Genomic DNA, 144,179 nt, shown 5'->3' on the forward strand with positions numbered 1-144,179 from the left:
ACGATCATTGATTTCCAATAGTCAAACATACTCAGTGATTACATCTTTTATGATGACGTAAAAAAAGCATCATTTTTCGGCAGCGCATCTCTTTGGGTAAGGGGAATGTGCTGCTAATAATGAAGAGTTAATAAGTGATTGCAAAATGATCTTTTGTGATCGTTGTCCCAATGAATTACACATGTAAATCTTAGTACGCAAGTGCAGATCGGCTTGCGAAATCATCGATCGACACTTGTTTTGGGCAGCTGCTCCACTTAGATATTAGCAGCGTCCCGACTCGTTACTGTTTTTGTCATTGATCTGTAGACAAATCCTATGGGTTACTATCACAGCAAACTACTAAAATAAAACGTGTACAACATTATTGGGATGATTTTATAAGGCTGGGATTCAGGGACAATTATTTTGGGTTTGACATAGGTGTGATTTAAAGGGAATTGGGTGTTGTAGTTCTTTCTAAAGATACTTTGTAGTCATTAAAACAAAAATAAATAATATGTGTTCTCGTAGTATCGCCTCACTTGTCATAATTCAATTCTCACCTGCAAGTGAAAATCTGAATGGTGACTGACACATGCTCGAGGTACAGCTACAGTGATGCAAGTTTCCGCAGAATGTCATGGTGCCACGCCGGCTGTGCTTGTATCCACTAGTCCATCTTATGGCTTTAAAGTGAATCTGTCACCCCATTTTCGGCCTATAAGCTGTGGCCACAGCCATCAGAGTCTTATCTACAGCATTCTGTAATGCTGGAGATAAGGCCCCCCCCATGTAACCTCAAAGATAAGAAAAAAGAGATTACACTCACCGGGGGCGGGGTAAGAAGGAGGATGTCATCGCTAGAACATGGGAGGCGCCGGACCGCGACACCCATCGGACCGGACCGCCCCCTCCTGTGAGTATAATCTAACTTGTTTTTCTTATCTTTCAGGTTACATCGGTGGCTTATCTACAGCATTACAGAATGCTGTAGATAAACCCCTGATGGCTGTGGCCGCAGCTTATAGGCCAAAAATGGGGTGACAGATTCCCTTTTAAAAGGAATATGTCATCAGAAAATGAACTATTGTTTAAATCAGCTTTTTTTTAGTTAAATCAGTTTTTTTCACATCATACCGTATTACTAGCTTTATTAAAAACAAAAATTAGAAATCCTGCAATTTTCACAGTGACCACTGGGGCTATTTTAGACTTTAACTTCCTGTTGTTTCAGGAAATTCACATGAACATAGGCAGCAATCGGCTGATTCCGACCCCATATTTTTTAAAGCAGCAATGCTCAGCAGATGCCATCAGACACCGGACAATGAAATTCAACACAACGTCCAATCCTTCTCTGTCAAGGGAGATTCAGGAGGCCCACCATACACACAAGATAGTCAACTGGTCTGTCCAAAATCGGCAGCTTCGGATGAGTTTTCTCTAACATGTATGGAGGTTTTAGATTCTGGTTTACCCAACTATGGACAGTAGCAATTTAAGGAATACAATGAAGGGGTTGTAATGATTTTCCACTAATGATAATTTATTCATTAGGCAGTGAGTGGACTGACTTGTGTCTGAAGATTGAATTGGGGTGATGGTGGCGAGTCCAGAGCAAATGTTAAGGAGAAATTATAATTAAAGGAGCAATTGGAAAGTTTGGATTTTAGAAAAAAAATGAGTTACATGTTTGGACCTATAGGTTATATTTGCTCTAGGTTTCACAGCTTTTCCACCAAAAATGGTAGATATACTGACTTAGCTTAGGATAAAACCATGGAGAACCTGCTGAGCTTTCAGCCACCGACCTATGGGGATTGTGCGCCACATGAGCCTCTCATCAATGCATGAGGCCTACCAAGGCACTCACTTTTGACTTCATCCACAGTGCATTCAATGCAGGCAATAGGGTACATTTTATGACTTGATCTATGAATAGGATCACCACATCTTGTGAAGTAAAAGCAATCTCCATGCAAATGATTTATCATCAAAGAAACAAAATTATAGACATATTTTTTTACAGATGTGAAAGTATTACAGTCTAGAAAAAAAATATCTCAATAGTGGACACCTATGCCAAAGAAGTAATGTTTCAGGACAGAAGAGCCTGGTGACTGTAAGAAAACACCTTAATAAGTCCCAAAATTTTGGTGCAACTTGGGTGTTGAGCAAAATTGTTGCCACTTTTAGCATTTTCACACCAAAAATGGCAGAGCCCGTGTAATTCATTAACAGTTACACTATTTTAGTGGCGTAGCTTTTACCAGACATGTACTCCAGTCCCAGACTTACATATGTGGAGAAAGTGGAAATTAGTAACATAGTTTTGAAGGCTGAAGGAAGACCTTATGTCCATCTAGTTCAGCCTATTTTTAGTGCAGCTGTTCTGCATTGTTGATCCTGGGGAAGGCAAAAAACCCACAGAGTAGAAGCCAATTTTCTCCATAGGGAAAAAAATTCCTTCCCCTAGCTGGGTCAACCATCTACCTATAATATTCTGTTATTCGTAACCTTCTATACTGTTACAAGAAAAGCATCCATTCCTTTCTTAAATTCATTCAGTGAGTTGGCCATCACCACTTCCTCAGGAAGAGAATTCCAGAGCCTCACTGCTCTTACCGTGAAGAACCCTCTTCTATGCTGGTGCAGAAATTGTCTTTCCTCCAAATGAAGAGAATGCCCCCTTGTTCTTGTCACAGTCCTTGGTACAAACAGTTCATTGGAGAGATCTCTGTATTGCCCTCTGATATACTTGTATATACACTCACTGGCCACTTTATTAGGTACACCTGTCCAACTGTGTGTTAAGACTTAATTTCTAATCAGCCAATCACATGGCGGCAACTCAGTGCATTTAGGCATGTAGACATGGTCAAGACAATCTCCTGCAGTTCAAACTGAGCATCAGTATGGGGAAGAAAGGTGATTTGAGTGCCTTTGAACGTGGCATGATTGTTGGTGCCAGAAGGGCTGGTCTGAGTATTTCAGAAACTGCTGATCTACTGGGATTTTCACGCACAACCATCTCTAGGGTTTACAGAGAATGGTCCGAAAAAGAAAAAAAATCCAGTGAGCGGCAGTTCTGTGGCCGGAAATGCCTTGTTGATGCCAGAGGTCAGAGGAGAATGGGCATACTGGTTCGAGCTGATAGAAAGGCAACAGTGACTCAAATTGCCACCCGTTACAACCAAGGTAGGCAGAAGAGCATCTCTGAACGCACAGTGCGTCGAACTTTGAGGCAGATGGGCTACAGCAGCAGAAGACCACACTGGGTACCACTCCTCTCAGCTAAGAACAGGCATCTGATGGCTACTTTCAGCAGGATAATGCGCCATGTCATAAAGCTCGATTCATCTCAGATTGGTTTCTTGAACATGACAATGAGTTCACTGTACTCAAATGGCCTCCTCAGTCACCAGATCTCAATCCAATAGAGCATCTTTGGGATGTGGTGGAACGGGAGATTCGCATCAGGGATGTGCAGCCGACAAATCTGCGCCAACTGTGTGATGCCATCATGTCAATATGGTCCAAAATCTCTGAGGAATGCTTCCAGCACCTTGTTGAATCTCTGCCACGAAGAATTGAGGCAGTTCTGAAGGCAAAAGGGGTCCAACCCGTTACTAGCATGGTGTACCTAATAAAGTGGCCAGTGAGTGTATATTAAGTCTCCCCTAAGTCTTCTCTTTTCTAGAGTAAATAGACCTAATTTTGATAACCTTTCTGGGTATTGTAGTGAATCAACTCCATTTATCATTTTAGTAGCCCGCCTTTGAACCCTTTCAAGTTCAGTAATGTCTTTCTTGAGCACCGGCATCCAGAATTGCACACAATACTCCAAGTGTGGTCTGACGAGTGATTTGTACAGAGAGAGAATTCTGTTTTCATCTCGTGTCCCCAGACCTCTTCTAATGCATCCCATGACCCTATTTGCTGTGGTGGCAGCTGCCTGACACTGGGCACTCCAATTTAGCTTCTTATTGACTAAGATGCCTAAGTAATTTTCCATGTCTGATTTCCCCAGCAGTTTCCCATTTAATAAATAGTTGTAGCATCTGTTTCTCCTTCCCATGTGCATAACCTTACACTTATCTGTGTTAAACCTCATTTGCCATTTTTCAGCCCAATTCTCCAATTTACTCAAATCTGTCTGTAGTTGCAAACTGTCCTCCTTTGTGTTAACTACCTTACATAGTTTTGTATCATCTGCAAATACTGATATTTTACTGTGTAAGCCATCCACTAGATCATTAATAAATATATTAAATAGTAGGGGGCCCAATACAGAACCCTGTGGTACCCCACTAGTAACCCTGGCCCAATCTGAGTATGCCCCATTAATAACCACTCTTTGTTTTCTATCACTACGCCAGCTACCTACCCATCTACACATATTTTCCCCTAGCCCAAGCTTTCTCATCTTACTTACCAATCTTTTATGTGGGACAGTGTCAAATGCTTTAGAGAAGTCGAGATAAATGACATCCAATGATTCTCCTTGGTCCATTTGAGAGCTTACATCCTCATAGAAGCTGATCAGATTAGTTTGACAGGAGCGATCCTTCATAAATCCATGTTGATATGGAGTTAAACATTTATTAACATTGAGATATTCCATAATGCTATCTGTTGTGAGCTCATTTTCTCGTTCACTTTTGATGTCCGATGAACTCCCTCTGCTGGTGAAAGGAGGTGGTGAAACTGATTTGGATGGGAGAAACCTGTCACCTGAACAGGTGGATTGCGATTGGACATCCGGAATCTCTGGATATAAGGCAGCCGACGCCCTGTAGGGTTGCTTGTGATTTCTCTGCTCTGAGCTCTGGCCTCCAGTTCAGTTCCTGTCTTCTAAAGCTAAGTTTTGCTCTGTTATTGTTCCATGAGATTTTGTCTGATTTGGTTAGTTTTGTGTTCTGCCAGCCCCGGCTGGGGCTCTGCTGAATTTCCATTTTTGTCCCTGATCGGTTAAATCTCTTTTGCTCTGTCTTCAGAATATATCGGAGTGCTGATATAGGGATTTTGAAGTCTAGTGACTTCAGGGCTGTTTTTCCTATCAGACGTGTTGGGACATTTTTGGTAGGGTTTTTGCGGATTGCAGCCAGCATCTTTTCTGTCCTTTCCTATCTAGTTAGTTGGGCCCCATTGTTTGCTCTGCCTGTCTTTCTGTCTGTTTGTGTTTTCATCTGTTTTCACCGACAATACATGTTGGGGGCTGTCTATTGCTTTGGGGTCTGCTCTGGGGCAGTTTAGATTTCCCCTTTCTTTAGGCTTAGTTAGTTCTCCGGCTGTGAAGAGGCATCTAGGACCACCGTAGGAACGCTCGACGGCTACTGTTAGTTGTTGTGAATAGGATCAGGGGTCTGCAATCCGCTAGCTACCAACCTCTCCGGTTTTCTGGACTTAGCTTGCATTTTTGTTTTTTCCTCCTACGGTGACTCATTCATAACAGGTATCCCTTAGAAACCCTTCAAAAATTTTACCCACAACAGATGTTAAGATTACCGGCCTATAGTTTCCAGGTTCCCTTTTACACCCCTTTTTGAATATTGGTACCACATTTGCTTGCCGCCAATCAAAAGGAACAGACCCTGTATCTATAGAGTCTCTAAATATAAGGAATAGAGGCCTGTCTATCACATTACTTAACTCCCTTAATACCCGAGTGTGAATGTCATCAGAGCCTGGTGATTTGTCAATTTTAATCTTACTAAGGCGGTTCTGCACTTCTTCCTGGGTTAGGCAGGTAATACTTAATGGGGAGTTTACATTGACCCGCCATGCCAGTAGTATAAAATGCAGCAGTAAACCGTGGGGGCATAAATGAGTCTTTTATTTATCCACGTGTTTTGAAGCACAACTGCATCGTCCTCGGGATAAACAACAGGAGATTTGACTTCTGTAGTTTATCCTGAGGAAGAAGCAGATATTTTTTAAAATGCATTGACATCTGTGGTTTATCTTGAGGAAGAAGCAGATGTGCTTCGAAATGTGCTGACTTCTGTGGTTAATCCTGAGGAAGATGCAGGTGTGCTTCGAAATGCATTGACTCCTGTGGTCTATCCTGAGGAAGAAGCAGGTGTGCTTTGAAACTCTTTGATAAATAAAACCCGCATTCCTACTACCGTAGCGTAGGTTTATTTCCACTTTCTGCCGGTACACCTTATCCCTTTCAGTGGATATGCAGCAGCCAATTTCCTCAGTCTGCACAAGGGTTGAGACTTTCACAACTCTTGAAGGAGAGCATAGTCTTTCCTTTTATTTCTCTATTTAACCCGGATAAGACCCTATTGTGCCCATTAACTTTCCAGCTCTCTTCACAATCGACATCTGGAGCAGGCACACGGGACAGGTGCGCCACTTTAAGAATTATTTGCATCTTTCTCCCGCATGCCCCTTCCTTAAGACTTGTGTACAATGGTTTTAATCAATCGGACCCCAGGTGTTCTAGCTATTTACAGTATCTCTTCATCCGCTTTAGCAGATCACAATGGGAGAAGCTGCCCACATTAGTACTACCCCAAAACTGCAAGAGCTTAGCAAGCTCAGTCTACCAAAGTCTCTTCACCACCTCAGCAGCACCTGGGGCCATGAGAAAGCCAAGATGTTCTCCATTTCCTCCTCACTTTATCTGTCCTCTGGCTCCGCAAACCTATGATGCTGTAGGACAGGATGGTTCAGCTGTAATACAAAATGCAGGTTCCTTCTAAGCTAACCACTAAGGCCTGAAACCACCACCATCATGTTACCCTCATACATACAGTACCTTTAAACACTTAGTTGCCATGCAAATATAATTTGAATTCATCTTATCCCCAAGGCTCCATTTTTTTGCCCACAGCCATAATTCACAACTGTCCTGGATTTCCCAAGAGAAGCTGGGGCATTTGTAAACCCTCCCCAAAAATAGGCAATTCAAGGTGGGTTTGGTTGATCCTGCAGGGCTCAGGGTGGGTTTGTGTCTGTGTGGGGGCCTAAAAGAGACTTTACTAGGGCACTATTTCTGTGTGGGTGCACAGAAAGGATTGAGTAGTGTTAAGGTATATAGGGGGGTATAAAAAAAAAACTGCCATTGAATGCCCCACATTGTGGGTCCCTTTTTCTCATACTTCAGAGTTGGGCATTATGGTATATACACCTCCATACCACAGCTGTGGAAAACCATTTTGTAATTACGGTAATTGTAGCTACATTTTACACTTCTATGCATGCCACCGACACAGTGCCCCACTGCAGCTTCTGGCTTTTTGGGTGTGTACCTACCAAGTATTTATTATTATGTCATTTTTTGGAAGGGGATTGAATTTCGTTAAAAAAAATAGAAAACCTGTTATACTAGTACAGTTTGACAACTGGACACGTCACACCTAAACTGGGCCGTGCTGCACATATTGTTTTCTGTATGTGTGTGGCCTGCTTAGAATTTTTTAGGTCTTTTTTGACAAGTTTTCAATAACTAGGGTTGAAAAGATAGTCAAAAGTTGTGAAAATTGTGTGGTGAAAGGAAAAAACAGCAATGGCAATAGTGTAAAAGAATTTAAAAAAAACCCTTACCATGGCTAAGAATGTGGGAGCCGCAAGCTCTCAGAGACATTTTAGAATAACAACAACACACAAGGCATTGCTGTGAGGTAAAATACTTAAGATATAAAGGTTAACAACCCGAAAAACAAGATTTCTGACATATACACTGTGTATAATTACCACAAAGCCTTCTGAGAATTGTAGAATTAGGTGATAACAAATGGCGCCTGTTGGGCCTTAGGACCTGATGCTAGAGGTTATATTGGCTGCAGAAGCAAAATGACCCATATCTATAAAGAAATATGAACTCAAACCTGATAAGTACGATATAATGTACAGTTAGGTCCATATATATTTGGACACAGACAACATTTTTCTAATTTTGATTCTAGACATTACCACAATGAATTTTAAACCAAACAATTCAGATGCAGTTGAAGTTCAGACTTTCAGCTTTCATTTGAGGGTATCCACATTAAAATTGGATGAAGGGTTTAGGAGTTTCAGCTCCTTAACATGTGCCACCCTGTTTTTAAAGGGACCAAAAGTAATTGGACAGATTAAATAATTGTAAATAAAATGTTCATTTCTAGTACTTGGTTGAAAACCCTTTGTTGGCAATGACTGCCTGAAGTCTTGAACTCATGGACATCACCAGACGCTGTGTTTCCTCATTTTTGATGCTCTGCCAGGCCTTCACTGCGGTGGTTTTCAGTTGCTGTTTGTTTGTGGGCCTTTCTGTCTAAAGTTTAGTCATTAACAAGTGAAATGCATGCTCAATGAGATCAGGTGACGGACTTGGCCATTCAAGAATATTCCACTTCTTTGCTTTAATAAACTCCTGGGTTGCTTTGGCTTTATGTTTTGGGTCATTGTCCATCTGTAGTATGAAACGACGACCAATCAGTTTGGCTGCATTTGGCTGGATCTGAGCACACAGTATGGCTCTGAATACCTCAGAATTCATTCGGCTGCTTCTGTCCTGTGTCACATCATCAATAAACACTAGTGACCCAGTGCCACTGGCAGCCATGCATGCCCAAGCCATCGCACTGCCTCCGCCATGTTTTACAGATGATGTGGTATGCTTTGGATCATGAGCTGTACCACGCCTTCGCCATACTTTTCTCTTTCCATCATTCTGGTAGAGGTTGATCTTGGTTTCATCTGTCCAAAGAATGTTCTTCCAGAACTGTGCTGGCTTTTTTAGATGTTTTTTAGCAAAGTCCAGTCTAGCCTTTTGATTCTTGATGCTCATGAGTGGCTTGCACCGTGCAGTGAACCCTCTGTGTTTACTTTCATGCAGTCTTCTCTTTATGGTAGATTTGGATATTGATACGCCTACCTCCTGGAGAGTGTTGTTCACTTGGTTGGCTGTTGTGAAGGGGTTTCTCTTCACCATGGAAATTATTCTGTGATCATCCACCACTGTTGTCTTCCGTGGGCGCCCAGGTCTTTTTGCATTGATGAGTTCACCAGTGCTTTCTTTCTTTCTCAGGATGTACCAAACTGTAGATTTTGCCACTCCTAATGTTGTAGCAATTTCTCGGATGGGTTTTTTCTGTTTTTGCAGCTTAAGGATGGCTTGTTTCACCTGCATGGAGAGCTCCTTTGACCACTTGTTTCCTTCACAGCAAAACCTTCCAAATGCAAGCACCACACCTCAAATCAACTCCAGGCCTTTTATCTGCTTAATTGAGAATGACATAACGAAGGGATTGCCCACACCTGTCCATGAAATAGCCTTGGAGTCAATTGTCCAATTACTTTTGGTCCCTTTAAAAACAGGGTGGCACATGATAAGGAGCTGAAACTCCTAAAGCCTTCATCCAATTTTAATGTGGATACCCTCAAATGAAAGCTGAAATTCTGAACTTCATCTGCATCTGAATTGTTTTGTTTAAAATTCATTGTGGTAATGTCTAGAACCAAAATTAGAAAAATGTCTGTGACCAAATATATATGGACCTAACTGTACATGCGAAATGTACAGTGGATACGGAAAGCATTCAGACCCCTTTACATTTTTCACTCTTTGTTTCATTTGGTAAATTCAAGAAAGTTCATTTTTTTTCTCATTAATGTACACTCTGCACCCCATCTTGACTGAAAAAACCCCCAGAAATGTAGACATTTTTGCAAATTTATTAAAAAAGAAAAACTGAAATATCACAGTGAACTCATGCTTCCATGATGGCCCAGAGGGGAATATAATTACTGTGTGGTAATTGGACTGTGGTCTAATAGTTCACTGCAAGGCACTTGCACAATCAAGTGAGGCCGTACTGGGAGGCCACAGGCCATAAAAGGGAGGACAGCATGACGGGGTTGAGAGGGACTATAGGGTAGGATATTTGTTAAGAGGGACAGGCTAGTAAGGGTAAAAGAATTTGAATGTGGATATCTGATAGGGCTGAGGGGTAGTAGGCGGGGTTAAGGGAGGGTTTAAGGGGTATACAATAAAAGGGGGTAGGCATTTTATAGGGCAACCATTTTATGTTCCCCTATCACAGAGAACACAAGCTCCCACCCACCCCCCTTGAAGGTGGCATCGATAGGCAGTTAATTCATAGTAATCTCATCTATGCTACTACTAAAGTTTATGTATAACTTGTCATAGCAGCGTGGTGTGGGGGAGGTGGTCCTCGAGGTTGGTGGTGATAGTAATTGGTGGCTTGGAGGGGGGGATCTCTAAGGTCCTGGACTCCCCCTTGGGAGGATTACGTGGAAATATTGGATCACTAGGAATTCATGACGGATAGTGGCCGGGCGAGTCTCTTAGTGTCTCTGAGCTGGTGCCTAGCGGCTAGAGGCAGGACTCGACCTGGAGGCCAAGTTTATTATTATGGGACTGGAACCTGAGGCGGTTACAATTTGGGGCCTTGAGGACCGCCCCCTTTTGAATAACGTTTAAAGAAACTTGTATGTTAAATGTTTTAATAGATGGCTGCTGTGGCCAATTTATCTAAATACGGTGTTCAGTCATTTTTGTGGCTGTTGTGAGAATCAGGTGGGAATAGTGGATGAGGGCAGGTATATCTCGCCCAGATTCCTTTCCTATGTGGCCTAGTCTGGTCAGTATCGCACCTGCTTGCTAATGAATAATGGGAGGTGGATATAAAAGGATGCAAGGTGGTTGTGTGATTGTCTCTGCCTGGGAACACAGAGAGCGTGTCTGTGTGAGAGACACACGTGAGTGGAAGCAGTGCCCACTGCAACTGTGGTTTGGCTGGACGGGAGAAGCCCGCCAGTTGGTAGTTAGGTTGTCCATTGTTTAGTTAGTGCCGGACAGGCAAGGATTTGTTTTATGTTTTATTTCCTTTTGCATTGCTTTCACCATTAATAAACCTGACCCAGGGTCAGTTACACCCGAATCCCAGCTCTGCGCCTGAGTTTCATGCTGAACGCACGTGACCTTTGACCCCAGCAAAGGCGATCCCGGAGTGTTTTATCACATTGTGGTGGAGAACGCGGGCATCACGTTGCAAGCATGAGCATGGAGGACGTGGTGAAAGCGCTGGTACAGTCCACCGCCGTCCAGCAAGAAGCTAATCGGGTGATGATGGCCCAGCTGAAGGAGTTGGTGGACATGACAGTTACCGATCGTTCGCTTCTCCAGCAGGTGGCGCAGCGCTTGGCAAGCTTACCTGAGCTTAACCTGGAAGCCGAGTCGAGAGTGATTCACGTGAGTCGGTACTGGCAGAAAATGACGACCGAAGATGACGTCGAGGCATACCTGACCACGTTTGAACGGACGGCGGTGCGAGAAAAATGGCCGAAGGCACGATGGGCCGGCCTGATTGCCCCGTTTCTTTCCGGTGAGGCCCAAAAGGCTTATTATGACTTAGAGCCTGAAGCCGCGCAGGACTTTGACAAATTGAAAGCCGAGATCTTGGCCCGGCTGGGAGTGACGACCGCTGTCCGTGCACAGAGAGTGCATCAATGGACTTATCAGCCGTATAAACCACCGCGGTCCCAGATGTTCGACCTGATCCACGTGACGAAGAAGTGGCTACAACCCGAGGTGCTGACAGCGCCAGAGATAATCCAGAGAGTCGTCATGGACAAGTACCTGAGAGCTCTACCGCCAGCCCTGAGGAAGTGGGTAAGCCATGGAAATCCTACGACGGCAGATCAACTGGTGGATCTGGTTGAACGTTACTCCGTGGCGGAAGGACTCCGAGACGACGCTACCCCACCTCGTTCTTCATCATCTCCACGTGGAACCGGTAAGACTGTTCCAGGGAGTAGGGGAGATGGAAAAATCCCTAAGACAGTGGGGGAGGAAAACGGGACTGCCCGCACTGCGAGGCCGAGAGTAACGAACTATGGTCTAAGCAAGGGGCCCGTTAGGTGTTTCCACTGCCAAGAGATGGGACATATTGCTGCGAACTGTCCGGTCACTACTGAACCCATGCAGTGCGACATCACAGACTCTAAAAACCGCATGTCTATGGTTGCACGGGTGGTGAGTGTGAATGCCGGTCAAAAGGATGTGGAAAAACACTTGTGTGATTTAATTGTTGATGGCAAAAATGTGGTGGCATTGTTAGACTCGGGAAGTGTGGTGACTCTGGTGAAGGCCAGTCTGGTGTCAGCCCCGACTGGACCATCAGACAAATTTTCTGTAACGTGTGCATGGAGACACCTGTTCGTACCTCACCACGGTCATATGCATTACTACTTCCTATGGGTCTGTGCAACATAAAGTGGGACTCGTCCCAGCGTTATTGCATGATGTTATCCTGGGCTGGGATTTTCCCCACTTCTGGCAATTGTGGGAGAATCAGTTGATACCCCAGGGTAATAGTGTACATGATTCTTCTCCCAGGGCGCGTGTGGGTCCCGAACCCCTGGAAGAGGTCTCCCCGGAAGACTCTGGGGAAGAGTCTGCGGGAAATGACCTGCAGTTCCCGTTTTCAGTCATGGCGGGTGATACGGAGGAGACCGGGGAAGAGGAGGAGGCCGACAGCCGTCCACCTCCCCGTTTGCCGGATTTAGAAGTTCAGAAAGATGACTTCCAAAGCGAGCAAATAAAGGATCCTACCCTTTCTCAGGCTAGGACAAATGTAAAAGTGATAAATGGGGTACCCGTAGAACCTGGCTCTAGGCTGGCATATCCTTACATGGTTCTGGAGAATGATTTACTCTATCAGATAGAGAAAAAGGGGGAAGATACGGTGCAACTATTAGTCGTGCCAAAACCCTACCGGCGGCAGGTGCTGGACCTGGCCCACGGACATGTGATGGGAGGTCACCTGGGAGTCCAGAAAACCACCGAAAGGATATTACACTGTTTTGTTTGGCCAGGCATGCATCACGATATTCGTGTATATTGTGAGTCTTGTCCTGACTGCCAAGCCTCTGCACCTAAGCCCCGGTTCTGTAGCCCTTTGGTACCCCTACCTATTATTGAAGTCCCGTTTGAGAGGATTGGGATGGATTTAGTTGGGCCCCTTCCACGGTCTGCACGTGGACACCAACATATCCTGGTCATCTTGGATTATGCCACTCGTTACCCGGAGGCCATCCCTTTGCGTAACACGGCCACCAAGACGATTGCCAAGGAACTGGTGCATGTGTTTAGTCGGGTCGGTATACCAAAACAGATACTCACCGACCAGGGGACCCCCTTTATGTCCAGGATAATGAAGGAGCTCTGCCGATTGTTACAAATCAAACCGTTACGCACATCCGTGTATCACCCTCAAACAGACGGGTTGGTTGAACGGTTCAATAAAACTCTGAAGCAGATGCTGAGAAAGGTGATAGACAAGGATGGGAAGAACTGGGACTATTTACTTCCGTATTTGCTTTTTGCCATCAGGGAAGTACCCCAGTCTTCCACGGGATTCTCGCCTTTCGAGTTATTGTACGCCCGACGTCCTCGCGGACTGTTAGACGTTGCAAAAGAAACCTGGGAGGGTCAGGTCACTCCATTTAAAACAGTGATAGATCACGTCACACAAATGCAGGACCGTATTGCGGCTGTTATGCCTATCGTCAAAGAACACATGATACAGGCTCAAGGAGCCCAAAAAAGAATCTATGATAGGGGCGCCAAGATCCGTACGTTTGCACCCGGAGATAGGGTGTTGATCCTGGTCCCCACGGTGGACAGTAAGTTCCTGGCAAAGTGGCAGGGCCCCTTTGAGATCTAGGAAAGAGTTGGTGAAGTAAACTACAAAGTATACCAGGCAGGTAAACGGAAACCTGAACAGATTTATCATGTAAATCTGATAAAGCCCTGGAAGGATCGGTCTGCCTTGTCAGCGGAGCTGGCCCGTCCTGTCTGCTCGCATACCGTACCGGAGGTACGGGTTGCAGAGACTCTCTCGGAGCGGCAAAAGACTGAGGTCAGGCAGTTTCTACTTCACAACCAAAAGTTTTTCTCAGAAAAACCCGGGCCGACTATGCTAATGAAACATGACATCGTAACGGAACCTGGTGTCACAGTTCACGTAAAGCCCTACCGAATCCCGGAAGCGCGCCGTGAAGCCGTTTCCCGAGAAGTGAAGGCAATGTTAGAGTTAGGAGTCATTGAGGAATCGCACAGTGCGTGGTCCAGCCCGATTGTGCTAATTCCTAAACCGGACGGCACCATCCGGTTCTGCAATGACTTCAGGAAACTGAATGCGGTCTCAAAATTTGATGCCTATCCTATGCCCCGGGTCGACGAGTTAATAGATCGGTTTGGAAAAGCCCGGTATATTACGACCCTAGATCTAACAAAGGGGTATTGGCAGATCCCTCTGGCTGAGGCTGCCAGAGAAAAGACGGCATTTGCTACGCCGGAAGGTTTATTTCAGTATGTGTATATGCCGTTTGGACTGCACGGGGCACCGGCGACCTTCCAGAGACTGATGGATCGAGTCTTGAGGCCACATAGGCGGTACGCTTCGGCCTATTTGGATGACATTGTCATTTACAGCTTGGACTGGGAGACTCATCTCCAGAAAGTACAAGCTGTGATTGACGACCTGTGGGAGGCAGGTCTAACCGCGAACCCCAAGAAATGTCACATCGGGCTAGAAGAAGCCCGGTATTTGGGGTATGTAATTGGGAGGGGTGTTGTTAAACCCCAGGTTGATAAGATTCAGGCGGTTCAGGACTGGCCACAACCTGTCAACAAGAAGCAGGTGCAAGCCTTCCTGGGGATCGCCGGCTATTATCGCCGGTTCATACCCAATTTTGCAGCCATCGCTACCCCCTGACGGATCTTACAAAAGGGAAAGACTCCGTCATGATTAAATGGAGTTTAGCGGCTGAAGAATCCTTCCATAGCCTAAAACGGGCACTTTGCTCTCATCCCATACTGGTGACTCCGGACTTCCGCAGCGAGTTTGTGGTACAAACGGATGCCTCTGATACCGGTATCGGGGCTGTACTCTCACAAGTGAGGGACGGTGTGGAACACCCAGTCCTCTATCTCAGCAGGAAGCTGAATAAACACGAGCAAAGGTATGCAGTCGTAGAAAAAGAGTGCCTCGCCATTAAGTGGGCTCTAGAGACCCTCAAATATTACCTGGTGGGCCGAAAGTTCAGGCTGATCACTGACCATGCCCCTCTCAAGTGGATGCACTTGAACAAGGAACGGAATAGCCGGGTGACCCGGTGGTTCCTTGCCCTGCAGGCCTACACTTTTACGGTGGAGCACCGCCCAGGGGTACAGATGGGGAATGCAGATGCCCTGTCCCGAGTGCACTGTTTGGCGGGTGTCATTGCTCGACCAGAGTGGTCTGAGCAGAGGGGGAGGATATGTGAGAATCAGGTGGGAATAGTGGATGAGGGCAGGTATATCTCACCCAGATTCCTTTCCTATGTGGCCTAGTCTGGTCAGTATCGCACCTGCATGCTAATGAATAATGGGAGGTGGATATAAAAGGATGCAAGGTGGTTGTGTGAGTGTCTCTGCCTGGGAACACAGAGAGCCTGTCTGTGTGAGAGACACACGTGAGTGGAAGCAGTGCCCACTGCAACTGTGGTTTGGTTGGACGGGAGAAGCCCGCCAGTTGGTAGTTAGGTTGTCCATTGTTTAGTTAGTGCCGGACAGGCAAGGATTTGTTTTATGTTTTATTTCCTTTTGCATTGCTTTCACCATTAATAAACCTGACCCAGGGTCAGTTACACCCGAATTCCAGCTCTGCGCCTGAGTTTCATGCTGAACGCACGTGACCTTTGACCCCAGCAAAGGCGATCCCGGAGTGTTTTATCACACTGTCTATCGTATTTAGATGGTGGGAATTACGGGCTGAGGGTAGTTTTGGGAAAGGGGTAAAACCCAACAGGAATCTCGAATACCCAACCGTCATGTGCCTCCCTCACTCCTCTCTATACAGTAAATAGGAAATATTTTGTTTGGTTACAGACCATTTGCAAACCTATGAGGCTCAGAGTCCTGGAGCTCAAATGCCATGTTTGACACCTCCAGCTAAAGCCCCTTTGTTCTTGCAATACTGGTAAATCCAGTTTGTTCTTTGTCAATTAAATGTACGTAACTCTAGGGCTGCTATACAATTCCCCCTACCATTAGATATTTCCTTGACAACTGTCTTCAGAGTTTCATGGTAAATCTAATGCCTTAGAATTTTTTTGTACCCTTGTCCTGACTGATAACTTTCAACAATATGATCCCTTTGCTGTGTTGTCAGCTGTTTACTGACCATGGCTTTGATGTAAAATGCAACTAAGAAAAGCTAGGAAAATCCTTCTAGAACAACAAAACTTTATATGGGTTAATCAGAATCACTGTAAATGATGGCAGCTGCTTATGACTACTATGCAACAAGAGTGTAAATGTGATTGGCTAATTCTGACCACAGCCACATTCCCAATTATAAGAGGGTGTTCACACTTATGCAATAAATTATTTTAGTTTTGTTATTTTTATTTTCTCCCTCAAAATATTTGTAATTTGTCTCTGTCACATCTCCACCAGATCCTGCTCCTGCGACTTTTATTTCTGTTGCCATGCGTCGCCATTTTTTCTCTGCGGGCAGCACTGGTGATATGAGATGTCAGAAACAGAAGCTCTGGACTGCGGGCTCTATCCAGCCACTATGGTTAGAGGGACTGGGACCTGTGTTGCCATCCAGTAAGGCCGGTTTCACACGTCAGTGGCTCCGGTATATGTAGTGACAGTTTCCTCACGTACCGGAGACACCGACACACGTAGACACATTCAAATGAATGGGTCTATGCAGATGTCAGCGTGTTTTCACGTTGACATATCGATATTTGTGGGAGTGCACGGTCTGCAAACCGTGCTGAACACGTGCACACGCAGAACAGTTCACATTGTCCTCCGTTTTCACGGACGGCTGCCGTGGAAGAAGAGCTACAGTAAGCGCTGTTCCTCGGCTGGTGCTAAATGCAGCTGTCATTCTCTCCTGCTCTGCCAGCAACAGCGAGCAGGAGAGAATGAATGAAAGAAAACCTGATGTGGGGTCCCCCTCTGAACCAACCTGGCAAAACTCACAGCTGGGGCTGCTATTCTCAGGCTGGTAAAGGGCCATTGATCCCAGCCTAAAAACAGCAGCCCGCAGCTGCCCAGAAAAGGCACATCTATTAGATGCGCCTATTCTGGAGCTTTATCGGGTTCTTCCCACTTGCCCTGTAGTGGTGGAAAGTGGGGTTAATAAGGGGTTAATGTCACCTTGCTATTTTAAGGTGACATGAAGCCCGGTTTAGTAATGGAAAGGTGTCAATAAGACACCTATCCATTACTAATCCTAGAGTTATTCAAAGGTTAAATTAGCACACACACAATAAGAACAAAGTATTTTAATGAAAGAATATACTACATTTTTTTAAGATCTTTATTATACTACTAATCCCATATCGAAGCCATTGTTCTCCTGTAAAAAATCCCATGGCGTAATCGATTTTGGGGGTTAATTAGTTTACAGCCAGAGTGCTGCTAATGCAGCCGCTCCAACTGTAAACTGCTGGGGAATGAATGGAAGCTGCTCCGCCTGTAAACTGATTAACCCCCGAGATTGGATATTGTTGGTTTATTATTTTTTGATTTTTTTTTACAGGAGAACAATGGCTTCGATATGGGATTAGGAGTATAATAAAGATTTTAAAACAGTGTAATGTATTCTTTCATTAAAATACTTTGTTGTTACTGCGTGTGTGTTTATTTAACCCTTGAATAACTCTAGGATTAGAAATGAATAGGTGTCTTATTGACACCTCTCCATTACTAAGCCGGACTTAATGTCACCTTACAATAGCAAGGTGACATTAACCCCTTATTAACCCCACTTGCCACCCCTACAGGGCAAGTGGGAAGAACCCAACAAAGCTCCAGAATAGGCGCATCTAATAGGTGCTATTTATCTTGTGGAGACTGAGCGTCTCCGCAAGATATAGACATGCTGCGGTCTGTAAAGACACGCCACATGTGAATATACGCAGGTTTGTCACCTGCGTCTTTGTATGCATAGTGGATATGGGATTTCATAAAATCCCCTCCACTATGCTGTAACATCTGGATGCTGCAGATTGAACGCTGCGGCTGTACGCAGCGTCCAATCCGCAGCAAATACTAAACGTGGAAACATACCCTTATTTTACATGCCAAAAACCTGGCATTTTAACAGAGGCGTGTAGACTTTTCATATCCACTGAAAAAAAAACTGAGCCGGAGTATGGCTTGAAAACATGCATGATGTAAAAGCATGTTCACACTGGCCATAGAAACAAGCAAATCCAAAGAAAAGGCAATGTGTGCAAATACCCTAATGAAAATTAATAAGTAAAAAAGCAAGTGCATTATTAACATAGGGTGTTTAGTAAACACTGTTTTTTATCTTTGATCAAACAAAGCATAAAGCTGTCTCACCGCGACAAGGTGTACCCAATTGGGAGAGAAACTACATGATATAATGTTAAAACCTACCTAGTGTGAACAGTGGCAGAGAGTCTCCGGGTCACAACCAAAAACCCGGCTTTGGAAGGACTATATATGAACTACACAGCTCAGTGAAAACGGGGCCACACCCTATTGTACTGAATACAAAATACCAAAGAAAAAAACAGGAAACTGAGCCATAGTATAACTTGAAAACATGCATGATGTAAATGATGTAAAGTCATGTTCACACTGGCCATAGAAACAAGCACAGTTCTAGAAACCGGCTCAGTTTTCTGTTTTTTTTCTTCAGTATTTTTGTATTCTGTACAAATAGGGTGTGGCCCCGTTTTCACTGAGCTGTGTAGTTCATATATAGTCCTTCCAAAGCTGGGTTTCTGGTTGGGACCCGGAGACTCTCTGCCACTGTTCACACTAGGTAGGTTTTAACATTAGAGCATGTAGTTACTGTCTCAATGGGGTACACCTTGTTGCGTTGGGACAGCTTTATGCATTTTTTGATCCAAAAACAGTGTTTACTTAATACTTTATGTTAATTATTTAATGCACTTGCTTTTTTACTTACGGTATTTATTTTCATTAGGGTATATGCACACATTGTCTTTTCTTTGGATTTGATTTCTTTCATATCCACTGTGTATTATGATGTTCTGCAGCAACTTGAGGTTTGTATTGAGAGATTCTGCAGCAGATGACGTGTATCTTATGTTCTGCAGCAGCTAAAGTGATAATTGTAAAAATTTGCAGCAGCTTATCAGGATATACTTTGATTAATGAGGTTCTGCAGCAGCTAAGTGTTTTCTTTTATTGTTGCATATTTCTTTACCTCGTATTTTTTGGTCAGTGTTTTTTTTTTTTGCAATAAAATAAAATAAGTGCCCACTTATTGATGGTTTCTGTTTGAGAAAGGATTAACCCCATGTTACAGAACCACCCAGCACACTGAATAGGAGATGTATGCCCTTAATGCAGCAACCGACCGGCTGCGACCCCCTGGGCAGAGGTAAACAAGATATCCCACTTCTGACCTCCCCCCACCTTTGTAAATCCCACGGCTATTGTAATGTACGTCTGGCATCTTAGAATCATAGAATCATAGAATCGTAGAGTTGGAAGGGACCTCCTGGGCCATCTGGTCCAACCCCCTGCTCAAAGCAGGATTCGCTAAATCATTCCAGTCAGATGTCTGTCCAGCCTCTGTTTGAAGACTTCCATTGAAGGAGAACTCACCACTTCTCGTGGCAGCCTGTTCCACTCATTGATCACTCTAACTGTCAAAAAGTTTTTTCTAATATCTAATCTGTGTCTCCTCCCATTCAGTTTCATCCCATTGCTTCTAGTCTTTCCTTGTGCAAATAAGAATAAAGATGATCCTTCTACAATGTGACAGCCCTTTAGATATTTGTAGACAGCTATTAAGTCTCCTCTCAGTCTTCTCTTTTGCAAGCTAAACATTCCCAAATCCTGCAACCTTTCCTCATAAGACAGGGTTTGCAGACCGGTCACCATTCTGGTCGCTCTTTTCTGAACTTGCTCCAGTTTGTTGATGTCTTTTTTAAATTGTGGTGCCCAAAACTGGACACAATATTCCAGATGAGGTCTGACCAAAGAGGAGTAGGGGGAAATAATGACTTCACGTGATCTAGACTGTATGCTTCTGTTAATGCATCCTAGAATTGCATTTGCCTTCTTTGCTGCTGCATCACACTGTTGACTCCTATTCAGTCTGTGATCTATTAGTATACCCAAGTCTTTTCACATGTGCTGTTGCTTAGCCCTATTCCTCCCATTCTGTATATGCTTTTTTCATTTTTATTGCCCAGATGTAGTACTTTGCATTTTTCCCTGTTAAAAACCATTCTGTTAGTTGCTGCCCACTTCTCCAGTTTATTTATATCTTTTTGAATCCTCTCTCTCTCTTCTCTAGTATTAGCTATCCCTCCTAGCTTTGTGTCATCAGCAAATTTAATCAGTTTACCCTCAATTCCTTCATCTAAGGCCGGTTTCACATTCGCGCTTTTGAGCGCAGCGATGGCCTGCGCACGGCCGCCGCTAAGCCCCGCCCCCTGCCCCGCCTCCACCGGTATTTCCGCCTCCGGGCGCATGACGTTGCATGCGTCGTGCGTCCCCTATCTTCATCACAGAGGGCGCAGGCCGTTCGCAGTCTGCGCACAGTCTGCGTTTGGCGGCGCATGCGTCCTTTTGACGGTGCGCCGAGCAGCGCCAAACGCAACCTGTTGCATTTTGGTTGTGCTCGGCGCACCGTCAAAAGGACGCATGCGCCGCCAAACGCAGACTGTGCGCAGACTGCGCACAGCCTGCGCCCTCTGTGATGAAGATAGGGGACGCACGACGCATGCAACGTCATGCGCCCGGAGGCGGAGATACCGGTGGAGGCGGGGCAGGCGGCGGGGCTTAGCGGTGGCCGTGCGCAGGCCGTCGCTGAGCTCAAAAGCGCGAATGTGAAACCGGCCTAAATCGTTGATAAAGATGTTGAACAATAGAGGGCCCAGGACAGAGCCCTGTGGTACCCCACTTGAGACATTCTTCCAACTGGATGTGCAGCCATTTACGACCACTCTGGGTCCGATCACTAAGCCAGTTATGAATCCACCTAACAGTTGCCTTGTCCATTCCATACTTAGTCATTTTTTCAATAAGGATTGTATGAGATACTTTGTCAAATGCTTTGCTGAAGTCAAGATATACTATATCTACAGCATTTCCTTTTTCCACCCAATCAGTGATTCCGTCATAGAAGGAAATTAAGTTAGTCTGACATGACTTATTAGTTACAAACCCATGCTGACTCTGTTTAATTGGAGCCTGTTATCTACTGGCACAACACACATTGATTGTCCTGCCCTCTGTATGTATATATATTCTGAGACCGATGAGTAAAATGTTGTCACACTGGAAATACGTGGAGAAGCAGTGATCTTTTATATGTTCCCACGTTACAAAGCCTTTCGAACCAGCTTCCTTCATTCAGAAGTGAGGAAAAGCAGAGTGAACCTCCTGAGAAACAGGGTGGTAATGTAAGAGGTATTACAGCACAGAAGACCCCGTTACACTGGTAGCAGCGGTGGGATATCTTCCTTACCTCTGCCGAGGGGGTTGCAGCCGGTCGGTTGCTGCATTAAGGGCATACATCTCCTATTCGGTGTGCTTGGGGGTTCTCTAACACCCCTTAACCCCTGGAGCTGTTTTCGGTTTTGCGTTTTCGTTTTTCGTTCCCCTCCTTCCCAGAGCCATAACTTTATTTTTTCTGTCAATATGGTCATGTGAGGGCTTATTTTTTGCAGTACGAGTGGTACTTTTGAACGACACCATTGGCTTTATTATGTCATGTACTAGAGAACGGGAAAAAACTTCCAAGTGTGGTGAAATTGCAAAAATAAAGTGCAATCCCACACTTGTTTTTTGTTTGGCTTTTTTGCTAGGTTCACTAAATGTTAAAACTGACCTGCCATTATGATTCTCCAGGTCATTACGAGTTCATAGACACCAAACATGTCTAGGTTCTCTTTCATCTAAGTGGTGAAAAAAAAACCCAAACTTTGCTAAAAAAAAAATTGTCATTTTCCGATACCCGTAGCCTCTCCATTTTTCATGATCTCAGGTTGGCTTATTTTTTGCATGCCGAGCTGACGTTTTTAATGATACCATTTTGGTGAAGACACAATCTTTTAATCGACCATTATTGCATTTTAATGCAATGTCGCGGCGACCACAAAAACGGCAATTGACAACTATAGAGGTCTGCAGGAGACCTTGAGTTGTCATGCCGACACACAGGTGACCCGCGATCACATGACGTGGGTCACTGGTGTGCGTATTTTCAGCGCAATTGCAGGAAGCGCCGTTTAAATGCCGCTGTCAGCGTTTGACAGCGACATTTAACTAGTTAATAGCAGCGGGTGGATCGCGATTCCACCCGCGGCTATTGTGGGCACATGTCAGCTTTTCAAAAAGGCAAATCATCAGGTAGCAATGCATGACTCCACAAATGCTGGTAAATGACCCAGCGTAAAAGAACTGCAGGAACATCTGCTGCGGAGGAATAGAACCTTTCACAATGGAAAATATGAAATGCAACATAGAATTCTTGACACGTTACTTTCTTTATTTAAAAATGCTGGGTAGAATTTTGAAGTCTCTGGAATTCTGGAAGACAAATATTCCTAAATTACACATATTTAAATCCTACATTACAGTAAAATCCATATGAGGCACCATGGAAGCTACATTGTAGAAGTAGAGCTGAAGCTACATCCATCCAGCCCCATATCACATTACAGAGAAAGAAAATGTACCTGTACGAAGCAGAAATCGCCTTATTCTGTACACTGTGCTACTACTGAGTTCAATCTCCCATCACTCCCTGCTTGCTCAGTGCTTATCTATATGGATAGGAGAGTGTAGCAGAACGATGAGCGCAGCTCTGGAGAATAATGCAGGATGTAACGCAGGAACAGCACAGGATAAGTAATGTAATGTATGTACACAGTGACTCCACCAGCAGAATAGTGAGTGCAGCTCTGGAGTATAATACAGGATGTAACTCAGGATCAGTCCAGGATAAGTAATGTAATGTATGTACACAGTGACCCACCAGCAGAATAGTGAGTGCAGCTCTGGAGTATAATACAGGATGTAACTCAGGATCAGTCCAGGATCAGTATTGTAATGTATGTACACAGTGACTCCACCAGTAGAATAGTGAGTGCAGCTCTGGGGTATAATGCAGGATGTAACTCAGGATCAGTCCAGGATCAGTAATGTATGTACACAGTGACTCCACCAGCAGAATAGTGAGTGCAGCTCTGGAGTATAATACAGGATGTAACTCAGGATCAGTAATGTATGTACACAGTGACTCCACCAGCAGAATAGTGAGTGCAGCTCTGGAGTATAATACAGGATGTAACTCAGGATCAGTACAGGATAAGTAATGTAATGTATGTACACAGCGATTCCACCAGCAGAACAGTGAGTGCAGCTCTGGAGTATAATGCAGGATGTAACTCAAGATCAGTACAGGATAAGTAATGTAATGTATGAACACAGTAACTGCACCAGCAGAATAGTGAGTGCAGCTCTGGAGTATAATGCAGGATGTAACACAGGAACAGCACAGGAATGTAATGTATGTACACAGTGATTGCATCAGCAGAATAGTGAATGCAGCTCTGGAGTATAATACAGGATGTAACTCAGGATCAGTCCAGGATCAGTATTGTATGTACACAGTGACTCCACCAGCAGAATAGAGAGTGCAGCTATGGAGTATAATACAGGATGTAACTCAGGATCAGTACAGGATAAGTAATGTAATGCATGTACACAGTGATGGCACCAGCAGAATAGTGGGTGCAGCTCTGGAGTATAATACAGGATGTAACTCAGGATCAGTACAGGATAAGTAATGTAATGTATGTACACAGTGACTCAACCAGCAGAATAGTGAGTGCAGCTCTGGAGTATAATACAGGGTGTAACTCAGGATCAGTACAGGATAAGTAATGCAATGTATGTACACAGTGATTGCACCAGCAGAATAGTGAATGCAGCTCTGGAGTATAATACAGGATGTAACTCAGGATCAGTCCAGGATCAGTATTGTATGTACATAGTGACTCCACCAGCAGAATAGTGAGTGCAGCTCTGGAGTATAATACAGGATGTAACTCAGGATCAGTGCAGGACAAGTAATGTAATGTATGTACACAGTGACTCCACCAGCAGAATAGCGAGCACAGCTCTGGGGTATAATACAAGATGTAACTCTGGATCAGTACAGGATAAGTAATGTATATACACAGTGACTCCACCAACAGAATAGTGAGTGCAGCTCTGGAGTATAATACAGGATGTAACTCAGGATCAGTGCAGGACAAGTAATGTAATGTACAGTATGTACACAGTGACTCCACCAGCAGAATAGTGAGCACAGCTCTGGGGTATAATACAAGATGTAACTCAGGATCAGTAATGCAATGCATGAATACAAGGGACCCAGCTAGCAGAATAATGATCATAGCTCTGAAGTATAATATACAGCATTACTTATGATCATTACAGGATAATTAATAAATAATATAAAATGTACATGTAAAATAGTGAGTTCTGGGGTGTTTCAGTAAAATGATTCCAGTACGGTAATAGTATTTACATCACTAATGTTTATATTTCCTACATTCAAACGACCAACAAAATCCTTTATAATTTTAATCTCTTAAAAAAAAAAATATTGATATTCCTAGAATAAGTTAGCTCAGTGATTGTTCAAGGATTTATTGTCTTGCAGAGCACCTTTGTTTTTTATGTTTACAAAAATATATTGAGGCGAATTCAAGCTTATCCATAATTTAAAATAATTACCTCTACTCTACATCTACAGTATCTAAAATATATTATTTATGAATTGTGTGTAAAACATTCCAATAGGTCTGTTTATCAAAGTCCCATATAAGAAATGTCCTCAAAAAAAAAAAAACTCCTTGGGAAAGGAACATCACAGGTCATGACAAATTATGTAAAAAAAAAACAAAACACAGTGTTCGCTAGAGGGCAGTGCAGACCTTGCAAACGCTACCAAAGCAGATAAATATGGGCATAAAAGTATAGGGGTTTTTAAAGGGTCGATATTGACTTTTAGGATTGCTGCTTCCAATATATGACAATAGAGTTCTTGTCCTCTTCCTCTCTATTTCCACAGGGTTTTTTATGACACTGCCACACTCCAGAGGAACTTGTAATAATTACAGCAATAATTAAATAGACTGCGCTGGTATAACCTGGGTATATTCTGTAGATAATTATATATGTACACCTGGTATAAGTTATACATCTTCTGTACATAGTGATATGGAGCATGCTGGTATAACCTGGGTATAGTCTGTATATAATTATATATGTACAGCTGGTATAAGTTATACATCTTCTGTATATAGTGATATGGAGCATGCTGGTATAACCTGGGTATATTCTGTATATAATTATATATGTACAGCTGGTATAAGTTATACATCTTCTGTATATAGTGATATGGAGCATGCTGGTATAACCTGGGTATATTCTGTATATAATTATATATGTACACCTGGTATAAGTTATACATCTTCCGTATATAGTGATATGGAGCATGCTGGTATAACCTGGGTATAGTCTGTATATAATTATATATGTACAGATGGTATAAGTTATATATCTTCTGTATATAGTGATATGGAGCATGCTGGTATAACCTGGGTATATTCTGTATATAATTATATATGTACAGCTGGTATAAGTTATACATCTTCTGTATATAGCGATATGGAGCATGCTGGTATAACCTGGGTATATTCTCTATATAGTTATATATGTACAGCTGGTATGTTATACATCTTCTGTATATAGTGATATGGAGCATGCTGGTATAACCTGGGTATCTCCTGTATATAATTATATATGTACAGCTGGTATAAGTTATACATCTTCTGTATATAGTGATATGGAGCATGCTGGTATAACCTGGGTATATCCTGTATATAATTATATATTTGCAGCTAGTATAAGTTATACATCTTCTGTATATAGTGATATGGAGCATGCTGGTATAACCTGGGTATCTCCTGTATATAATTATATATGTACAGCTGGTATAAGTTATACATCTTCTGCATATAGTGATATGGAGCATGCTGGTATAACCTGGGCATCTCCTGTATATAATTATATATGTACAGCTGGTATAAGTTATACATCTTCTGTATATAGTGATATGGAGCATGCTGGTATAACCTGGGCATCTGGTATAAATATATGGGTGATGCTGGGGCAAATGTAATATTTGTGCAATATATACAAGTGCTTCTCACAAAATTAGAATATCATCGAAAAGTTAATTTATTTCAGTTCTTAAATACAATAAGTGAAACTCATATATTATATAGAGTCATTACAGAGTGATCTATTTCAAGTGTTTATTTCTGTTAATGTTGATGATTATGGCTTACAGCCAATGAAAAACCCCAAAGACATTATCTCAGTAAATTAGAATAATTAGCAAAAACCACCCGTAAAGCCTTCCTAAGCATTTAAAAAGGTCCCTTAGTCTGTTTCAGTAGGTTCCACAATCATGGGCAAGACTGCTGACTTGACAAATGTCCAGAAGGCAGTCATTGACACTCTCCACAAGGAAAGTAAATTTTGCATTTGATTTGGAAATCAAGGTCCCAGAGTCTGGAGGAAGAGTGGAGAGACCACAATCCAAGCTGCTTGAGGTCCTAGAGTCTGGAGGAAGAGTGGAGAGACAGACAGTCCAAGCTGCTTGAGGTCTAGTGTGAAGTTTCCACAATCAGTAATGATTTGGGGAGCCATGTCATCTGCTGGTGTAGGTCCACTGCGTTTTATCAAGACCAAAGTCAGCGCAGCCGTCTACCAGGAAATTTTAGAGCCCTTCATGCTTCCCTCTTATGACAGGCTTTTTGGAGATGGAAATTTCATTCTCCAGCAGGACTTGGCACCTGTCCACACTGCCAAAAGTACCAATACCTGGTGTAAAAACAACAGTATCACTGTGCCTGATTGGCTGCAAACTCACCTGACCTTAACCCCATAGAGATTCTATGGAGTATTGTAAAGAGGAAGATGAGAGACACCAGACCCAACAATGCAGAGGAGCTGAAGGCTGCTATCAAAGCAACCTGGGCTTCCATAACACCTCAGCATTGCCACAGGAGCCCTGACCAAGTATTGAGTGCATTTACTGAACATACATTTCAGTAGGCCAACATTTCAGAATTTAAAATCATTTTTTCAAGCTGGTGTCATAAAGTTATTTTATTTTATTTCACAGAGATAATGACTTTTGGGTTTTCATTGGTTGTAAACCATAATCATCAACATTAACAGAAATAAACACGTGAAATAGATCACTCTGTCTGTAATGACTCTATATACCGTATTTTTCTAACTATAACACGCAATTCTTTCCCCCAAAATTTTGGGGGAAAATGTGGTTGCGTCTTATAGTCGGAATATACTTACAAATGCTGCGGCAGCGGTGCTCTGTGCGGCGGCAGCGCTCTGTGCTGGGGTGGTGGCGGCTCTCTGTGCTGCATGGGGGGGCTCCGCCGGCATTTTGTCCAGGAAAATGGCTGCTGGGGGCAGCGCATGCTCAGATTCAGATCTCGGCACTGAGATCTCGTCCCGTGATTGTCCCGTTGCCGAGATCTGAATCTGAGCATGCGCTGCCCCCAGCAGCCATTTTCCCGGAGGCCACTGCATCGCAGCAATGGAGCTGCAGGGGCCTCTGGGCTTTGACAAAATGCTAGCAGAGCCCCCTACACGGCACAGAGTGCCGCCGCCGCAGCGCAGATCACCACTGCCGCGCCAGCCTGGGATGGGATTTCCTGGAGGTCAACGCACCAGTCTTGATCACCGAGCGACCCCTGTGACCACTCCTGCACCTGTATCGATTCCCCTCCCGCGGTAAGCTGAATTCAGACTGTAAGACGGACCCCCATTTTACACATTTTTTCTTCTTGAAAATTTGGGGTGCGTCTTATAGTCCGAAAAATATGGCGATATATGAGTTTCAATTTTTGTGTTGAAGAACTGACATAAATTAACTTTTTGATGATATTCTAATTTTGTGAGAAGCACGTATATGTACAGCCCTGCACAGAAAAGAACACAAACGTGCTGATTTCTCCCCTGCGGAGTCTTCTCCTGTAAAACTAGCCATTTCTGCTCAATTGTTGGCATTAAATCACTCCTTGTATCTATTGTCTTCCCTCTCATAACTCTTCCTTTTAGCCAATCACTATGATGTAACCTGCTCCCTCCAATCCCTGCCTGTCCTCTGTGTAGCTGCAGAGCAGTAAAGTCTCTGCCCATTGGGAGTTAGATCTTCACTACTCTAAGTCTGTGTCAGTGCACGATACCATTAATATGAGCAGACATGATTTCTTAACAGTGCTCCGTAACCTGACCACTACCAAAGTATTAGGACTTGATAAACAGACCGACTTGATTTGTGCTATTATATGAAGCTGAGGTACGCAGCGGAGCCTTAGCTCATCCTCGGCTTTACTGTTCATTATTTATGGTGCCATCACTGGTGTAGCTAACCACAGGCTGTAAGGATACAAACGGTTCGCTCAGTTTTTGCTCTTCCTTTAACGAGGCGACCTGGTCTGAGATGGAGGAGAAGGCCAGCTGGTCGTGCTCGACTATGTTCTCCTGATCCTCATCTTTCTTCTTCTTCACGTAGAACAATTTACGGAACATTTTCAGCTCCTGAAGTTCACAATATGTCTCAATGACCACCAGCATCGAAATGAGACCCAGCAACAGGTATACTGTGAGGATAAAAAAAGAGACAGGTATATTAATATAGATAATGATTTATTAAAGGTTTGGGACCCCTATTTTGAAGATAGGTGTGAGATGGGACCTGCATCTTTCAAGGCATTTATCATGTATCTTTTATATAACTTAAGTGCAGAATTTGGAAATTTTGGAAATTATTACTCCATAAAAGCAATTTTTTTTTTAAATTATTTTGTTACTTTTATTCTATTCTTCTACTTTTTAGTTTAATAGTTCTAAAATAAAAAGCTTGGTTGTTTTTTAACCTTACGCTTAAATACCTTACTATTTCCCAAATCTCTACTCTCCGGCACTTTCTGGCTCTCATCCAAAGGTTAAAAACATCTATAAACCTATTATTTCTCACAGCTGAAGGTTTGTCATAGTGGAACCTGCCAACATGAAAATCCGCTAACTACCAGCATCATGGTATAGAGCAGAAGATGCCATGTGGGATTATTTGTAGTTTTGTTGGAAAAGATTCAGCGCAATGCATTACACTGGTCAACAGCATTTTTGGTGCCAAAGATATTTCATCGAATTTAGGGTATTTTTGGGGTGCTGATTCTGAATATGTCATCAGTTTTGCCAGATTGGCTCAAGTTTTTGAGATTTTTGGTATCTTATTTATAGCACTTGTTGGTAAATGCGACGCATCATCTCATTAATTTCTTTGGATTAGTACTTGAACTGAGCAGTTCTCAATATAGTTTTGTGTTAATTAGTGTTCTAAAAGTTTGTTCATAGCTTGATTTTTGCACTAACTTTATGTTGTTGTCTGTTTTCCAGTGAAAAGCATGACCTCATCAAGAAGAAGTTGTCTTAACGATCCAGACTCATTCTGTTACATTTGTGGTGAATACACACTGCCAAAACATAGAAGAAACATAACAGACTTCGTAAAAAAAGTGTATTTTGCCTATTTTGGGGTTATGCTTGGGGACCAAGACAAGTTTTGGGCACCACACATAGTGTGCAAAGCATGTATCGAATTATTACGAAAATGGAGCAAAGGACAAAGAAAAAGCTTCAAATTTGGTGTTCCAATGGTGTGGAGAGAGCCAAAAAATCATCATGATGACTGTTATTTATGGTAAACACAGGTACAGGCACATCTTCACAATGAGGGACAGGCCTTCTTGCAGATTCCATGTTACTCCCATTTTCGTTTCTTATGCTTATTGAATCCTTGCACTTGCACTGCACAGAAATAACAGTCATCATGATGATTTTTTGGCTCTCTCCACACCATTGGAACACCAAATTTGAAGCTTTTTCTTTGTCCTTTGCTCCATTTTCGTAATAATTCGATACATGCTTTGCACACTATGTGTGGTGCCCAAAACTTGTCTTGGTCCCCAAGCATAACCCCAAAATAGGCAAAATACACTTTTTTTACGAAGTCTGTTATGTTTCTTCTATGTTTTGGCAGTGTATATTCACCACAAATGTAACAGAATGAGTCTGGATCGTTAAGACAACTTCTTCATGATGAGTTCATGCTTTTCACTGGAAAACAGACAACAACATAAAGTTAGTGCAAAAATCAAGCTATGAACAAACTTTTAGAACACTAATTAACACAAAACTATATTGAGAACTGCTCAGTTCAAGTACTAATCCAAAGAAATTAATGAGATGATGCGTCGCATTTACCAACAAGTGCTATAAATAAGATACCAAAAATCTCAAAAACTTGAGCCAATCTGGCAAAACTGATGACATATTCAGAATCAGCACCCCAAAAATACCCCAAATTCATTAAAATATTTTGGACACCAGAAAAAAAATTTTTTTTCGTTGACCTGTGTTATTGATTAAAATCCCTGGCCTTTGTATGCCTTGGAGTCCAGTGGGCGCTCTCATCTAATGATTGACAGTCTTTATGACTGTGCTTACAAAGTAAACCCCCCATACACCTTACACTAATATCAGCCAAACGTTGGGTTCGGCCGACAGTCTAATGTTTATGGGGGCCCCGGACTATTGGTTATTGAGGGAGTTAATGATCTGACAGGTCCAATTTCAGACTGCTGATCCCTTTGTTCTCTAGGAGATGAGACGTCGCCAGAGATATCTGGCAGAGGCTCTTTCATGGGGAACACAGGAGAGTGCGACTAAGCAAGCGCTCCAGTCTTGAGAGCTAGCTACCAGCTGACAGCCATCTAATTTGTATGGTGGGGGGTTTCTTTAGTTGTCAGTCAGTGATTAGGGCCGCCCACATGACTTTTAGGCATTAAAAGAGCTGAGATTAGTATTAGTGATGAGCGAACGTGCCGGGATAAGGTGTTATCGGAACATGCTTGAGTGCTAACAAAGTGACTTTGGCGTGCTCAAAAACTATGTTTGAGTCCTCGCAGTTGCATGTCTTGCAGCTGTTTAACAGTCGCAACACATGAAGGGATTTTCTAACAAACAGGTAATCCCTGCCTATGTTGTGGCTTTCAAACAGCCGCGGTGGCTCAACCATATTTTTCAAGCACACCGAAGACACTCGGTTAGCACGCGAGCATGCTCAGATAACACCTTATCCCAGCACGTTCGCTTGTCACTAGTCATAAGTTATACTGATTTTCTTTCTGCCAAGGTTTATATAAACCTGCTCAGGCTTTCCTACCCAATATAATGCTTCCAGTTGATTAAACATGATTTCATGGTGACAATTCCCTTTAAAGTTGTATCTACATAGTAACATAGTTATTAAGGTTGAAGGAAGACTTTAAGTCCATCTAGTTCAACCCATATCCTATCCTAACCTGCCCTAACATGTTGATCCAGAGGAAGGCAAAAAAAACCCATGTGGCAAACAGTAAGCTTCACATTGGGGAAAAAATTCCTTCCCGACTCCACATACGGCAATCAGACTAGCTCCCTGGATCAACGCAATATTAAGGAAACTAGTGTACAGTTGTGGCCAAAAGTATTGACACCCCTGCAATGCTGTCAGATAATACTCAGTTTCTTCCTGAAAATGATTGCAAACACAAATTCTTTGGTATTATTATCTTCATTTAATTTGTCTTAAATGAAAAAACTGATACAGCACAAAAAGAGGACTTGAAAGTCCACCAATAATATAAAACAGCAAAAAGAGCAAAGAGGTTTACCCGTACAGGCCTCCAGACAAATGCACTATCAGGATGCAGTGGACCCATATAATTAAGATGACAACACAGAAAAGAACACAGTCCCTACAGTCAAACATGGTGGAGGTTCCCTGAAGTTTTGGGGTTGCTTTGCTGCCTCTGGCACTGGACTGCTTGACCGGGTGCATGGCATTATGAAGTCAGAAGACTACCAACAAATTTTGCAGCATAATGTAGGGCCCAGTGTGAGAAAGCTGGGTCTCCCTCAGAGGTCATGGGTCTTCCAGCAGGACAATGACCCAAAACACACTTCTGAAAGCACTAGAAAATGGTTTGAGAGAAAGCACTGGAGACTTCTAAGGTGGCCAGCAATGAGTCCAGACCTGAATCCTATAGAACACCTGTGGAGAGATCTAAAAATGGCAGTTTGGAGAAGGCACCCTTCAAATATCAGGGACCTGGAGCAGTTTGCCAAAGAAGAATGGTCTAAAATTCCAGCAGAGCATTGTAAGAAACTCACTGATGGTTACCAGAAGCGGTTGGTCGCAGTTATTTTGGCTAAAGGTTGTGCAGCCAAGTATTAGGCTGAGGGTGCCAATACTTTTGTCTGGCACATTTTTGGAGTTTTGTGTGAAATAATCAATGTTTTGCTTTTTGCTTCATTCTCTTTTGTGTTTTTTTCATTTAAGACAAATTATATGAAGATAATAATACCAAAGAATTTGTGTTTGCAATCATTTTCAGGAAGAAACTGAGTATTATCTGACAGAATTGCAGGGGTGTCAATATTTTTGGCCACAACTGTATATACCCTGCAATATTATAATTTTTCAAGAAAAGCATCCAGTCCCTTCTTAAGGGAATCACTCATTACAACATCATATGGCAGAGAGTTCCATAGTCTCACTGCTCTTACAGTAAAGAATCCGCGTCTGTGAGTATGTAGTCCTAGTCTAGACAATCCTCTGTGAGCTAAACAGATTGCAGTCCAGACTGATGCATTGTAACATCTCTGATACATTGTAGGAAACCCGGCAAATACATCTGCACATAGCATCTGATATATTTATCTTAGAGAGGATTTGCAAGGCTGGATCCATTGTATCAACTCTGAAAGTCCTTTAAGGCTGTGTTCACATGTAGCATTTTTTTCGCGGATATGCCAAAAAATCCGCTCAAAAAACGCTTAAAATAAGCTTCCCAGTCATTTCTATGCATTTTGCACTTTTTGTGCATAGTGATGCGTTTTTTTACCGCGAAAAAAACCGCTTCGCGGTAAAAAACGCAGCATGCTCATTAATTTCGCGGAAAATTCCGCATTTCTAGCTATTTTGTAGGTGTCTGGAAATGCACGGAAAAAAACTGCATAACAAATGCACAGAAAACGCGCGGAAAAAAACGCGTGTTTTCTGGGAAGGGAGTCCGGTTTTTATGCAGACATTTTTGCATACGTGTGCACATAGCCTAAGGTTACAATTCACAGAGAGCAAATCTTGAGCATGGCGATGACACAAAGGATAGAACTGCAGGATAATTTCTACGTTTCAGTTACATAATAACGTCGGAGGAGAAGCTTTCACATGTGACTACATTTATTAAGTGTGTATAATGCTCTAAGAAAGCTAGAGTGGAAAACTGAAGGGAAATATATATATATATATATAGCTACTGCTCATCAGAATAGATGAGAAATAATAAGAATAGATAAGCCCTGGCGCTCATGTCCTTCATAACACGGACATTCACAGCATTGGACTGACTCAGAGCCTTTATATACAGTATATATATATATATATATATATATATATAGTGAGCAAGCTCTAATCTTGGCAAAGATCATTTTGCAGGGAGGCGGAGGAGGTGAGCTGTAACCATCATCTCTTTGTTATCTACTATATTTAGAAGTGTTACCGTTCATCCTAACCATGTCCGTGAAGATAATGAGACTGCTGAAAGTAATGTACGGAACAGAAAGTAGGAGTCTAATATTACAGTGTGGAAATTAAAGGCTTTCTGCCCTTTTTTATGTAAAATGGTGATATAGACAATTTTTAATCCAAATCTGATTTTCTTTTTCATTTTCTGATGAACATTCGAATCAAGAGTGAACCTGACTTGCTTCCCCCACTGGGTAAAATAACGCCCTGCCAACTGGGATGCTCTTTTTCTATTTATTCCATGCATATATAGATTGTTTGTCAGTAAATACGGCCGTGCCTGCAAGGTAAAATCAAGATTAGCACATGTCAGTCGAGGATATGCGTAATACTTAGCCACCCCATGAAAAGGATTCTTCAGTGTAGCATAAGTTAAAGGGGTGGTCCGAAGGCAAAGCATTTTCCTCATCTATTTAGTCCCATAATCTAAGCTATATTCTGATATACTTGCTTTAAAAATTCCCTATCATTCCCTAACGACACTATCTACTTTTGTATTTTTTTTCTCTACTTCCTGTATGATGATAATCCATTCAGTATCCTCAGTGCATGCTGGGATACTCAAACAAAGCTTCGTCAGGGGGCAGAGGCTGCAGTCACTGTCACAGCCCCTGCCCCCTCCCTGACACTAAGCGTCCTTAGGGGCTCTTGTAAGAGCAGTGGACTGTGCTATTGTGTTCCTGCCCCTGAAGTCACCAATCAGGGTATAACATAGTGTGAACAAGGTTATGTGTCTTTTATGTATATGGTAATGTGCAACACATAAGCCCAGGTTGCTTTGATAGCAGCCTTCAGCTCATCTTCATTGTTGGGTCTGGTGTCTCTCATCTTCCTCTTGACAATACTCCATAGATCTTCTATGGGGTTAAGGTCAGGCGAGTTTGCTGCCAATCAAGCACAGTGATACTGTTGTTTTTACACCAGGTATTGGTACTTTTGGCAGTGTGGACAGGTGCCAAGTCCGGCTGGAGAATGACATTTCCATCTCCAAAAAGCTTGTCGTCAGAGGGAAGCATGAAGTGCTCTAAAATTTCCTGGTAGATGTCAGCGCTGACTTTGGTCTTGATAAAACACAGTGGACCTACACCAGCAGATGACATGGCTCCCCAAACCATCACTGATTGTGGAAACCTCACACTAGACCTTGGAAATAGAGGTCCCAGAGTTTGGAGGAAGAGTGGAGAGACCACACAGTCCAAGCTGCTTGAGGTCTAGTGTGAAGTTTCCACAATCAGTGATGGTTTTGGGAGCGCTATATAATGTATTGACTCTATATAATATGAGTTTCACTTTTTGTATTGAAGAACTGAAATAAATTAAATTTTTGATGATATTCTAATTTTGTGAACTGCACCTGTATGGGTAATATATTTTATGTATAGAGTGTGTTTCAGGAATAGTCTATAGTGTAAAGATAAATGGCATAATACCTAAGTAAGGTTTGGGACTAGCCCATAGTGGGAGAGACAAACCCCAGTAAAAAGGGACTGCTTCCTGATAGGAATCAGGTAGGGAAGTACAGTAACCAAGGTCAAATTCAAGTGCAGTGGGCTGCTAGGGCCAACAAGTACCTATTGTTTGCGAGAGTGGGAGGCCTTACTGGAATCCCTTACGGACATTCCTGCAATGTCCGGAACTCAAGGCTCAATAGAGGTACTATGGAGAGTGCCTTATCCTCTGGCGTACAGGGGATTATGGACATGGAACTGCATGAAGGGAAGGTAGCGGAATCCTAGGTGGTCTGCGGGACTGGGTGGGAGATCTCTGGGGCTGACAGAGCCAGTAAATGTACAGATAGTGGAGGAGGAATGGATAGTAATGCTGAAAATGTACTGTAATAAAGAAACAAGAAGAAGTGTTGTGCCCGATACTGCGTGTTACAATCTGATGAACTTGAACTGTCCAGTAAACTTTTGTTTGTTAAAACGAACTTAGTGTCCCCTGAATTATGTGTGTGGCGGCTCCTGAGATGGAGGAAGATGGAGCCCTGGAGACAGCGGAGGCCTGCGGCCTAAATTTGAGTGTAATGCACCCCGTGTCTTTCAGCACATTGGGACTGAGACACGATTGGGCGGTAGCCGTGGTCGAGCTGCGGCTTCATAACGCCCTGGCACTTTACACTCTATCCCTGAGTGTCTCCCAATGTACCAGAGTGGTGTCACTATAGCCAGCGTTCAGGACGACTAGTGCCGCCGCCCCCCGTGGGTGACGTGACTAGTCTCTGCTGGGTATAGTGACACTAAGCTGACAGCAGACCGGATGCCGCGATCATCTCACAGGGTTCTGGGAGAGACCCTGCACAAGGGAGACATTCAGGGACAGAGCAGGGACCAGCTGCTGAAACGAATTGGAATGGACATCTGTCATCAGACTCTCTCAGTAGTGCAGCCTCAGGCTCCGGGCCTGTGTCTTCATTGTTTTAGACCTAAGTATTGAAGTAATATTGCTGAAAAACAATATGTGCATATATGTGTTTCCAACGATATTTATTGCCTATCCACAGGAAAGGTGATGAATGTCTGTTTGCTGGGGGGCTCCACCTCTGGTACTCTCCTTAATCACTGGAATAGGGGTCTCATGTCCATTGTCATTCTGCAGCCCCATTGAGGACTTTAGAAGATGTACGGTGTCGCTTCATTCAATATCTATGGCAAATTCCAGGACAGCCGAGTACAGATTTATAAAAGCAGAAAACAACCTGTAAAGTGATTTCTCAACAGACGGCTCTATTGTTTGCTACTTACACAACACTTAAGAATCAAAACCGCCACCTAAAGGTGCTGTCACACTTAGCGATGTACCAGCGATCCCGACCACAATATGACGCGGTCAGGATCGCTGGTGCATCGCTAGGTGGTCGCTAGTGAGCTGCCACACAGGCAGATCTCACCAGCGACATCGCAGGGGTCGGGGGTCGCTACTTACCTGTCAGACGCGGCGATCCTGCGTCCTCCTGCCAGTCACCACGCGTCGCTCGTCGGCGCCACAGGAAGCCCAGCAGGAAGCTGACAACGAGAAATGATCCAGGACCTTCTCGCGCGATCAGCGATAATCAGGGGGGGAGTCGGTCGGAGGTAAGTATCACATGCCCTGCGGTTTTTCACCTCCACAATGGAGGAGATGGTAAACCGCAGCGGAATCCGCAGAAAAGAAGTGACATGTCATTTCTTTCTGCGGATTTGAAACCGCAGCAAAACCGCACGGAAAATTCCGCACCATGTCCACTGCGGTTTCCATTTTACATAGAGTAAGATGGTACTGTACAACACAGCAGAACTGCTGCGGACCCGCACGGACAGAAACGCTGTGGATCCGCAGCAAAATCCGCAGCGTGTGCACACACCCTAAGGACTCGGACTCGTGCTGATGGCCATATTATCAGTACGAGTGTGATCTGTCAAAACATCAGAGTGCACCAGTGTTATTCTATGGGGCCGTGTAAACATCTAATTTTTTTTCTTTAGTCTGTCCAAGGAATAAAATAGCAGCATGCCTGAGTTTGATCTCCTATTCAGTTCACACTTGACCATGCAAGTCAATGAGTGTGTGGAAACCATTGGACTGCACTCGGATGACCTCTGAATGCAGTCCAATTTCTGCACACTGACAGAATAGAGGAGATGGATACCTTTTGTTCACCATCTTTTCCTTACAGTGTCTCTGATCATAGTGTGCTACGGATCACACTATGATCACACTGAGCTCAAACCCTGACTAAGCTCTGACCAGAGTGTCAGCTGTATAATCGGCCCTATTCTCTCAGATGAAAGAATCTATGGCCGTCTGCAAGAGCCATAAGTGTTCAACTTTTAGGAGGGAGGAGCACCAATAATATTTAAAGGGTTTAAGGTTTCCAGTTTTAGAAAACCCATGTCATCAGCAGAGTCCCTGAGCTCACAAATTGGTTGCCTACCTGTCGACACGACATCAGCGCTGCAGACCTGTCGACATGACATCGGCGCTGCAGACCTGTCGACATGACATCGGCGCTGCAGACCTGTCGACATGACATCGGCGCTGCAGACCTGTCGACATGACATCGGCGCTGCAGACCTGTCGACATGACATCGGCGCTTCAGACCTGTCGACATGACATCGGCGCTGCAGACCTGTCGACATGACATCGGCGCCGCAGACCTGTCGACATGACATCGGCGCTGCAGACCTGTCGACATGACATCGGCGCTGCAGACCTGTCGACATGACATCGGCGCTGCAGACCTGTCGACATGACATCGGCGCTGCAGACCTGTCGACATGACATCGGCGCTGCAGACCTGTCGACATGACATCGGCGCTGCAGACCTGTCGACATGACATCGGCGCTGCAGACCTGTCGACATGACATCGGCGCTGCAGACCTGTCGACATGACATCGGCGCTGCAGACCTGTCGACATGACATCAGCGCTGCAGACAGTAACAGAAACAGGGAGCAGCAGCGAAGACTCAGGGACGGTGAGTAAACCACAGTTTGTTTGTTTTTTTAAAACATCTCATTCAGAGGTCTAATTTTTTCACGTACGAGAAAATCAAACCAATTATTCTGATAAGATTCTGATCAGAGCTTGATCAGAGTGTGGTCCGAGTGTCATCTGTTTTTCCCATATGCGGAGAAATTGAAAAGAAAGTTTCTCCACCTTCTTTCTGACAATTGGTGAAATTCGGACCACACTTGGATGTCCTCTGAGTTCAATCTGATTTTTTCACGGACCCATTGACTTGCACTTGAAATTTTCATCCAACTCCAACCCTCGTGTGAAAAATCGGATATGCCGCCGATATTTTCTGTGGACCAATTCTGTTCACAGAAAAAATATCAGGCATGTAAACAGACCCATTGACTATCACAGGAACGACTGCTGTTACTGGTTGCAAGTTGTACACAAAGTTCAGACGTCAAAACGAGGTCTAAAGGACAACTTCTTTCTTGGCACAATTGTCTTCAGGATTAGTGGCCATGACTGAGGAGTGAACAGGTGTAACACGGGTGGGTGTGGACCTCTGGCCGGACCTACTCTGGAGGACGTGACAAAGTGGCTACCTGGTCTTCACTAGCGCCTCTGATGGTATGGATAAGCTTAAGCCAGAGGATAGCCACCAGGTGCCACTCCAGGGCAGTGTCCAGACCTGCAGCAGCTGACCCAAGGGTCAGAGCAGGTATGCGAGGTGCAGAGGGACCAGACAGAAGTATAATCAGACTGTCCAGGGTTGGGGCAGGTTAAACAGGTTCAGGATAGATAGACAAGGTCAGGAGCGGAGAGATCAGACAGATCAAGAAGAAAAGCCAGGTCAGTAAGAGGAGGGATAAACAGCAAAACACCTTGGCTAGGAACTAGATGCTAACAGCAAACTGGAACCTAAGCTCAGGCAAAGGTGTGGAGGGCTGCGCTGCCTGAAGTAGAACCTGCTGGTTGGTGATTTGCTGGGGAATCCAAACCATGCAGGACACAGCAGGGTTAAATTCCTGCAGGATCTGACTGCACCCCCTATAGCCATGTGGAGACATCATACAGAAGCAGCAGTGCTGAGGAGTGCTGCTAGATACAAACTCAGTGAGTTGGCCTGACACAAAGAGCGGTGACCACAATGACTAAGGCGGCGCTGAGGAGGCATGCGAGTTACTGCTGTGCTAACAGGTGTTAACAGGTAGAAGAGAGTGGCCCCACACTGCCATTGATTACTTATGGGAGTGCCGGAGATAGCCAAGCTGTACATAGCTACCTTGGGCCGGCCCACAGACAATGAGTAGCAGTAGTATGCATGCCAACATATTCTATCCGGGCATTTCAGAGTTCTCTTCTTGGCATCTTCGGGGTTCCTAGCCTGGGTTTAGGCTCCCAATAATGTGCTGAGTCACTACAATCCCAAATCTAAGTAAACTATCATTCCTATTAACTCTTATTATCGGCCACCAAAGTAAACTTGTGTTGCAATCACCCTAGCTGGCTGGATTCAGGAGGAGCTACTAAACGTATGATGTGTATTAGGGCCTACAGGCTGTCCCTCAACAGCTTATTTTGTGAGAGGAAGGAATCCGGCCTCTGGAATTTCACCGGCTGATCCTTTTTGTTCTTCTGGAAATAGACGCTTCCAGAAAAGTCTGGAGCCTTCTCACAGACAGCACTGGGCCACTTGGCCAGCCTAGGGCGGGAGAGAGCTGTTTCCCGAACGATAGATTGGCTAACAGCTATCAAATGTGAATGGGAAGTTCCTAATAATGTGCTGTGTTCCACCCAGAAACATTTACTTTTATACTGAGCAAATAATTGACAAGGGGAAAATATTAATATGCCCGTCTATCTCACTGTCCCTCCCAGGTCTTGTATTTCATAACTACCAGACTGGGGACTCTTTAAGTCCACAGGACGTGTAACGACAGATGTCAGTAAGAAAAGCTACACAATGCCAGCCGGCTGCTGCAATGACGCACAACAAGGCTTTATACAATGCTTACCCTAGGAAAACTCCTTGGCAGGAAATAAGATTGATGTCAGGTTATGGCTGTGGAACGCCTCAATGGATCCCACCTTTTTGGAGGTTGTTTTTTCGTGACATACTGTACTTCATGTTACTGGTAAAATTTCTTCTATATAATTTGCATTTCTTTATGAAAAAAATGGAAATTTGGCAAAAATTGTGAAAATGTTTCAATTTTCAAATTTTAATTTTTGTAGCCTTAAATCAGAGAGTCATATCACACAAAATAGTTAAAAAATAACATTTATTAACCATATATCAACTTTACATCATCACAATTTTGGAAACATTTTATTTGTTGGGACATTATAAGGCTATGTGCACACGTACCGGAATTCTCGCGGAAATTACCGCGAGAATTCCAGAATTCCATTCCACGGGAAAATCGCATTTTAAATTCCCACGATTTTCCCGCGGAAAAAATAGCAATTTGCAAGCATAATTAGCTTGCAAAATGCTACCGTTTTCCAAGCGATCTGTAGCATCGCTTGGAGAACTGATTGACAGGTTGGTCACACTCGTCAAAGATAGTGTTTGACAAGTGTGACCAACTTTTTACTACTGAGGCCGCCTATGCAGCATCAGTAGTAAAAGATAAAATGTAAAAAACAATAAAAAATGGTGTTATTCTTACCTTCCGACGTCCCGCGCAGCCGTTCCCAGTAATCCTTTGCGAAAATGCCAGCGATGATGTCCGTTCTCGCGGGATCGCGAAGTCTCACGGTAATTCGCGATGACCTCGAGACTTCGCGATCCCGCGAGAACGGACGCCATCGCAGGCATTTTCGCAAAGGATTACTGGGAACGAGAGTGTGGAGAGAGGCGGGAAGGCTGCGCGGGACGTCGGAAGGTAAGAATAACAATATTTTTTATTTTAAATTATATTTTTTACAGGGATATGGTACCCACAGCCTGGAGGACAATCTCCTCTCCTCCGGGCCGTGGGTACCATCCGCAAATGTTCTGCTTACTTTCCGCATGGTGTGCACAGCCACATGCGGGAAGTAAGCGGAACAATGCATTCCTATGGGTGCGGGATCGCCGCGATTCCGCAAAATTAATGAGCATGCTGCGGTTTTTACCGCGAAGCGATTCCGCCGCGGTAAAAACCGCAGCAATTAGCACAGCATTGCGGAATCCCATAGGAATGCATGGGATGCTTATTTTTTGCGATTTCGCGGCAAAATCGCGTGGTTAAAACCACCGCGGAAACGCAAAAAAAACGCCACGTGTGAACTCAGCCTAAGGGTTTAAAGTTGACCAGCGATTTCTCATTTTTCCAACAAAATTTACAAAACCATTTTTTTAGGGACCACCTCACATTTGAAGTGAGTTTGGGGGGTCAGTATAACAGAAAATACCCAATATTGACACCATTCTAAAAACTGCATCCCTCAAGGTGCGCAAAACCACATTCAAGAAGTTTATTAACCTTTCAGGTGCTTCACGAGAACTAAAGCAATGTGGAAGGAAAAAAATAAACATTTTAATTTTTTTCCCCAAAAATTTATTTGGAACCAAATTTTTTCATTTTCACAAGGTTATCAAGAGAAAATGGACCAAAAAATTTGTTGCACAATTTCTCCTGAGTACGCTGATACCCCCTATGTGGGGGAAAGTCACTCTTTTGGCGCATGGCAGGGCTCAGAAGGGAGGGAGCACCATTTGACTTTTTGAATGCAAAATGGTGGGCGCCATGTCGTGTTTGGAGACTCCCTGATGTACCTAAACAGTGGAAACCCCCTAATTCTAACTCCATCCTTAACCCCAACACAGCTCTAACCCTAATTCCAACCCTATCCATAACTCTAACCACAACCCTAACCCCAACACACCCCTAACCCTAATTCCAGCCATAACCCTAACCACAACCCTAACACACCCCTATCCCTAATCCCAACCCTATCCCTAATCCCAACCATAACCATAAGGCCTCTTTCACACTTCAGTTTTTTTGCATCAGTCAAAATCCGCCAAAAGGATGGATGGCGGATCCGTTTTAGTACTGATGACAACGGATGCCACCCGTCCGTTTTTTTGACGGATCCGCAAAATGAAGAATCTTAAAGGAATCGCAGCCTGGAAAAAGAGAGAGAGAGAGAGAGAATTTTCTTTTTTTGTCCGGCACCCAGAAAGAATTTCGGGTTAAATGAGTGTCTGGAGGATCCGCCAGAGAAAAAAACGTTGCAAGCTCCGTTTTCAAATCTTTGAGGATGGTGACGGACAGCAACTTTTGGCGGATCCTCAAAAAAACCGGATGCAACGGATGGCAATCCGTCACAATCCGCCATTAATGGAAGTCAATGGGGGAAAAAAACGGATCCTCAAAAGAAAATTGAGGATCCGTTTTTTTCAAAACCTGGCGGATTGTGACTGATTGTAAAAAACTGAAGTGTGAAAGAGGCCTAACCCTAACCACAACCCTAGCCCCAACCCTAACCCTAGCCCAACTCTAAACTTAGCTCCAACCCTAGCCCCAACCCTAACCCTAGCTCTATGCCCAACCCTAACAGTAGCCCCAACCCTAACCCTAGCCCCCACCCTAACACTAGCTCAACCCTAAACATAGCTATAACTCCAACTATAACCCCAGCCATAACCCTAAGCCTAGCCCCAACTCTAACCCAAGCTATAACCCCAACCATAGCCCTAGCCCAAACCCAACCCTAAGCCTAGCTATAACTCCAACTATACCCCAAACCATAACCCTAACCTTAGCCCTAACCCTAGCTATAATCCAAACCCTAACCCTAATGGAAAAGGGAAAAAACTTTTTTTATATTATTATTTTTACCTAACTAAGGGGGTAATTTACTATTTTTTTATTGTATCCCCTTTCTGCCATGTGACGTACTATCCCGTCCATGTGCCCTGGGACTTAATTCCCGATTATCACAGCTGACACCCGGCACTATGTGTCAGGGGCGGTCACGGACCACCCCCGACACGTTAACCCCTTGCACACCGCGATCAAACAAGATCGCGGTGTACCGGGGGATAAATGGAAGCATCGGCAGGGAGGGGGATCCCTCCGTGCTTCCCTGAGCCCCCCCACAGCAGCTCAATGTGCAGCGCTGCTGCGGGGGGGGGCTCCTTCCCTGCAGGTCCCTGGATCCAAGTTGGCAACGGGGACCTTCGGGGGCCTGCAGGGAGCTGGCTTCCTCAAAAAAAAATAATTCCCTAATAAATTCATTTCTTGGGGAAAAAAAAACAAACAATAAAAGTACACGTTTGGCATCGCCGTGTCCGTAACGACCCGCCCTATAAAACTGTCCCATTAGTTAACCCCTTTAGCAAACCCCTTAAAAAATAAAAATAAAAAATGAAGCAAAAAATAATGATTTATTATTATACCGCCGAACAAAAAGTGCAATAACGCGCAATCAAAAAGACGCATATAAATATCCATGGTACCGCTGAAAACGTCATCTTGTCCCGCAAAAAACAAGCTGCTACAGCATCATCAGCAAAAAAATAAAAAAGTTATAGCTCGCAGAATAAAGCGATGCAAAAATAATTATTTTTTATATAAAATTGTTTTCATTGCATAAAAGTGCCAAACCATAAAAAAGACATAAATGAGGTATCGCTGTAACCGTACTTACCCGAAGAATAAAACCGCTTTATCAATTATACCGCACGCGGAACGGTGTAACTGCACCCCCAAAAGAAATTCATGAAACGCTGGTTTTTTGTTCATTCTGCGTCCCAAAAATCGGAATAAAAAGTGATAAAAAGATGTCACGTGCCCGAAAATGGTACCAATAAAAACGTCAACTCGTCCCGCAAAAAATAAGACCTCACATGACTCAGTGGATCAAAATACGGAAAAATTATAGCTCTCAATATGTGGTGATGCAAAAACTATTTTTACAATAAAAAGCGTCTTTTAGCGTGTGACAGCTGCCAAAAATAAAAACCGCCATAAATAGTAAATCAAACCCCCCGTTATCACCCCCTTAGTTAGGGAAAAATAATAAAATTTAAAAAAAAATTTATTTCCATTTTCCCATTAGGGTTAGGGCTAGAGTTAGGGCTGAGATTAGGGTTAAGGGTGTGTTGGTGTTCTGGTTGGAGTTAGAATTGGGGGGTTTCCACTGTTTGGGCACATCAGGTGCTCTCCAAACGCAACATGGCGTCTGATCTCAATTCCAGCCAATTCTGCGTTGAAAAAGTCAAAAGGTGCTCCTTCCCTTACAAGCTCTGCCATGCGCCCAAACAGTGTTTTACCCCCACATGTAGGGTATCAGCCTACTCAGGACAAATTGCAAAACAACTTTAGGGGTCCAGTTTCACCTGTTACCCTTAGGAAAAAAAAAAATTGGGGGCAAAAATATCATTTTTGTGGAAAAAAATGATTTTTTTATTTTCACGCCCGGGCGTTATAAACTTCTGTGAAGCACTTGGGGGTTCAAAGTGCTCACCACACATCTAGATAAGTTCCGTGGGGGGTCTAGTTTCCAAAATGGGCTCATTTGTGGGGCGTTTCAATAGTTTATGAACATGTCAAGTCGGGGGAGTGACATAAGGAGTGCTAGAAAGGCTGACAACGGCCGTTTCGCGCTGCTCGAGCGCTTCAACGGGTCCCGTTGTTCATGATATGTCAATAAATCAGTGAAACTTCCATCTCGATGAGTGCGACCTCTTCTCTTTGCATGGATTCCCAGGATTGACTGTTTCCAGGTCTGGCACCCGAGATTCCCAGCTGCTGGGCTTCTGTATGCCGCACATCATTTGAAGTCACACGGTAACAGCGGTGCCGTCCGCTTTTTATCTTGAGTTTTGTGTTTCAATAGTTTAGGTACATCAGGGGCTCTCCAAACGCACATGACACCCGCAGAACATTCCATCAAAGTCTGCATTCCAAAACGTCACTACTTCTCTTCCGAGCCCCGACGTATGCCCATACAGTAGTTTTCTCCCACATATGGGGTATCAGCGTACTCAGGACAAATTTGACAACAACTTTTGGGGTCCAATTTCTCCTGGTACCCTTGGGAAAATAATAAAATTGGGGACTAAAAGATCATGTTTGTGGAAAAAATACGATTTTTTTATTTTCACACCCGGGCATTATAAACTTCTGTGAAGCACTGGGGGGTTCAAAGTTGGACACTTTCAAAAATGTCACCAAATTTCCGTTTTTCTCACAAACGCAAGTTATTTGAATGAAATTTTACCACTAACATAAAGTACAATATGTTACGAGAAAACAATGTCAGGATCACCGGGATCCATGGAAACGTTTCAGTTATTAACTCATAAAGGGACAGTGGTCAGAATTGTAAAAATTGGCCCGGTCATGAACGTGCAAACCACCCTTGGGGGTTAAGGGGTTAATCACTGGGATAAGGTCTATCACAGTGATCAAAATGAACCAATAGGAAAAATTTCCTATTGTTGTCGGGTGCTGGCCAGCAGATCTCAGCGGGCGCATTGCGCATGTGCCTGCCATTTTCTTCCTGGAAGAAGACGCCCACGGCTGGGGGACAGAACTGGGGCATGCAGGGACACCAGAGGTATCGGGGGGGCTCGGGGGACCCCTTTTCTCTCTCCTCTGATGTGCTAGATCATAAAAGGTGTATCGGCGGTCATTATGGGGTTAATAAAATGATATGCAAATATTGCAGAATTCTCAGACAGGACTCCAAGTTTGGGACTCTCATTCGCATATTGTAAAAGTAAGTCCATTGCCAATAAAATGGTTAAAGGACACATTAAAGGGTTATTGCCATCTCCAAGATCCTATCACAATATATAATGGGTGTAATAATAATAATATTAGCAAATACTTACAATTAGAAATGTAGTTATAGTTCTTCTGATTCGCTATGTCACTTACCCAATGTGCAGAGCATCGCAGTGGCTTAGGTACCCATGGTTACGACCACGAACAACTAACTGTCACTGTATGAGTGGTCCTAACCATGGATACCTAAGCCACTGCAATGCTCTGCACAAGGGGAAAGCGACATAGCGAATCATTAGAACTATACTTCATTTCTAATTGGAGGTATATGCTAATGTTATTATTATTATTACACCTGCTACATATTGAGATAAGAATATATAAGATGATATAAGAATACCCCTTTATGGATAGAAAACCATTACATCAAACATTCTTATCAACACAAAATACCGTAAAGGCATATTTGAATGCCTCAGTTGCCAGCATTGTAATATAGTGATTAAAGGTGATGCTACATACCTATCTGATTAAAACGAATAAAATTGTAGCAAAAGGGTTTTTCATATGCGATACCAAAAATCACGTATTCATAAAATGCCCGTGTGGATGAGGATATGTGGGGTAGATCTGTGAAAATTCGTTTAAAGGAAATCTGTCACCAACATTTTGCTACCTCATCTGAGATTAGCATAATGTAGGAAAAGAGACCCTGATTCCAGTGATGTGTCACTTAGTTTACTGGGTGTAGAGCTTTGAGATGTAGGATATAGCAGACCACAGCTTTCTATGTACATTGTATAGTGACACTAAGCTGCTAATCAGTGCTGGGGTGTAGTTAGACCAGGAGGCACGAGAGAACTAGTCCAGCAGTGAAAATCTCCTGCTGATAAAACACTCATTGTATTGAAACAACAGCACGCAGCCTAATAAGTGACAAATCGCTGGAATCAGTGTCTCAGCCCCTACGTCATGCTGACCTCAGATTGCATAGCAAAAACCTACTGACATATTCCCTTTAAATGAACATAAGTCTTGATCTTAAAAATGGCAAGATGTGAAAGGTCAGACGATCGCATTTGAAAATAAATGCAAATATGGCGATCTATATTTGGCAAAATGTTTTTTTTAATGTTGACATAAAATTAATTAATTACATTTGCAAATATTAGAAGAAGCTGATATACCTCAGCTAATAACAAAAAAGTTTAGATACATTGCAACTCATAGGGTTAGATAAAAATTGTAGCTTCGATGTGTGATCGCTAATCTTATGGCTGGTGTTCGTGTACATTTTATATATAAGCATTATTTATCTAGTTTTGTGATAGTGTTAACATCCATAAGTACGGTATGTTTATGCTAATTAGGATCTATAAATCTGTACAGCTGAATCACAAGAATTACACATGAGGAAGGAGACGTGTCCTCCCAAAATGTCGTGTCCTGTGACACCATGTGAGTCTCAGCATGTCGGTTGTTCAGTGTGTTACTGTAATGATTCCACCACTCAGTGTGTTTTGGATGCAGTGGCTGACAGCTCAGCCATCCAATCAGAAACTGGGAGGTGCTGAGCTTCCTTCAGGTGTTCCCTGTTCTTAGTGATTATCCAGCTACTTAACTAAGCTATCAGTCCCATATAACTGCAAGTCGCAACTTCCAGCTCAGCGTGGTATGTCCACTCTTCTTTGTGCTCTTAAGTCAGACATTCTGATCTTTTGTTGCAGGACCCTGGATTTCCCTATTGACTACCCCTTTTTATTACCCCTTTTGCCTTGACACACTATGACCTTGGAATTCTGACTCTGGACTGTGACCTGACTACTCCTTTCTCTCATCCCTCTGTTTATGATGTACCCTCCTGGCTCTTGACCTCAGACTTCTTACCTACCCTGACTCACGGCTTCTCCATGAGAAGTGACTCGGCATCACAGTTACTTACAGTATTTCTTCTAATAAAGATCAGGACAATGTTCGACGATGATGGTGTAATGTGAGTAGTCTGTTCAAAATGGATATGAAGATTGCCCTTTACATGCTGCATAAAGTTTGTCTGTATATCCTAGCTATACTAAATGGGGAAACCCTCTGATGGGGTATTCCAGTGAAAATAAATTATTACCTATCCACATGATAAGTGATAACTTGTTGATCAGTTGGGAGCCTATCACTGGGACTCGCACAAGGAACTTTAATTCCTGTTACAAAATGGCAACTCAGACACCCATCTGCCGCTCAATAAATTCCCATTGGGGCTGCTGGTAAAAGCTGAGCGCCGTGCTCGGCATCCCCACATGGAATGGATGGAGCAGGGGTGGAGCATAAGTACAGCTGTTCTGTTTTAATAGGGATAATAGTGCCATAGTCTGCCAGTCATTGCAGGCCCCAGCAGTTGCACCTTGTCACGTGCCCCGTCCTGAGTGACACGGCCAGCAGGCCGGTAACTGATACAACAGGACGCAGCATGTGTAATTGTCCTATGTGATGCGGCCCGCAGGCCGGTAACTAATACAATAAGAAAAGGGAATAGGGAAAACCTGGGTAACAATAACAATGGTGGCCCTGCGATAGGGAATGGGGCCGGGGAGACCTCCTGCACTCCCCTGAGTCAGTTTCTCTACACTCCTAACGTTCCCTAGGCCGGTTCCACACCGGGCGACGATCAGGAACCTCAAAACCCTGACTCGCCTGCACCTAAACCCTCGCTAGGGAATTGGACGGTGCGGAAACTAATCCCACCACTGCACTAAACACACATAAGGAAAAGTGACAAAACAGGGGAACACCACTTAGCTTTGCTCTGTTGCTCCCGCTCCCGCAACAGAACCCACCACCTGCGCGCATCTTTTCCGCCGACCGGATCCAACACCATAGTGCAGCTTTGGAGCAAACAGAGTCCACCACCTGCGTGCAGCTGTTCAGAAACAGAGTCCAGCAAATGAGTCCAGCTTTTCTGCCAAAAAGTCCAGCATGCTTGAGTCCAGCGCTCAGCAACAACGTCCAGCATTTTTAGTGCAGCTCTGTCATGAACTCATTTTCTATTCCACCAGTTGAGAGTTCCCCTTCCGTTCTCCCTCTGGTGGTGACAGGAGGTAGTGCGGTTGGTTTAAGTGGTAGTGATCTGCCACCTGATGAGGAAGATAACGATTGGATCTCTGGAGTATCAGACTGGATATAAGACAGCCGACGCCCTATCCGGGTGCTGGTGATTCAGTCTGCTTCTCAGGTCCTGGACTTCAGCTCTCTTCCAGTCTTCTCAAGTTAAGTTTGTTTTTTGCTAATGTTCACACTTGCGCTTGTTGGTCAATTCAGTTTTTTGTGTAATCACCCTGCCCCTGCTGGGGCTATGCTGAAATTCCACTCCTATTAATCAGTATTTGCCAATCTGCTTTTTGTCCCTTATAAGATTGGCCTCTTTTTTGCTCTGTCTCCGAATATTTAAGAGTGCTGATATAGGTTTAGAAGTCTAGTGACTTCAGGGTTAATTTTGCTATTAGAAGTGTTGGACAATATTTTTGTAGGTTTTTTTTGGCAGATTGCAGACAGTGTCTTTCCATTTCTGTCCTTTTTAGTTAGCCGGGCCCCATCGTTTGCTCAGCCTATTTTCCTGCCTTTGTTTGTATTTTCATCTTGTTTCACCGTCAATACATGTGGGGGGCTGTCTTTCCTTTGGGGTCTGCTCTAGGGCAGTTAGTTTTCCTCTTTCCCTACTTTAGGCTTATGTAGTTCTCCGGTTGTTAAGAGGCGTCTAGGACCAATGTAGAAACGCTCCACGAATGCTGCTAGTTGTGCGGGTAAGATCAGGGATCTGCAATCTGCATAGTTACCAACTTCTCTGGTTTTCTGAGACTTAGCTTGTTGTCTTTTTTTCTTCCTCGGTTTCCCATTCATAACACAGCTCTACACCATAGCTGACACTCCACCAATCCATGCGGGCACTCCTTGCTGACACCATAACTGCAACTCCTCCACGCCATGCCAGCCCTCCTTGCAGACACCATAGCTGACACTCCAGGAATCTCACTGAGCTGCCCATGACTCTCCTTTAGCTCCATCCTTCACCCAGGCTTGCTTGCAAATGAAGACCTTATCACCAACAGTGATTAACACACCTGATACTCTCTTATAGAGCTATCACACCTGTTACATAATTACGTGCACAAACTAAGGTAACCAAAGTGCAATGACCCTAATGGCCACCGGGGGGAAAATTACAACTGAAATCACCACAGTGCAATGACCCTAATGGCCACCGGGGCAAAACCACCTTTGGCACACATCCAAGGAAAAAAAAAAAAAGGTTACTTTGTGCATTTACTCTGTCAGATCGACCTGGATCATGACACACCTGTGCATAGCTAATAACTTGTTTTGACCGGACATTGCATTTAAGCAATGACTGCCTGCAGCGAGCAGTAGACGGAGCTTCAGGGCTGATCAAAGACAGATTTATAGTGTTCAATAAGATTTGCATAGATCTCTATACAGTGAGTTCAACCTAGTGATGATCATTTTACAATTTAAAGGGACTGTTCACTACTTAACCCCTTCTGAATCCCAATGTTTCCCCCAGTAAAATAATAACACTAATACCTCTATTGCCGGCGCTGTTCCAGTGTTGTCGACACTGGCTTTCCTGGGGAGTGCATGACATTTTTATGTCATGCGATCCCTGTGACCAATCAGCGCTGGCTACACTCTCCTCTCCTACGAACGGAGGAAGGGAAAGAGCAGTAGAGGTTCTGACTTTCTCCGAATGTCACACAATCCCCTGGAGAGCTGGAACCAGAGGTGAGTATGTAAGTGTTATTATTTTACAGAGGGGAAACATAGGGATTCAGAAAGAGTTGGTGGAGTAGTAGACAACCACTCTAAGGGATCCTGTCAGGGCCCCCATGCCCGCCAACTTAGCAGCACTTGTTTATGAGTAAATTCCCTGCCTAACCAGCCCTATATAATGTTTTTCTGTAAAAACGAAGTTTTAAAAAAGCATTTTTATTGTCCGCATTTCCTATACTAATGAGGGCTTTGACTAGTCGACAGGGATTAGTTGTCCCAGGCTAGTCAGCCCTTTTTCCATGTTATCATAACATAATTTGCTGGAGCTGTCATCATCACCAGTTCCGGCAAATCTAGCGCATGCGTGCCGCACATTTTGGCACTGTCATTGCACCTCTGCAGCCAGGAGTACACTTCCCGGCTTCAGAGTCGCACTGCACATGACCTGAGGCCATCTTCTGGACTTACGGTCATGCGCAATGTGTCTCAGAAGCTGAGTGTAAGATTCTCCGCCTTCAAAGAAGCAGTGGGCAGAAGATGGCCTTCAATCATGCACAGTGCGACTCTGAAGCCGGGAAGCCACAGGGGCGTGATAATATAGAAATGATGGCTGACTAGTATGGGGCAAATAACGCCTCATTGACAAGTCTAAGCCCTCATTAGCGCAGGAAACGGGGAGAATAGAAATTCTTTTTTTAAACATCATTCTTGCAGAAAAACGTTATACAGGGCTCGTAAGGCAGGGAATTTACTTATAAGTAAGTGAAAGCTACTGGGTTGGAGGCTATGGGGGACCTGACAGGTTGCCATTAACTTTGCATCAGAAAAATAAAATATCCAACATATTTGTTACTCGGAATCACATGAAGTATACAGATGATGAGATCCAATGATCAAGGTTTATAATACTCTATAATAAATAATTAATTCTCTAAAATACAGACTACTCACATGTGATTCCCATCTTATAAAGTTGCCGGAATTTCTGGTTGTATCCTTCTCCCGGGACATAATCTCCCAATCCGATGGTACTTAAGGAAATAAAACAAAAATAAAAAGACTCCAGGAAATTCCAATCTTCTTCCAGTGCGGAAAAGACAGCAGCCGGAATGAAGAAAAAGCAGGTAACAGTGAAAAACCCCAAAAGCACTGCATGGACAATGGCAACAATGTGTTTAGGAAGACCCCAATGGAGGTGAATATAGAGGACAGGCCTCCTGGTGACGTAGATGATGATCCGCTGGACCAGTGCTGTAAACAGGAGCAGGGTGAAGGGGATGCCAACAACAGAATACAGGATGCAGAACGTCTTCCCTCCATCTGACAAGGGAACAGTATGACCGTAACCTGGAGACAAAGGAGGAAAAATCATTAATACTCAATTTTATATAGAATATGGTTCTGATCTTGTACACATGTCACAATATATAACTTGTAAGATTGCGCGACACATGGCGATGTTAATAAAGTGGTGTGCCATCTGACAAGTTAAGGGTTGCTATGTTTTTATTTATGTTAGGAGCATTAAAGAGGTTGCCCTTAGCTGTAATGTGTCTGCAGCAATTCTATATTATTACAGACTTCTGAATCCTCACAGCACGCATAGTATGATGACTGGTTTCTCTGGTGAAACACACAAACAAAGCAGTGGAGCCTATAATCCATAATAAAGAGTCTGCATAATTTCATACAGTATGAAAATATTTTTAATTATATAATTACAAATAGGCAGACAATAATTATTTAATTCATGTGATAACCAAAACAGAGAGCAGATGGTGTAAGTCAAGGTACACTGGTTAAGAACAAGAGTGTGCTCCTACATGGACCTACAACACAGGCAAAAAGATCCCCACCCAAAAATGTAGATACATCGTGAAAAGTTCACATCTTATATAATGCTAGTGCCATATTGAACATCACTAAATAGACAGAAAGGGGGGGAGGGAGGAAAAGACCACACTGTGCTTTATTCCCACCAGAGTAATTCCATCCTGCAACTCGTGACAAATTGTCACCTCCCATCAGGAATTTTGCCAGTAAAAGTGGCCACGAAGTAAAAAAGAGTAAGGGGGATAGAGGCAATCTAATGGTCAATTACCTGTGCTGGAGTCCATGAATGAGCACGCGCCCCTACGCGCGTTTCGCGGTTGCTTCTTCGGGGGGAAGGAAAACCGGGTATCTGGTGCCAGCAGTGAGGGTGGGAGGTAACAAAACCGCAAGTATGCAATTTGCATACATGTAGTCAAATGCCGACTAGACATATGTGACCTCACTCAATGAATATTAATTGAGCGCGGCCTGACAAGTCAAGTCGAAATGTGGCTTGAAGTATACAAATCTCATAGCTGTGCTAACATGACCGTCTACTCTTGTCGCTGGCAAGGGAGAATATTTAGAGTATGCAGTGCATGATCTGTGACAATTCATAAGCCTGTAGTCACTTAGAGTGACTGCAGACTTTCATCACAAACCTGGACAAGACTCTTAAGGCCCTTTTACATTTAGCGATGCACCAGCGATCCGACCAGCGATCCGACCCGGTCAGGATCGCTGGTGCATCGCTAAATGATCGCTAGTGAGCTTTCACACAGAAAGATCTCACAGCGATGCAGCAGCGACGCAGCGCACGATACTCACCTTTCACACACAGCGATGAAGACGTCCTCCCGCCTGCCTCCACGCGTCGCTCGTCTCACACAGCAGGAAGCCCAGCAGGAAGCAGACGACGAGAAATGGAGCCGGACATTCTCGCGCGATCAGCGATAACCAGCGGGGGAGCCGGTCGGAGGTAAGTATCACACATAGCAATATTGCTAGCGATATCGCTATAACGTCACAAAATCGGTGACGATATCGCTAGCAATATCGCTATGTGTAAAACCCCCTTTAATTATAAAATGAAACACTGTAAAATGCCCAATCCTAACAGCATGTAATATACTCACTGTCAATATTCAGATCTGCTTGCTGGCTCCACCAGTCATCAAATGAACAATAGGAATGAGCGAACATGCTCAGTGATACTTGGATATCACTCAAGTATCTGGGTGCTCGGATGTGCTTGACACTTGACGAGCATTGGATGTTGTGTAAGGAGGTGGCAGGGACCCTCGTGCTTCCTCTGTCCTGAACAACGAGCACATGTGTCACAGATGTTTTATTAATGCTAATCCTGTAATGTGCTGTTCCCTAATGTTCAAGGGCAGGACGTGTGAGCAGAGTATTACAGGCCGTGGGGATAAAACTGTTTTAGCAAAGGGCCCCGGGCTGAGAATCGTACAGGTGGTCACCAGCTTATACAGAACCGTTCCAAGGAAGGATCCAAAGCTAGCGGCTCGGATTAGGAGGCAGCTGAGTCGGCGAGCCCGTTACCCTAAAATTCGCAGCCGGACCAGGGAAACGGCAGGAAGCTGGTGGACATTGGACACGAGTGGGACAGAGATTGTCCAAGGAAACAGGTGGGACATGGATTGCCCAGGGATATAGTTGAGCTTGCCAGGAAAGGGAAGCTGATGCATAAGATAGAGTCTGTCCGGATGACAGGGAAAGATAAGATTACCTTGTTTAAACTGTGCCCTGTTTAGTAAAATTTAACCATTTGAAAGGAACTGTGCTCTGTGGTGCTTCATGAGATCCAAACTCCAGCCACTGAAGGGAACGTGGAACTGACATAACTGACTGTATCCGCAGGACGAGACTTTTTTTTTAACTTTCCATGTATAAGGTGCCAGAGTGCTCACTGATTGTTATCTAATGGACTCGCCCACGACTACCACCCCATGCCACCTTGTTTCAGGTGTTCGGATTTGAAGCTCAAATCCTCATCGGTGGTATATAACAATTTTGCAGGATTGAAATTGTCATCCATACAGTGTAACGTGCTTAATGGGTGACAAGGCGCCAAAGATGGCAGAATCCTGCGAGACTCCCGAGGGAGCGACTGAGGGGATATCAGAGTTAGATCAAGCTGGCACAACAGCGGAGATGGCAGGAGCCTGTGATCCGGAACCACTAAGGCCCAAAGTCATGCCGCAGCCTTCACCGCTGGGGTTCTTGCGCAATGCAAACTGGAGAGCCAGGATTCAGCAACTAGTGAGCGGACAGCGGGGCCTAGGCTGGTCAGAAGAGAGAAGGAGAGACAGGACAAGGGCTTTAGACATGCTAACTAGCCCCAAAGTACTGAGAGTTGGCATCCTGAGATGAGGTTGTTATGCACGACTGGCAGCAGAGATGGGGACTATTGAAGAGTTTGGGACCCGTCATCACATCTTGTTCAACCAGCAGGCAGTAGAGACGTAACGCTTGCCTCGAAAACCTTATGGCTCGAAGAGAATTAGTGTATTACCCTGCTTATAATTTTTTCCTGGCTTTGCACTTTGTGCAAAGCCTTTATGAGCGCAGGAGTACATCAACTACACTTTCAAAATATTTACATAAAAAAAAATCTGGTTTGAATTTGTCATCCATAGAATATTATGTGCTTTGTGTTACATTACGGTTGTATCTAAAACTCAAAATAAACATTCAAAATGTTTTTTATTGATTCAATTAGTCATCCATACAGTTTAATGTGCTGTGTGTAAAATTATGGTGGTTTAAAATTTTTAAAATCTGCTTGGCCTGGGACAGTTCACAAAATATTTTTGTTCCAAAAATTAACTAATAACATATACAGTGGGGAAAAAGTATTTAGTCAGCCACCAATTGTGCAAGTTCTCCCACTTAAAAAGATAAGTGAGGCCTGTAATTGACATCATAGGTAGACCACGACTATGAGAGTTAAAATGAGAAAATAAATCCAGAAAATCACTTTTTCTGATTTGGCAAGATTCACTTTGCAAATTATGATGGAAAATAAGTATTTGGTCATTAACAAAAGTTCATCTCGATATTTTGTTAAATCCTTTGTTGGCAATGACAGAGGTCAAATCAGAAAAGGTGATTTTCTGGATTTGTTTTCTCATTTTGACTCTCATAGTTGTGGTCTATCTATGATGTCAATTATAGGCCTCTCTGATCTTTTTAAGTGAGAGAACTTGCACAATTGGTGGCTGACTAAATACTTTTTCCCCACTGTATTCTATATAACCTGCTTTGTGTGAAATTTATTTTTTTAAATAAAAAAAGAAAAATTGGCCTGCTACAGGTGTACAAATTTGGTCCCTCAATAATCGGTCCCCAGCCTCCACTATTCCTCCCTGTGTGGTATCTCCGCTTTGTAACAGCATATGTCCAGGAACATCACCCGTGCCCTTACCAATATGGTTACTGGGATTGTCCACTTAACGACCGACTTGTGGTCAGGGATGCTGACACAATTGGGTGAACAATGTGGACACTGTGGCCGAGTCCCACCCTGGCACGGCACATGTACTACTGATGCCGTGGATTGCTGGCCCTACTTTAATCAAGGTTTTCTCCACCTCCTACACCAGTTCCTGCATCCCCTGAAAACTTACCCAGATTTTCCAGAGCTTCTAGTCAAGGTATGTGGCATCAGCACCCTTTTCTGCAAGTCAGCTACAGCTGCCACTGCTATGGTGGTGCTGCAGCAGCACACGCAAGTGCCAGTTCACCGACTAGTGTACGACATCACCACATGTTGGAACTAAACACTGCACATTCTGGCAAGGCTTTGTGAGCAGCAGAATCCTGTTGTGGAATATCAACTCTAACATGCCTGTCGATAATATTCTGGACAGCCTAAGTGCATAACAATTGAATAGTGGGCATGGATGTCTGACATTTGTGCGGTTCTTCAAGACTTTGAGGACTCCACAAAGATGGTGAGCGGTGAAGATTACATTAACAACGCAACAATCCCACTTCTGTGCATACTTAAACAGTCACTGCTGACAATTAAACATGAAGCTTTGAATGTGGACCAGGTGGAGATGGAGAAAGACAAGAGACAGGGAGATACTATCCATCCCGGCCTCATCTCATCTGCTCAGCGTGGACTGGGTAACAATGAGGAGGTGGGAACTGAGGAAGAGGAGGAGAAACAGGAGCTGACAACAGAGGCTAGTACCCAAACAAGCCTCATCTCTCCTATGTGAATGGGCTGAGGAAGGGAATGAGGAGGAAGAGATAGAATCGTAGAGTTGGAAGGGACCTCCTGGGCCATCTGGTCCAACCCCCTGCTCAAAGCAGGATTCGCTAAATCATCCCAGTCAGATGTCTGTCCAGCCTCTGTTTGAAGACTTCCATTGAAGGAGAACTCACCACTTCTCGTGGCAGCTTGTTCCACTCATTGATCACTCTAACTGTCAAAAAGTTGACAGTTGGATGAAGGAGGAGGAGATGGAGAGTAGTCATCATGGTGGAGACAGGGAAGTGTTGGCTGTAGGGAACTTAACACATAAGCCACACTTTATGTAGCGCTGCCTTTCCCGTGACCCTCACAGTTACATTCATCTTGGCCAAAAAATTGTACTGGTTGTTCGCCCAGCTAGACCCACACTACAAGGAAAACCTTCAATATCGCCTTCCTGTGGCAGAGAGGTCTACTAAAATGGTCCTATACCAGGATGAAACTGTGGAAAATATGTTGAAAAAATTCCCATCAGATAATGCTTGTGGCAGGAGGCTAGCTTCCTTGGCCATCCAAGGAGGAGAAGCGAGGAAGACACACACCAGGTACAGCAGAAGCAGGGGTACACTGTCAAAGGCCTGGGGCAATTTCAAGACACCCTCCCAGCATCCATACCCTGATGACCAGGTATTTTTTACAAGAGGGAAATGTTTTTAAAGATATTCAAGCGATACCTTGCCAACAAAACCAGCATACTTCCTAATTCCTCTGTGACGTTAAGCTGTTGGGTCTCAAAGCTGCACACCTGGCATGAACTGTCCCTCTATGCCTTGGAGGTGTTGTGCTGCCCTGCCACCAGCGTCTTGATTGTGCAGTGTGTGAACAGATGATACGAGGTTCCTGGTTTTGAAGAAAAAATTTTATGGGCTAAGGCCTGTTTCACACATCAGTTTTTGTGTTCAGTCAAAATCCGCTAAAATGGCGGATAGTGGATCCATTCCTGTACTGACCACAACGTTTGTCACCGGACCGTTATTTTAACGGATCCGTCAAAGGAAGAATTTTAAAGGAACCGCTGGCCGGGGAAGGGGAGAGAGAGAGAGATCCGCCGGTAATGCAACTCAATGGGAAAAAAAACGGATCCGCCAAGATAAGTGGCGGATCCGTTTTTTTTTGCAAAACGGCGGATTTTGACTGATGGACACAAACGGATGTGTGAAACAGGCCTAAGCAGGGATAGTTAGATAAGTATGTTGAGGTGATAGTCAGTCAGAAAAGTAAGTTGAGGCAATAGGCCTTTCTTTATGTCTTCTAAGTCCCTTTGAGTCCCTAATTTTTGTCACTTCTTGCTTCCTTCATAAATTGCACTGAAATGTCAAATTTTTTAATAAAAACATAAATTTTGGTTTATTTAAATTATTGTTTTTTTAATTCTTTTAAAATTGTAAACAAGTTAGTATACAGGAAAAAATGTTTCATAACTTTTTTTCTCCTGCAAACTTCAAATTTGATTTTGAATGTTTTATTGTCAGGACTAAAAGTGTGATACTATTGTTCTCAGCAGCGATCTGGGATCAGAGATGCTTCCAGGGCTCTTCCGCATGCTGTTCTCCTACCATTTAACACTTTTTCCATGCATTTCAACATTTTCACTACCCTCCAGACCTCCTTGTAAGGTCTGACGGAAAAATCCTTGACTTTCCCATTGACTGCCATTATACTCGTTACTCAAAACGATTATCTGAGCATTAGGAATTGCTCGGTTCGAGTAACGAGCATCCGAGCATTTTAATGCTTGCTCACTCCTAATGGCCACTTCACTCCTATGCTATTTTCATACTTACGGTAACGTGACAACAAGCTTTTCTTCCTGCTTCTCTCAGTTTTGATTGAACATTGAGAGAATTAGGAAGAGCAGCTCATCAGCACATGACTTAAGTGTGCAAATCGCATATGAATGATTGGTCACATGACAACAACTACCGCTTGGGGGATGGGAGCGCCAAAAAGAAATTCTTGCCCCGGGTGCTGGAAAACCTAGATACACCTCTGCTTTGATATATCAAACTGCAAGCTCAGCTGCGGTATCTAAGCCTCTCTTGGGTGATAGGCCTGATGAACTGCAAGCCTCTGATTTCTGATAGTGGCTCAGTGCAGCACACAGATCAATAGTCCAGGATTAGAGAAGAGATAATCTGTGTCATTAAGGAAGAAGTAATCCTTTGGTCAAATAGCAGAAGACTATTCTCAGATATTAGATGTCTCTGCACACAATATACGGTAATCCATTAGATTGAGAGATAGGACAATCAGAGTCTCCTCTTACACCTTGGCGTCCTGCAGACTGGTAACCATGGAGAAAACAGGGCTGGTTATTTTAGCTCTAGAGAAGACATCATGGCCGCCAATACATGTGTGGACATCCAGCTTTCTCGCACTCCAGAGTGACGAATCTCTCCTGTTGTATAGTAAGGGCCCCCTATTCCTCTACCAGTGATTTACCACTTAGCTGTATATGGGATTATTGCAGTGTGAGCTCCTTGGAAAAGGCTATGGGTACACGGATGGTTTTACATCCTGAAGTACATCGAGAGAATGCTCAGATGTTCTACAGCAGGGGTGGGGAATCTTTTTTCTGCCAAGGGCCATTTGGATATTTATACCATCCTTCGGGGGCCATACGAACTCCGCCCACAAAGTAGATCCTGACTCTGGCACTGGTTTCATGACTTAATCTTTCATTGCATGCCCTTCAATGTTCAGTAGTGAACACTGCGTGTGTGCGCTAACAGAGCAAGAAGAAATTAATGAGCTTGTGGCAATCAAAATACAGCTCCATGCCCAAGAATGCGGTTCCTGAGAATCTTCTCGCAGGCCTGATAAAAGGTCATCGAGGGCCGTAAATGGCCCTGGGGCCTGAGGTTCCCCACCCCTGTTCTACAGCAAGGTCTGCATTATTCTAGGCTGAATGGGAGCAAAGTAAGGACTCAGCACACTGTGTGGGATGCATGTGGTCGTCCCAACTGGATGGGTGCCAGCACTGACAGTTACACAAACCCCTCACGACATAGGCCATGGCCGAGGCGGAGGCATAAAACTGCAGAAAAGACAAGCAAAGTTCTGATCACAAAACAACCAGGATAGCTTCCATTGCTCAGGAGTTATGTACCAATAGCGTCTATCATTGCTCGCTTAGCTATAATGTTTCCGCAGCTCGCATTCACGTTCTATGGAAGTTATGCAAACATCACATCGCAGGATCTCTCAACATTTTCATAACCCCAACTTCTGGTGGCCGGGATATAGAAACAGATTAAAAAATAACTACGAGGAGGGGAAGAGCGCTGGTCTGTGGGAGGAATTGAATCGATAATACAAGAAAAATTACTAAAAATTTTTTGTAAAAGTGCATTAAGATATTTCATGCTAGTGGGATTTAAAGAGAATTTGTCAGTAGGATTAACTCTAAACCGTCTACATGGGCATGTGGATCATAGAAAACTGAATAAAATGTTGAACAGTGTATATGTATGGACACTGCACAGTACCACTTCTCCTACTCTGTATATATGGGCACTGCACAGTACCACTTCCCTTATTCTGTATATATGGGCACTGCACAGTACCACTTCCCGTATTCTGTATATATGGATACTGCACAGTACCCCTTCCCTTATTCTGTATATATGGGCACTGCACAGTACCACTTCCCATATTCTGTATATATGGATACTGCACAGTACCACTTCCCTTATTCTGTATATATGGATACTGCACAGTACCACTTCCCGTATTCTGTATATATGGATACTGCACAGTACCACTTCCCGTATCCTGTATAGATGGACACTGCACAGTACCACTTCCCATATTCTGTATATATGGATACTGCACCGTACCACTTCCCTTATTCTGTATATATGTACACCACATAGTACCAATTCCCTTATTCTTCTAGCTGTGCAAAGCTTCTGGACACTTACACCAAAAAACTCACCAGCAGTAAGTGCAATTAAAGGTGGTTCTACAAAAGTATTGATTTGGGGGTGTTTTGGGGCTGAATACAAATGCACCTCACAATTTTAAGAATATATATTTATAATATATTTAGAAAACCATGTATCATTTCCTTTATCATTCACAAATACTTGCTATTTTGCGTTGGTATATCACATAAAATCCCAATAAAATACATTTAAGTTTGTGGGGGTAATGTGAAAAAATGTAGAAAAGTTTATGGGGTATGAATACTTTTTCAAGGTACTGTATATTTATATAGTATACGTGACAGTGTTATTTTCATGGCAGTGGTGATCAGTGCTGTAAGACACGTCATAGCTGGAAGATGTAAACATGAAGGTTTCAGAAGCTGAAGAAGATACAGCATAAAACAACTCCAATCAGATGAGATGTCAGGGATAAGTCACTGGATGTAAACATTTATTCTATATAAATACTGTTTGATTTGCAAAGAGCAGATGGGAAATACCCTTGCTTGTAAAACAACCTTCCTTGTGTATAGTGCCATCTCTTAGTATATAGTGTACTGATTTACTATGTGTAGCGCCATCCCTTAGCATATAGTGTATTCTCATGTTATTCACACTGACGAGCAAAAGCGTAAGAGTGTTTTGAACTTTTGACTTTGAGACTCCATATCTCACCCTCTACTACTGCTTTGAATGTGAGACGGCCATCTTTTTATAGACAATCAACTTAGCTATTTCATCTATATATATAATTGTCTTATGTCTGTCTGTAACCAAAATCCAGCGTCGCTGATTGGTCACGGCCTAACTGCCGCGACCAATCAGCGACAGTCGCTTAGTCGTCGCGGCAACACGGCCGCATCGCTTATTGTACAGGCACATTACAGCCATTAAAGGCATCACTGCTGCATTGCTCATTACATAGGCACAGTCCTGTACATATACAATACATTAGGTAAGAGCAGAACAGTGACTGCAACTCTGGGTGTAACTGGAGTACAATACATTAGGTAACAGTAGAACAGTGACTGCAGCTCTGGGTGGTGTAACTTGCATACAATACATTAGGCAAAAGCAGAACAGTGACTGCAGCTCTGGGTGTAACTGGAGTACAATACATTAGGTAAGATCTGAACAGTGACTGCAGCTCTGGCTGTAACAGGAGTATAATACATTAGGTAAGAGCAGAGCGGTGACTGCAGCTCTGGGTGTAACTGGACTACAGTACATTAGGTAAAAGCAGAACAGTGACTGCAGCTCTGGGAGTAACTGGAGTACAATACATTAGGTAACAGCAGAACAGTGACTGCAGATCTGGGTGTAACTGGAGTACAATACATTAGGTAACAGCAGAACAGTGACTGCAGCTCTGGGTGTAACTGGAGTACACTACATTAGGTAACAGCAGAACAGAGACTACAGCTCTGGGTGTAACAGGAGTACATTAGGTAACAGGAGAACAGTGACTGCAGATCTGGGTGTAACTGGAGTACAATACATTAGGTAACAGCCAAACAGTGACTGCAGCTCTGGGTGTAACTTGAGTACAATACATTGGTAAGATCTGAACAGTGATTGCAGCTCTGGCTGTAACAGGCGTATAATACATTAGGTAAGAGCAGAATGGTGACTGCAGCTCTGTGTGTAACTGGACTACACTACATTAGGTAAAAGCAGAACAGTGACTGCAGCTCTGGGAGTAACTTGAGTACAATACATTAGATAACAGCAGAACAGTGACTGCAGCTCTGGCTGTAACTGGAGTACAATACATTAGGTAACAGCAGAACAGTGACAGCAGCTCCGGGTGTAACAGGAGTATAATACACTAGATGGTGGCCCGATTCTGTCACATTGGGTATTCTAGAGTGTCTGTTAAAATAAAAAATAGTTATATGCTCACCTTCCGATGGCCCCCGGACTCTGTCCCTCCTCTCACCACGCGCCCGGCATCTTCCGGTTCCAGTAATGCTTAGCGAGAAGGGCTGAAGATGACGTCACTCTCGCGAGAGCGCGACGTCATCAGTGGTGTTTTTCGCGCAAAGCATTACTGGAACCGGAAGATGAATGGTGAGAGGAGGCACAGAGTCCGGGGGCCGTCGGGAGGTGAGTATATCACTATTTTTTATTTTAATAGAGACTCTAGAATACCCAATGCGATAGAATCGGGCCACCATCTAGTACTTTCATACGTAAATTTGACTTGCAAGGATTTTACATATTATTAGTTATGCAAAGTATTGTCATGTCACTGTATTGGTACTGTTTTGCTCTTGGTGGTGCAAAAATCTTTTTCTTCCTGTATACTACAAATTACAACCTGTCCTCACATTCCCTAATAGCACGGTGTGTTTTTAAGATGATTTCAAAACAAAACATCACTGGTTTGGACCAGCCATGAAAAAGATTTCCCAAGATAAGAGAAACAGCATCATCCAGCTCATCGATAGTAGTCTCTAGGCCAAGAAAATTGCCAAACTGCATCATGTGAGTGCCATGACAATTGGAAGAATACAAAACAAAGTCCGTCCATACATTCAAAAGCTGTCCAGGAAAATATTGGAGTCGACAAGCTAGCTTATCACAAGGTCTATCCATTCTGACGTGACAAACACAACAGTGGAGGTGGCTCCTATGATTCGTAATAGTGAGATCACAGACGTCCCTGCAAGCACCATGTGTCGCACATTACACAAGTCTGGAATGGTAGCCCAAAAAAAGGTTAAGAAGTCTCAACTTTAAATTCATAACAAGTGTTAGTTTGAGTTTGCAAAAAAGTATGAAAAGGCAACAGCAGAAGATTGGAAATGGCTGGTTTGATGAGACAAAGTCAATGGACAAGGCTCTGAGGAAACAAGGGAAAAAGGGACTAGTGAGTCGAGAAATTGAAGGAACTATCAAGTTCTGTGGAGGAACCCTGATGGTATGGGTTATTTCACAGCCTAAGGCATTGGATACTTGACCAAGATCGATGGTGGTCTCCATGCTGAGCTCTATGTGAGTATCCTACAAGACGAATTACTTTTGTACACTCAAGTTCTATGGGTGTGAAAAGGACGACAGTGTTCCCGCAGGACAACGACCCAAACATACATAGAGATTGGTAAAGAAATGGTTCAATGACAAAGTAGAGCTGTTGGATTATCCCCTACAGTACCCAGTCCTCAACCCAATCGAACACTTGTGGGTAGAGTTGAAGAAAAAGCTGTATACATACCCAATTATTGGTACCGTTACACATAACGATGTCCCAGCGATCCCACCAACGATCCGACGTGGATGGGATTGCTGGGACATTGTTAGCTGATCGCTGGTGAACTGTCACATAGACAGCCCCTCCAGCGATCAGGACCAGAGAGCACGTTGGTTACCAACGTAAACATTGGGTTTCTATGGGGCACGGGGCCCTTAGAAACCCGATGTTTACCCTAGATACCAGCGTGCACTGCAGGCAGGGCGGGAGGTGGAGGCAGTGCGGCGCAGACAGACCGGCGTAGCTCTGCTATCTGCTACTCTGGTCTGACAGACTGGAGTAGCAGATAGCAGAGCTACTCCGGTCTGTGCGCCGCTCTGCCTCTACCTCCCGCCCTGCCTGCAGTGCACGCTGGTATCTAGAGTAACTTCGAGTTTCTAAGGGCCCCACGGCCCTTAGAGACCCGATGTTTACATTGGTAACCAGCATGCAGCGTCGCTCATCGCTGGCTCCCGCTGCCACACGCAGCGATGCGCGCTGGCCAGCGGGAGACCAGCGATGAAAAAACGGGCCAGGACGATCCAGCACGATCAGCGATACCCAGTGGGGGGGCGATCGCTGCTGGATGTCACACACAGCGATCTCGCTGGAGAGATCGCTGATGTGTCACAAAATCAGCCATCTCGTCAGCGAGATCGCTGTGTGTAACAGGCCCTTTAGTCTACCAGTATTTGGTTTGGAAACTTGTAGAAGAGACCTGGGATTGGATTTCAATCAACACATGCTTTAATGTGATCGAGAGCATGCCCATAAGGATTCAGACAGTGCTGAAAGCCAAAGGTGGATTTACAATATGCTAACAAAGTATTACAAATTCAAATGTAGATTTTTAGGAGCAAAATAGTAAAAATGCAAGAATCTGCATAACTAATAATATGCAAAATAGTTACAAGTCAAATTTATGTATGCGATATCCAAGATGATTGTCTGTAAAATGTTGGAAGTCTCACGTTCGAAGCAGTAGTGGATGGTAATCGAAAGTTCAAAACGTTGTTACCCTTTTGCTCATATATTGCCTTCCCTTATTACATGATGTGCTCCTCTTTTATTTTGTAAAGTGCCATCCCTTACAGTATAACAAAGCATCCTCACTTATGTATAGCGCTGTCTCTTATTACATTGCTTATTCCTTTTTTATGTATGGCATCATACCATTATTACATAGCATCCTCCCTAATTATGGATAGCGTCGTTTCTAATTACATAGTGTCCTGTCTTGCTATTAAAGCATACTCTTTATTACATAGCACCTTCTTTTGTTTAGAATTGTTGCCATAAAAGAAGAGGGGCCCAGACACACTTCTTGCACAGGTGCCCCAAGTAGTTAATGTTTGCCCTTGGCATAGTACTAATGATTGACAGCCAATCATACAGGGAAGTCTGTCAGTCACTATGCAGGACCACCCACTAGACTCTAAAGCATAGAAAGATCAATCAATCTATTATTTCTAAACACTGTTTTTCGGTGATTACTTTGTATCTCCATTCATACTGCACCCACACACAAATGATACACCATTTGAAAGGTAAACTTGCCCCCTTCAGCAAGAAAATAGCCAAACAAACCACACATTCACGATTTGATCACAAAATACAGTTTAAACATTCATTTTCATAAACCTGCAGTAAGGAAAAAAGACCTGCAGGTGGCACCACAGTACCCCAAAGCACACTACCAGAAAGCTGCTTACAGACATCACAAACAAATCCAAACATTTGCCTTGGGGGCTTTCCAGCTTGCCGAACTGCTTGCCCAGCCTGTTTTAGCCAAATTGGAGGATTGCACACTTCACTGCAGGTGAGGCACATATGAAAACACATTTGTAAACATGCACTGCCTATTGAATTGCACACTTGCTCCGTTCATACTCCACCCACACAAACAAATGATGCACCATTTGGAAGGTCAAAATACCTGCAGGTGGCAGCACACTACCCCAAAACACACTACCACGAAGCTGCTTACAGACATCATAAACAAATCCAGCCATTTGCCTTGGGGTCTTTCCAGCTTGCTCAAGTGCTTGCCCAGCCTATTTCAGGCACATTGGAGGATTGCACACTTCACTGCTTCTGAAGGGCCTGTCACACTAAGCGATATCGCTAGCAATATCGCTATAACGTCACTGGTTTTGTGGCGTTATAGCAATATTGCTAGCGATATCGCTATGTCTGATACTTACCTCCGACCGGCCTCGTCTGACAGGTAAGTAGCGACCGCCGACCGCTGCTATGTCGCTGGTGAGATCTGCCTGTGTGGCAGCTCACTAGCGACCACTTAGCGATGCACCAGCAATCCTGACCTCGTCATATCGTTTGTCGGGATCGCTGGTGCATCGCTAAGTGTGACAGTACCTTGAGTCACACACGCAAACACATTTGTAAACATGCACTGCTTTTTCGCTGATTGCTTCGCCCCACACACAAATGATACACCATTTGAAAGGTAAACTTGTTCCCTTCAGCAAGATAAGAGCCAAAGAAACCACACAGTCACGATTTTATCACTAAATACAGCTTAAACATTCATTTTCGTAAACCTACAGAAAGACACAATGACCTGCAGGTAGCACATCAACCGGAAGACATTTTGTGGCCTCAACTTATCAAACCAATCTACATATATAAATACCTGTCTGTGTTCATCAGCTCATGAAATACTTTTACATTTGACCAGCTTGCTTTTTCCAAAATTGCCTGTGCCCCCCGACGACCAATGTGTGAAAATTTTGCACGGGCCAAGCTAGATTGAATAAATTAAACAAGTGATCCTGAATGTTTTCCCACAAAGCTATACGGTATATCAATCTGCTCCGCACCTCCTGCTCTATAGTATGCTGTCTGCAGATAAGACTGTTAGGACTCATTATACAATGTGACAGGTTTCTTTTAAGGAACATTCATTTTTAAAAAGTTTGAGCCTGAGAATACAGTGGTCAGGGTTAGGGTTTTAATACTGCTGTAGCGAGTGCTTGGGTTAGGTCATTAATGGTTTAGTCATATATTGATTAGAGTTATTGAGAGATTTGTCTTTGGGATTTAATATTTGGGTTCTAGTGTTCTGTAATAATCATTCGTTCTTCATTGTTCATTGACCACCTACCTGTGGTGGATAACACTGTACTGGCGAAGAACAGTGACGACATGAAATCCCAATTCCAATTTCCAGACGCGTTATTCAGTATGGACACCCCATAGTTGTTAGCCTCCAGGACCCGTTCCAAAAAGCGCTCCAGGCTCTCCTCAGACATACACTCGTTGTCACTCATGAATTGTCGCTTGAGCTCCTGCAAGTCCTTTCGGAGCAGGTCTTCATATGGCAACTCCACCGAGGAGAAGACTACCGCTCCGAATATGAGATAGAGGATGTAACTGACCATTAAAAAACCAAAATACCAGGCCGGACGGTTCCGGTCAATCAGCCGGATGCACCGACTGCTCGCCACTGACTGTATCATTGCGACACTCACCGATCAATGATCCCAGTGCGAAATATAAAGTGTCCTTTGTCAGGCCTCAGGATCTGTCCGCAGTTTCACCCAGGGAAATATTACTGCTGAGCATCTGGAATCCATTGGAGCAGTGATGGAACATAACGCCGGGACTGGAAGTTTTCTACGTTCTTTTTTAGTTTCCCCTAGTTTTCTTTTTTTTCTGTGATAGAATTACTCGAGATGTTGGGTGCTGATGTGGCAGCCGCCTCTCCCGGGGTTGACGAAATATTCCCACCCTCTCAGGTGACAATGAGGTCCAAGCTCATTTTCCAGCGCAGCTGCATAGCACAATGTATCCCAACCCAAAGGGCGGCCTCGACCTACAATACTCTCTGCCCTCTAAATAAATACTGCATACCGTGATACTGAGCAGAGGGGGAGAATAACCCAGCACAGGAGGAAATGAGAGCAGCACAGGAGATCAATGACTCTCTATGCCACTCCTCTCTGTAGGCGAGCCAGTTCTGCTGGTTCAGGCATGTGCTGTCAGCTCTGTACCTTGTACAAGCAGCGCCCATTGGGTATCTCTCTGCCAGCTGTAGCTTAAAGAGACAGTACCCTGGGAAATTGACAAACATTACGCATATCTAAAAGGACTGTGCAAAGATAATGCATCCTATGCCAAAAAAAATAATACCTGAGTCATCCTTGTCTATCATCATTTATTGGATCTATCTGCTTCTGGGAAAGATGAGTGACACATGATATGGCCACAGTTTTTTTTCCCACCTTTTTTCTGATGTTTCTTTTACTGCTCGTTCACACCCACCAGAAAAATAAATGACTCACCAGTAGATGTGAGAGCAGAAAACTCATTGACTGATGCAATCGGGGCAGTAACATAAGAGAAGACCTGGGAAGACTGTAACTACGGAAGTACTAAAAGTCCCAGCATGGATTTTACCTGATAATGGTTTTGTTATGTTCCCTTTAATAAGGCCACGTTCACACTATTAGTATTTAGTCAGCATTTTACATGTTATTTATTTATTTTACTCATTTATATAGCACCATTAATTCCACAGTGCTTTACAGACATTATTGGCACTGTCCCCGATGGGGCTCACAATCTAAATTCCCTATCAGTATGTCTTTGGAATGTGGGAGGAAACCGGAGTACCCGAAGGAAACCCACGCAAACACGGGGAGAACATACAAACTCCTTGCAGATGTCCTTGGTGGGATTTGAACCCAGGACCCCAGCGCTGCAAGACTTCATCAGTATTTAGAAGCCAAAACCAGGAGTGGATTTTAAATACAGAACTGGTGACGTGTTTCTATTATACCAAGTTACGAATACTGATTTAAAAACTAGTAGATTCCTTCTATAGTTATATCCCCCTCTCGAGACCCCCAAAACACCTGATAACAGAGAGCAATACACCGTTCTACAGGCAGATTCTTCAAATGATGAAATGACTGATGCCAGAGAACAATAGATTGCATCCATCCATTACTTTCTCATTACAATTCCTGCTGTATGGCCGGGCATCATGAGTCCTGCACGGTTGGGTAGTGTAACGTGCAATGTGCTGCTGGCAGACAAGGATTGCTTTGTGCAGTCAGTGACTGGAGGATGTGTGCGGAATTTGTCAGGGTGACTCATGGATATTGAGATTCTGGGTGTAACCAATGTTTTTTCATCTGTGAAGGGAAAAGGTCCATGTTCCACAGCTAGATAGTGTCCAGGCGAGATCGTCTGCAAGATAGTACAGCCCTCATTCTAGAATTTCTGGTAGAGGTGAATGGAGGTATACTAAACATCTGCTACTGCAGGGATTAATATGATCCTGCTCCCTCCCCCCATAAAAGAAGCAGGGGTCTTGAGAGTAAAATGTGGGATTTTGGAGCCCAACTTTGATAGATGTAAGCAGGCAGAGATGCAGGGCTTATTAAACAAAAATATCTCTATTCACTATTAAAGGAAATCTATCAGTATGATCAACCCTCCTAAACCGTTTATATGACATGTAGACGATAGAAAATGTAATAAAATGATACTTTAATATCTATGATCCAATACCATATTCCAGAGAAATCCACATTTTTCTTAATATGTAAACGAGCTGTTAAGATCTATGGGTCGGACATAGATCTCCCTGAGAATCTACATCCAGAGCATATGTTAAATGAAAAGAGGCGTTAATAGTGTGAGTCATGTAATGACTGACAGTCTGCTCTCCTGATCTACATGTCTGGTAATTCCCCCTTTGATTAAAAAATAAGCTCTGAAGGCAGATTTTCAGGGAGATCCATGTCCGGCCCATAGATCTTAACATCTCATTTACATATAAGAAAAACATGGATTTCTCTGGAATAAAACATTGGATCTCAGATATCAAGTTATTTTATTCAGTTTTCTATGGCCTACATACCCATATAGAAGGCTTATTATTAAATGACATTCAATGAATCCTGTTATGAATATTGTGTCTACCACGCCTCTCTGCTCAGTAATACATTGTATATGAGTTGCAGAGAGGAATGGAAAGCGACTGATCTGAGCACATTCTTGCTTTATAAATCTGGTTGTCACTTATCAAGCCTATTTATTCAGTAATTTTCTGGGCAGCGTAAATTAAATTTCTCGTGCACCAGCACTGATGACTTAAAGAGGACTTACAGAGGACCTTTCACCAAATTTTCATGTTCAATTGGACACACAATATAATGGTGGCTACAGAGCAAAAATTAAAAGGGAATCTGTCACCCTTTTTTTGACTATCAGCTGCCGGCATTGACATCAGAGGCTTATCTACAGCATTCTGTAATACTGTAGATAAGCCCTCGATGTAACCAGAAAGATAAGAAAAACAAGTTAGATTATACTCACCGGAGGGGGCGGACCGGTCCGATGGATGTCGCGGTCCGGTCTGACGCCTCCCATCTTCACACAATGCCGTCCTCTTCTTCCCTTCATGTAGTGGCTCTGGTGCAGGCGTTGGGAGAGGTCTGGCACCGGCGCACTGCAGTATTCTGCTCTGCCCTCAACAGGGCAGAGTAGTGCGCCTGCGCCGGAGCCACTACAGGAAGGGAAGAAGAGGACGACATCGTATGAAGATGGGAGGCATCGGACCGGACCGCCCCCCCCCGGGTGCGTATAATCTAACTTGTTTTTCTTATCTTTCAGATTACGTTGGGGGCTTATCTACAGCATTACAGAATGCTGTAGATAAGCCCCTGATGTCAATGCCGGCAGCTGATAGTAAAAAAAAAAAGGGTGACAGATTGCCTTTAACGTGTCTTAAAGAAAACCTATCAGCACGATTCTGCATGTGACCCAGCTCCCCCAGTCAACTAAGACTATAAGATGGAGCCCCATTTAGCACATTAAATTTGTTTTTACTATTTTCCTCCTCAAAATTTTTTGTACGTCTTATGGTCCAGTGAGTCTTATAGTCTGCAAAATATGGCATATACAGTTGTGCTCAAAAGTTTACATACCTCGGCAGAATTTTTGCTTTTTTGGTCTTTTGTCAGAGAAAATAAATGATAACACCAAAACTTTTTCTCCACTCATGTTTAATGGTTGGATATGGACGCTCCAACATGACAACGATCCAAAACACAAGGCCAAGTCGACCTGTCATTGGCTACAGCAGAACAAAGTGAAGGTTCTGGAGTGGCCATCTCAGTCTCCTGACCTCCATATCATTGAACCACACTGGGGAGATCTCAAGTGCGCAGTTCATGCTTGACAGCCCAGGAATTTACAGGAACTGGAGGCTTTTTGCCAAGAAGAGTGGAAAGCTTTACCATCTGAGAAAATAAAGAACCTCATCCACAACTACCACAAAAGACTTCAAGCTGTCATTGATGTTAGAGGGGGCAATACAAGAAATGGGGTATGTGAAATTTTGTTCAGGGTCATTTGTATCAGGATCCTGACAGCGCCAGTGTACAGCCTCTGCTGAGCAGGGACTCACCCGCACTGTAAGGACCCCTGGGAACCAGAATAGCCAGAAAGTAAAGGTGCACAGGACCTTAGTGATCAAGTTTAGCAAGCCGGCACGGGACCTACGGTCATGTGACTGCATGGGGGTGGGGCTTAGCGTCCTGCTTTCAGAGAAGACAGCAAACTCAGAGTCAGGCAAAACGGAGGTCGTTCACAGTACGGACAGCGAGGTACAGGAGGGGTAAACAGACGGGAGGTCAGACAAAGCCAAAGATCATACACAAGAGGGCGACGCGGTACCAAGGGGACGAGCAGAGAGAAGTCGGGTCACAAGCAGAGAGTCATACACGAGAGGTAGCGCAGTACAAGAGGGACAGGCAGAACTCGTAACAGGGACAGAACCGAATCAAAACCAAACAAGCAAGCAAGATATCAGGCACAAGGCACACGTACGCACAAGGTCAACTAACTCAGCCGAGGGCAGGAGTATAACTGACACTGGACCTAGGTCCAGTGAGCATTAAATAGCTGCCCTCTGCCAGGGAGAGGCGGAACAATTAACCCCCAATCAGACCAGGACGGGCCAAAGCGAAACTCCGTCCTAGATCATGACAATTTGGATGTTTTGGGTTGTCTTTATGATTTAAAAAGAGAAAACACAGTAGTTTGACAATAAATGGTTTCATCCAACCACTAACCATGAGTAGAGAAAAAGGTTTGGTGTTATTCCTCAAAAAGCCCTCTCTTGACCCATCCTCTGTATATAGCTATCGCCCTATATCACTTCTCCCCTATGCCTCAAAACTACTGTAACAACACGTCCGACTTGAACTGTCCGCCCACCTTTCTTCCTGCTCCCTCTTTGACCGCTTACAATCTTGCTTCCAGCTGCACCATTCCACTGAAACTGCCCTAACTAAGGTCAGCAGTGACCTATTAACCGCCAAGGCTAAGCGACACTACTCTGTCTTCCTCCTCCTGGACCTGTCCTCTGCCTTTGACACAGTGGACCATTCCCTATTACTACAGGTCCTCTCATCTCTTGGCATCACAGACTTTGCTCTATCTTGGATCTCGTACCTAACAGACTGGACATTCAGCGTCTCCCACTCGCACACCATCTCCTCACTTTGCCCCCTATCTGTCGGAGTCTCGCAATTCTAAGTCCTAGGGCCCCTACTCTTCTCCATATACATCTTAGGCCTGGGACAACTCATAGAATCTCACGGCTTTCAGTATCACCTCTATGCTGATGACATACAGATCTACATCTCTGGACCAGATATCACCTCTCCACTAACCAGAATCCCGCAATGTATGTCTGCTATTTCACCCTTCAACACTAGATTTCTAAAACTTAATATGAACAAAACAGAATTCATCATCTTTCCCCCATCCCACTCGACTCCCCCAATGGATCTATCCATTAAAGTAAATGGCTGCTCACTCTCCCCAGTCCCACAAGCTCGCTGCCTCAGGGTAATCCATGACACTGGTCTCCCTTTCAAACCACATATCCAAGCCTTTTCCACTTCCTGCTGACTTCACCTCAAGAATATTTCACGGATCCGTACATTCCACAACCGAGAATCTGCAAAAACACTGCCCTCATCATCTCCCGCCTTGACTACTACAACCTCCTGCTCTGTGGCTTCCCCTCTAACACTCACGCAGCCGTCTAATCTATTCTAAACTCTGCTGCCCGACTAATCCACCTGTCCCCCCGCTATTCCCCGGCCTCCCCTTCTGTCAATCCTTGCACTGGTTACCAATTACCCAAAGACTCCAGTTCAAAACCCTAACCTTGAAATACAAAGCCATCCACAACCTGTGTCCTCCATGCATCTGTGACCTCGTCTCCCGGTACTTACCTGCACGCAACCTCCTATCCTCACAAGATCTCCTTTACTCCTCTCTTATCTCCTCTTCTCACAATCGCGTACAAGATTTCTCCCACGCATCATCCCTACTCTGGAACTCTCTACCCCAAGATATCAGACTCTCGCCTATCATGGAAACCTTCAAAAAGAACCTGAAGACCTATCTTTTCCGACATGCCTACAACCTGCAGTAACCACCTATTGACCAAGCCACTGCACGACCAGCTCTACCCTCACCTACTGTATCCTCACCCATCCCTTGTAAATTGTGAGCCCTCATGGGCAGGGTCCTCTCTCCTCCTGTACCTGTCGTGACTTGTATCGTTTAAGATTACTGTACTTGTTTTTATTATGTACTAGCTGAAGAGCCCGATGCTGCCCGGGCATAGTAACTAACTACGGTTAGTTATAACAAATTATAATGATTATATATATATAGCGGAGTGTAGAGCCCCGCCCACTCCGCATAGACACATTCACTATAATATCCCACATCATCCCGCCAGCCAGAGCCATCGGACTACTACCCCAATATCCCACATCATCCCATCAGCCAGAGCCAACGGACAACTACCCCTAATATCCCACATCATCCCGTCAGAGCAAGTAAAAGTAGAATAGTGAAATTGCACAGAAACATGGTTCACGAAGATCCCAGGGTTTCTACTGAACAGGCTGATATTCTCACTTATCTGCCACCATAAATATCACAGTCATGCTTTTCACCAATGGACAGGCACAAACCTTATACATTAGTACAGTAGAGAAACCTTCACACACATGTTCATGCACCGTCAACTTGTAATTTGTCCGGCTGAGTTGCTCATGGATGTACAGCATCTTTATGCAGTATAGTATCATATTTAATGGGTTGTTATGGGAAAAGCATTACGTGTTATATGGTTATATTCAGGTGAATTGTGGGGAAAGTAGCACTAAAAAAACTCAGCATCAGAGCACAGTAACACATCAATAATGCATAAAAGTGTGTGAGAAAATATTAAATCCACATGACATTTAATATGTGCACTTTCCTACATTCATGTGTGTCACTTAATGATACCACACGGGAGGGGGGATTCATTTCTGTCATGTACTCACTGCTCCTTTCTGGGGGACAGACGATGGCTGGGTGCTTATGTTCCTGGGGATGCTAGATTTCTCCCACCATGTCAGTGTCTGCTGAGGTGTTGTCAAGTGGGAAAACTTGCGCATAGCAACCAATCACAGCTCAGCTACTTTTAACCAGCTCTGGTGAAATGAGAGATGCTTAGTGATTGGTTGCAAGGAAAACTGTTGGGTCATAGCAACCAATCACAGCTTAGCTTCTTTTGAACAGCTCTGGTGAAATGAAAGATGCTTCGTGATTGGTTGGTGACACACACACACACACACACACACACACACACACACACACACACACACACACACACACACACTGATTTTTATATATAGAGATACCCCTCCTCACATGTAAAGCGCCATGGAATAAATGGCGCTATAATAATAAATAATAATAATAATAATCATTCATACTAAATATTATTCAATAGTAGATGGATTATTGATTAGTGACAATATACAATGGGTTCAGAAAGTATTCAGACCCCTTTAAATTTTTCACTCTTTGTTTCATTGCAGCCATTTGGAAAATTAAAAAACACTCTGCACCGCAACATGACTGGAAAAAACAGAAATGTAGAAATTTTTGCGAATTTATTAAAATAGAAAAAACAAAATATCACATGGTCATAAGTATTCAGACCCTTTGCTTAGTATTGAGTAGAAGCACCCTTTTGAGCTAGTACAGCCAGGAGTCTTCTTGGGAATGATGCAACAAGTTTTTCACACCTGGATTTGGGGATCCTCTGATATTCTTCATAGAATCATAGAATCATAGAATCGTAGAGTTGAAGGGACCTCCTGGGCGATCTGGTCCAACCCCCTGCTCAAAGCAGGATTCGTTAAATCATCCCAGTCAGATGTCTGTCCAGCCTCTGTTTGAAGACTTCCATTGAAGGAGAACTCACCACTTCTCGTGGCAGCCTGTTCCACTCATTGATCACTCTAACTGTCAAAGAGTTTTTTCTAATATCTAGTCTGTATCTCCTCCCATTCAGTTTCATCCCATTGCTTCTAGTCTTTCCTTGTGCAAATGAGAATAAAGTTGATCCTTCTACAATGTGACAGCCCTTTAGATGTTTTTAGACAGCTATTAAGTCTCCTCTCAGTCTTCTCTTTTGCAAACTAAACATTCCCAAATCCTGCAACCTTTCCTCATAAGACAGGGTTTGCAGACCGGTCACCATTCTGGTCGCTCTTTTCTGAACTTGCTCCAGTTTGTTGATGTCTTTTTTAAAATGTGGTGCCCAAAACTGGACACAATATTCCAGATGAGGTCTGACCAAAGAGGAGTAGAGGGAAATAATGACTTCACGTGATTTAGACTGTATGCTTCTGTTAATACATCCTAGAATTGCATTTGCCTTTTTTGCTGCTGATTCACACTGTTGACTCATATTCAGTCTGTGATCTATTAGTATACCCAAGTCTTTTTCACATGTGCTGTTGCTTAGCCCTATTCCTCCCATTCTGTATATGCTTTTTTCATTTTTATTGCCCAGATGTAGTACTTTGCATTTTTCCCTGTTAAAAACCATTCTGTTAGTTGCTGCCTACTTCTCCAGTTTATTTATATCTTTTTGAATCCTCTCTCTCTCTTCTCTAGTATTAGCTATCCCTCCTAGCTTTGTGTCATCAGCAAATTTAATCTGTTTACCCTCAATTCCTTCATCTAAATCATTGATAAAGATGTTGAACAATACAGGGCCCAGGACAGAGCCCTGTGGTACCCCACTTGAGACATTCTTCCAACTGGATGTGCAGCCATTTACGACCACTCTTTGGGTCCGATCACTAAGCCAGTTATGAATCCACCTAACAGTTGCCTTGTCCATTCCATACTTAGTCATTTTTTCAATAAGGATTGTATGAGATACTTTGTCAAATGCTTTGATGAAGTCAAGATATACTATATCTACAGCATTTCCTTGATCCACCCAATCAGTGATTCCGTCATAGAAGGAAATTAAGTTAGTCTGACATGACTTATTAGTTACAAACCCATGCTGACTCTGTTTAATCACTTCATTCTTATCCAGGTACTGACATACATGTTGTTTAATAATTTGTTCAAAGATCTTTCCTGGTATAGAAGTCAGACTCACCGGCCTATAGTTGCCTGGGTCCACCTTCTTCCCCTTCTTGAAGATAGGAACAACATTTGCTCTTCTCCAGTCTTCTGGGACTTCTCCTGTTCTCCAAGAATTTTCAAAGATTATGGAGAGGGGTTCAAAAATTTCTTCTGCTATCTCCTTCAGTACTCTGGGGTGTAATCCATCTGGACCTGGAGACTTGAATTCATTTAGGTTAGCTAAGTGTTTCCTCACTATCTTTCTGTTTATGGATATCCTGGATTCTTCTATTCCCTTAATAGGACAGTGAAGAACAGTTGATGTTACATTTCCTTTCTGAGAGAAAACAAATGCAAAATAGGAATTTAAAAGTTCGGCCTTCTCAACATCCTGTCTTACCATTTCATCATTTTCATCCTGTATAAATCCTATAGCATCTTTGACTTTTCTTTTACTTTTGACATATCCCCAAAATCCTTTATTATTGCTTTTGACATCTTTTGCAAGCCTCAATTCATTGTCAGCTTTAGATAATCTGATTTGTGCCCTGCAGGTTCTGCAGACAGCATTATATTTTTCTTTAGATATGCCTCCCTCTTTCCATTTTATAAACATTTTTTCTTCCTTTTTAGCAGGATCTTCCTTGCAGATCCTCTCCAGTTCCATCAGGGTGGCTGGTGAATGTTGGTGGAAAGCCATTTTCAGGTCTCTCCAGAGATGCTCAATTGGGTTTAGGTCAGGGCTCTGGCTGGGCCAGTCAAGAATGGTCACAGAGTTGTTCTGAAGCCACGTCTTTGTTATTTTAGCTGTGTGCTTAGGGACATTGTCTTGTTGGAAGGTGAACCTTCAGCCAAGTCTGAGGTCCAGAGCACTCTGGAAGAGGTTTTCATCCAGGCTATACCTCTACATGGCCGCATTCATGTTTCCTTCAATGGCAACCAGTCATCCTGTCGCTGCAGCTGAAAAGCACCCCTATAGCATGATGCTGCCACCACCATGTTTCACTGTTGGGATTGTATTGGGCAGGTGATGAGCAGTGCCTGGTTTTCTACACACATACTGCTTAGAATTATCACCAAAAAGGTCTATGTTCATCTCATCAGACCAAAGAATCTTATTTCTCACAATCTGCGAGTCCTTCATGTGTTTTTAGCAAACTCTGTGCGGGCTTTCATATGTCTGGCACTGAGGAAAGGCTTTCATTGGGCCACTCTGCCATAAAGGTGTAGGGAAGGTGACCTGACAGACGGACTTGTCTGTAGGGAGAAGAGACGGTTTGTGCACTGTAGACGGATGTTTGTAATGACAGAAGAGAAACAGCTGGGAAAAGTGTAGAATGAGTGCAGTACCTTAGTTTGACCACAAGATGGCAGGGGGGAGCGCGAGTACAGGACTTTACAGCAGCTTATGGCTTTAGAAACCGCTTAGTCATGGGGGGCGGGGAGACAGGAACCTTCCCGAGCAGGGAGATAAATAGGACAGGATGGGGTTCCAGAGGGCTCCAGTCCTGGGAGGAGCTCAGGAGGAGAAGAGACAGTGAAGGAGAACGGTGGAGAGCTCGACCAGGGGACTGAGGAAAAGAGACAGTCGGGGGGAGGCCCCGACAGGAAGAACCGCAGAACAGACGAGGCCCCGGGGGTACCAAATGGACGATGACCTCGGACTGGTGAAGCGCTGGTGGTAGATAGGCCTAGGGCAGCCCCAGTGAAAGATCCGTGAGGAGTGTCACTACGACAAAGGGAAGGTGCAGGTACCCGGGCCTGAATACGGAGAGCTGTGAAAGTGCTGCGGTGTATTGCTGCGGTCGTCAGGAGGACGGCCAATAAACTCGGACCTGTTGTACCCGAAATCTGCCTCCGTCTCGTGTCTGTGTCGTCTGTTCGCGGTAAACAGTGGACCACCCCCAAATCTGGGCCCCTGCTACATTTGGCGTAGTCTGCAGGATTGCCACCGCCAATACTTCAACTTCAGCGGCAAGCCTGCGACAGAAGAAATCAAAAAGGACTTGAATTGCTTTACTTGTGGATTACAAATTTGGGACTTGGTTCCGGATCATTGGCTGTCACCAGAGGATCCGGAGCGGAACAAGAACTGGAAAAATGGCTGTGGCATTGTTCACCTGCAATGCCACGGACATCAGTCGGAGAAGAGGAGCGATGTCGGGCCTTGCTTAAACAGCCACTGAAGGAAGCGTCAGGGAGCCTCCCCGTGGAACCATCGAGCCTGGAGGCTGGCCCTGCCGGACGGCGGGGTGAAGACCAACGGCTGTGGAAGGAGCGGCGGGAAAGCCTGCTGGGAGCTGCGGCGCCTGGGAAGGTGAGCGTTCCCCCGGCCCCGCTGGCAGCACCCCAGGCAGATCCCGTCCCCACGACATCAGCCCTCGGCCTCCCCGCCCGACATCCCACTCTTTGGTGACCCCAGCTCTGGACAACTACATGGTCCCCGCCAGGCCGACCGTCGCCACTGACACCGACCCCGAGCCTCCCCGCCCGGTGGCACCTCATCCTGTGTCACCGGCGCGGAACCGATCCGCGGCCGCCCCTGCTGCGCTCCAGCGTTCGGCGGCAGCCTACCCATCGGGGCCTACCGCCATGTCGGCCCCACCCCCGGTCACCGCTGTAACCGGGCCGCCGGCCCGGCTGACTCACTGGCATCTGCGGTCGCCGCTGTTCCATCTGCGGCTTTGGCTGCGGTCGACCCGCCGGTGCCCGCAGCCGGCTTCGTTCCAGCTGCGGCCTCCCACGCGGCCACTCCGACTTCACTCCCGGAGCCGGCTGCGGCCTACTCATCGGAATTAGCGGCCGCCTCTGCCCCGCTCACATGGACAGCATGTGACGTAAATATGAGTGCCTGAGCAAATGGTCTGAATACTTATGACCATGTGATATTTTGGTTTTTCTTTTGTAATAAAGTAGCAAAAATGTCTACATTTCTGTTTCTTTTGTTCCGTCAAGATGGGGTGCAGAGTAACAGTAGTAATAATAATCTTATATTTATATAGCGCCACCATATTCAGCAGCGCTTTACAGATTAACAGTTTCAAAACCCAAGTCATAAGTAACAACGTTAACAATACAATAATTAAAACAAAATAAGACGACCCTGCTCGTGAGAGTTTACAATCTACAATGAGGTGGGGGAGATACAAAGTACAGGTGTGTATTTACACTGATGGTCCAGCCATCTTGTGAGAGTTGGGGATAGATGGGGATAGTGAATGGGCTACACACGCACACTTACACATAAAATGACTTTGATTAGTGAACGTGATAGGCTGCCCTGAACAAATGTGTTTTGAGGGAGAGCCTAAAACTATGTGAATTGTGAATTTCCTAATTTCTTGGGGTAGAGCATTCCATAGGATTTGCGCAGCATGGGAGAAGTCTTGGAGTTGGGAGTGGGAGGTACAGATTAGTGCAGAGGTTAGTCGAAAGTCGTTTGCAGAGAGCAGCGGTCGGTAAGGCCGATAGACAGAAATGAGGGAGGAGATGTAGGGGGTGCCGCACTGTGGAGAGCTTTGTGGGTGAGAACAAGTACTTTGAATTGGATCCTATAATGAAAGGCAGCCAATGTAATGATTGGCGAAGAGCGGATGCGTCCGAGTACCGATTAGCCAGATGGACAACCCTGGCTGCTGCATTAAGTATGGACTGGAGAGGGGAAAGTTGAGTAACGGGGAGGCCAATTAATAGAGCGTTGCAGTAGTCCAGGCAAGGTGGATCAAGGCGACAGCAAGAGTTTTTGTTGTTTCCAGAGTGAATGTAATAAAGTGCAGGTGCTGAGTATGTCACCACGGAACAGATGGACAAACAGTTAAAGGGAGGTTTATTTACAGGGATAAACCTCGACAATTTAACAGTGAGAGTATTGGTGAAGTAAATAAACAAGTTATTAAACAGGCAAATGGAAATAGCAATATTAAACCATATTTTCTGGAGTGAACTTAACAGTCTGAAGGGGACTTGCTTGTAGAGTCAACCTTCTCCCATGAAGGCACCGAACAACAGCGGCACTTGTCGTCTATAGTCTCTGTGAACTCTGTGATCCTTAACAATCCTCAGCCGGGGTCTCAGGGGTTAATGCGGGAGTCAGAGGGGGCACGAGGCAGACGGGGTCCCCTCTGCTCTGAATCTTTCACTCCAACGCTACAGTCTCTCCTGCAGAAGCCAAGCTCGGTGCACAATGGCGACTCTTCACCGGAATCAGGGGCTCTGCACTCACTCCACAGGTACCGGGGCTTCGTGCAGGGGTCACTGCCTCTATACAGGTCACTGTCTCTACACAGGGCACAGTCTCAACATGTGCCACGGTCTCTTCACTGGCCTCAGTATCTGTACGGGCCACAGTCTCAATACGGGCCATGATCTCTGCACGGGTCTCAGTCTCTCCACGGGGGTCAGGATGCACCTTTGCTGTCACTGCAGTCTCCGGCTGCACATACTCACGGGCTGCAGTCTCTGTGTGCGGTACTCCGGTCTTTGCCTTCTGAACAGAAGCTCTGTCTCTCTCCCGGTCTGTATCTGCATCCTGTGCTGACCGCTGCTCAGGCTGCACTGAGGAAAGCGCGTGCACCTTTCTCGCTCTCTGCCCGGCTTCCTTCCTGTACCAGGCCCCTTTTCTGTCCCTCGGGGAACCTGCTGTGCTGCTCAATGGTTCCGGGCACGGAGCAGAGGAGGCAACCCTCCCCCGACTCTTTCTGCACTTCACCCCCTTACATTCTCCCTCTCTTTTAGCTCGCCATTCCATGGGCGAGAGCTTCTGGAGCTCCTGTTGGCAATCTTCCAGTCCTGGCACAATCTGTTGCTAGATTAATTCATCCTAGTTGGAGCAGATGGGGGTTCACCAGCCGTTGAACGTTCAGAGCATCTCAAATCAGCAGAGGCTGTGGGGTTAATCGCTGGAGGAGCGGGGGTTGAGGCCCCCTCTGATACATCAGTAGTTTCAGGCACCAGCCCTGTTTCCGGGTTCCCTGAGAGAGATTGGGAATCTCCCTCGCCTTCTTCGTCAGCATTAATCACTGGCTCAGCTGGTGGGGGCACTGGAGCCAATGCTACCACTTGAGGGTCTCAAGACAAGCATGGACGCAACATATTCCGATGCAGTGTGTGGGTGAATCTCGTAGATGGGACCCTTGCCACTGAGCCGCCGCTTCACCCTATATGGCCTTTTATGAATGGGTCACCGAGGAGGATAGCAGAAACAGGCTAAGCCACCAGAAGATCAGAGAGGTTGGTAACTAAGCGGATTACAGACCCCCGATCCTATCTGCACAACTAGCAGTAGCCGTGGAGCGTTCCTACAATGCCCTAGACGCCTCGTCACAGCCGGAGGAATAACTAAGCCTAAAGACAGAAAGATGAAATCTAAACTGCCCCAGAGCAGATCCCCAAAGGAATAGACAGCCCCCAAACATATATTGTCGGTGAGACCAGATGAGACACAAACACAGGCAGAGAACAGACTGAGCAAACAGTGGGGCCCAAGCTGTCTAGACAGGACAGGATAGAAAAGATACTGTCTGCAATCACACACAAAACCCTGCAAAAGTCCAACACTACTGATATACAAAAAACCTGAGATCACATGATCTCACCCCCGCTAGATCAGCACTCTGGTATAAACTGGCAGCAAGCAAAAAGATACTAACATAACAGGGGACTGAACAAGCTGCAACATATGAAGCAGGGCCAGCGCTGCCCTCAGCAGGGAGCACGCTGAACCATAGCAGCAAAACAGAAAGCAAAAAAAGACACAACCAGATTAGATGCAAAGGATTAGCAAAAAGAATCACTTAGCTGAACCATGCAGATCAGGCAGGGGACAAAAGAGCTCCAAATGCACACTGAGGAAATCACCAGCAACTTCCAAGAGCAGCCAGCTCAATTATATGCTCCCAGCCAGTAATCCCAGGTTTCCAATTATCGTCGTCAGGTGGGGAACCTCCATCCACCTGGCCAGCTCCACTACTCTCAGCAACCACCAGAGGGAGCAGAGGGAGCTTTGGCTCAGAACTCGGAGCAAGAGAATTCACAACACCAAGACTCGATCCCCAGGCCGTAGAGCTGTTCCTTCTTGGGTAGTGACTTGGGAATGTTCCAATTCTCATAGTCGGTTCTGCACCAGCCATTGAATGGTCCGTAACTGACGACAATGTTCTTGAACCCAGGAGTACACCCCCGTCCGCGGGTAGTCCTCCTCAGGTTCCAGCGCCAGCTCTGTCAGTCCCTTACCGGGTCAGCCGAAGAACAGTGAGTAGGGCGTGAATCTGGTGGTGCTGTGTTTACAGTTGTTGTACGCCCACACCAATTCGGGGATGGACTCAGTCCATCGAGCTTTCTGGTCCTCTTCCAGTGTCCTCAGCATTTGAATCAGGGTGCGGCTAAATCTTTCACAAGCCCTGTGGATGATAAGGGGTGGTCCTGGATTGATCGATTTTGTACAGCTTGTGCAACTCCTCCATCACCTTCCCGAGGAAGCAGGCTCCTTGATCGGAATGGATGCATCTGGGATACCCGTACACCTGGATGAAGTGTTTACAGATTGCATACGCCGCAGACTCGGCACTCTGGTCCCGCGTAGGAGGCACTACAGCAAATTTAGAAAAATGGTCTATTACTAGGCAATGCTCGTAGCCTTGATGCGCTGGTCCAATTGTTAAGTAATCTATGGCCAGTAGATCCATGGGGCCAGAAGATCTCACCATCTCCGTGGGAGCTTGCTGTTCCGGTGGCTTGAACAGCTCACAATTCCGGCACTGTTGACATACTATCTCCACGATGTTTCTCAAGTGGGGGTGGTAAAATAAACGCTGCAGCCACTGGAACGTTTTCTCTGGCCCAAAGTATGCTCTTTCTCATGTGCTTCCTTAGCCACCTGATCTACCAAGGACGAGGGGATGATCGTCTGCCAAACAAGATTAAGTTCAGATTGTAGGTACACCTTTCGGTACAGGATGCCATCCCAAAACTGGAGCCTTTCCCACTGTCGAGACATCTTCAACACTTCAGGTGATTTGGACCCCCTCTCATGGCGGTTAGGCATTTGTTCTGATGCAACCCACTGTCTCAGCTGAGCTAACTCCAGTTCCTCCTGCTGCATTCGAACCCACTCATCCCGAGGTTGCTCCAACAAATTCACACAATCCTCTTTTTTCTCAGTCTCCCGCGTAGCTGCCACCGTGCTGGCAGTCAATCCAAAGCCGGGAACTTCTACATCCTCCCGTTCTTCATCCGGGTCGACCGTTGGTCAGCGATAATTTACTCGAGAGAGGGCATCTGCATGGACATTTTCGGCCCCTCTTTTGTATGAGATTTGGTACCGGAACTTGGCCATTCGGGCTACCCAGCATTGTTCCAGGGCCCCCAACTTGGCAGTCTCGAGATGAGCCAGTGGGTTGTTATCGGTGCGTACATAAACTTCTGAATCTGCCAGATATTCCACAAACTTCTCTGTCATAGCCAATACCAGAACCAACAGTTCCAGCTTGAATGAACTGTAATTTTCTGGATTCTTTTCCGAGTCCTGCAAGGATCGACTGGCGTACGCTATGACATGTTCTTTCCCGTCCTGCATCTGAGAGAGTACTGCCCCGAGCCACTGTAGGCTTCCATCAGTGTGCAAGATGAAAGGCTGCGTGAAGTCTGCGTAGGCCTGCACAGGGGCCTCTGTCAAAGCCTTCTTCAGAGCAAAGAATGATTCTTCTTGACGCTTTCCCCACTGTATGTTCCTGTTTTTTGCGCAGGAGGGCACTCCTCTCATCAACTCCAGAAGTGGATTTGCCAAGTCGGTGAAGTCTTTTACGAAGCGTCTGAAGTACCCTGTGAGTCCCAGGAATGCACGCACATCTTCTCCTGGGATGGCCTCACCCCCTCTGCGGAGACAACGTGTCCCAAATATTCAGTCTCAGTCCGAAAGAGGTGACACTTCTGGGGTTTTACCTTCAGGCCATACTTCTGTAGTCGACTCAGAACTTGCTCCAGTCTCTGCAGATGTTCTCCAAAGGTGGGGGCAAAGACGATAATATCGTCCAAATAGATCAAAGTGGCCTCAAAATTCAGGTCTCCCAGACACCTTTCCATGAGTCGCTGAAATGTTCCTGGAGCATTTGCTAGGCCAAAAGGCATCCGGTTGAATTCGTACAGTCTCATTGGGAGGATGAAAGCCGTCTTGGCTCGATCTTGCTCTGACATGGGCACCTGCCAATGTCCGCTGGCCAAGTCTAACGTGGAGAAGAACCTGGCATTTCCCAGTGCCGACAGGGACTCTTCTATCCTAGGCAACGGGTACAAGTCCAGCACGGTGCAGGCGTTGAGCCGGCGATAGTCCACACAGAACCGCAAGGACCCGTCCTTCTTCCTCACCAGGACTATGGGAGCAGCCCACGGGCTCTGACTTTCATGAATAACTCCCTTCTTCAACATGTGTGACAGCATTCCTTTCACGTCCTGGTACATCTGTGGTGGTATCTGACGGTACCGTTCTCAGATCGGCGCCGCATCTCCAGTGGGTATCTCGTGGGTTATGACCGTAGTGCGTCCAAGGTCATCTTCATCCTTGGCAAACACCTCCATATATTTCCCCAGCAAGGCTTCCACCTGAGGGACCTGCTGTGGGTCCAGTTCTGAGAGTACTGCCCGCATGCGTCCCAAAATTCGGCGCCCTTCCTGCAGTAGTCAGGGATCCGGGTCTACCTCTGCTTTGATGGTCACTAACCACGGGTCTTCTGGCCTTGCAGTCCGCTGCATTGTTTCAGTTGGAACCAGCTCATCTGGGAGGCCCAGGACTTGGGTGACTTCACTCTAGGGGGGTAAGATGGCATCCGTCTCCCCCACATTTATACAGCGCACGAGGACAGTTCTGTCCCACACAGTGGCCAGGGACCGTGCGAGCAATATTCCTGACTGCAGCTCATCGGCTCTGCTAGGCTCAATTTGAACTTCCACCCCTTCAATCGAGATACCAGTTTGTATAGGCAAGGGAAGTACTGTCTGTTCAGGGGGCAACACCCGATTGACAGAGACAGGTGCGATAACTTTACAGAGTTCCTTGCCGCCACCACATGCTTCTTGGACCTGGGCCTTTCGTATCAATTACTGGAAAACTCTTCTCTGGGGGGTTCGTTCACTCCATTGTTGTAAGAATTGTTCTGGGGACTCATTGAAGATAAGACTTCCGAGGTCTTTTAACACATTCATGCCCAGGGTCACGGTGTGGTTCTTAGCGGCCTCTCCATCCACCAGTACTACTCCTTTCCTCCCGACATCTTTACTGCACACCTCGATGTTCATCCATACCACCCCTGTGACCAGGATGGGCAAGTGATTAGCCACCATGAGTTTGATCATGGGGCCCCACTCGGGCCATAGCCCCTCCGCGAAGTGGCGGCGGAAATATCCCTCCGGCATTGTATTCACTTGTTAACCGGTGTCTACCAGACACCGCACTGCTCTTCCATTGATTTCGGCCCAGACCAGGGGGCACATGGAAACAAGGCTGGTGGGACATTTACTACTCCTTCTCTGCTTTTTACGCTCCGGGCGGTGTCCCTTTTGCTCGGAGCCACCTAGTTTAACGGCGGTTGTGGGGATGGTCGGCTCCGCTGGGGACAACACCGGGCAATGTGGCCGGGCTCTTCACAGGTATAGCATGTAAGAGAACGTCTCCTCTGGGTAACTTCAACTTCTTTTCGGGGGACAGCTCCTCTGTCTCGCACCATAGGACCATGCCTCTTTGCCCGAGTTCTCCTTGAAGCTACCATTTCTTCACGGAACTGACTGATCTCCATTCTCAGGTCCTCTACCCATCGGGGGACTTTGTCTGCTGTGGTGGTTGCCTCCTTGCTCCGCACCTTCCCCACTGGCCCTGTCACGTCCTGTTCCTGCTCGCGTGCTCCTCACTACCAACTTCAGAGAAGGTCATGTCTGGCTTTACCCGCAGGCGCTCTCGCATGGCCTGCTTCATCATTCCGTCATGCTGCCCCGTCATCAGCTGATCCCTGAGCACCACCTCAACTTGTCCTACACCTACACCATCCTTCCTTCTAATAGCAGTATGGCGCTCTTGCAGGGTGTTCATGAACTGGGTCACGGTCTCCCCCTCTCTTTGCACCTGGTGAAACAGTCGCATGCCGAGTTCCCCTACGTCAGTGGGGTCCCCATGCAGCATCAGACTGGCCCACCGGAGAACCGGAGGATTCTCCGGTGGGCCCTGGCATCTGGTGGGCCCTGGCACCTGCTGGCATACAGGGCTAGCAGTTGCCTAGGGCCCCCACTGCTCCAGGGGACCCCAGCCAGTGCTACACAGCTGCTATGGGGGCCCGTGCCAGCGGAGTAGCAGCGGGTGTCAGGAGGCAGGAGCCCCTGGCCCCGATACTAAATAGAAATGAATATTCACTGCGAAGCAGTGAACATCATTTCACACTCGGTCTCCACTCCCCGGGGCCCCGCCCCCCAACCTAGGCAGCCGGCGCCGCCCTCAATTGCAGTGGAAGAGAGAGCGTCTCTCTCCCATCAGTCCGATCTGCTCATGACTCACAGCCGGTGCGTGTTGACGTCACCATCGTGCACCCGCTGTGTGTCTGGCAGATGGGACAGCTCCTGAGTCTGAAGCCGGCATCAGCGCGGGAGCGAGGAGGAGAGGTGAGTATTGTGGTTTGTTTTTTTATATCTCTCTATCTATCTATATCTATCTATCTCTGCTGTAATATATCCAAATGGTAATCAACTGAGCCACCCTGCATGTATTTACTCCATTCACTGCTAGCAAGCAGCCTGAATGATACAACTTCCCACCTCTGCTGTCTCTATTCTCTGCTGTAATATATCCAAATGGTAATCAACTGAGCCACCCTGCATGTATTTACTCCATTCACTGCTAGCAAGCAGCCTGAATGATACAACTTCCCACCTCTGCTGCCTCTATTCTCTGCTGTAATATATCCAAATTGTACAACTCCATACTTCTGCTGCTTTACCATTTTGCTGCATATTTAAATGTGCTTGCTAAAGCTTTGGTATAGTTCATTTGTTGCACTGTATGTAATACTTACTGCTTTAGATCTGTGACTGGGGCCTTTCTAGATCTTATCAGGTGGAAGGTGCTATAGCATATTGCCACATCTTGGTCTAGTGCCTTTGATCATCTAACCATCCCCTGGTGTGCTGGCCCCTGCTGCCAAATTATACCCAACCAGCTCCCAGAATCCCTCTCTCCTGACCCTGTTGTGTGGCCTATATATGTAAAGGTTGCTAAGGGGAAGCACGCAGTGTGGGGTACAGCACGCAAGCATCCCATAAGCAAAGCATCACAGAAGATAAGCATCCAGCAAAACGGCAGTTATACATGGCAGTTAGTCAGGGCAGGAGTCAGGTAACCCACACTTTGCTCTCCCCTTTAACCATGTGCTTTATTTTTATCCTCCTGTGTTCCCTTGCCATCTACCTTCATCACCCTATCCCCCCTCCATCACGACTCATACACATCAGCCCCTCTATACTTCCTTCTCCCATGTACAGCTCCCACACACTCCTCACCTTCCTGAGAAACCTCAGCCCATCTTGCCCAAACACATCGCAGAAAAAAAACTACTTACAGTTCCAACAACTATTGGCTCTTTATCTTCCTTCTCCTACTGATTTCAGGGGACATCTCCCCCAACCCTGGTCCACCATCCCCCAACCTCAACCCTTACCCTACCTTATATCGAAACCACAATAATCTGATTAACATTACTTGCACTCCCTCATCTCAATCTTTTAATTGTGCCCTCTGGAATCCACGGTCTGCTTGTAACAAGCTTCCTTTCCTACACAACTACTTTCTGAACAACTCTCTTAATCTGTTGGCCCTCACTGAAACCTGGATTCAGGATTCTGACACTGTCTCTCCTGCTGCCATTTCCTACGGTGGCTTACAATTCTCTCACTCCCCGAGACCCACAAACAGACATGGTGGTGGAGTTGGCATACTCCTGTCCCCACAATGCACTTTCCAGGTCATCCCCCCAGTCCCATCACTCTTATTCCCTTCTTTTGAGGTCCACACCATCAGGCTCTTCCGTCCCCTCTCCCTCAGGGTAGCGGTCATATACCGGCCCCCAGGCTCACCCACCCACTTCCTTGACCACTTTTCAGCCTGGCTGCCACACTTCATGTCCTCAGAACTACCAACCCTCATCCTGGGAGACTTCAACATCCCCATTAACAGCCCTAATTCCACATCTGCATCCCAGCTTCTATCACTAACCACCTCTCTAGGCCTCTCACAGCTTTCAACCTCTGAGACACATAAGGACGGTAACACCCTTGATCTGGTCTTCTGCCGGCTCTGTTCAATCTCCCACCTAAACAACTCACCGCTTCCACTCTCTGACCACAACATTCTCTCCTTCATGCTCACAAATCCTCGCCCATCCCAGCTCATTCCTACCTACCACACAGTCAGAAATCTACAAGCTATTAACCCTCAGACACTTTCAGATTCCCTACACTCATCTCTGTCCCCAATCTCCTCTCTTTCCTGTCCTAATCTGGCTGTTCATCACTACAATGACACTCTTAGAAGCACCCTTGACCAAGTAGCTCCCCTCACCCTCAGAACCTCCAAACACAGAGTAAAACAGCCCTGGCTCACATCGCAAACTCAACTTCTCCAGCGATGCTCCAGGAGTGCTGAACGCCTATGGAGAAAAACCCGCACACCAGAAGACTTCATACACTTCAAATTTATGTTAAGAACCTATAACGCTGCCCTTCACCTTGCCAAACAGACCTACTTCACCACCCTGATCTCCTCACTAGCCAACAACCCCAAGAAACTTTTTGACACTTTTCACTCCCTCCTCAGGCCAAAAGCACAAGCCCCTATCACAGACATTTGTGCTGATGACCTGGCCTCCCACTTTACAGAAAAAATAGATAATATCCGTCAAGAAATCTGCTCCCAACCACCAAGTGCTGTGACTCCCATCCCTTCCTGCATCTCCCCTGGCTCACTCTCCACATTTGATCCCATCACAGAAGAAGAAGTCTCCAGACTTCTCTCTTCTTCTCGTCCGACTACATGCACTACCGACCCCATTCCCTCACATCTCCTCCAGTCTCTCTCTCCAGTCGTCAAAACCCAGCTAACTACAATCTTTAATCTCTCCCTCTCCTCGGGCATTTTCCCATCCTCCTTCAAACACGCCATCGTTACTCCATTACTAAAGAAACCTGCTCTCGACCCATCCTGCACAAACAACTACAGACCAGTCTCCAATCTCCCTTTCATCTCTAAACTTTTGGAACGCCTAGTTTACTCCCGCCTTACCCGTTACCTCTCCATTCACTCCCTTCTAGACCCTTCACAGTCCGGCTTCCGCCCCCTACATTCGACTGAAACTGCACTCATCAAAGTGACCAATGACCTTCTGACAGCAAAACGTAACGGTGACCACTCTCTGCTCATTCTTCTTGACCTATCTGCAGCTTTCGATACTGTTGACCACCATCTCCTACTCTCTAGGCTCCAGTCACTAGGCATTAAGGACACTGCACTCTCCTGGTTCTCTTCCTATCTCTCTGACCGCTCCTTCAGTGTTTTGTTCTCTGGCTCCACGTCATCTCCTCTTCCTCTTGCTGTCGGGGTACCTCAGGGCTCAGTCCTTGGCCCCCTTCTTTTCTCTCTCTACACGGCCCCAATTGGACAGACCATCAGCAGATTTGGCTTTCAGTACCATCTTTATGCTGATGACACACAACTATACACGTCTTCCCCCGACCTTACCCCCGCTGTACTACAGAACGCCAGTGACTGTCTGTCCGCAGTCTCCAATATCATGTCCGCTCTCTATCTGAAACTCAACCTCTCCAAAACTGAACTTCTGCTCCCGCCGTCTACTAACCTCCCTAAATCTGACATTTCCCTCTCCGTGGGTGGTACCACAATAACACCCCGGCAGCAGGCGCGCTGTCTGGGTGTTATGTTTGACACCAATCTCTCCTTCACATCCCATATACAATCCCTTGCCCGCTCTTGCCGCTTACACCTAAAGAACATCTCTAGAATCCGCCCTTTTCTCACTATGGAAACAACAAAAACCCTCACTGTTGCATTGATCCACTCTCGCCTGGATTACTGCAACGCTCTATTAATTGGCCTCCCCGTCACTCGACTATCCCCTCTCCAGTCCATACTTAATGCAGCGGCCAGGATCGTCCATCTGGGTAATCGGTACTTGGACGCGTCCGCTCTTCGCCAGTCCTTACATTGGCTGCCCATTCATTATAGGATCCAATTCAAAGTACTTGTTCTCACCCACAAAGCTCTCCACAGTGCGGCACCCCCTTACATCTCTTCTCTCATTTCTGTCTATCGGCCTAGCCGATCGCTGCGCTCTGCAAACGACTTTCGACTAACCTCTGCACTAATCCGTACCTCCCACTCCCGACTCCAAGACTTCTCCCGAGCTGCTCCTATCCTCTGGAATGCTCTACCCCAAGAAATCAGGACTATCCACAATTTGCATAGTTTTAGGCGCTCCCTCAAAACACACCTGTTCAGAGCGGCCTATCACATTCACTAATCAAAGTCATTCTCTGTGTAAGTGTGCGTGTGTAGCCCATTCACTATATCCATCCATCCTTCACTCCCGCAAGATGGCTGGACCTTCATTGTAAATACACCATTGTAAATACACACCTGTACTCTGTATCTACCCACCTCATTGTAGATTGTAAGCTCTCACGAGCAGGGTCTTCTTATTTCGTCTTATTTTGCTTTAATTATTGTATTGTTAGCGTTGTTACTTATGACTAGTGTTTTGAAACTGTTAAACTGTAAAGCGCTGCGGAATATGTTGGCGCTATATAAATAAAGATTATTATTATTATTATTATTATTATTATCTATCTCTCTATATCTACCTATCTCTATAATTCAAATTCAAATTCAAAGAAGCTTTATTGGCAGGACTAAATACACATTAGTTTTGCCAAAGCAAGTGCACAAATGTAATAGGGATAGGGACTGTAGGGATGTTGGGTAGGAGCTGTGGGAAAGTTGGATGGGGCAGATCCAGGATGGGGCTATAGAAGTCCATGGCATAGGAAAGGTCGATGGGAGGATGGGGCAGATCTACCTATCTATCTCTATATCTACCTATCTATCTCTATATCTACCTATCCATCTATCTATCCATCTCTGTATCTATCTCTATATCTATTGCTCTCTCTATATCTATCTATCTATCTATCTATCTATCTATCTATCTATCTATCTCTATATCTATCTCTATATCTGTCTATCTCTATATCTATTTCTATATCTGTCTGTCTATCTATCTATCTCTATATATCTATCTCCATATCTATCTATCTATTTCTATCTGTATATCTATCTCTATCTATCTCTATATCTATCTGTCTCTATATTACATATAGATAGATATAGAGATAGATATAGAGATAGATTTAGATATATACGGTATATATATATATATATATATGTATATATATATAGTATAGAGATAGAGAGATATAGAGATAGATATAGAGATGGATAGATAGAGGGATAGATAGATAGATATAGAGATAGATAGATAAGAGATAGACTATCTATATCTATCTCTATATCTATCTATCTATCTCTATACCTATCTATAGCTATCTAAATCTATTATCTTTATATCTATCCATCTATCTATCATCTATCCATAGATCTATCTATTTATCCCCTATCTATCTATCTATCTATCTATCTATCTATCTCTATACCTATCTATAGCTATTATCTTTATATCTATCTATCTATCCATCTATTTATCATCAATCCATAGATCTATCTATTTATCCCCTATCTATCTATATCTATATATCACTATACCTATCTATAGCTATCTATATCTCTATCTATTATCTTTATATCTATCTATCTATCTATCTATCTATCTATCTATCTATCTATCTCTATATCTATATCTATCTATATCTATGTATATCTATCTATCTATCTATCTATCTATCTATCTATCTTTCTATCTATAGCTATCTATTTCTATATATCTATCTCTATATCTATCTATTTATCCATTATCTATCTTCTATCTATCTATAGATCTATTTATCCCATATCTATCTATCTATCTATCTATCTATCTATCTATCTATCTATCTATCCCCTATGAGGGGGCAGCATTATATTCTATGAGGAGGTACATTATACCCTATGAGGGGGCAGCATTATACCCTATGAGGGGGCAGCATTATACCCTATGAGGGGGCAGTATTATACCCTATGAGGGGGCAGCATTATACCCTATGAGGGGGCAGCATTATACCCTATGAGGGGGGCAGCATTATATTCTATGAGAGGGCTACATTATATTCTATGAGGAGGCTGCATTATACTATATGAGGGTGCTGCTTTATATTCTATGAGGGAGGCTACCCCAACTCCTGCTATATAATTAAAACGTGTACTACTTTATATTACACCCTGATATTAGCGCATTTTACCACACAATTGGTGGTCTTGTAGTTATTTCTATGTAACTACATAGTGGGCCCCAAGAATGATTTTCTCTGGTAGGCCCAAGGTGCTCCAGTCTGACGCTGTCCCCATGTGTCTCCTCAAGTATGCGTAACACCTTGTCCAGAGTGTTTCTTTCCCGGGGACGCCTATGTGTAAGGGGGTGAAGCATAAGAAGGACAAGAAAGGGTTTACCTCCTCTGCTCCATGCCCGGAACCATATAACTGCGCAGTAGGGTTGCCAGGGGTAAGACTCTTGGACCTGGACCGACTGCATCAGGGGCCTGTCAGTAGCAGTGGGGAGGAGGAAGTGATGCTGCACAGGAAGGAAGCAGAGCAGAGAGCGGCAAAAGTGGGCACATAGACCTCAGAGCAGCCTGGGCAGTGGTCAGGACAAGACGCAACCGCAGACCGGGGGAGAGAGCTCCCGTTCAGAAGGCAAAGGCCGGGGGACCTCACAGAGAGACCCGTAGCCCATGACTACGTGAAGCTGGAGTCTGCAGTGACAGTTGTGGTGTGTCCTAACCCCCGTGCAGAGACTGTGCCCCGTGCAGAGACAGCAGCCCGTGCAGAGACTGTGCCCCGTGCAGAGGCAGCAGCCCGTGCACAGACAGTGCCCCGCACAGGGACTGTAGCCCGTGCAGAGACAGTGGCCAGTGCATAGATAGTGGTCAGTACAGAGACAGTTTCCCCAGCGCAAAGTCCCGGTGCCCGCGGTGTAGGTGCAGAGCCCCTGATTCCTGTGGAGAGACTTAACTGTAGTGTGGGAGTGAAGGACTCGGAGCAGAGGGGACCTCATTTGCCTCGTATCCCCTCCGGCTCCCGCAGTAGCCCCTGAGACCCTGAATGGGGATTAGTAAAGACCACAGAGTTCACAGAGACTGGAGACGACAAGTGCCGCTGTTGTTCGGTACCAACGTGGGAGAAGTTCGACCCTTCAATCAAGTCCCCTTCAGACTGATAAGTTCTTTCCAAGAGATACCGTTTATGACTGTTCATACCGTTTGCCTATCTGATAACCTGTTTCACTTTTCCAATACTCTGTTATATTACCAGTTTACATCCCTGTAAATAAACCTCCCTTTAACTGTTGGTCCTCTGTTCTGTGGTGACATACTCATCTCCTGCACGTTATTACATATGCATGAAAGAATCTCGTGCCTCCCCCTCTAAGGCCATCAATGCTATCTCTGCCTCCAGGTATGGGGCCAGGGGATGCATCCGCAACAGCCCATAGATTCTCTCCGTCTAACTCCACAACATCATATTGTTTCCAGTAAACCTCGGCAAATTATTCCACATGGCTCCCAGGTAAATACTGGTCCTGGGGCCTTCTCTAACTGCTTGGTCTGCCCCTTCCGCGCTTCCGTGCGACATCCTGCCGACTACGCCAAATGTAATAAAGTGCAGGTGCTGAGTATGTCATCACGGAACAGAAGGACCAACAGTTAAAGGGAGATTTATTTCCAGGGATAAACCCCGACAATTTAACAGTGAGAGTATTGGTGAAGTAAATAAACAAGTTATTAAACAGGCAAATGGAAATAGCAATATTAAACAGTATTTTCTGGAGTGAACTTAACAGTCTGAAGGGGACTTGCTTGTAGGGTCAACCTTCTCCCACGTAGGTACCGAACAACAGCAGCACTTGTTGTCTATAGTCTCTGTGATCGTTAACAATCCTCAGCCGGGGTCTCAGGGGTTAATGCGGGAGTCAGAGGGGGCACGAGGCAGATGGAGTCCCCTCTGCTCTGAGTCTTTCGCTCCAACGCTACACTCTCCTGCAGAAGCCAAGCTCGGTGCACAATGGCGACTCTTCACTGGAATCAGGTGCTCTGTACTAACTCCGCAGGTACCGGGGCTTCGTGCGGGGGTCACTGCCATTATACAGGTCACTGTCTCTACACAGGGCACAGTCTCAACACGGGTCACGGTCTCTGCACTGGCCTCAGTATCTGTAGTGGCCACAGTCTCAATATGGGCCACGGTCTCTGCACAGGTCTCAGTCTCTCCACGGTGGTCAGGATGCACCTTTGCTGTCACTGCAGTCTCCGGCTGCACATACTCACAGGCTGCAGTCTCTGTGTGCCGTACTCCGGTCTTTGCCTTCTGAACGGGAGCTCTGTCTCTCTCCCGGTCAGTGTCTGCGTCCTGTGAAAAATGAGGATGAATGAACTCATGGAGATCAATATCCAACACTGCGGAGACACCATCACATGTTTCTCAATGCAGTGATTCTAGGGCAATGCCCCCACCCTTATGGGAAATATGTAAATATATGCAAAACACAAGCCGCGGAGACACCATCACATGTTTCTCAACGCAAGCAATAACTAGCCAGGTCTTTCCCCGGGAGGAAACAACCACGGGAAGGGCAGTTGAGAAACATGTGATGGTGTCTCCGCAGTGTTGGATGTTGATCTCCATGAGTTCCTAGTCTTAGTCCTAGTCTTCTACTAGGCTTTGCTCCTACTGGCCAGTTTCCTACTCCACACTGATGAGGGGCAATACCCCGAAACAGCTGTTTGTGGACGGATACCATGTTTTGGCATAGGTGGTTTCCTTCATTGGAGACTGCCCTTCCCGTGGTTCCCTCCCGGGGAAAGACCTGGCTAGTTATTGCTTGCGTTGAGAAACATGTGATGGTGTCTCTGCGGCTTGTGTTTTGGGTCTGTCCTGACCACTGCCCAGGCTGCTCTCTGCCCGGCTTCCCTCCTGTACCAGGCCCATTTTCTGTCCCCCGCAGAACCTGCTGTGCTGCTAAATGGTGCCAGGCACGAAGCAGAGGAGGCAAACCCCCCAGATCTTCCTGCACTTCACCCCCTTACATGTACATTAATGTGAAAAAAATTAACTTTTTTGAATTTACCAAATGGCTGCAATGAAACAAAGAGTGAAAAATTTAAAGGGGTCTGAATATGTTCCGTATCCGCTGTATATTGTCACTAATCGATAATCCATCTACTATTGATTAATATTTAATACAACAGGAATGGTCTCACTTAATGCCTAATACTGCACCGAATGTAATAATGAGGAGTATGAAAGCAACATCAGGATGCCTGCCTCAAGAAGTCTCAGACGCGTTTCATCCTATGCGGGATTCATCAAGGGAGCTTGCACTCCTAAATGCCTCTGTGGTACTGGGTCGCCCTCCCAGGGCTGTGGGGTACTCGGTACCAGGCCGGTATCAGTGGGATGTGTCACAGCAGCGGTGACCCGGACCGTGGCCCTGGGCGCCCAAATAATAGGAAGATGTGAATGGTGGGATGTAGTTAGATGAGTAGTTTGTGACGCCACCTGTGGTGCTCGGCAAGGGAGGTGTTAAGCCGACGCTGCATGCAGATCCACTGGGACTGATGGTATGGTGCAGCAAGGATGTAAAAGCTCCCCACAGGTGAAGCTATAGTCCCAGGGCAGTGTAGATGTGGTTGGCACGGGGATGTAGCGGTGCCGGAAAGGTAGGAAGCAGACAAGACACAGCGGGGTGCAATTTCTGTACCTTTACTTGATAACTGCAGTCCAGGGTCCTGATTACAGATGGTATTGGAGCAGGCTAGCCTGGAAGCAATTCAGGGATTCTCTCTCAGCAGATGGGTTGTGCAGTCTCCTTACTAGCGCTTGTTTGCGGGATCTCCAGTACCGAGTTACACTGAAGTTCCTCCTGTCAGATGTTCCCAAGAACCTCACTTGCACGGCAGACAGCTGTAGCCTCTCTCGGGGACTCTCTACTCCTAAGTCCCGGCTCACTATCCAAGCTGCTGTTGTGCCATCAAGTCTTAGATGGGAGTAGGGCATTTACAGCCTCCTACTCCTCTGGTGTCTGTTGCAGGACCGTTAGTATCCGTACAACCGTGGAGACTAGGCTCCAGTTCATGCGCTCTCTCCAGAGATGAGCTCTTCCTCTCAGCTCTATCTCAGCGCTCCTTCCACATGTCTGAACACTTCACCCTCCGCAGGCTAACTAACCACTCCTTCCTCTTGGCCCTCAGAGAGCACTCCTCCCCTTAATCCCGGTTCAGAGTTCCCCCTGCTAGCCTGGAGTGGAACTGTGTTGCATGCATAGATTGACTGTGAGAGAGACCCATCATTGCCTCCAAGCCTGGCATTACCCTCCCCTGGAGGAAGGCAAAGCCACTGTGGCGACCATACCCCTGGGGGTGCCACACTCCCCCCTAGTGCAAGTCAGCACTCCTGGGCTGAACAATAACATGAACATATAAACAGTTAAACAATAATAATTGTACAAGAGTTAAAAATTGAAAAGTTACAAAAACCAAGAGCTTCAAAAATGGTCCTATGATGATAAGTCCAAGCATCAATGTCCATGGTCCATTCCTGGGCAAATGGTGAAATATATACAGGAAAGTCTTTGACCACCAAGTCCTGTGGTACAATGTCCATAAAATAAAACTAGCAATTCCAAAGGAAACTCTTACAGGTTACCTGTAGGCACAAAACTTGAAAAACAGTTACATATATACACGTATAATTTCAACATTTACATTTATCTATATACGATATCTAATGGGAGGTATCCCTTGTGTAATGCGGGTAGACCTGCGTAATACGGGTGTAGTGGGTAATGTACTGGATACACTACTGGGGGGTTCTGCATGGCACAGGGATCCTAGATTGTCTGTGAACTCTTAGACTCACCAGGGGCATAACAGGTTCACCACTGGCAGGGCGAGAGTTCTCTGGCTCCACTGCTGGTGTGGCATCTGCTGCCTGATTTTCCTGATCCTCAGGATTTCCTTGAGTCACGTCTTCCTGTGCTACCAATTGGGGAAATGTCAACACCGGCACCACTATAGCATAATTTACTTTGGTCCAATTCGCAGGGAATTCCCCAAGTATTGTGCTGACCTTCTCTTCTTCCTCTATAGGTTGGATGTTATCTGGTTCTTCCACTCTTTCCTTCAGCAGGTCAGGACATAGTTTCAGGTGATCTCTTGATATTGCTGCTGAGGCTTCTCCTCCATCCTTGCTAATAAGGCATACCTTGGTATTATCAAAGTTTGAAGGCAGAATGGTATAAGGTTCAGCTTCCCATTGATCATCCAATTTGTGCAATCTTCTCTTCCTTTTTAAGACTTGTTCTCCTGGCGACAAAGGAACGGCAGGTGCATTTTGATTGTAAAGCTTTTCCTGCTTTTGTCTTGCCTGGGCTAGACTCTTTTCCATGCATTCTTGAACTCTTCTGTACTGTTGTTGTCTTTCTGTATCCCAGTCAGCATCTGGTGGCGTTACTTCGGGCGTAAGGACTCCCATGTCCAAATCAATAGGCAGTTTACCAGGTCTTGCTCTCATTAAGTAGGCTGGGGTACAGTTGATGGAATTTACTGGAATATGGTTGTAGAGGTCCACCAGATCTGGCAACTTCTCTGGCCACAGATTCCTCTCCTCCAAGGGCAAAGTCTTCATGAGGTCAATCACTACCTGGTTCATCTTCTCACACATGCCATTGGTCTATGGGTGGTACGGTGTTGTCCGGATCTTCTTACAACCATACAAGTTGCAGAATTCCTGGAACACTTCTGCCTCGAAAGCTGGACCTTGATCTGTCAGCACTCTTTCAGGGTATCCATGTGGTCTACAGAAATGCTGTTGGAATGCTCTGGCTGCTGTCCTGGCTGTCTGATCTTTGACAGGCACAACTACCAGGAATCTGGAGTAGTGGTCCACAATGGTAAGAGCATAGATGTAGCCTGACCGGCTTGGAACCAGCTTCACATGGTCCAGGGATACCAACTCAAGGGGCTGTTTGGTGATGATTGGCTGTAGATGAGCTCTCTGGCTGTTTCGATCCTTTCTGCGCAGGTTACATTGTCCACACTCCTGGCACCACCTCTCAATGGCTTTCCTCATACCAGCCCAGTAGAACCTCTCATGGAGCAATGCTTCCAACTTCTTCCATCTGAAGTGTCCAGCTCCATTGTGGTATGCTTCCAGGACCATTGATGCCTCTCTCTTTGGGACTATCACCTGACAGACCAGCTCATGAGTGCGGGCATTGATACTCCTGCGACACAGCTTTCCTTCATAAATGAACAGCCGACCTCTTTCCTTCCACAACTGCTGGGTTTCTTCAGGAGCATCCGACTCTGGGCATAAGTCAGCTTGTGACAGTAGCTCCTTCACCAGGCGGACTGCAGGGTCACTATCTTGCGTTTCTGCCCAGTCATGATGGGGCAATGGGTTCAGGGTGACCTCCTTCAAGCCAGACCGTCTGTTTCTCACTCCTTGAGCACGCTGGGCCGCAAGTGGCTGGTGGAAGGGAGGTAACTATTTCTTCAAGAGCCTCAGGGTCTTCTCCTGCATCTTTTAGGTTAGGCATTCTGGACAGCTCATCAGCATTGGCATTCTTGTGCCCTGCCCGGTACTTGATAGTAAACTCATAGTTAGATAGTCGAGCCATCCATCGCTGTTCCAGTGCACCTAGTTTTGCAGAGTCCAAGTGCGTCAACGGGTTGTTGTCCGTGAAGATAGTGAACCTGGCGGAGGCCAGGTAATGTTTGAACCTTTCGGTGACAGCCCAGACTATGGCAAGGAACTCCAGCTTGAAAGAACTGTAGTTGTCAGGGTTCCTTTCAGTGGGGCGCAGCTTCCTGCTGGCGTAGGAGATCACGCTTTCTTTCCCATTCTGTACCTGCGACAGTACTGCTCCTAGTCCCACGTTGCTGGCATCAGTGTACAGCACAAAGGGTTTGTCATAATCTGGGTAGGCCAGAACTTCATCTCCTGTGAGAGCCATCTTCAGTCTGGTGAAGGACCTTTCCAAATCTTCAGTCCATTCAAAGGTGGAATTTTTCTGTTTGGTCTTCTTGGACTGCCCCACCAGAAGATTTTGCATAGGGGTGGCTATTTCAGTAAATCCTTTGATGAATCTTCGGTAGTAGCCTACCAGTCCAAGTAATTGGCATACTTCATGAAGGTTGCTGGGCTTCGGCCAGTCCCGCATGACTGTGACCTTATCAGGATCTGGTGCCACACCTTCTGCACTGACCACATGACCAAGGTACTGCACCTTGGGCTTCAGGAGGTGGCACTTGGAGGGCTTCACCTTCAGGCCAAAATTGGACAAAGCTTCAAACACTTCAGCCAGGTGTTCCAGATGATCTTCATAGGTTTTGCAGAAAACAATGACATCATCCAGGTACAACAGGACTGTCTCAAAGTTCATGTGTACCAGGCAGCTCTGCATCAGCCGTTGAAATGTTCCTGGGGCTGTGCAGAGCCCGAATGGCATATAATTGAATTCACAGAGACCCATTGGAGTAGTAAATGCTGTTTTCTCCTTGTCTGCCTCTGCCACAGGAACCTGCCAATACCCACTAGTGAGATCTAAGGTGGAAAAGTAGTTAGCAGTTTTAAGTGCAGCTAATGATTCCTCAATTCTAGGTAGTGGGTAGGCGTCTTTATGTGTAATGCTGTTAATTTTCCTGTAATCAACACACATTCTCATGGTACCATCCTTTTTCTTTACAAACACTATTGGAGCTGCCCAGGGGCTACAACTGTCTCTGATGACCCCTGCCTCCTTCATCTCTCTCAACATACTCTTAGCACATTGTTATTGTGTTGGGGGTATAGGTCTGTACCTCTCCTTTACGGGTGGATGGTCTCCAGTGGGGATATGATGTTGAACCCCTTTTGCCTGCCCAAAATCTAGTGGGTGTTTGCTGAATACCCGCTCATACTCTTGTGTCACTCTGTAAACCCCATTTTTCTGGTAGGAGGGCTTAGAGTCAGTTCCCACCTGCAGTTGCTGGCACCACTCCTCCATCTGCTTCACACAGCCATTGTCCTCCACCTGATCGGATGAGACCAAGTTGTTATTGACAGTGAGCAGCTTAGCAACTGTGGCGTACCGAGGTATCGTGGCCTCCTCCTCCCCACAATTCAAAAGGCATAGAGGTACTCTCCCCTTTCGTACATCAACCACCCCTCTGGCTTTCAGGACAGTGGGCCTGCTATCGGAGTATACTGGTTCTACCAATGCCTGGTAATCTCTCCCTCTAAGACCTATAGCTGCCCGACACCAAACCAACATTTCACATCTGGGGGGTATTGCAATGAGGAAGGGATCACTCACTCTGACACTGCCAATTTCTCCACCAGAGAGTTCTACCTGTTGTCTTTGCATCAGGGCTCTGATCTCCTTCTGCAGGACTCGTTGTTCACTGGAACCAGCAGTCTCAGCCACCTGTTGCAACAAGACAATAACCTCGGACAGACAGTTTTCAATTACATTTGTACCAAGTGTCATCATGGGATTACATTCACATCGATCAATATCGACAACTATCAGACCTTGAGACTTTAGCTCTAGCCGACCCACTTTAACAGTAATTTCTTTACATCCTATCTGCGGCAAAGACTGACCATTACTGGCAACTACTGTCAGTTCATCAGTGGGGCCACGGGTAAGTTCAGAATCAGCCCAATACCTCTTATAAAGAATGTACGGCATAGTAGTCACCTGGGAGCCAGTGTCCAGCAAAGCGTTCATGGGGATGCCGTCAATCACCACAGGAAGGATCGGTCTCCCTCCCACATACTTGGCTCTCCAGTTCTTTGGGCCTGGAGATCCTATTCCTGGGGGTTGGCCCTCTGCCCCAAGGGTTGCTCGTTTAAAGGACAAAATCTTGCAAGATGACCGGCCTTGTAGCAGCGACGACAGATGGGACGTCTGTCCTGGTCATAGCGATCGTTCTTCCTCCCTCGAAGTGGCGGGGCTCTCCTCCTCCGGAGCCATGGGACATCCTCTGGACTGGAAGCAAGCTGGATCTTTTCCGTGGAGGACACCTGCAGGGACTGCACGGTTTTGGTAAGGGCAGCCATCCCTTTGGTCAACTCCTGGACTTGCAGATGCAGCTCCTCAGTTGGATCTTTATCCAGAGTCTGTGCATCAGCCTCTACAGGGATAGAAGGGAAATATGTTGCTTCCTGGTGGTAGGTGATCGCTGGGCGCCTAGGGGGCGCTGGACGGCTGTCAGTTGATTCCTGCAGTACCCGAATAGTCCTGTCCGTAAAATCAGCAAAGTCCAGATCAGGGTTTTGCAGGGTTATGATACGCAACTGTCCTCTGTGGGTACTGGATAGGAGTCCTTCAATGAACTGCTCCTTTAACAGCTTATCCTCATCCATCACACTGTCAGGATCAACTTGCTTAACTGCTCGCAGCGCTTCCTGCAGGTTGAGAGCATAGTCCCTTATACTGTCCTGTGTCCTCTGTTTACAGCCAGAGAACCTCATCTTGATTTCAGCTGCAGTGCGAGTGTCAAAGGTGCTTCTAAGCTTGGCCAGGATCTTTGCAACAGTCTCTTTATCAGTGTCCTGCCAGGCTTTCACTTCTCTCTGCGCTGCACCCGTTAGCTATCCAATCAGGATATTCACTTTCTGGTTCTCAGACAGAGGGTAGACTTTAAACAAACTGCACAGTTTCTCTTTAAATTCACTCAGGGTATGTGACTCACCCGAGTACTGCGGTAGCCAGGCCGCTCCCGGTATGAAGGGCATAGACAGCGGCATTATGGGGACCACTGCGGCGGGCGCTCCTCCTTGTGGCGCTGCTGGGTTGGCGGCGGCCTCCGCCGCTGCATCGCCTTGTGGCGCAGACATTCTCTTCCTCCCCCATAGATAATGTTAGCCAGGGTCGGGGGTTGTGTGAGCTCCCCGGCGGCCGCTTTGCAGGCCCGACGCTCCGGGCTGTAGGCCTCAGCTCCTCCTCTTCTCGCGCGCTGTCCTCTCTTCCCGTGCTGCACTTCACTTCTTCACGCTCTGTGGCAGGCTCCGCCCACGAAGGCCTGCCCCTTCTTCTTCCCGTGCGCGCCAAGCAGCGCGGCAATGGTGGCAATTGGTGCCAATTTCACACAGTCTTTTACACAAACACAGTCTATGGCACACAGGATCCGGGGGGTACCAGGCCCCGCAATCCTGTTCATGACGCCAAATTGGGTTGCCCTCCCAGGGCTGTGGGGTACTCGGTATCAGGCCAGTATCAGTGGGATGTGTCACAGCAGCGGTGACCCGGACCGTGGCCCTGCGCGCCCAAGTAATAGGAAGATGTGAATGGTGGGATGTAGTTAGATGAGTAGTTCGTGACGCCACCTGTGGTGCTCGGCAAGGGAGGTGTTAAGCCGATGCTGCATGCAGATCCGCTGGGACTGATGGTATGGTGCAGCAAGGATGTAAAAGCTCCCCACAGGTGAAGCTATAGTCCCAGGACAGTAATGAAAAACCAGGAGGAGCAAAAAGAGCATAAAGTCACATAATTGTAATAAAATATCAAAATTCTTTATTTAAATATCACCAATGCAATACAGATCATAATGAGGTGCTCATGAATAAATATGGACATATATCCCAGGGAAAACCCCCTCAAACTCCCTAAGTTGGAAAAAACCCGGCAAGTATACAAAAAATATATATACAGTGGGGAAAAAAAGTATTTAGTCAGTCAGCAATAGTGCAAGTTCCACCACTTAAAAAGATGAGAGGCGTCTGTAATTTACATCATAGGTAGACCTCAACTATGGGAGACAAACTGAGAAAAAAAAATCCAGAAAATCACATTGTCTGTTTTTTTTTCATTTTATTTGCATATTATGGTGGAAAATAAGTATTTGGTCAGAAACAAGCAATCAAGATTTCTGGCTCTCACAGACCTGTAACTTCCTCTTTAAGAGTCTCCTCTTTCCTCCACTCATTACCTGTAGTAATGGCACCTGTTTAAACTTGTTATCAGTATAAAAAGACACCTGTGCACACCCTCAAACAGTCTGACTCCAAACTCCACTATGGTGAAGACCAAAGAGCTGTCAAAGGACACCAGAAACAAAATTGTAGCCCTGCACCAGGCTGGGAAGACTGAATCTGCAATAGCCAACCAGCTTGGAGTGAAGAAATCAACTGTGGGAGCAATAATTAGAAAATGGAAGACATACAAGACCACTGATAATCTCCCTCGATCTGGTGCTCCACGCAAAATCCCACCCCGTGGGGTCAGAATGATCACAAGAACGGTGAGCAAAAATCCCAGAACCACGCGGGGGGACCTAGTGAATGAACTGCAGAGAGCTGGGACCAATGTAACAAGGCCTACCATAAGTAACACACTATGCCACCATGGACTCAGATCCTGCAGTGCCAGACGTGTCCCACTGCTTAAGCCTGTACATGTCCGGGCCCGTCTGAAGTTTGCTAGAGAGCATTTGGATGATCCAGAGGAGTTTTGGGAGAATGTCCTATGGTCTGATGAAACCAAACTGGAACTGTTTGGTAAAAACACAACTTGTCGTGTTTGGAGGAAAAAGAATACTGAGTTGCATCCATCAAACACCATACCTACTGTAAAGCATGGTGGTGGAAACATCATGCTTTGGGGCTGTTTCTCTGCAAAGGGGCCAGGACGACTGATCCGGGTACATGAAAGAATGAATGGGGCCATGTATCGTGAGATTTTGAGTGCAAACCTCCTTCCATCAGCAAGGGCATTGAAGATGAAACGTGGCTGGGTCTTTCAACATGACAATGATCCAAAGCACACCGCCAGGGCAACGAAGGAGTGGCTTCGTAAGAAGCATTTCAAGGTCCTGGAGTGGCCTAGCCAGTCTCCAGATCTCAACCCTATAGAAAACCTTTGGAGGGAGTTGAAAGTCCATGTTGCCAAGCGAAAAGCCAAAAACATCACTGCTCTAGAGGAGATCTGCATGGAGGAATGGGCCAACATACCAACAACAGTGTGTGGCAACCTTGTGAAGACTTACAGAAAACGTTTGACCTCTGTCATTGCCAACAAAGGATATATCACAAAGTATTGAGATGAAATTTTGTTTCTGACCAAATACTTATTTTCCACCATAATATGCAAATAAAATGAAAAAAAAACAGACAATGTGATTTTCTGGATTTTTTTTTCTCAGTTTGTCTCCCATAGTTGAGGTCTACCTATGATGTAAATTACAGACGCCTCTCATCTTTTTAAGTGGTGGAACTTGCAGTATTGCTGACTGACTAAATACTTTTTTTCCCCACTGTAGATATAGCACGACGCCCCAAAAAGGGTCCTATTACCATATTAGTCACCAGAGGATTGAGTCATATCAAATCAGTAACAAAAATGGGGCTTTAGTGCTACCTATTATAAGAGCATAGTGGCAATAGATCATAGAAAATGCTCATAAAAGTTTTCACAAGAAGCCATGTGGCAACTTACCAGGAAGGGGAGAAGAGGGAGAGCCCAGCGTAGGTACCCCCGACGCGCGTTTCGCGACGTCCCCCGTCGCTTTATCAAGGAGGCGCCTCCGTCCCCCGTCGCCTCCTTGATAAAGCGACGGGGGACGTCGCGAAACGCGCGTCGGGGGTACCTACGCTGGGCTCTCCCTCTTCTCCCCTTCCTGGTAAGTTGCCACATGGCTTCTTATGAAAACTTTTATGAGCATTTTCTATGATCTATTGCCACTATGCTCTTATAATAGGTAGCACTAAAGCCCCATTTTTGTTACTGATTTGATATGACTCAATCCTCTGGTGACTAATATGGTAATAGGACCCTTTTTGGGGCGTCGTGCTATATCTATATATATTTTTTGTATACTTGCCGGGTTTTTTCCAACTTGGGGAGTTTGAGGGGGTTTTCCCTGGGATATATGTCCATATTTATTCATGAGCACCTCATTATGATCTGTATTGCATTGTTGATATTTAAATAAAGAATTTTGATATTTTATTACAATTATGTGACTTTATGCTCTTTTTGCTCCTCCTGGTTTTTCATATCAGTTGCAGAGCTTATGTTTATGGTGTTGGAGCAGGGTTGTCCCTTGTATCCACACCATTTATTTCACCTATGGGATTTTTGTTGCTATTAGTCCCAGGACAGTGTAGAAGTGATTGTCACGGGGATGTAGCGGTGCCGGAAAGGTAGGAAGCAGACAAGACACAGCGGGGTGCAATTTCTGTACCTTTACTTGATAACTGCAGTCCAGGATCCTGATTACAGATGGTATTGGAGCAGGCAAGCCTGGAAGCAATTCAGGGATTCTCTCTCAGCAGATGGGTTGTGCAGTCTTCTTACTAGCGCTTGTTTGCAGGATCTGTTGTGAGTTCATTCTCTGGTTCACCAGTTGTGAGTTCTCCTTCCAGACTCCCTCTGGTGGTAACAGGAGGCAGTGAGGCTGATTTGATCGGTGGAGATCTGCCACCTGAGAATGAGGATGACGATTGGACCTCAGGAGTCTCAGATTGGATTTAAGACAGCCGACGCCCTATTCAGTTGCTGGTGATTCCTTCTGGCTTGTCAGCTCTTGGTTTTCAGCTCTGTTCCAGTCATCTAAAGCTAAGTTTTTCTGCTAAGGTTCACACTTGATTTTGTTGGTCTATTCAGTTTTTTGTGTGGCCAGCCAGCCCTGGCTGGGGGCTGTGCTGAATTTCCACTCTTATTTATCAGTATTTTGCCAATTTACTTTTTGTCCCTTACTAGTTTGGTCTCTTTTTACTCTGTCTCAGAATATTTCATAGTGCTGATATAGTGGGACTATCTATTCCTTTGGGGTCTGCTTTGGGGCAGTTAGTTTTCCCCTTTTCATGCTTCAGGCTTATTTAGTCCTCCGGCTGTGACGAAGCGTCTAGGAACATCGTAGGTACGCTACACGGCTGCTGCTAGTTGTGTGGTAGGATCAGGGATCTGCAATCTGCATAGTTACCAACCTCTCTGGTTTTCTGTGACTTAGCTTGTTTTGCTTTTTTCTCCTCGGTGACCCATTCATAACAGGGATCTCCAGTACCGAGTTACACTGAAGTTCCTCCTGTCAGATGTTCCCAAGAACCTCACTTGCACGGCAGACAGCTGTAGCCTCTCTCGAGGACTCTGTACTCCTAAGTCCCGGCTCACTATCCAAGCTGCGTTGTGCCCTCAAGTCTTAGATGGGAGTAGGGCATTTACAGCCTCCTACTCCTCTGGTGTCTGTTGCAGGACCGTTAGTATCCGTACAACCGTGGAGACCAGGCTCCAGTTCATGCGCTCTCTCCAGAGATGAGCTCTTCCTCTCAGCTCTATCTCAGCGCTCCTTCCACACGTCTGCACACTTCACCCTCCGCAGACTAACTAACCACTCCTTCCTCTTGGCCCTCAGAGAGCACTCCTCCCCTTAATCCCGGTTCAGAGTTCCCCCTGCTAGCCTGGAGTGGAACTGTGTTGCATGCATAGATTGACTGCGAGAGAGACCCATCATTGCCTCCAAGCCTGGCATTACCCTCCCCTGGAGGAAGGCAAAGCCACTGTGGCGACCATACCCCTGGGGGCACCACAGTACATCTTCAATAATTCCCGCCACTTATCACAGTTCACAGGATACTAATGCATCTCAAATTTACTTGCTCTGCATTAATTTTAAAATAGTGTGCCCCAGCCCTTTATTGACGTCTCTTCCGGGATTGGGCGTCTAACTCCAGTTTCCGGAATGCACATTTGGAACGCATGCGCATTGAATCATGCACCAACCATGACCTCACTTCCTGTGCGCCCAGTATAAAAAAAACAACAAGTTTAATTCCACTCTGCAGGCACTTTTGCATTATGTGTCCAGTTTAAAATGAAACATTTGGGGAAAGGTCCTTTTTAAACCCTTAACTACCAGAGAGCAATTTTTGGTTTTGCATTTTCATTTTTTGCTCCTCTTCTTCCCAGAGCCATAACTTTTTTTTTTTCCCGTCACTATGGCCATGTGAGGGCTTGTTTTTTTACAGGACAAGTTGTAAGTTTGAACAACAACATTGGTTTTATCATGTTATTTAGTCGAAAATGGGAAATAATTCCAAGTGCGGTGAAATTGCAAAAAAAAAAGTGCAAATTCCACAGTTGTTTTTTTTTTTTACCATGTTCACTAAATGCTATAACTAACCTGACATTATTATTCTCCAGGCCATTGCGAGTTCATAGACACCAAACATGTCTAGGCTCTTTTTTATTTAAGTGGTGAAAAAAAACTGTTCTGGGCACATACCAGCTGTCCAAAACAGCTGATGTGTTGGGAAAGATGTAGGCTCACCGCTGGAGGGAAGGAGTCAGACATCGGTGTAAATTTACGCCCGATGTCGGAAAGGGGTTAAATACTGTAAATTATGAACACAAATATAGCCGTTATAACACTGCTCACTATGACCTAGAATATAATTTGCTATATTGCTGCCCCTATGTGTAAGAAGATGGAAGTTGTGTCCATATTCACTCTTGTTGATATGTGCTGTGATGCGATGAATTATAATGTTTCACATTTTTATGTGATAGGGTTGAGTTTTGTCCAGCAAAAGGTAGTGTGTAGGTATGGATAGAGTTAAGAGTTGGAACTAGCCCAGAGAGGGACAGTCTATCTAGCAAGATCAGAGAGGACATTGGGATAGTGATTCAGACAGGGCCTAGCTTTCAGCTAAAGCAGACCTTTTTTCTGAGTACTCAGCAGTAGAGTTGAGCGAAACGGGTCGAAAAAATTCAAAAGTCGCCAACTTTTGGCAAAGTCGGGTTTCATGAAACGAAACCCGACCCTAGGATGAGGTCGGCCACGAGGTCGGCGACTTACGCGCCAAAGTCGCATTTCAAAAGTTTGTTTTGCGCTCTTTTTCAGCCAATCAGGATCCACGGACACTGTGGGCAACGTGATGACATAGGCACGGGTCACCACCATCTTTCAGGAGAGCATGCAAGTGATTGGCTTGCTTTGGTGGGCGTCACAGGGGGTATAAAAGGGCGTGCACGCCGACCGCCATCTTACTTCTGCCGATCTTAGTATAGGGAGAGGTTGCTGCTGATTCTGTAGGGAGAGCGTTAGGCAGGGAAGAAGACAAAAAAACTGCTTCTGCTGCTAGCGATTTGGCCTGCACAACACACCAGTCACTGTGTGTGCAGTGCAAGGGAAGGCTATATAGTGGTGTATCAGTGGTGTTGGTTGTTGGGCTGCCTTTTAAGGCTTCCTGACAGGCTGGCATTGCTGTTTACCCACTGCTCCGCAAACTGCTTTTTTAAAAGCAATCCCAATTTTTTTTTTTGTCCTGCTGAGAAGAAAAAAAAACTGCTTCTGCTGCTAGCAATTTGGCCTGCACAACACACCAGTCACTGTGTGTGCAGTGCAAGGGGAGGCTATATAGTGGTGTATCAGTGGTGTTGGTTGTTGGGCTGCCTTCTAAGGCTTCCTGACAGGCTGGCATTGCTGTTTACCCACTGCTCCGCAAACTGCTTTTTTAAAAGCAATCCAATCTCCCTTATCCTCTAGTCACTTTTGTCACAGCTGTGCCATCGAGCCTGTCACATAGCGCTCAGATATTCATTGGGCCTCACACAATCCAAAAGTGTCCAGTGTCCAAAAGTGTGTGCAGAGATTCAAAATCTCCCTTATCCTCTAGTCACTTTTATCACAGCTGTGCCATCGAGCCTGTCACATAGCGCTCAGATATCAGTGGGCCTCACACAATCCAAAAGTGTCCACTGTCCACAAGTGTGTGCAGAAATTCAAAATCTCCCTTATCCTCTAGTCACTTTTGTCACAGCTGTGCCATCGAGCCTGTCACATAGCGCTCAGATATCAGTGGGCCTCACACAATCCAAAAGTGTCCACTGTCCACAAGTATGTGCAGAAATTCAAAATCTCCCTTATCCTCTAGTCACTTTTGTCACAGCAGTGCCATCGAGCCTGTCACATAGCGCTCAGATATCAGTGGGCCTCACACAATCCAAAAGTGTCCACTGTCCACAAGTGTGTGCAGAAATTCAAAATCTCCCTTATCCTCTAGTCACTTTTGTCACAGCTGTGCCATCGAGCCTGTCACATAGCGCTCAGATATCAGTGAGCCTCACACAATCCAAAAGTGTCCACTGTCCACAAGTGTGTGCAGAAATTCAAAATCTCCCTTATCCTCTAGTCACTTTTGTCACAGCTGTGCCATCGAGCCTGTCACATAGCGCTCAGATATCAGTGGGCCTCACACAATCCAAAAGTGTCCACTGTCCACAAGTGTGTGCAGAAATTCAAAATCTCCCTTATCCTCTAGTCACTTTTGTCACAGCAGTGCCATCGAGCCTGTCACATAGCGCTCAGATATCAGTGGGCCTCACACAATCCAAAAGTGTCCACTGTCCACAAGTGTGTGCAGAAATTCAAAATCTCCCTTATCCTCTAGTCACTTTTGTCACAGCTGTGCCATCGAGCCTGTCACATAGCGCTCAGATATCAGTGGGCCTCACACAATCCAAAAGTGTCCACTGTCCACAAGTGTGTGCAGAAATTCAAAATCTCCCTTATCCTCTAGTCACTTTTGTCACAGCAGTGCCATCGAGCCTGTCACATAGCGCTGAGATATCAGTGGGCCTCACACAATCCAAAAGTGTCCAGTGTCCAAAAGTGTGTGCAGATATTCAAAATCTCCCTTATCCTCTAGTCACTTTTGTCACAGCAGTGCCATCGAGCCTGTCACATAGCGCTCAGATATCAGTGGGCCTCACACAATCCAAAAGTGTCCACTGTCCAAAAGTGTGTGCAGATATTCAAAATCTCCCTTATCCTCTCGTCACTTTGGTCACAGCTGTGCCATCGAGCCTGTCACATAGCGCTCAGATATCAGTGGGCCTCACACAATCCAAAAGTGTCCAGTGTCCAAAAGTGTGTGCAGAAATTCAAAATCTCCCCTGTCCTATAGACACCTTGTACCTTGTTTTACATTACTATATAGTTTGTTGGATTTTGTCTACATTTCTACCAAAAATGAGGAAGGCTGGTGGAAGAGGCCGTGGAATTGGGCGGGGGTTGGCAGCTGGTAATGATGGTGTTGGTGGTGGATCTGATGGTAGTGGCAAGAGCAAAATAGGACCGAATGCAGGAGGTGCTGACCCTGCGTCATCGTCTGGCTACATAAGGCCTCGAACGCTTAGTTTTCTAGGAGTTGGCAAACCGCTTTTAAAGCCAGAGCATCAGGAAAAAGTTTTGTCTTACATTGCTGACTCAGCCTCCAGCTCTATCGCCTCCTCTTCTTCAGTTGTAAAAAGTAAAAGCACTGAGTCGTCATTGGAGGCTCATGTTCATGAACCACACCTTTCCTTGTGTCCTTCACCCCAACCAAGATTGAAGGATGACGCAGGCCATACTACTGATTACTCCATGGAGCTGTTTTCACATACCATGCCTGGATTATCAAGTCAAATGGTGAATTACCCAGGCCAAGATGAATCTGACATGGAGTGCACTGATGCACAGCCGCTGATGGATGATTCTGCTGGTACATTCACTCAGAGAGCACTACATTGTCCTCGCAGTGTACAGAGCCAGATTCTGACCCTGATGAGACTCAGGTGCCCCTTCCCGCACACTATACCACCATACACGGTGACACAGAGGAAGGTGCACATGACATAGAAGAGGAGGTGATGGATGACCCAGTTGTTGACCCAGATTGGCATCCATTGGGGGAAGAGGGTGCTGCTTCCAATAGCTCAGATGAGGAGCATCCACAGCAGACATCGACATCGCAACAGCTGTTATCTGGCAGGCCCGGAGCACTCCAAAGACAGGTTCCAAACATCAAAAGAGTTGCTGGACAGCTTGTCCAGAGGGTCAAAAGATCACAGCGTGCTAGGCCGCAAAATGTCTGCCAAAGTAGGAAGAGTGTAGTGTGGCACTTTTTTGAACAAAATCCTCATGATCAGGCCAAGGTTATCTGTAAGAAGTGCGCAAAGACCTTTAGCCGAGGGAAAAATCTGAAAAATTTGAATACCAGTTGCATGCTTAGACATTTAACCAGCATGCACTTGCAAGCGTGGACACAACACCAAACCTCAAGTGCCACATGTGCAACTGATCACAACGAAGGTAGTCAGCAACGCTACATTGTTTCCCCCACTGTAAGCCCACCGGTTAGCACAGCAGCAAATGTTGAGGTGTCGTTGCAAGACCACAGCAGTCAGGGAATCCCACTGTTATATCAACGAAAGACTGATTCTAGGCCATCAGAAAGAACACCAACTCCATCACCATCATCAACCCTCTCTCAGTCCACCCTGTCCACCGCTACTTCCACCATATGCAGCTCTCAAGTCCAGCTCACCCTCCCAGACACTATGAGTAGGTCAAGAAAGTACTCAGTCTCTCATCCGCGTACACTGGGTTTGAACGCCCACATTGCCAAACTAATCTCGTTTGAGATGATGCCCTTTCGGTTGGTGGAAAGCACAGCTTTCCGCGAACTCATGGCCTATGCAGTACCACGCTATGACCTACCCAGTCGCCACTTCTTCTCTCGCAAAGCCATCCCAGCCCTCCACCATCATGTGAAAGACCGCATTGTCCATGCACTCAAGCAGTCAGTGAGCCGAAAGGTGCACCTCACAACTGATGCATGGTCCAGTCGGCATGGCCAGGGCCGTTACGTGTCCATCACTGCGCACTGGGTTAATGTGGTGGATGCAGGGTCCACAGGGGACAGCGGTGGTGGGACAGTGCTGCCTAGCCCACGGTATAGGAAACAGTTGGCTGTAGGCGTTCGACCCTCCTCCTCCTCCTCCTCCAGAAGCGAAAGCTCGTCCACAGAGCGCAGTCGTACGAGCACTCCATCTGCAGCTGCCACTGTTGCACACGATGTGTCCCCCTATCGAGCAGCTAGTGGAAAGCGTCAGCAGGCTGTGTTGCAGATGATGTGTTTGGGCGACAGACACACCGCCGAGGTGCTGGCCAAGTACTTGAAGCGACAAACTGAGTCATGGCTGGGCAGTGTACATCTTGAGGCAGGCAAGGTAGTTAGTGATAACGGCCGTAATTTTGTGGCAGCCATAGCCCTTTCAAAACTCAGCCACATACCTTGCTTGGCTCACACCTTGAACCTGGTGGTGCAGTGCTTCCTCAAAAATTATCCGGAGTTAACAGCCCTGCTCCAGAAGGTGCGAAGACTGTGCGCACACATCCGCCGGTCGCCTGTACACTCCGTTCGTATGCAGAAGCTGCAGCGATTGCTCCACCTTCCCAACCACCGCCTCATTATCGACATTGCAACAAGGTGGAACTCCACCCTGCACATGGTGGAGCGGCTGTGTGAGCAGAGGCAGGCCATAATGCATTTGTGGGAGGATACACGGCCAGGCACTTTGAGAGCAGACATGGAGTTGACAGGTGTGCAGTGGTTGAAGCCGAAAGACCTTTGTAAAGTCCTTCAGTGTTTTGAGGAATGCACACGGCTGGTAAGCGCAGACGACGCCATCCTAAGCATGAGCATCCCACTTATGCGTCTGCTCATGCAAACTTTGACGCACCTTAAGGAGCAGGCGTCTGCAGCCAATGTTGATGAGGAGGAAGAGGAGGAGGGAATCCTTGATGACATTCAGCCATTGTCTGCTCAGGGACCTCTCCTGGACGAGGTGGAGGAAGAAGAGGAGGAGGAGGATGATGATGGGGATGATTACTTAGGGGAGGAGGATGCATCTCGTGGGGCAAGTGAAAATGTTGGCGTGGCAAGGTCTGGTACAGGGTTGGTGCGTGACTGGAGGGATGTGGATTTGCCAGAAAGTGCTCCTCCACCCAGCACTCGCAGTGCATCATTGACACTGGGAACATTGGCCCACATGTCAGATTATGCCTTGCGGATCCTAAAAAGGGACCCCCGCATTGCCAAAATGATGAACGATGACGACTACTGGTTGGCCAGCATCCTGGATCCACGCTATAAAGGCAAATTACAAAACATCATGCCACAGGAGAACCTTGACCTAATATTGGCTAATAAACAAGCAACTCTGGTAAATCGGTTGCTTGAGGCATTCCCAGCACACAGCAGCGGTGATGGTTCTCACACGAGCCGTACGGGCCGGGGGCAGCTTGGCAGATGTGTTCGTGGTGCACACAGCAGAAGTGGCGTTGGAGACAGGGGTTTCATGACAATGTTGTGGACTGATTTTTCAAATACCGCTCACACAACTGGTAATACTGCATCGATGGAAAGTGACAGGAGACAGCAGTTGTCAACTATGGTTACAAACTACTTTTCCTCCCATATCGATGTTCTCCCACACAGGTCATTCCACTTTGACTATTGGGCCGCTAAACTGGACACCTGGCCTGAATTGGCCCAATATGCCTTACAGGAGCTCGCTTGCCCAGCTGCAAGTGTGCTATCGGAAAGAGTCTTCAGTGCAGCTGGATCAATCCTGACAGAAAAAAGGACCCGTCTGTCAACCCAAAATGTGGATGATCTAACCTTCATTAAAATGAACCACGCATGGGTTTCCAAGGATTTTGTCCCACCTTCCCCTGATGACACATAGGGTGACAGAAAAATGGCTTGCTTTGGTCCACCTCTTCCTGGTACTTCACCTATTTCGCCTTTTGCATCAGCTGAATGTCCAACATCAACATTTGCCACTTTCTAAAACTCCCTAACTGTGCTGCCTCCCCCCCCATGGCCGGGGTCACCACCTACCGCACGACACCGTGCGAGTGCCGTTGCCCTGGACAGGTGGGTAGGCCGACTCTTGGGCGCGGGCACTGGCACAGGGTCCCTCATAGTGCAATCAAGTGTCTCTGACGGTGGTGGTGCACACCCGCCGTCAGACACACCGCTGTACTATGAGGGGCCCAGTGCCAGTACCGACGCCAAGAGTGGGCCCCCCTTGCTTGGGCAGGGCCCCAGCATTTGCAATCTTTACCTCTCCCTGCTCCTCCGCTGTGTAATCTGGGCCGTCAAATCCATACTGTGCCTGACACCGTCTGAGCCTGCCTCCTGAGACATATATTTTGAATGTGTACGCTATCCATACATGTTATCCAGGGATACGGTACCCTTTCTAACCTTTGTGCAATCACGTGCAATCCATACTGGGCCTAACACCGTCTGAGCCTGCCTCATGCTGTATAGACATATATTTTGAATGTGTACGCTATCCATACATGTTATCCGGTGATACGGTACCCTTTCTAACCTTTGTGCAATCACGTGCAATCCATACTGGGCCTAACACCGTCTGAGCCTGCCTCCTGAGACATATATTTTGAATGTGTACGCTATCCATACATGTTATCCAGGGATACGGTACCCTTTCTAACCTTTGTGCAATCACGTGCAATCCATACTGGGCCTAACACCGTCTGAGCCTGCCTCATGCTGTATAGACATATATTTTGAATGTGTACGCTATCCATACATGTTAACCGGTGATACGGTACCCTTTCTAACCTTTGTGCAATCACGTGCAATCCATACTGGGCCTAACACCGTCTGAGCCTGCCTCCTGAGACATATATTTTGAATGTCTACGCTATCCATACATGTTATCCAGGGATACGGTACCCTTTCTAACCTTTGTGCAATCACGTGCAATCCATACTGGGCCTAACACCGTCTGAGCCTGCCTCATGCTGTATAGACATATATTTTGAATGTGTACGCTATCCATACATGTTATCTGGGGATACGGTACCCTTTCTAACCTTTGTGCAATCACGTGCAATCCATACTGGGCCTAACACCGTCTGAGCCTGCCTCATGCTGTATAGACATATATTTTGAATGTGTACGCTATCCATACATGTTATCCGGTGATACGGTACCCTTTCTAACCTTTGTGCAATCACGTGCAATCCATACTGGGCCTAACACCGTCTGAGCCTGCCTCCTGAGACATATATTTTGAATGTGTACGCTATCCATACATGTTATCCAGGGATACGGTACCCTTTCTAACCTTTGTGCAATCACGTGCAATCCATACTGGGCCTAACACCGTCTGAGCCTGCCTCATGCTGTATAGACATATATTTTGAATGTGTACGCTATCCATACATGTTATCCGGTGATACGGTACCCTTTCTAACCTTTGTGCAATCATGTGCAATCCATACTGGGCCTAACACCGTCTGAGCCTGCCTCATGCTGTATAGACATATATTTTGAATGTGTACGCTATCCATACATGTTATCCAGGGATACGGTACCCTTTCTAACCTTTGTGCAATCACGTGCAATCCATACTGGGCCTAACACCGTCTGAGCCTGCCTCATTCTGTATAGACATATATTTTGAATGTGTACGCTATCCATACATGTTATCCGGTGATACGGTACCCTTTCTAACCTTTGTGCAATCACGTGCAATCCATACTGGGCCTAACACCGTCTGAGCCTGCCTCATGCTGTATAGACATATATTTTGAATGTGTACGCTATCCATACATGTTATCCAGGGATACAGTACCCTTTCTAACCTTTGTGCAATCACGTGCAATCCATACTGGGCCTAACACCGTCTGAGCCTGCCTCATGCTGTATAGACAAATATTTTGAATGTGTACGCTATCCATACATGTTATCCGGTGATACGGTACCCTTTCTAACCTTTGTGCAATCACGTGCAATCCATACTGGGCCTAACACCGTCTGAGCCTGCCTCCTGAGACATATATTTTGAATGTGTACGCTATCCATACATGTTATTCAGGGATACGGTACCCTTTCTAACCTTTGTGCAATTACGTGCAATCCATACTGGGCCTAACACCGTCTGAGCCTGCCTCATGCTGTCTAGACATATATTTTGAATGTGTACGCTATCCATACATGTTATCCGGTGATACGGTACCCTTTCTAACCTTTGTGCAATCACGTGCAATCCATACTGGGCCTAACACCGTCTGAGCCTGCCTCCTGAGACATATATTTTGAATGTGTACGCTATCCATACATGTTATCCAGGGATACGGTACCCTTTCTAACCTTTGTGGAATCACGTGCAATCCATACTGGGCCTAACACCGTCTGAGCCTGCCTCATGCTGTATAGACATATATTTTGAATGTGTACGCTATCCATACATGTTATCCAGGGATACGGTACCCTTTCTAACCTTTGTGCAATCACGTGCAATCCATACTGGGCCTAACACCGTCTGAGCCTGCCTCATGCTGTATAGACATATATTTTGAATGTGTACACTATCCTTACATGTTATCCGGTGATACGGTACCCTTTCTAACCTTTGTGCAATCACATGCAATCCATACTGGGCCTAACACCGTCTGAGCCTGCCTCCTGAGACATATATTTTGAATGTGTACGCTATCCATACATGTTATCCAGGGATACGGTACCCTTTCTAACCTTTGTGCAATCACGTGCAATCCATACTTGGCCTAACACCGTCTGAGCCTGCCTCATGCTGTATAGACATATATTTTGAATGTGTATGCTATCCATACATGTTATCCGGTGATACGGTACCCTTTCTAACCTTTGTGCAATCACGTGCAATCCATACTGGGCCTAACACCGTCTGAGCCTGCCTCCTGAGACATATATTTTGAATGTGTACGCTATCCATACATGTTATCCAGGGATACGGTACCCTTTCTAACCTTTGTGCAATCACGTGCAATCCATACTGGGCCTAACACCGTCTGAGCCTGCCTCATGCTGTATAGACATATATTTTGAATGTGTACGCTATCCATACATGTTATCTGGGGATACGGTACCCTTTCTAACCTTTGTGCAATCACGTGCAATCCATACTGGGCCTAACACCGTCTGAGCCTGCCTCCTGATGTATAGACATATATTTTGAATGTGTACGCTATCCATACATGTTATCCGGTGATACGGTACCCTTTCTAACCTTTGTGCAATCACGTGCAATCCATACTGGGCCTAACACCGTCTGAGCCTGCCTCCTGATGTATAGACATATATTTTGAATGTGTACGCTATCCATACATGTTATCCGGTGATACGGTACCCTTTCTAACCTTTGTGCAATCACGTGCAATCCATACTGGGCCTAACACCGTCTGAGCCTGCCTCATGCTGTATAGACATATATTTTGAATGTGTACGCTATCCATACATGTTATCCAGGGATACGGTACCCTTTCTAACCTTTGTGCAATCACGTGCAATCCATACTGGGCCTAACACCGTCTGAGCCTGCCTCATGCTGTATAGACATATATTTTGAATGTGTACGCTATCCATACATGTTATCCGGTGATACGGTACCCTTTCTAACCTTTGTGCAATCACGTGCAATCCATACTGGGCCTAACACCGTCTGAGCCTGCCTCCTGAGACATATATTTTGAATGTGTACGCTATCCATACATGTTATCCAGGGATACGGTACCCTTTCTAATCTTTGTGCAATCACGTGCAATCCATACTGGGCCTAACACCGTCTGAGCCTGCCTCATGCTGTATAGACATATATTTTGAATGTGTACGCTATCCATACATGTTATCCGGTGATACGGTACCCTTTCTAACCTTTGTGCAATCACGTGCAATCCATACTGGGCCTTACACCGTCTGAGCCTGCCTCATGCTGTATAGACATATATTTTGAATGTGTACGCTATCCATACATGTTATCCAGGGATACGGTACCCTTTCTAACCTTTGTGCAATCATGTGCAATCCATACTGGGCCTAACACCGTCTGAGCCTGCCTCATGCTGTATAGACATATATTTTGAATGTGTACGCTATCCATACATGTTATCCAGGGATACGGTACCCTTTCTAACCTTTGTGCAATCACGTGCAATCCATACTGGGCCTAACACCGTCTGAGCCTGCCTCCTGAGACATATATTTTGAATGTGTACGCTATCCATACATGTTATCCAGGGATACGGTACCCTTTCTAACCTTTGTGCAATCACGTGCAATCCATACTGGGCCTAACACCGTCTGAGCCTGCCTCATGCTGTATAGACATATATTTTGAATGTGTACGCTATCCATACATGTTATCCGGTGATACGGTACCCTTTCTAACCTTTGTGCAATCACGTGCAATCCATACTGGGCCTAACACCGTCTGAGCCTGCCTCCTGAGACATATATTTTGAATGTGTACGCTATCCATACATGTTATCTGGGGATACGGTACCCTTTCTCACCTTTGTGCAATCACGTGTAATCCATACTGGGCGTGAGAACGACTGGCGAGCTGTTAAGCAAGCTACAGCACCTGTCCAGACAAGTACAGGGATTCCCTAGTGAGGAGACTTATTTGATTGTTTTCAATGTTGGGACAGCAATTTTTGGGGAGCACTATACTCTGGAGAATGATAGATGGGGCCCACCATACACTGGAACATTCCAAAGGTGGACATCAGACACTGGAGCAGCATTTACAGGGCCCATTATACACTAGAGCATTAGAAATGGGGCCCATTATGTTTGGAGCATTATTTGGGCCCATAAGACAGTGGAGCTTCATCCATGGGGACCAACATATACTGTAGCATTATGTGGAGCTCATCATATACTGTTTCAAACATTATATGGGACCAATGATTCTGTATGGAGAAATAGATGGGCCTCGTCATGAGATGTAAAAAGTGAGGTATTTTTCATTGGACTATACCGCTATTTCTCTGCCGTATCGGAGCATGATGAGTTGTGGTATGTGTTAAAGGGGCGCTCTTTCGCCCAGGGCACATGAAAACCTGGAGCCAGCCCTCCCCCCCACAGTTTGTAGCCAAATAACCCCCATTTTTCAGTGCGTAACTTGTATTATGAAGTTAATTAAGGTTGACAAGCTTAAGAAAGAAGAATTGATGCTTTTGGCATTCAAATGGGCACTGTAGGTGTGTTTCCTGTCCTCCTCTCACTGCCGACTTTTATTCCCCATTGACTTACATTGGGTTTCGTGTTTCGGGACGACCCCGACTTTTCCCTATAATCGGACGATCTTGCTCGACCCGACTTTTGGAAAAGTCGGGTTTCACGAAACGAAACGCGACCCTAAAAAACCAAAAGTCGCTCAACTCTACTCAGCAGAGCTGCTTGGGTGTCCATGATGTGAGTAGAGTCCGAGATACTGGATAGCGAGATCTGAAGTAGAGAAAGGAAAAGCATTATGAAGACAGAGTGATGCACTGGAGACTGGTCTTGGGACAGGACGTCTAGCAGTATGACCCCGAGTTCGCAAGTCAGAGAAGTAAAGAGCCAGGATGGAACAGGGAACATGAGACAAAGAGAGTGCCCTGGGCGGGAGTTCCAAGGCGTCAGCAAGCAGAGAAGATAAGTATCAGCCATAGTTTCAAACTAGTTACCCTAAAGGAAAGGACAATGCAAAACTGCAGGTTGAAGTATAAAACTCTCACTTACTGGTCGATGGTACGGTTATTGAGGACCGGAGAGACTCACAAAGTACTGAGCTGGGTGGTGGTGAAGGTAGAGATGCCTACAGAAGGAAAGCAGAAAATGTGTGTGAAAAATCTCAATGTCCTAAAATAAACATTCGTGAAGTTTTACACCCGCTTTCTATTGTACATAGTTTCTGCCTAGTTATTGTTCAGTAAAAAAACTGTTTATTGTTGGCTGGTGGTTTCCCTCATTGAACCTCTCAAAACCTGGTCTTAGCCAGATGAAGTCACGGCATCATGCTGCCTGCAATGGTGTAGTGCTCCCATGGACAAAGCCCACACACCCAGCAGGGATCCCCATCTTCAGCGTACCCGAACATAAAAGTCCCTCACCCATGGCTACCAGCCTGCGCCACATTACACTTGGCATAGTGGGCAAGAAAGAGCCTAGCACCAGGGAGAACAAAGAGATGTGGGGAAGACTTGAGTGGCATAGAGGATGGCGGCTGTTACGTGGTCTACGATGGTGCCAAGTACGAACTTTAAAAGATTGGTTAATGATGTAGTACAAGAAGAAGGACACACTCATTGTGGACCAGCCCTCCAGAGATTTTGCCTACTGAAGGAAGTGCCTTACCTGGAAGTGCCAGCCTGAAAGTGCCAGCCTGCCCAGTTGGGGCAAAGTGAAAGGAGAAAATCACCCAGTGAAACATGAAGAAGGGAAACGGGTGAAGGTGACAGAAAAGCGGGATGATGAGCTCAAGGAAATTCCACCCAGTGAAAGGTGGAACGGTGATGCAGGACGTACAGCAACACGAAGGCCAGTGCCATTAGGCTACTGGGAGCCAGAGAGTGTGCAGTACAACAGTGAGGAGGCCAGGGTGGTAGTCATGGCGAGGAGCTGTTGCATCGCCACAAAATGGAACCCCACAAAGGAAGCACAAAGTCCCATCTGTTATGTGCAATATGTACCCAGCAGAACACTCACATTAGATTCCAGTGTTCCTTCTGATTCTGTAATCTCAGCTCCAGATTCACAGTTCGCACAAACAGCTCCAGACTTCACGTCCATACTCAACAGTTTAGCTTTACTTGAAAACATGGTTCTTGATACAGACGTAGCACAGTACAAATACAATGGCATTCCTGGAACTCTCCCTGCCTTCTCTGACAACTTCCTTCCTGAAGATACTTGTATCCCTGTCTCTTCTGACAGCCTTTGTTCCGCAGACAGTCCTTTCATTTCTGCGGCGTCCGTGCCCCTAGGTCCCCCATCTTCCTCCCATTCCCCTTGTCTAGTTACCATTGGAAAAAGGTAAAAGGCACGCTCAGCTCTGCCTAGTCCCGGCCGTTAGTCCTGGATCCCCTTTGGAATGGTTACTTCAATAGATGGTGACCACTCTCATGCTGCTTAGCCTGGGATCCCTCATTGCCTCAGCAATCTTCACCCCCAGGGCTATCCGTGTGTCCTCTTTCACCGCTACATCACTTCTGCCCTAACCAGGAAGTCTCCACAATCTTACAGCTCTGCACTACACCCATCTGTAAATCCTCCCAGACTGGAAAACCCTTTATTCTAACTAAGCTTATCCTGGCACTCCCATTTCTATTCCAAACATTGTCCTATTCTATTGCTACTCTTCCATTCTATCTTCTATATCTTTCCCTAATCCTATGCCAAGTAAATGCAATGTACATCACAGTACAATAACATCAAGCATCTATAATAATGTACATAAATCTTGATAGAACAGCACATATTCAATGTCAACACGGTCAAGAGAGGGAGAGGCACAAGGCGGCCTCCGTCACCCCCTTACAAAACAGCAACAGAGATTCAAAGATGACAGGAGAATTCCAGAAGAATGGTAGCAGTAAGACACTTACATTACCCTGGTGCCGGAAAGTGACCAGGTTGGAGCAGGTGTGTGCTACAGATACCAGAGATCCGGATGACTCCAAAGGGGAGACTGTTATGAATGGGTCACCGAGGAGGAAAACAAGACCAAGCCAAGTCATAGAAAACCAGAGAGGTAACTACGCGGATTGCAGACCCCTGATCCTAACTACACAACTAACAGCAGCCGTGGAGCGTACCTACGATGATTATAGACGCCTCGTCTCAGCTGGAGGACTAAATAAGCCTAAAGCAAGAAAAGGGGAAATCTAAAACTGCCCCAGAGCAGACCCCAAAGGAATATACAGCCCCCACACATGTATTGACGGTGAGACAAGATGAAAACACGAACATAGGTAGGAAAATAGGCTGAGCAAACGATGGGGCCCACGCTAGCTAGAAAGGACAGGAAAGGAAAGATACTGTCTGCAATCACGCCAAAAAAACCCTGCAAAAATGTCCAACACTTCTGATAGCAAAAAATACCCTGAAGTCACTAGACTTCTCCCACTATATCAGCACTCTGGCATATTCTGAGAACAGAGCAAAAAGAGGCCAATCTAATAAGGGACAAAAAGCAACCTGGCACATACAGTGACATAAGAGTGGAAATTCAGCACAGCCCCAGCCGGGGCTGGCTGACCACGCAAAAAACTGAATAGACCAAACCAAATCAAATGTGAACATTAGCAAAGACAACTTAGCTTGAGAAGGCAGGAACTGAGCTGGAAACTAAGACCACAGGAGGCAGGAAAAAATCACCAGCATGGGAATAGGGAGTCGGCTGTCTTAAATCCAGTCTGAGACTCCAGATGTCCAATCCTCTTCCTCATTATCAGGTGGCAGGTCTCTGTTTAGATCAGCTTCACTACCTCCTGCCACCACCAGAGGGAGCCTGGAAAGAGAACTCACAACTCCTCTGTCAGCACAACCAGCTCCCTAACCAGAAACCAGAGGCAGACCAGAAAACGAGTTCACAACAGGAGATGGAGGTAGGTCTCACACCCAGTGTGCAGTCGCGTGTTGGAGAAGGACGTGGTAGCTTGCATCAGTTGATGGAGCAGGTGGGCAAGAGTTGAAGAGTAATACAATAGAGGGACTGACCACACACATGGCAGGTAGTATGCTGATGCTACTGGGGAAGGTACTGTATATGATGATGTCACCCCATGTCCTGGACTGTCATGGGTCTGGAAAGGTCCAAGGCGTGCAGGCTGATGGTGAAGTGCGGCCGGGTGGTCTGACAGAGAAAGCCCCCTGGGTCCTAGACAGAGAGCAAACAGCAAGAGGATCCTTTCAATCCAGCCTGGTTTGTGGCCTGAGGAAGGGCCTAGAAGGACATGGGTCCGAAGAATGTCTAAAGGCATCAGAAGCTGTAAAGGTTCACTTTGTGCTCGCTGCACCCCTTGGGTCTGGAGCAATCAGGTTAAGGTTTCAGAAAAATCAAAACCTAGCTGATTTATAATCCACATGTTTGGGACTTCTATAGCTTGCTAGCCGAGGATGGCTTGACCCATTGTTTCCCCATTTTTGTGGCATTTGTTGCGCTTTCCCCCTACTGGATTGGAAGGTGTTGAAGCAGCTGGAGAATCCTACAAACTCAGTGAAAGAGTGAGCCCAATCCAGAATGAACATTGCTCCTAAAGGACTGTGTCCCTGTCCTAAGGACTGATGATGGGACGATGGACCATGGTCTCGCTGTGTGTGCTCTCTGCAAAGAGAAAGACTTTGCTGTTGTTTGTTCCAGGGTCCTTGCCAAGAAGGGCCAGATGAACCCCAAGGACTGATGCCTGGTTAAAAAGACTTGGTTTGTTGAAGAGGAGGAGCAGAAGAGGACAACCATATTGTTTATTACCCATTGTGTGGTGTGGTGTTTGTTGTCTTTCAGGTCCTGGATGACTGAGGATGGCTATGATTAAAGAAGCTCACACACCCAGCCAGGACCCCCATCTTCAGGTAGCGTGTCAAAGCGTCAAAGACGAGTACCTCGCCCATGGCTACCGCCCACTGCCACGTTATATACTGTATGTACAATGAAATAACTACTATAAACCTGTCACTATGCACAGACAAAAACTGTGCCCCAATATATAATTATATGACTACTACAATACTGCTCCTTTGTACAAGAATATAATCACTATAGTACTACCCCCTAAGTGCAAAAATACAACTACTCTAATACGACACTTTATGCTAAAATATATCTACTATGACATTCCCCTTTGGACAAGACAATGTCTACTATATTACTTCCTCTATGTATAACACTATAACTACTATAATACTGCCATATGTAAAATAATATATTTACAATAATACTGCCCCTATGTACAAGAATATAACTACTATAATACTGCTCCCTATGTACAAGAATATAACTACTATAATGATCTTTTTATTTAAAAACTGGCAACCATATCTTACAAAAATATTACATTAAAATCTCAAAGCAGTAAAGGAGATAAATATTGTGTTGTTACATCACTTAAACAATAGAACTAGCAAACATTGACAAATCCCAATACATGGATGTTCCTCCAGTTCACATTACCTGGGTTCCCCTTTATATCCTTCTTATATACAACCTTCAGACTTTCTAGGATCTTATACCTGACAGTATCACAGGACAGGACTTCCTTATTGATAAGCAGGCAGCACCGCGCACACCACAGATGGTAGATGGTCACCACATTTATTATATACAGAGAGCTTCTGTTATACGCCCTAACCTCAGGTTGGAAGTCTCCGTACAGCAGCTGACCATACGACTGTCCCACCAGGTGTAGTAACTTTAGGGACAAGGACACAGACTCCCATACCTGTGTGGCGCCCCTGAGGGTTCAGTCGCCACAGAGGTACTGCACCTCCTCCTGAGGTGTGGTACCCCACCATCCAGGTAAGGTGGAGACACCTGACTACGCTCCAACATCTGCATCCCACACAGCATAGTAGTGTAGCAAAGCACCTTTGTGGCTCCCTGCTTGGAACCCGAAGCGTGCTGGGAGGCGGGTGGAGTTTAGGCTGCATCAAAAGAGCGGGAAGAGTTTAGGATTTATTCAGTCTGACAGAGTCAGAGGAGGAGAGAAGATCCCTGGAGAGGCATGGATGAAGGAAGTGCTGCAGCCGACCTCAGTGACCTCGGTCCGCTGGCACAGGAAAGGAACTTTGATAGAAAGCCTGACTCTCCATAAGAAGAAAAGGATTAGTACGGAACGTGAGAAGAGAACTAAGGATTAGGGTTAGAGGAGAACCCTTCCCAAGTTCTAAGCTCAAGGCCGGGGTCCGGTCCCCGAGGTTGTATGGATACTAATGGTCCTGCAGCAGACACCGGAGGAATAGAAGTTGTCACCACTTTATTCCCACACCAGACTTGGGGGCACAACTGCATCGTGAGTGAGCCGGGACTAGGTAGTAAGGAGTCCCCGAAGCAGGCTACAGCTGTCTGCCGTACAAGTAGAGTTCATAGGAATATCTGACAGGAGGAACTCCAGTGTAGCTCAGTACTGTAAGTACTTCACTAAAGGCGCTAAGAGGGAGACGTTCAGAAAAGGCATATATGTTGGCGGAGTGTTGGAAGGGAGGGCTTCATCTTGCCTGGAAGTTGGCTGAGCCCCTGACCCGGAGGACACGGCACGGAGGCGGGCACATGTACCTGCAACAGACTGTGAGTAAAGCTTTGGAACTACATGCCCTGGTGTCCTCCACTTATTCCTGCGTCAACACATCCAGCACTGCTACATCCTTGCGCCTAGCCCTGCGCCCGACACTACACCATCTACGTGTCACTTCATCTCACTGCCCTGGGACTACAGCCCTGCCTGTGGAGGGCTATAACATCATTGCTGCACCCCACCATCTGTCCCAGAGGATCTGTCTGCAGCGTCGGCTTAACATCTTCATTGCCGAACACCACAGGTGGCATCACGACTCATTCATTCATAAACTTTAATCATCATAAGCACACTGAACATTCCCCTTTGTTACAATGGGCGCCAAGGGCGACGGGCCAGGTCCCAGCTGCCAGGCACATCTCCCATTAAAGCTCATCGGGCCCGGTACCGAGTACTCCACAGCCCTGGGAGGGCGACCCACCTGCATACTGAAGGGACACTAACAGCAGATGGTCCATCGTCTCCAGTATATGGGGGCACACTTCTCTGGGGCAGGATGTGTCTGATACATTCCTGCACTTTAGATTATCTCTAACGTACATTTTACCATGGAGCGTCAGCCACACTACGTCTCTCATATGAGGGGGAACTCTGGGATCTAGCACGTTTTTTGCAGCCCGTTTTACATCCAGACTCGGAGCGCCCCTCAGTTGTACCTGGACACTGAAGTGAGATGACAGGACATTCTTATACATCTCTTTCCTTCTGAGCTGCTTGACGTCATCATACAAGATCCTCCATCTGACGACCTTACTTATTATGTGGACACCGTACCAACAAACATTATTCTTTAGTCGTCCTGAGATTCTCTTGATGGGGTCCCCTACTGACCACACAGACACAAACTGCTGGATTTGGTTCTTAAACAAACAAGACCATGGCACCTTCTCTAAATTCTTACAAAACGAAAAATTCTTCATGAGAAAAAAAAGATTAAAGAAGAGCTCCGGACAAGGCATGGAGAGACCACCATCCTTATGAGGGAGATAGACAATGTTTCTCCTTACCACATTCACCCTGTTGCCCCACAAGAAGTGAAAGAAGACATTGGTAAGTCTGGGGAGCAACGTATCGGGCACCGGGAACACCACACTGATAAAGAGGACCAGCGGGAGCAGGAAGGTCTTCAGCAGACGGATCTTCTCCAGATATGTCAGCTTCCAGTGTCTCCACACCTTCCGCTCACACACTACCAGCTTCTCCTTCCAGTTCACCTTACCATCATCTACAGCACCAAACACAACTCCCAAAATCTTTATCTGACCCTGAAATGTTCTGAAGGGCACAGAGAAGACACCACGGTCACTCTTCAGCCACAACGCCTCGCTCTTCTCCATGTTCACAGAGGAGTTAGATACATTGGAGAAGGCTGTGATCTCCTGTTGTAGAGCCGCACAGTCATTTCTAGAAGACACCACAACTGACACATCATCTACATAGGCACACAACTTTACCTCCTCCACCATACTCTGCAGGTGGCACCTCGGCCCTGTGAAATCTCTATGATCTTGCAGTTTTCTGAGGAAAGGATCCAGACTGAAAACATACAACAATGGGCTGAGAGGACAGCCCTGCCTCACCCCTGACATGATCGCAAAGGGCTCGGTCAAGTGACCATTAATCAGCGGCAGGCTTATAGCTTCCTCATACAGAAATCGCAGCCACTGCACAAACCGCACCGGGAGGCCATACTGTAACAACACCTGATACAGGTAGTCATGATGAACTCTATCAAAGGCTTTACTCTGGTCTAAGCCCACAATATACGCCCCCACATGGTGCTGCTTCATGTACGTCACGGCTTCTCTCACCAACAACGAGTCCTCTATCGTTCGACCCTTCACACCACATGTCTGGTTGGCGATGATAAGCTCACCCGCCACCTCACTCAGCCGATAATACCAGATCTTGGCCAGAATTTTATAATCCGTGTTCAGCAAAGACAATAGACGCCAGTTCTTTATATCTTTTAGATTTCCTTTCTTTGCCAGGAGAACCAGAACAGATTTATACTGGGAAAGTAGAAGCTTCCCTGCAGAGAGGCAATCATTATAGACCTGCGCCAGGTCTGGCGCTGATAAGTCCCTGAACTCTCTATAAAACTCGCTGGTCAGGCCGTCCAGCCCTGATCTCTTGTTGACCTTTAAGGAGTCAATGCTCTTCACCTCCTCCTCAGTTATGGGACCAGCTATACTGGGTCACCCTCCCAGGGCTGTGGGGTACTCTGTACCGGGCCGGTATCAGGGGGATGTGTCACTGTGGCGGTGACCCAGACCGTGGCCCTGGGCGCCCAAGTAAATAGGAAGATGTTGTTGTTTGAATGTTATTAAATGAATAGTTCATGACGCCACCTGTGGTGTTCGGCAAGGGAGGTGTTAAGCCGACGCTGCATGCAGATCCTCCAGGACAGATGGTGTGGTGCAGCAATGGTGGTATAGCCTTCCACAGGCAGGGCTTTTGTCCCAGGGCAGTGTAGATGTGGAGACACTTAGATGGTGTAGTGTCCGGCGCAGGGGATATACTGTAGCAGTGTCAGGCGGACGGACGCAGGAAGAAATGGAGGACACCAGGGCATGTAGTTCCAATGCTTTACTCACAGTCTGTAGTGCCCGCTTCTGTGCCGTGTCCTCCGGGTCAGGGACTCAGTCAACCTCCAGGCAAGATGGAAAGTTCCCTTCCACATTCCGCCAACTTATGTGCCTTTCCTGAACGTCTCCTCTATAGCGCCTTTAAGTGTGAAGATCTCCAATACCGTGGTACACTGGAGTTCCTCCTGACAGATGTTCCCAAGAACTCTACTTGCACTGCAGACAGCTGTAGCCTGCTTCGAGGACTCTCTACTCCTAAGTCCCGGCTCTCTATCCGTATTGCTGTTGTGCCCTCAAGTTTTAGATTTGAGTAGTGCATTTACAGCCCACTACTCCACCGGTGTCTGCTGCAGAACCATTAGTGTTCATACAACCTCGGGGACCGGGCCCCGGCCTTGCGCTTAGAACTTCTAGGCAGGGTTCTTCCTCTAACCCACGTCCTCTGTGTTCTCTTTTACTCCTATGTTCCGTACTTGTCCTTTCCCTTCTATGGAAGCTCAGGCTTCAGGTCAACGTCCTTCTCCTTCTTTCCTTTCCTTTCCCGTGCCAACTGGCTCAGGTCACTGAGGCAGCTGCAGCACTCCTTCCTCCATCCCTTCTTCCAGGGATCCCCACTCCTCCCGAGTGGCTTCCTTCCTCACTGACCTCCTGTCAGACTAACCTGTCATCCTAAACCATCCCTCTCATATATATATTCTGAACTCCACCCACCTCCCAGCACATCTAGTGTTCCAAGCAGGGAACCACCAAAGGTGCTCTGCTACTCTCTAAGCAAGGAGCCGCAATGTGGTTATGCTGAACTACTCTATTGTGCGAGTGTTGGAGCGTAGTCAGGAGCCTCCAACTTACCTGGATGGTGGGGCACCACACCTTAGGAGAGAGGAAGGTGCAGTACCTCTGTGGCGACTGAGCCTCAGGGGCGCCACAATACTATCTGCCTGTGTGGGGTCTAATGTTGGTAGGGACACCCCCTTCAGGTAGGCTTTAATATCTTCCTTATTGATATGAACCCCTTTAAACAGATCTCTATAATAATCAGCAATGATCTTGTGGACTTTCTCCTGCTCGGACTGCTCCACCCCATTCTCATCCAACAAACCAGTGATTAGCTTTTTACTGACCCTGTTTTTACAGGCAATAAAAGGATCTGGGTTATGAATGCCCCAATTATCAAATTGTCCCTCCGCCTTGAGATACTTGAGGCGATCGTGCTGCAGCTCCCTCATTCGCTGCTTTATGTGGCTGACGCGCCGTCCATCCACCTCCTTACTGCCATTCATCCTGCTATATAGCCGGCTCAGTTGCAGTCTCAGGGCAGAGTATCTCATATACTCCATATTACTATGTCTCCTGGCTGCTCGTATAATAAACTGCTTGATGTCACTTTTCATGGTCTCCCACCACTCAGCTGTGTCATCACACATACATTGGGTGGTCCTACGATCATTATAGAAGGTGGTGAAGGACTCTCTGAACCGTGGATCTTGGATCACGGAGCTATTCACCTACCAGTACCCCTTTCCACAGACCACAGCTTGGGCCAGATCCAGCGTCACACTCACCATGCAATGGTCAGAGAACTCCAGAGGGCTGTACTGAGAGCATCTCACCTCTCTCTTTATATACACCCGGTCTATTCTGCTGGCATTACCACCCTTATGGTATGTATTCGTCTTACTGGTATGGTGGGAACCATAGGGGCCTACTAGGTGGGCCTCCTGGACTATATTATTAAGAAAAGTGTCATCATATCCCAGTTTCTTATGACTGCTGGATCTATCCACATTACAAGACACATTATTAAAATCCCCACACAACATAAACACTTTAGAGGTAAAGCAATATGGCTTCATATGATCAAACAGTTCCCTCCGCTCTTTCCTGGTCTACGGAGCATAAATATTTATTGCTCTATAATGGATGGAGTCCAGTATAAAGTCCAGCATCAGACAGCGGCCTGGACAGATCTCCAGGACTATGTCCACTTGGACATCCATGGTATTAAAGAGGATTCCCACACTGTCATTCCTCTCCAGCCCGAAGGACCAGAATGATGGACCTAATCTCCAGTCTCTCTTGGCTGCATATGTGGTGCCCCTGAGGCTCAGTCGCCACAGAGGTACTGCACCTCCTAAGGTGTAGTGCCCCACCAACTAGGTAAGTTGGGAACTCCTTTCCACACTCCAACACCTGCACCCACACACAGGATAGTTCAGCAATGGACCACATTGCGGCTCCATGCTTAGAGGTTAGCAGAGCACCTTTCGTGGGTCCTTGCTTCGTAACACGAGATGTGTTGGGAGGTGGGTGGAGTTAGAGATATAAAAGAATGGGAAAGGATAGGATTACAGATTCAGTCTGACAGAAGGTCGGCGGAGTAGTAGGACAATCCAAGAGGAGTGGGAATCCCTGGAAGAAGGGATGGAGGAAGGAGTGCTGCAGCTGCCTCAGTGACCTGCCTCATTGACCTGAGCCAGCTGGCACGGGAAAGGAGAGTAAGGAGAAAGACGTAGAACTGCAACCTAAGCTTCCATAAGAGAGAGCAGAAACAGCGCGGAACGAAGGAGTAGGAGAACAGAGAGGAGTTGTGGGTTGGAAGAGGAACCCTGCCTATAGGTTCTCAGCGCAAGGCCGGGGCCCGGTCCCCGAGGTTGTATGGACACTTATGGTTCTGCAGCAGACACCGGTGGAGTAGTTGGCTGTAAATGCATTACTCCCATCCAAGACTTGGGGCACAAAAGCATCTGTAAAGGGAGTCCCCGAAGTAGGCTACAGCTGTCTGTCGTACAAGGAAGAGTTGTTAGGAACATCTGACAGGAGGAACTTCAGAGTACCACGGTACTGGAGCTCTTCACACTAAAGGCGCAATAGAGGAGTCGTTCAGGACAGGTACATGTTGGCGGAGTGTTGGAGAGGAGAGCCCTGACTTGCCCGGGAGGTTGATTGTGTCTCTGCCCCGGAGGACGCAGCATGGAGGCAGGCACCAGTGTGCACCACGAACTTTGAGTAAAGCTTTGGAACAACAAGCCCTGGTGTCTTCCAGTCATTGTGCGCCAACACCGTCAGCACCGCTACATCTAGGTATCATCCTTTACACTACTTGCACCTACACACTGCCCTGGGGTTACAGCTTCACCTGTGGGGAGCCATACCATCTAAGCTACAACACACCATCAGCCCAAGAGGATCTGCACGCAGCGTTGGCTTAACATCTTGCTTGCCAAACACCACAGGTGGCGTCACGAACTATTCCATTAACTACAAACCACCATTGATTTGGGTGCCCGGGGCCATGGACCGGGTCACTGCTGCTGTGACACATCCCCCTGACACCGGCCCAGTACCGAGTACCCCACAGCCCTGGGACGGGGGCGACCCAACTTGGTGTCACGAACAGGATAGCGAGACCCGATGCCATCGGGTTCTGTGCGCCTGAAATTTGTGAGTGTAATGGTGTCTACCCAGGCTGGGGTACCTCTTTCAGTACCACCCCGTGTTTTCGGAGGTCCGCTCTGCGTTGGCTGGAGTCTGAATGAATGACGCTGGCTGGAATTCCTTGGTTACATGGGTGCCTATAAAAGATCACTGCTTCTCCACGTATTTCCAGTCTGACAACACTTTACTCACAGGACACAGAATATATCACACAGATACAGAGGGCAGGCCAATAGAAAAGCGGCAGGCCAGACATGCATTACAAAAGCCGATGTTTAGTGTGGGAATTACAAAGGTGGGGGGACAAAAGGAGAATATCATGTCCCCTCTGCCCAGGGGCACAGCCTGTGGGCTGATGCATTAGGGACATGCATCTCACATAGAACCTATTATGCATACATATAACTGCACAACATATTCTGGGTGCTGAGTGGTTCTGTAACACGTAACACGGCTCCCCTTTTCAGCGACGCAATCAGCATACACAGTCTGATCCTCAACGGATTGGTTTGGGGATAACCGAAGTTTATGGGGTTGGTACAAGTTCCGTTTGTTGACTAAGTCCATCGGCGCTACCATTTTGTTTGCCGGGTCTGTGGTGGATGGTGAAGTCCAGAGGTTGTAGGGCTAAACTCCACCGCAGCAATCTGGTGTGGTCTCCGGAGACCCGATTAAGCCAGACTAGGGGATTATGGTCCGTTAGGAGGGAAAACTGTTGTCCATACAAATATGGTTGCAACTTCTTGACTGCCCATACTACCGCCAGGCACTCCTTCTCGGTGGCCGCATAGCTTACTTCACGGGGCAGTAGTTTCCGACTCAGGTAAGCTACCGGGTGTTCTTGGCCATCCGGCCCGACTTGGCTCAGTACTGCCCCCAATCCAAACTTAGAAGCGTCTGTGTGAACAAGGAAGCGTTTAGTTGGATCGGGTGCAGCCAATACATGGGTATTGGTGAGGGCGTCCTTTAGTTGGCGGAAGGCTTCCTCACGCTCTGAGGTCCAGGTTACCTGTTCTTACTGGTCAGATCAGTGAGGGGCTTGGCTACGCTGCTGTAATTGTGAACAAATTTCCTGTAATACCCCGCTGTCCCTAGAAACGCCATGACCTGGGTTTAAGTGCGTGGGATGGGCCATTTGGCTATGGCCTCAATCTTGGCTAGTTCTGGTCGCTGTTTCCCACTTCCCACCCAATTCCCTAAATACTGAACCTCTGCTTTGCCCACGTGACACTTGCTTGGGTTCAGGGTGATTCCGGCCTGGTGGATCCTGTCCAATACTGTCTCTAGGTGATTTAGATGCTCTTCCCATGTCGCACTGTAGATGGCGATGTCGTCCAGGTAGGCACAAGCATAGTCCTGGAGACCATCCAGAAGCCGGTCAGCCAGCCTTTGGAAGGTCGCCGGGGCATTCTTCATCCCGAATGGCATAACTCGAAACTGGAATAAGCCGAACGGGGTGACAAATGCTGACTTGGGAATAGCGTCAGGACTAAGGGGAATCTGCCAGTAGCCTTTGCATAGATCGAAGGTGGTCAAATACTTTGCCCCCGCCAGCCGGTCTAACAACTCATCCACACGGGGCATGGGGTATACATCCGTCACTGTTTTCTCATTGAGCTTACGATAGTCTACGCAAAACCGTGTAGTCCCATCCTTCTTGGGCACTAACACTACGGGAGATCCCCAGGGACTATCTGACTCTTCAATGACCCCTAAACGCAACATCTCTTGTATCTCTTGTCGCATCCCCTCTCTTACAGACTCAGGGACGCGGAAGGGGTTTTGTCGCAGGGGGGTCTGATCCTGGGTCTCAACCTTGTGTTGTGCCAGGCGAGTGTACCCCGGTCTCTCTGAAAACATCCTCTGTTGCAGCCTCAACAACGCCTGCGCCTGCTGTCTCTCCCGGGGGCCTAGGTCTTCACCCAAGTGTACCTGGTCCCATGTTTTAGACTGAGTCCTTTCCCCTAAGACATCCAGCAAGGGAAGTCCGGCTAAATCCTCTGCTTCAGGTGCACAGATGGCCACTACCTCTTCAGGGCGCTACCGGTAGGGCTTCAGCATATTCGCATGGAACATGCGGATAACCCTGGGGTCGTCACAATCGGCGACATTATAGGTTTTCCCCACTACCTGGTAGGGCCCCTGCCATGCAGCTTGAAACTTATTCTGCTTAGTGGGCTCTAACCCCAGGACCTTCTGTCCTATTTCCAAAGTGCGCTCTCTGGCCCTCCGATCGTACCATACGCGCTGGCGCCGCTGTGTCGCCTGCAGGTTCTCACGTACAACCTGGGTCAGCTCCTGTAGGCGGTCCCGGAATTCTAGCACATAGGGTACAATAGGTACCCCTTCTATGAGGCCCTCCCCTTCCCAGTGTTCCAGCAGGGATCCCCTTACCCGTCTCCCGTATACCAGCTAGAACGGGGAGAACCCCGTGGATTCTTGGGGCACCTCCCGATAGGCAAACAGGAGGTGTGGCAAGAATTTCTCCCAGTCCCTGTAGGTCCTGGTAAAAGTCCCAATGAGCTGTTTTAATGTCCCGTTAAAGCGTTCACACAACCCATTGGTTTGTGGGTGGTACGGGGCGCTTCTAATGGACTTTACGCCGCACAGCTTCCACAGTTGGTTGGTCACCTCTGCTGTAAACTGGGTACCCTGGTCCGAGATAATCTCCCGGGGAAATCCAACCCTTGAGAAAACCTGGAGCAGGGCGGCCGCCACCATCTCTGCCAGTATGTTAGGTAACGCAACCGCCTCTGGATACCATGTGGCATAATCTACCACTGTCAATATATACTTTTTCCCGGACGTACTGGGTTTGGCTAACGGCCCTATCAGATCGACCGCTACTCGGCTAAATGGTTCCTCCACAATGGGGAGGGGGCGTAATTTGGCCTTGCATCGATCCCCCCTCTTGCCAATGTGCTGACAACTGTCATAGGTCTGGCAGTACTGATGAACATCATAGGTTACCCCCGGCCAAAGGAAGTTTTGTGTCAGACGATGCCTGGTACGACTGACGCCGAAGTGCCCGGCCAAAGGTATATCATGAGAGATTCGCAGTAACTCCTGCCTATACTTCTTGAGAACTACCAGCTGTTGTTTTATAGTGGGGCTCTTCCCTGTGTGGTGCTGCTCTGTGATCCGATAGAGGAGTCCCTGCTTCCATACAAACTGTTCCCCTTCCAGTACTCCTCTCCCCTTCTGTGCCTTCCCACGATATCCCTCTAATGAAGGATCCTCAAGTAACTCCCTCTTAATTTCATCTAGGGTGGCCCAAGAAATGTGTCTGGCTATGGCAATACGTGCAGGGCTGGGATGTCTTACCTGGGCCTCCTCTGAGTGTGATTCCGCCTCCACAGCTCGAGCTTGTCTCCGGGTGGTCACAGGATAGGTCTCAGCCAGAGGGGCCACCGAGAATGCAGACAACATGGGCCCCAAGTCATTTCCCAGCAAGACGTCTGCAGGCAAATACTCCATCAAACCGACCTCAACAAGGCCATCCCCGACTCCCCAGTTCAGGTGAATCCTGGCAGTGGGTAGTCGATGTATAGCTCCCCCTGCTACATGGACTGCCACTGTCCGGTCCGTCTTCTCTTGGTCCCGGACGAGATGAGGCTTCACAAGGGTCAAAGTTGCCCCGGAATCTCTTAGTCCCTGCATACGTTTCCCATTAACCCACACGACCTGTCGATGCTGTTGTCGATTATCTGCCCGGGCTGCCTGCACGGGGTCTACTTCAAGCAGCACTTCCTCCATCTCTTCCACCCCTTGGTTAGTCGTAGCCCCCAATGCCGAGTCAGCTTCGCCTTGGTAGCAGTGTACAGCAGCCCGGCTGAAGGTAGCTGTTCCCGCCTTTGGCCACTGGGTATGCTGAGTCAGGTTGGGACATTGTCTTTGCAGGTGGCCCAGCTGATGACAGGTGTGGCATCGCGCCCCAGGGGGACTGTGGTAGGCCGGGTTTCTAGCTGGTCCCCCTACAATCTTCGGTGGTTTGGGGCCCTCCAGGTCCATGGGCGGGCCCCTAGTGACCACCTTTGATCCGGACAACTGCGGCCTCCTGGCATCATGATGTTCATCGGCCAGACGAGCGGCTTCCTCAAGAGTCGTTGGCCGCCTGTCCTGAAGCCATTGCTGTGTCTCGGTGTTTAGTCCATTAAAGAATCGTTCTAACAGGAAGAGCTGGAGGACATCCTCCTTAGTGGTTGCTTGGCTCCCTTGTACCCACTGTAGCAGTGACCGCCGTAATTTACAGGCCCATTCAGCGTGGGTATCGGTTATGCGTTTTATAAGTCCATGGAACTTTGGGCGGTAGGCCTCTGGTGTCAGCGCATACCGGGCCAAGATCACTTCTTTGATCCGCTCATAGTCCATACAGTCCTCATCAGGTACATTGCGATAGGCATCCGCTGCCCGGCCTGTCAGCTTGCTGGCCAGAATCTGAACCCGTTCCTCCGGCTTCACTTGATGAAGGGCACACTGCCGCTCAAAGTCCTGCAGAAAGCCATCAATGTCTTCCTCTGCCTCCCCCAACTGTCAGAAGGCATTATACTGGATCTTTTTGTGGCTTACTGTTGAAGGTACATGGTCGAAGGCCAGAGCTCCCCCTGCTCGCTGACTCTCCTCTCTCCGCTCTGCCATCTCCATCTTGGCCAGCTCCACTTTGGTCCGCTCTGCCATCTCCATCTTGGCTAGCTCTATCCTGGTCCGCTCGGCCATCTTTTCCTTCAGATCAGTACGCACATCAGCCATCACCTCTCGTATGATCTCTACTGCAGGGTTTAGGCCATAGAACACCAGTCTGTTCTTTACCTCCCTCTGGAATTCGGTCTCCTCCACATTCACATTGGGGGGCACTGCACTGTCGTGTTCCATGATGGCTGCTATCAAATCCGCTTTTGTTTTGTTGCTGGCGATCAACCCTCGGGCTTCCACCAGATCTTTTAATGTAGTCCTCTTTAACTTCTGGTAGTTATTTTCCATTCATTCCTTTCCTCCTGTAGAAGGGATATCAAATCCCGCTGTCTGCCACCAGTGTAACGGGGTCTACCCAGGCTGGGGTACCTCTTTCAGTACCACCCCGTGTTTTCGGAGGTCTGCTCTGCGTTGGCTGGAGTCTGAATGAATGACGCTGGCTGGAATTTCTTGGTTACATGGGCGCATATAAAAGATCACTGCTTCTCCACGTATTTCCAGTCTGACAACACTTTACTCACAGGACACAGAATATATCACACAGATACAGAGGGCAGGCCAATAGAAAAGCGGCAGGCCAGACACGCATTACAAAAGCCGCAGGTGGCCGGAGCCTGCAGATGTTTACTGTGGGAATTACAAAGGTGGGGGGAGGGCAGACAAAAGGAGAATATCGTGTCCCCTCTGCCCAGGGGCGCAGCCTGTGGGCTGATGCATTAGGGACATGCATCTCACATAGAACCTATTATACATACATATAACTGCACAACATATTCTGGGTGCTGAGTGGTTCTGTAACACGTAACAGTGAGACTTTGAACTTTTGAAAATGTGCAGAAGACTTAATTTAATAGACTGTAAAATGGACATTAGAAATGGCCGCTGGCGCGGAGAAGAAGGGCGTGAAGAGATGGGAGGTCCTAAGAAAAGACCGCGAAGAGTATTGGGCCTTCCCTGCCTGAAGTACTATGTGACAGATACATGGCCCACCCCCCCGAGGGGTTCGCATACTGGCTTGGTAAGGAGGCACTGGAAGAAGACGCCGCCCCCGGAAGGAGGGGCAGAAGAAGCCAGTGGCGGGAAAGGGGCCAAGGCAGGAAGAACGCCAGAACGCCATGGTGAAAGAAGACGAGAAGTCAGAACAGGGGGAGGAGAGGCCACTCGCTCCTAGGCCGCCCACGCAGAGGCTGCGACTGCTGATACATCCTCAGCGGCGGCCACCACCGCCTTATAACCGAGGTTGCCATTGGGTGAGTCCCGTCCGGAGGAGATATATGAGAGCTTTGGAGCAGAATGGAGGGCCGGGACCACGCCCTCGCCTGGACCGGGCGCGACTGCATCGATCTCCACCGACGACCCCAACTGAGACCGACCTGGCCCTGGCACAGATCCAACTGCGGCCCATCCCACCAGTCACCCCGGGAGTTGCGGCCGCTGCCATCTACCACCCGGTACCAGAGCCGGAATCGCGGCTGGAAACGCCAGGTATGAATTCCACCCCGGGGTTGACCCTAGCTTTGGGAGCAGAACCTACAGATAGGAATCGCCTGATTGATCTCCGCCGACCACCCCCGACTGCCATACCATTAGCTGAAGTCCCGATGGACACTGAAGAATCGGATTTTGGGGAATCAGTGGCAGCGGTGGCTGAGTCCCCACCAGCTGCAGAAGCGCCATCGGAGGTAGTGGATATGCCGTCCCCGCAGGCAGTAGACGTTTCAATGGCCCTTTCCATTACCCCGATCAGTCCCTGTCTCACCCTGTGGGAGGCAGTGTATTTGCGGCTAGCCAGTAATCAGCAGGACGATGATACCACATCTGAGAACAGTACCATTTCAGCTTCCAGACCCCCAGGAGGGGACCACAAGTAAACTTTCCAACTTCGTTACCCAGGAGGGTTTTGTTTGCACCAGTTGTGCCTTGTTATTTTTGCTATCATGTTTTTGTTTTTCTGGTAGCACCTTTAGTTGCCCTGTTTTGATTGGCAGCGTTCTCCAATTTGAACTCGCGATCATGAACTTGGAGTGATCCAAAAACTTTTATTGTAAATAGTTGCACCTCTTTAGGTGCCCTCTCTTGGTTTTACATATAAAGACACTTTGCGAAGATAATGTTTTACATAGAGACACTTTGCGAAGACACTTTTCGAAGATGATGTCTACCTCAAAGGACACTGCAAGAAATCCCGGCTGGGAGCGGTGTCCAGCACTTACAAGAATAACTGTTGAATATTTTACTGTGAAGTATTTGATAATGTGTTTTATGAGTATTAGTAACTGAGAAATGGCTTTTATAGAAGAATTAGGAATGTCTGATCTAGAGATGAGTGATGTGAATAAAGAATTGAAAGTAGACAGGTGACGGACCAGGTACTTGCGGTCAGCGTCTTGCATCTAGAAGAGACAGTGAAAGTAGAAAAAAAAAATGTGTTACAGAGAATAGCACTTTGAATTGAGAATTGCACTTAGAATTAAAAATTTTAGATAGAATCTTAGATAGAATTGTTTGTAATGTTCAAGATGAGTATCTCCTATACTAGGAAGATTAGTATAAGAAAAGTCTGTTATGCATTATAAAATTTTTAAATACAGGAATATCCCCCACCCATGGGAAACAGATAGTAGCACAACTCAAAACACAGTATATATCACTAAATTTCCCTGTTTAGACAATTAAGCAAGAATTAGGGATCCAAAGAGTTTTAGCAAACCTACGGCCACCAATTCTATCTTACACGCAAAGTCTTCTCATCTAAAGTCTACCATACGTTCAATCCCAGTAGGGCAATATCTGCGAGCAAAGAGGATTTGCTCTTCGGAAAAGGCATATCAAAATCAAGCTGCAGATTTATACTCTAGATTCAGGGAAAGAGGGTATGGTCATAGGCAGATTCGTAGGGCCTATAATAGGGTACATGAAATACCCAGGGACCAATTGTTGTATAAGAAAAACTCCAAATCTAGGGATAATAATCAAGTCGGATTAATTACTCCTTTTAATAATCAATGGGACAAATTTACTGGTATAATCAATAAACATTGGCATGTGTTACAAACAGATCCCATTTTGAAAAAGACATTGTCAGTTAGACCTTGTATTACGGCCAAAAGATCTAAAAATCTTTCAGATCTACTTGTAAGGAGTCATCTATCCTCCAATGAAAAAGTACAAAAAGGTATCTTTGGTGAACTTCATGGATTTTTTCCATGCCGAAACTGCAAAGCGTGTTCTAATACACTAAAAACGAACAATTTTCAAAACTCTGATCAATCTAAGACATTTTCTATTAGAAAATGTCTCACTTGTTCATCTAAGGGTGTAATATATTATGCAAGTTGTCCTTGCAAAAAAATCTATATAGGAATGACTACAAGAGAGCTTAGAATAAGGATTCATGAGCACGTTCGAGATATCGAAAAGTCTAAAGAGGCCAAAGATGAGGATCAATTGAAGACTTTACCGAGACACTTTCGTGCATTTCATCATTCTCAAGCAGGTGATCTTCGCGTTTTTGCAATTGATCAGGTATCTTTGGGTGTGAGGGGTGGAAACCTATTTCAAATTCTATCACAAGTAGAAAGTAGATGGATCTATAGGCTTAATACCATGATACCAGATGGTTTAAATGAGAGTAATGGTTTTGGGTCCTTTTTATAAAATAGTCAATTTTGAGTATAATTTTTTAATTCAGCTTCGGTTTTAATTATTAATTTTAACTTTTTGCCATTATCATCATTTGACTCATCTCGATCCCAGTCTGGTTTCGTTTGCGGACTATATTACATACAATACAGAAGAAGTTCGGCATTTATTTGTCTAAGAAGATTTGTTTGAGAAGATTGTTTCTACATTATGAGGGAGTGAATTTTTGAAATTCTATATGTGGATTTCTATCACCTTTATCAATTGTTATATTATGTCATATTTTTGCACTTAAAAAAAAATTTTTTTTTTCACTATTTAACCCTATATGAGATATAAGTTTAGTTATGTGATTCACTTTATATTACATGTAAATTATATGCAGTGTAATATAATTTTTGTACATTTGGTTACAGTAGCACTATTTATTTATTTATATCATAAAGTGGGTATGAATCTTTATATTTTTTTACATTTTGGTATTATGTTATATCATGTTCACTGTATATTTATTTGTGCACTTTTTCAGATATTTTTTATTACTCTTATTTGTAATTTTTATTTCACTTATTAGTGAAGTATTCAAACACTTGTTCACTTTCTCATATGTTACCATTCCTTAAAGTATAGTCTGTTTAGGTCTGACTGTACACATGCCCAGAATTTTCCTCACTTGAGGTCTCCTGATATGCTCACCATGTGCGCTTGTGGTGTTGTGTTGCCCAGCAACAGGATCCATTCGCTCCCTATGAGCGTGGAAGGAGGATCTCCTGTTTAAAAGCGGGGAGAGATCAGCGCATGCGTCATTAATCTTCAGACCTTTAGAAAGAGGAGTCATTCTGTTTGGTTATTGGGACTTTATTGCGCATGTGTTAAATTAGTATTGCACCTGATATGTGGCGTTGCTTATTGGACAGTGACTCCATATATACTAAATCCGGGGCTCTAGTAAATCACGCCTCCTGAAGAAGCTACGGCGTAACGCGCGTAGGGGCGGCAGGCAGCGGCAGCACTTTTGCTACTCCATGTAAGTGTATCTCAGCACCTTCAAATTATTTGAAGTTTGCTTTATTTATACGTATGTAGTAAGACTTTCTTCACGCTGTGAAAACTGTTCATGACTTTCATGCCTTTACATATACTATATAACAGCGGGCTAGCCCTTGCTCTGATAGTTACAATAGTGGGCTAATCCCTGCTATTAGTTGCTGGGATAACTCTTACTCCTAGATTAACAATTGCGGGCTAATCCCTGCTACTATGTGAACTAGCTAATTATGCAAATGTGACTAACGCAGTGGAATTTACTTATCGCAATTATGCTGTTACATTTATAATAGTGGGCTAAAGGCCCCGTCACACTAAGCGACTTACCAGCGATCCCGACACCGATATCAAGGTGTCAGGATCGCTGGTAAGTCGCTATGTGATCGCTGGTGAGCTGTCACATAGCTTCACCAACGATCAGCACAGCGATGCCGAGCGTGCGGCATCGCTGGCCATCGCTGTGAAATAATAAAAAAAATAAAAAATATAGTTATTCTCACCTTCCGACATCCTGTTCAGCCATCCTTCCTCTCTCCACGCTCCGGTCCCAGTGATCCTTTGCACGAATGCCCGCGAGACTTTGTTATCCCTCGAGACCGTGACATCTCACGGTCATTCGTGCAAAGGATCACTGGGACCGGAGCGTGGAGAGAGGCAGGATGGCTGAACAGGACGTTAGAAGTTGAGAATTACTATATTTTTTATTTTTTTATTATTTTTTACAGCTGATCGCTGGTCTCCCGCCTGTCACACACAGCGATGCGTGCTGGCCAGCGGGAGACCAGCGACCAAAGAAATGTCCAGAGGTTTCTTCCAGCGATCAGCGATACCGGCAGGGGGGCCACTCGCTGATCGCTGTCATACACAGCGATCTCGCTGGTGAGATCGCTGTTACGTCACAAAAGTTGTGACTCAGCAGCGATCTCGCTACCGAGATCGCTTAGTGAGATGGGGCCTTAACTGTTGCTGTGACTATCACATTGGTATCTAATTACTGCACACATGCTGTTACATTTATAATAATGGGCTAATTTTTGCTCGTATATTAGCATGTGTACTATTTAATTGTGCTAATGTGACTAACGCAAGGGAATTTACTTATTGCACATATGCTGTTACATTTATAATACCATGCTAACTCCTGCTTTAAGGGTACCGTTACATCTAGCGATGCACCAGCGATCCCGACTAGCGATATGACGCAGTCAGGATCGCTGGTGCATCTCTAGGTGGTCGCTAGTGAGCTGCCACTCAGGCAGATCTCAACAGCGACATCGCTGGGGACGGGGGTCGCTACTTACCTGTCAGACGCGGCGATCCTGTGTCCTCCCACCCGGCTCCACGCGTCGCTCGTCGTCACAGCAGGAAGCGCCGCAGGAAGTGACCGACGAGGAATGGTCCAGCAGCTTCTCGCGCGATCAGCGATAACCAGCGGGGGAGTCGGTCGGAGGTAAGTATCACATGCAGTGATATCGCTAGCAATATCGCTGCAACCTCACAAAATCGGTGACTTTACAGCGATATTGCTAGCGATATCGCAGTGTGTAACAGGGGCTTTAGACTAACGGGTTAATCTTTGCCCTTATATTGACGGGCAAATCCCAGTTAATCCCTGCTATTATGTGCACCCTGTTGATATGTTAATTTAATTAACGGGTGTGATATATTACTACTCACTTTGTGAGAAAAAAATTCTTCACTATTGAATGTATGCATTGATTTATTTAGGTGCGATTTTGTGTCAATTATGCCTGTTACTGCCTGCATTAGCAATGATGATGCTCTGTTTTTAATTATTGTGTAATAAAATTTATCATGTTTTGCTAAAACTCTTTGGATCCCTAATTCTTTCTTAATTGTCTAGACAGGGAAATTTAGTGAATTATAAAATTTTTGTATGTTTTTTTGCTGTCAACTTTGTTTTCTTGCAGCCTGCGGACGTGCTGTGTTTAATGGGGGGGTATGTGGCACCCCTGAGGCTCAGTCGCCACAGAGGTACTGCACCTTCTCCTAAGGTGTAGTGCCCCACCAACTAGGTAAGTTGGGAACTCCTTTCAACACTCCAACACCTGCACCCACACACAGGATAGTTCAATAATGGACCACATTGCGGCTCCATGCTTAGAGGTTAGCAGAGCACCTTTTGTGGGTCCTTGCTACGTAACACGAGATGTGCTGGGAGGTGGGTGGAGTTAGAGATATAAAAGAGTGGGAAAGGATAGGATTACAGATTCAGTCTGACAGAAGGTCGGCGGAGTAGTAGGACACTCCAAGAGGAGTGGGAATCCCTGGAAGAAGGGATGGAGGAAGGAGTGCTGCAGCTGCCTCAGTGACCTGAGCCAGCTGGCACGCGAAAGGAGAGTAAGGAGACAGACGTAGAACTGCAACCTAAGCTTCCATAAGAGAGAGCAGGAACAGCGCGGAACAAAGGAGTAGGAGAACAGAGAGGAGTTATGGGTTGGAAGAGGAACCCTGCCTATAGGTTCTCAGCGCAAGGTCGGGGCCCGCTTCCCGAGGTTGTATGGACACTTATGGTTCTGCAGCAGACACCAATGGAGTAGTTGGCTGTAAATGCATTACTCCCATCTAAGACTTGGGGCACAACAGCATCTGTATAGGGAGCCGGGACTCAGGAGAAAGGGAGTCCCCGAAGTAGGCTACAGCTGTCTGCCATACAAGGAAGAGTTGTTAGGAACATCTGACAGGAGGAACTTCAGAGTACCACGGTACTGGAGCTCTTCACACTAAAGGCGCAATAGAGGAGTCGTTCAGGACAGGTACATGTTGGCGGAGTGTTGGAGAGGAGAGCCCTGACTTGCCCGGGAGGTTGATTGTGTCTCTGCCCCGGACGATGCAGCACGGAGGCAGGCACCAGTGTGCACCACGAACTGTGAGTAAAGCTTTGGAACTACAAGCCCTGGTGTCTTCCAGTCATTGTGCGCCAACACCGTCAGCACCGCTACATCTAGGTATCATCCTTTACACTACCTGCGCCTACACACTGCCCTGGGGTTACAGCTTTGCCTGTGGGGAGCTATACCATCTATGCTGCAACACACAATCAGCCCCAGAGGATCTGCATGCAGCGTTGGCTTAACATCTTGCTTGCCAAACACC

At 46.0% G+C, this 144,179-nt stretch overlaps 2 protein-coding genes across 2 annotated transcripts in view; one reads left to right on the forward strand and one right to left on the reverse strand.

Annotated features, from left to right (window-relative positions):
- Positions 1 to 512, forward strand: part of ATF5 (activating transcription factor 5) — a 16,522-nt gene extending 16,010 nt beyond the window's left edge. Inside the window, exon 3 of the mRNA XM_073580684.1 lies at positions 1 to 512. This exon is cut by the window's left edge and continues 3,120 nt beyond it. The gene's annotated coding sequence lies outside the window, so the exon portion shown is untranslated.
- Positions 513 to 22,493: 21,981 nt separating this feature from the next.
- On the reverse strand, positions 22,494 to 67,953 carry KCNK1 (potassium two pore domain channel subfamily K member 1). Its single transcript, XM_073580685.1, has 3 exons — positions 67,103 to 67,953; positions 51,672 to 52,067; positions 22,494 to 28,740 (listed from the first exon to the last, which is right to left on the reverse strand). Exons 1-3 carry the CDS (start codon positions 67,455 to 67,457, stop codon positions 28,469 to 28,471), a joined length of 1,023 nt encoding a protein of 340 aa, XP_073436786.1. The 5' UTR covers positions 67,458 to 67,953; the 3' UTR covers positions 22,494 to 28,468.
- Between the last annotated feature and the right edge of the window lie 76,226 nt (positions 67,954 to 144,179).

This window comes from Dendrobates tinctorius, unplaced genomic scaffold (assembly GCF_039654945.1).
Source record: "Dendrobates tinctorius isolate UK_male_01 unplaced genomic scaffold, ASM3965494v1 ptg000065l, whole genome shotgun sequence".
NCBI classification, from domain to species: Eukaryota; Metazoa; Chordata; class Amphibia; order Anura; family Dendrobatidae; genus Dendrobates; species Dendrobates tinctorius.

What these genes read in the sequence shown, in the direction of transcription:
- KCNK1 (XM_073580685.1), bottom strand. Translation starts at nt 67,457, where the DNA reads ATGATACAGTCAGTGGCGAGCAGTCGGTGCATCCGGCTGATTGACCGG. An exon ending in TACAGTGTTATCCACCACAG is followed by an intron (nt 52,068 to 67,102) that starts GTAGGTGGTCAA and finishes CTTTGTCTCCAG; the next exon opens with GTTACGGTCATACTGTTCCC. An exon ending in TTATAAGATGGGAATCACAT is followed by an intron (nt 28,741 to 51,671) that starts GTGAGTAGTCTG and finishes TTATCCTCACAG; the next exon opens with TATACCTGTTGCTGGGTCTC.